The sequence below is a fragment of the Desmodus rotundus genome, chromosome 11, assembly GCF_022682495.2.
Source record: "Desmodus rotundus isolate HL8 chromosome 11, HLdesRot8A.1, whole genome shotgun sequence".
Taxonomy (NCBI): Eukaryota; Metazoa; Chordata; class Mammalia; order Chiroptera; family Phyllostomidae; genus Desmodus; species Desmodus rotundus.
This window is the reverse complement of record NC_071397.1, coordinates 12,693,063-12,798,895: the sequence shown is the minus strand read 5'-3', so window position 1 is coordinate 12,798,895 and position 105,833 is coordinate 12,693,063. Positions and strand designations below refer to the sequence as shown.

The 105,833-nt window shown below is 40.6% G+C and overlaps 2 protein-coding genes across 8 annotated transcripts; one reads left to right on the top strand and one right to left on the bottom strand.

Annotated features, from left to right (window-relative positions):
* Positions 1 to 10,636: 10,636 nt before the first annotated feature.
* SLC25A27 (solute carrier family 25 member 27) lies at positions 10,637 to 33,044 on the bottom strand. 7 transcript variants are annotated; one of them, XR_008425584.1, is made up of 10 exons: positions 32,725 to 33,044; positions 29,836 to 30,027; positions 27,990 to 28,074; positions 25,143 to 25,265; positions 22,697 to 22,809; positions 22,278 to 22,362; positions 18,730 to 18,822; positions 18,423 to 18,489; positions 17,849 to 17,951; positions 12,642 to 12,654 (listed from the first exon to the last, which is right to left on the bottom strand). XR_008425584.1 is itself a non-coding variant. In XM_024557789.3 (9 exons), the coding sequence occupies exons 1-9, from the start codon at positions 32,828 to 32,830 to the stop codon at positions 12,834 to 12,836; spliced, it is 972 nt and encodes a 323-aa protein (XP_024413557.2). In that variant the 5' UTR covers positions 32,831 to 33,044; the 3' UTR covers positions 10,637 to 12,833. The 7 variants fall into 7 exon arrangements, 5 of the variants coding, with proteins under 5 accessions (XP_024413557.2, XP_045049243.2, XP_045049244.2 ...); XR_006655125.2 differs by lacking the exon at positions 12,642 to 12,654 and adding an exon at positions 12,892 to 12,905; XM_024557789.3 differs by lacking the exon at positions 18,423 to 18,489 and having other exon boundaries at positions 10,637 to 12,905.
* Positions 33,045 to 33,301: 257 nt separating this feature from the next.
* On the top strand, positions 33,302 to 88,454 carry CYP39A1 (cytochrome P450 family 39 subfamily A member 1). Its single transcript, XM_053914337.1, is given in 9 exon segments — positions 33,302 to 33,662; positions 37,090 to 37,183; positions 42,456 to 42,566; positions 46,923 to 47,013; positions 63,665 to 63,798; positions 73,318 to 73,413; positions 74,261 to 74,349; positions 84,000 to 84,087; positions 86,550 to 88,454. Coding segments are annotated over 9 exon segments (969 nt in total). The 5' UTR covers positions 33,302 to 33,468; the 3' UTR covers positions 86,622 to 88,454.
* The last annotated feature ends 17,379 nt before the right edge of the window (positions 88,455 to 105,833 follow it).

The window sequence follows — 105,833 nt, the reverse complement described above, 5'->3', positions numbered from 1 at the left end:
TGCCTAACTGTGGCATCCTAAATTTTCAGGCATTTTTTCTTCATTTACCCCCACAGCTAGGACAGAACTTGGATTCGTAAAAGGAGGTCAAGAAGAATGGAAGAAGCACGACTTCAAATTCGTGCTGTAGCTACTGCGGCAGAGGGCCTTTGGGCTGGACTCTGGTTCTGTGGCCCAGACCTAAATCTTAAGGAAGGGATCCCTTGGACGACTCCGTTTGTCAGGGAGGAGGAGTGCAACGAGGAAGTGCAGGCACTGTGTCTACTCCCAGATACCTGTCTGCAAGAGATCTCTGTTCATTTGCAAAGTTGGACACATTCATTGGAGTGTCTCTTAGTCTCACACTTTTCCATTTCATTCCTTCACACTGTGAAGTATCCTCAGATACGATATAGATAAAATTAAAGCAGTGCTTAATATTAGCCCTAGATCAACCCTGTATTTCTCAGTGTCTTCAGTCTATCCAGGTTAGAGGCTACCGTGTGCCTTCTAAGCCTCCTGGGCTTGCTTTGCACTTTTGCAATTTGTCATCCTACCAGTTTAAAAGCTCCTTCTGAAGAGAACTATTTCTTGCATTCCTGGAGTCTAGCCTGGGGCTGAGGCCAGGACTACTGCCAGAATGAATGAATGAATGTGATTTCTCTGAAAAGCTAGACTTTCACCTACACACTCACCCTTCAAAATTCAATTCTGTGTTCAAATTTACTATAATTAATGTCTCAGTCATCATGTAAGAAAAACATTTGATTTAAAGACATCTAGTGGATCTAGCTGAAATATCTCTTCCTCGTGACTCTACTATCCTCTCGCTTTACACACCGCTATTACTTTACCCACCGTGTCTTGCAATTGTTTACTATTTCTCCTTTCCACCAGAGTGTTACCTTCTTGAAAGCAGGAACTCCTCTCGTTTATTTTTATATTCTCAGTGCCTAGCACAATGCTGGGCTTTCCGTCAGCACACAATAAATACTTAACAAAGGAATAAGTAGATAGTCTGGCACTATGGCCGTTATTGTGGAGGGAAGGAGTGTATTATAGAATGGCCTTCCTCTCATTTGGGATTGTTTGATTATCACAGGGAGTAATGGAGGTTTCAGTGAATCCTCTTTTTCAATTTAAGCAGAATGACTGAACTCTTGCAGAGACCACAGGGTTGTAGATACAGTAAGTGACTTACGTTTTCTACTTGCCCCAACTCCTTCCATGGCTCAAGGCCTTTAATCCTGGACGTCAAGGTGCGTCACATGGCCATTATGGACTGAGCGGAGCCCTTTCTCTCCGTTCTCCCAGACATTTCCAGTGCCTCATCTCATCTGTGTCTGGGGTAGGTGACTTTATTTATTTTTTTAAATGTTTTTTTTATTTTGTAATTAAAGTGGACATACAATATCACATTAGTTTCAGTTGTACACCCCAGTGATTAGACATTCTATAACCTACCGAGTGACCATCTTTACAAATCTCATTCCCATCTGACACTATACATAGTTATTAGAATATCATTGACTACATTCCCTCTGCTGTACTTTACATGCTTATGACTATTCTTTTCTTTTAAATATATTTTATCAATTATGCTACTACAGCTGTCCCATTTCCCTCCCTTTATTCCCCTTCGCCCTTCACACCTCCCCCCCCATTCCCCCCCTCTTTAGTTCATGTCTATGTGTCATATATATATAAGTTCTTTGGCTTCTCCATTTCCTATACTATTCTTACCCTCACCCTATCTATCTTCTACCTACCATTTAGGTAACTTTATTATGCCCTGTCTGCCTCTGCTTCTGGACAGGGAATTAAAAAAAAGAAATCTCAGGTCACTCCCTTCTGGATATCAGCTCTCGCACACAATGGGCTGGCGTCAGGCCTGGGAAAGTGGAGCAGGTCCAAGTGTCATGGAGGCGCACTCGCAGTGAGAAGCAGGTGAAGGACGAGACAGCAAGGACAGGCCCAGAAAAAGAACCAGAAAAAAATATTATCATGGCAGATATCTACCCCCAAAACACAGAAATGGAGCAGTCCATGCAGAATGGGGAGGAAGACCACGCTTTGGGAAGCGGCGAAGGCCACCAGCCGGCAGGAAATAACAGATGGGGACAGGCTCAGCGACTGGCCCTTAATTTCGGATGGGCCATACCCAAGGGGTCAATAATAAGTAGGTCAATAGGTCAGTGATGAGATGGGTAGAGATGGAGATGGTACAGAAATGTTCATGGAGGAGAGCGATGAGAGAAATCAGGAGAAAACTTAGGGAGCTGCAGGTGAGGAACTGTCTGGGTATCATTATGGAGGAAGTTTTTTTATTGTTATAATGACCATCGCGATGCGTTTTGCCCTTAGGCTTTGATTTTCCAAGAGGTGAGTGCTGTGACTCCCGCTGTTGTGCCGTTTCTCTTTTTCCTTGCATTTCCTGATAGGCCTTTACTGGTCTGCTTGCTGTGAGCCTGGTGTGGTACCCATGTGTCAAGAGGATTTCGTTAGCAGCCTCCAGTTGGCGATCGCCTTAGCACACAGTCTTAAGTTTCTGTCGACAGTAGTTTCGCCCGTTCGTGTGGAAAAGTGTCAAGTTAATAAAGCATTAGAAAGCAAAAGATTTAAAAAAAATATGTCAGACTATTGCAGATTAAGTGAAGATTAAGCTTTGGGTACATTTTTCCCAGACTTTATTAAGCAAAACATCTTGAGTTCCATAGAAGATAAATAAAAATTTTTACCCGGGCTTCAGGAATGTTAAGAATGGGAATAATTTATTCTAATATAAATATTTAAAAGTTAAAAGTGAAAATGATAAAGTGAGGGATAGAATGTGTCTGAGAGGTGTAGGGATCCTACATTGTGAGTTATTTCAGCAATGTTTATGAAAGCAATATGAAGGGAAATTGGGCAAAACAGATGACACTGTATTCTGTGCGCTCTTAAAAGAGAGCTCTAAGCAGAAACACAGTACAAGTCTGTAGTTTCCACATCCCTAGTTAGCCCTATTTCAAGATGCTTACTTAGGAAATTACTATTCAATAAATATATTTTTACTTATTAAATGAAAACTACCCTGTATGGAGAATGAGGAGACAATCTAAGTATCTGCAAACCACTTCTGACAAAGGACTCATCTGCATAATATATAAGATACCCTTAAAACTCAACAGTAAAAAAAATATCCAATTTGAAAATGGGCAAAAGATATGAAGGGACACTTCACTGAGGAGGATATACGATAGCAAAGAAGCACATGAAACCATGTTCAACACATTAGCCGTTAGGCAAAACCAGAACCACAATCCCACATTACTACAAACCTATGATAATGGAAGGAAAATGGTGATAACAAAACTGAGTTGCTCATATTGCTGGTGGGAATGTGAAATGATGTAGCCACTTTTTAAAAACTAAGTATGTACTTGCCATATGGCCTTACAATTGCAGTCTTGGGCATATATCCCAGAGAAATGAAAACTTACGTTCATACAAAAAAAAAACCTGTACAAAAATATTCATAGCCTTTATTCCTATTAGCCAAAAACTGGAAACAGCCCAAATGTCCTTCAATGGGAGGTTTCCAAGGGAATTATGCTAAGGGGGGAAAAAAATCCCTAATTGCATGCTGTATGATTCCATTTACAGAACAGTCTCGACTTAACAAAAGTATAGACAGAGAGAACGGATAAGTAGTTGCCAGTAGTTAGGGATGAGAGGAGAGGGGAGGAGTGTCTACAAAGAGGGGTGGAGTGTGGGAGCCTTGTGATAAAACTGTTCTGTATCTTGGATGTGGTGGTGGTTACGTGAAGCTCACAAAGGTGATAAAATTGCATAGGACTAGACACCCACATCCACACACAAAGCATCCAAGACTATGATATTATTGGGGTGCAATTAGAATAGAAAGAGCAAGCCAAGGCACATTATGTATTTACCCTCTTGTTTCCGCATCTGAAAAAGAGTGGAAGACCACACACCAGATAGGGGGTTCTGAAGCATGTAATCAATGTAAGTACATGCTAACTGTACTTAGCAGTTAGTACACAAACTACATGACATAGAGTGGGAAAAACAGAGGCTTTAGCCTTTGAAAGTCTCTGGTTCTCATCTCAGGGTGAAATAGTTTCTTCATCTATAAAAATGGAGTTTTAGTTAACTTTATTAGAAAGATTAACTGAGTCAATTTAGGGAAAGGACCCACCACAGTAGATATTTAATAAATTATAGCTGTTAGTAATAATAAGCAAAATAATAATTTAAAGTACATTCTTTGAACTCTTAAAGATGAAAAAATCTTAAATTAGATGTTTTAAAGTTCGGTGTATTGAGGCATAATCTACATACAGCAAAATTTGCCCTTTTGTGCTGTTTGATGTTTGGACAAATGTACGGTTACGTTTTTGTATACAGTGTGCATTTGCACACAATGTGAATGCCCACCACCACAGCTAAAATATAAAAATGTTTGCATTGTCCAAATATCGATCATATGTCAAAGTTCTCCTGTGCCTCTCTGCAGTCTCTCCCCCTCCCTCCCTCATGGGCTCAGTCTCGGCAACCACAGCCTCTTTATAGGTTTGCCTTTTTCGGAATATCATGTGAGTGGAATCATAGAATTTGTAGCCTCTGGTGTCTGACTTCCATCATGTAGCTTAATGCCTTCGAATCCATCCATGCTGTTTGTATCAGTAGTTGTATTGTTGGGTAGTTTTCCACTGTATAGACATTTGCTCACTAGATAATTATCTTTCAGATAATTTCCAGTTTTTGGTGATTATCACTGTAGCTGCCAGAAACATTCACATGTATGTCTTTGTGTGGACATAAATTTCATTTCTCTTGGGTAAATACTAGGTCTGGGATTGCTGGGTCACATGGTAAGTAAAGGGGTGGGGCAAAAGTAGGTTTACTGCTGTTCGTGTGGAAAATAATACAATGATTAATCAATAAAAAGAGAAGAACAAACTTTCACGTGCTCACAACTGTGAACCTAGTTTTGCCCACACTGTATGTTAATAAGAAATTACCTTCCATACGACTATCATTTTGCATTCATACCAACTACAAGGAGCTGCTGTGCATCCTCACTGGCACTTGGGGTTGCCAGTTGTTTTCATCCTAGTTATCCTTGTGTTTCGTGGTGGCATCTCGTTGTGGCATCCCATGGCGGTTTGAATTCGTACTTTCCTAGGGGGGTTGCACGGTCTCCATGTGCTTACGCGCCCTCGCGTATCTTCCGTGGGGCAGGATCTCGTCAGCTCCTTTGCCCTTTTAAAGGGTTGTCACCTTTTGGGTTGTAAGAGCTTATATGTATCTCACATCACAGTGGCTGATTTGGCTTAAAAGTCAATTGCGAATTAGATAATATAAATCCTTCAACTTTGTTCTTTTTCCTTAATGTCGTTTTGCCTGTCGAACGTCTTTGCTTTTCCATATGTACTTCAGAATATACTTGTCAATCTGCAAAGGAAGGTGAGCCTGTTGGGACTTTTTGTTCAGATTTCACGGTAGATAGAGACCAATTTGAGAATTGACTTCTGAGCAATATTGAGTTCTTCCATCCATGGACGTGGTTTCTCTCTCCATTAATCGAGGTCTTTACTTTCCCTCAGCAATGTTCTCAGTGAACAAGCCTTGCGTGTACTTTGTTAGATTAATTCCTAAGTTTTTCATGTTTTTTATGTTATTGTAAATGGTATTTAAAAAAAATTTAGTTTCCAATTTTTCACTGATACTGAAATATATGTATATATAGTAATTGTATACCATAATGTGTGTGTGTGTGTGTGTGTATGTGTATATATCGACCTTCCATTTTGTGACTTTGCTAAGATTCATTAATTCCAGCAGCTTTTTTGTGGATTCCTTGGGAATGTCTACATAGTTACATCAGCTATGAATAGAGCAGTTTTGCGTCTTCCTTTCCAATACACACACCTTCTATTTCTCTGTCGTGCCTCCTTGTGATGGCTGAGACCTGCAGTGCATTTTGAACAGAAATGGTGAGAATGGGTCGTCTTGTCCTGTTCCTGGTCTAGGGAGAAAGCCCTCGGCCTGCCCCAGCGTGGTGATAGCCAGAGGCTGTACGTAGATCTCTTTTACCAGGCTGAGGAAGTTCCCTTCTTTGCCTGGTTTGTTGAGAACTTTAATCATGGAAGGACATTAGATTTCATCATGTATTTTTTCGCATTCTATTGAGATGTCGTTTTCTCTTTGTGTGTGTGTGTGTGTGAATTAGGTGAATTATGTTCATTGATTTTTAAAAGTTGAACCAACCTTGTATTCCTAGGATAAACCCCACATATATATTGATAAGATAGGATGTAGTATCTTTTTAAAAATGCTGAATCCAATGTTAACATGTTTTCACATCCATACTCATGCCCTTTTAATTTTTTATATTTAAAACCTGTGGTAAAATGTACATGAAACTCGCCATTTTAACCATTTCTAAATGTATAGCTCAGTGCCGTAAGCACTTTCACCCTGCTGTGCGGTCCCCACCACTCACCATCTCTGGAACCTTTTCGTCATCCCGAGCTGAAACCGTGTCCCCGTTCAACACTGACTTTTCATTCTCCTCCACTCACGCCCTTGGTAACCACGGTTCCATTTTTTTGATTACTCTGGGTATCTCGTATAGATAGAATCATGCAGTATGTGCCCATTTGTGTCAGGCTTATTTCACTCAGCATGATTCACCCATGATGTAGCATGTCTCAGAATTTCCTTCCTTTTTAAGGGTGAATAATCCCATTGTATGTATATACCACATTTCATTTATCCGTTCATCTCTCAGGGGACAATTGGCCGTTTCCACCTTTTGGTTATGTGAAAAATGCTGCTATGAACATTAGAGTATGAATATCTGTTCACGTCCCTTCTTTCCGTTCTTTGGGGTATACACCTAGAAGTGGAATTGCTGGATTATAATGATTCTGTTTAATTTTTGAGGAACTTCCCATACTGTGCCATTTTGCACTCTCACCAGCAAAGCACAAGGGTTCCAATTTCTCCACCTCACCACTAACACTTGCTGTCTTCCGTGTTTTATTTTTATAATGGCCATCCCAATGAGGGTGTGGTGGTGCTTGTGGACTTGGGCGTCTGTGTTCACAAGAGACATTGATCTGTAGTTTTCTTTTATATAAATGCATTTAAGCCTTTTGAACAAGTAAGGAAAACAAATGAGAAGTTGAGGATGTCCTGAGGTTTCTTGGCTGCAATACCGGCTGTGTAATGCAACAGAGAATCCTGGAGGAAGAGCAGATTTTAAAGGGCAGCAGGAAGGAGATGTACAAAAAATACATACAAATGATTTAACATTGGGAAATTTGAGCTCTCAAGGACTGGGCCATCCTGGCGTAGATATATAATGGGTAATTGAGAAAACACTATTGAAGCTTGAGAGGTGAGCAAGGATTAGAAAAACAGGTATGGTAACATCTGCCACTTACTCAATGTCTTTCTGCATTTTGGGAATTACCAGCCTAAGTGTAGTAGCTGAACTCACAAAAACACGTGGCTCTTGCTAGAGAGTAAAATCGAGAAGAGGGCCAAGAATAGAAGATTGAGAACTCAAATTGAAGGACTCTGCAGTAAAGAAAAAGCCAATAGAGACTGAAAAGTAAGAATGGAAAACGTAAGTGACAGCAGGGAGTAGTGTTAGGGAAATCAAAGCAGAACATGGTATCAAAAAAGAAGGGACTAATTCTACAATGTTTAAAGTAATTCCCATTTTATTTTCTTCTTCTATCCTCAGCCGGTGAGCATGTCCATCATTGTAATTAATAGTTATCCCTCCTTTGTAGTCAGAGCCAAACACAGATTAACAGGGAGAACGGGATTAATAGCAGAACTGGATTTATGACACATTAATAAATGCATAGTGATAAGGTATGGGCATCTTTTGTGCTGATACAGACATTTCAGATCTGACATCCTAAATTAAGCCAGTTTCTTTAAAAAAATTTCTTTTAAATCCTCACCTGAGGATACGTTCATTCATTTTAGAGAGAGAGAGGAATGGAGATAGAAAAAGAGGGAGGGAAGGAAGAGGTGGGAGAGAGAGAGAGAGAAATATTGATGTGAGAGAGAAACATCAATCAGTTGCCTCCCACACACACTCCAACAGGGGATGGAACACGCAACCTAGGTATGTGCCCTGACTGGGAATCGAACCTTCAACCTTTTGGGGTACGGAAAGAAGCTCCAAGCACCTGAGCCACCCAGTCATGGCAAGCCAGTTTCCTTTTCACTCATGAAAAATAAAGATTAAGATGTAAAAATCATCTCTAAATTTGTTATTATCATTTTTACTGAAAACTGCACCAGAATAAAACCACATACTAGGACAAAACAAAACCCTTAACAGCCAGTGAGGTGTCTTTAAACATTTATTTTAAAAATCAGGATAATGCCCTGTATTTACTCACATATATTCCTGTTTGTTATCAGACATTTTCAGCAAACAGACATCTTTAAGCATCTTCATCTGCTTTTATCAAACCTCCAAAGTGGCCCCTGCTGCTGCTGACAATCACAGCAGCCTGCTGGGGGTAGAGTGTGGGGAGAGAAAGGCAATCAGTCCTCCCAATTCAGAAATAAAAAAACACTTGAGTGGGTAAAATGCGCGTTTGTGTGGCATCAATAAAGGCCAAATAGTGATAAAGTTTCCATGCACCCTCTAAAACGAATACTATAAACATCACGTTTATTAACTACTAATCAACGGACCAAGTATTTTGTATTATTTGTAACTTTCAAATTTTAGATTTTTGTGGAATAGCTATTAAACTGATCAATCCTTTAAAACGATAATTACACATGTGTAAACACAAGTGATCTTGGGAAAATGCAGTTAAGCACTTAACGTGGTCAGCAATCTCATGAAATTGTTACTGACCCAAAGTAATTATTCTAAAGGCGAGAAGAAAACAAATGATTTAATCAAGTGTGCATAAATGTTTTTCTCTCCCCACCCCCCAGAAATCTCTGAATTCAACAAATACCTTCTCGCTGGCTTCTATTTGAATTGTGTGAGAGAAAGATGTGGCAAATGGACCTTGCTTGTACGCAGTTCATTCTGTATAGGGAAGCAGGCATCCATCCATCCAGACACACGTCTGCAGTTGGGGAGGCAATGGGGGGCCGGGGGGGAGGGACAGTTGACGATGTCAAAGTCCTCAGAGGCCATTCTAGATGTTCTTGTTGGATTTAACCAATGGAAGTGAAGAGGGATGGGTGGCGGTGATGGAAGGAAAGTTAGGTGAAGAGCAGAGCATGAACACTGCATGAGAAGCAGCCAAAGCAGCGCCAGAGAAATCAGTGAGCAGTGCATTAAAAGGAGGTAGAGTGCAGGCATGCGGCAAAAGGCAAAGATTAGGAAAATGAAGTTGGATTGAGAGGTTCCTGAATATAGTTCTAAGGCTTTTAATTTTTACTGTGTGCCTCGAGGAGGAATGAAAGGTAAGAATATGGGGAGACGTGCCCAAGTCGTCTGAAGGAAGACGACCGCTCCTGTGTGGACCTCGGGGTGCGACGGGCTAGCCACACAAAAAGTCTGTATTGCAATTCAAGGCCCGAATAACCCTTTCCCAGTCTTGAAATGTGAGAAATTAACTAAATCCAGGAAAAACCAACCCCAATATTTTTAATCCTTTTTTTCACATGGCGTAAATATAACGGGCCCCTGCAAGGGTATGTGATTTAAGGTTCTAGAGTTCAGTCACTTCATCTTATCAAAACACGGAAATCAAGAGTCGTGAGGGAAACTGAGAACCCCAAATTGGATAAGGGTCTTCAGAACCCACATTATCTGGCACTTAATAATAACATATACTTGTTTGGTAATTATTTTAAAGAGTCCTGGTTTAATTGGAGAGAAGAGAATTGAATGTTCTCATTCCCCCATTTTTTTTAGCCACATGTACTAAAAATCAAACATTTTTTTCCACTACAGTCCTCCACTCTACCAAACGAGCTATGGAAGGAGCACCAAACATTTTTTCCCCCACAAAGGAGGTGATGAGGGAATCTATTTTCAGTAACGTACATAACTATCTCAATTGTTAATAAATGGTTGTGCTTAAAACTTTGAAAATGACAGAACCTCCCTTTGTTTCCTTTTTCTCAGCAAAGGGAAACAAATTTCAGACTAGACTATGATAGTCAGATTCTTAAAATAATGAAGACAAAATTAATTGATTCATGTTGTAACTGTAGTTAAGTTTTGTTGAGTACCTGACATGAAAAACCTCCTCCTAATGAGTTTAGAGATTTGCATAAAAACGAGACACAGTCCCACCACCAGTCACTTACAGTAAAGTAGGATTTGGAGCACTGGATAAAGACCCATTGTTCCTTACTAAAGGCAAATATAGGAAATGTTATCTCTTTATTTAGATATATATGCTAATTCATTAATACTAGTAAAGAACAAATAACTATAATTAAAAATAATTTATATATTTTTCAATGAGCAAGAATCCTTTGGGAAGAGAAAAAATGTGGTGGTTAAGCAAAAGAAACTCAGGTGTTAAGAGTTATCCACACTAAACTGAAGAAAAGTACCACACGCAGGAGTGGTAATATATATAATAAGAAAGGGAGACTCAAATGGTTAAGTCTTTCGGCATGGACACAAAATTACTCAAGTTGTTATTCCTTTTTATTTACTGTTAATTATTTCGGAGAGGAGCAAGATGATTTCCGGTAGGTAAAAGCGGAGCAAAGTTCCAAGCGCATTAACGACTATGAGTTCACGGGGAAAGTGTGAATGTGGTGGGACATGCGTGTTGAACACACAGGGCTTGGTCAGAGTGCGGAAGGTGTTAATGTTCGGGCTGAAGCATGGGGACTCCATTCTAAAATTTATGTTAAAGGAAATTCAAACTGATTTAACATGTGTAAGACAAAAAAAAAAAAAAAGCCATAAAGAAAAACCTGTGTAACAGGGAGTTGTAATTCATTGGTATTTTTATCCTGGCTCTGTTACTAAGTCACTTATAAGCATGAACATCTCTACTTCTCTGGCCCTTCATTTCCTAACATGTAAAATAAAAGAGTTTAACCAGATGATCCCAGGGAGTCATTTCAGGTTAAAAAATTCCAGTTATTCATGTTCAATCCACTTACCAAGAAAGAGTCTCAGTACTCAATGTTTTCACCCCAAAGTCCCTCAAGAATAATGCTAAATAATTTTTATGCTCCAATTTGAATATAGTTTTGATCCAGTCTTTACTTAATTTTAAACATTCCAAAACATAAAAAACAAACCAAGTTCCCCAAGTGGTTCTAATGCAGAACACTTGGGGCTTCACATATTGTTTTAAATGTATTTAACACACAAGTCACACAGAATGACAAATGCAGTGGGGAACTAGAGCACCTAAAGATTCCATGCAAACTGTGCAGAAAAACAATAAGCAACCGCAAATAAGTACATCACATTGAAGTATATTTTAAAGTACATTTCCCCTCTTAAATGGCAGTGATTGTGCATTAGTGCAGCCACGGAGCACTTGTAAACTCTTCTGTTCAGTGGCATCCATTCCACGATGACAACTGTTCGGTCAGCCTCAAGGTCTTTCTTGGGTCTGAGCTTTCTGGGTTTTCCTATTTTGACAGTTACAGCCTCTGCCCATAACTAGACCCACACATTCAGAAATGCCCACTGTCTTGATGCTGGGGGAGCAGGTGGAATATGGGTGAATCTGAAGAAATCTCTCACCTTTCTAAAATTAGAAAATGGATGTGATTCAGGGCTTGGAGGGAGACATAACTATTTCATAGACAGTTAATACTTATCACTTCTTGGCAGGAAGCTTTGTCAAACCGGGTAAGTTTTAGGCTAGAGACAGTTTCAGTATGATTTGTGAGTTCTCTGTCTCTTTCCAGAGTCTTTCATGTTAGGGAAGGAAGGGGAAAGGAGAAAGGATGCATGTTAGAATTGGCTGACTTAATCTCAGCCTTGCTTTTAAAATGCCACCGAAAGGCTTTGATACCAAATTGCTTTATAAAAAAATATCTATCCACCTGCACTTAAATAAGTTGGATTTTTAACATATCGAAGTCTCTTGAGAAACAAATCCAAGTTGTAACGGGATATGTAACAAAGTAAATACTCTGTTTTCATCGAGATTCAGAGTCTGTTGCTGTCAGCAAGTCCTTAGCATGTGGGTGGAGTGCTGACCAATTAGCGCAGCTCTACTAAAAGTGGGGTGCTGACAGAAGGCAGCTTCTCTCCTTCAAATCCAGACATCATACCAACTGAATTTTTTCATCTTCCTGGCAGGAAATGGTACATTAACTTCCTTCAACACTAGGGAAATTCAAAGTGTTTATTCATGAGTTTTCATTCACCTCCCTTTAATTTATAGTACTATCACTTGAACAGCAACAGAACAGTGAATTATCAAGTGTAAACCGGAAACACTGACACAACAGATTAAATACATTTCTTAATCGCTGTATGTGCACATCCTTCCCCATTCCTACTGTCTACTTCGGGTCTGAGACGCCATCTCCCTTCTGGCACTTGTCTAAGCAGGCTCTTCAGCACAGAATAACACCGCAGAGGTCAGAGCTCCCAGGGTAAGGGGTCAGGATGCATTCTTCATTAGAAAGTGCCCTGCTGGGTCTCAGTGGGTGGTGGTGTGATCCAACCAGATTACTCTTGAACAAAAAGAGGAGTCAAAGAGAACTTGGGTCTCCAGAGAAAAATAAAGTGCTGCCCCCTATAAATCACAGTCACTGAAGAGTAAGGTGTCTTCCTAAAGAGGTAGAAATAATAGGGGGGGGGGTGTTGCAGATGCCCAAATTTCAATGATACTGAACACTGTATCTTTAAGGGCTTAAAATGGACTGACTCCACTCATTTCTCTGATTTTTTCATAAGTAAGCCAGAACACCAGTGACCAAGGGGTCTGAAAGATTAACCAAAGAAGTTAGTGCATATTTCCAAGAATTATGAATATTCTACATATATGCATACAGATGTTTGAATGACAACGTCATGGTGAATCCACCTAGGCTGAAAACAAGTATTTTGGCCCTTCACCTTGGTAAAGCAGTTTAACACTTACGAAGCATTTTCATGTCATGTATTTCCCACAGAACATTTCAAGTCTGTATTTTCTCTGAACAACTTACAATGGATGTGCCTTGTTTTACAGGTGAAGACACTGAGGCTTAGCAATCAGATGCATAACAGCATGCTGTGGGTCTAGGCCACAGGCTTCTGGCCTGCATCCCAGAGTTCCGCTTACTGAACGGTGCTGCCTAAGAGGCTCGGATTCAGCGTGCCTCGATTCCAGGCTGGGCTCCTCTACATGTAGTTTGTAGAGGAAGCATGACAAGGAGGCACGTATGGACTTGACAGTGAAGATGAAAGAGTATCTTCTGAGAGTTAGGTCATAAAACCTACACCTAATGATCAGTATAAAGGTTCACGTTAGAGAAGAGCGTCCAGCTCAGAAAGATTTGACTCATGTGCATTAAGCTATAACTGTGTCAAAGGAAATTATGTATAAGGGGATGAGGGCTATTTGACAATAGAAGATATAAATGCTAAAGACGCCAGGAAATCACAGGGTAAATGCTGGAAGTAACCATTGTAAAAAAGGGTGTCTTGGATCCAATTCCTGTCTGATTTGGTTCATAGGTGATGGGGAATGTTGATCAGAGAGAAACACTATCAAATTAGAGAAATAAGTTTAAGCAGTTACAATATAAAGTGTATTTGGTTAGAGAGTTTGTAAAGCAATATATATGTCAATGTGTTTGGAAATATTAAGCACGTTATATGGGTAGACTGAGAGTTCATTTACTAAATAGTGGATTTATGAGACCACATCTGGCCCAGTTAAATGTATCAAGACATAGACAAATAAAGAACGTGAAGCTGTGGTGATAACATATTCTTGTGACAGTAACAATGAAATGAACCAAGAGCATAACTGTAGTCAGATAAGCAGCCGAGGTCTTAGTTAAGAATGAACTGTGTGATTATTCCTTATTGCTCTGGTACTTAGACTTCTTCCTCACGATAGTGACACAGCAACCAAACTATAAGCAAACGAAATGTGTATAAATCAGGGATTGGGCAAAGCGCGGTCATACCGCCTCTACCCGGTGGAAGGAGTTGGGACTGTGTTTGAATAGAAGTTATAGAGGGAGGCCGCACAGCCGAAAACATGGCTGGTATATAAATGGGACGTACTGGGCCTCTGCGTGGGAGTGTATGTGGGTAGTGCACATTTACTAGATTTTTCCTCACGGGCACAGTGGTACCACTGAAAATAATCCAAGCATATGTGAGCCCATGTTTTTTTCTCTGGCCTACCTACTGCCATAATGCTTGAGAAAATAGCAGAGTCCCTCTCCATGCCTATTACTGTGCAGCCAGACACACAAGGGCTCTTGGGTTGATATTCTTTAGTTTATAAATAGCTCTTCCTTGTTGTTATTCTGTGTTCAGCAATCTTTGATTATAGCGTGGCTCCCCATAGAGCTTGAATATAAGAGGAAGCACGCTGTCCTGAGGACTTCAGCACCTGAATCACCTGCCAGTGTGTTTCTCAGTGTGGCTGAGGTGACACTGCAGTTTGCTCATCAATTGCTGGAAGTTCAGCTGAAGTGAATCTGTATTGCAAGGCCAGTTTCCTTAGAAGTACTCACTGGTCAGGTTTCTAAGGCCAGGGTCACGCACTGCAGCAAACTGTCAAGGCCACGTCCCCCTGGTGATCTTGGGTGGTTAGCCAGCCTTCCCGTGGCAACACTTCTCCTCTACCACTACACACTTTCTCTTTTCTTTTACAATTTCTATCACCAGCTGTGGGACGTTCAGACACTCAGCACACAGCCTCATTTAAGAGCATGGGTTTGGAGCTGAACAGACCTGTAGTCAGTTCCTAGCTCTGCCACATACTAGCTCTACGAACTTGAGTGAGTTTCTCTTACTTTGAGCCACGGTTGTCTCATCGGAAAAGTAAGGATAACACCACCTGTTTTGCTAGATTCTCATAAGATTTTAAAAATTAACACGTATAAACAGCTTAGCTCAGAGGCTGCTGCATATTAAGTGCTCATTTTTTGTGTGTTATCCATACGGTCTCAGTATTTTGACCTCAGATGCTCTCTTGCCCCTTGCTCCCACTGACCCTGATTTCGTTTTCCATCAATGGTCTCACCCATCCTCATAGACTCCCCCACTAGAAACCTGAAGGTACCACTTCCTCCTTCCCTCCCTCCCTCTCTACCTACAATCACTTACTAAGTCCTGTGGAGTTAACCATGAATGTCCCTAGAATCTGTCTTCTCTCCTATTTCTACAATCAGCTGCTGGCTATATTGTCAAAACCGCCTTTGTTGCCAAAGAAATCTTGCCCCCAAACAAATGTTAGCACATTGTTTCCAAGTTTAAGGAGCTGCTTGCTACCCACAGGGTGATGCCTAAACTACAAAACCTGGCCAACAAGGCCCCTCTCAGCCGAGTCCCTAAGTACTTCCCTAGAATTCCCTCTGGCACTCACCACTGAGGACCAGTTCTCCAGCCACACGGAGTTTTCTGCAACGTCAGGGCCACGCGTGGCCTGATGCCCAAGTTCACATTGCTCCCCCACGCTTTTCCTGACAAATGCCTACTGATCCTTCAAAGCTCAGACCAGGTTTCAAGTCCGTGACACCTTTTATGGCCTCCTAGACAGTTAAAGCCATTTTTAATCCATCGTTCACATTCCCCGGGTGTTGAGTTCATACCCCTGGCAAAGCACTAATATAACCTCCTTAACAAGACTGTGTCCTCTGGAGCCAGACTCACGGGTTTGATGCCCTGACTGCACTAGTTAACCACCCACCCTGGCCAAGTTAGCTGGATTCTTTAGGGTTTTGTTTCCTCCTCTAAAAAAGACAGAGATGACAGCAACCTACTAAATAGACTGTTGGGGGAATTCCACGAGTTTAGCCATAAAAATGATTAGCACGGTGTTGGCACTGGCCATATACAAAGTGATTGGCAATAGTAGCTGTACTATTTCTGGAATTTTTAATACTTACATGTCTATCTTCTCCACCACATGGTAAGCTCTGCTAGTGCAAAAAATAAACATCTCATTCCTTAGTGTTACCAGCGCTTATAACTGCCTGGTTCAGGCAGGCCGAATCAAAATCTTCCTCGCCAGTGAGGAATATCCAGATTGAAGATACTTTCAAGGTATAATCCCGACAGTCAAAACAATGTTTTATAACTTGGGTACAGCTTTGGCAATTTACTTCATGCTAATGGATAGACATCTACTGTCCCTTGGTGATCTCATCTATTCTCAAAGCTTCCATTACCATCTCTGTGGGGCTGGTGGGCAATTCCACATCTCCATCCCCGTATTCTCCCTAAGACCCAGACCAACATGTGAAGTTAATCATCTAGATACCGTTTCTTAGATGTCTTACAAGCATCCAAAACTTAACATATCTAAAACTAAGCTTGTTATGCTACCACAAAATCTTCTGCCCTGCAGAAGATCCCCATTGGAGGAGATTCCGTCATCTGTTGCCCAGGGCAGAAACCTGGGAGTGAGACCCGGCTTCTCTCCATCTTCTCCAACCGTTTCTCCATCCCATCCGGTCACTGTTCTGTCACCTACATATTTTTAAAATCTATCTTCTTTCGTCCCCACTGTTAGACTCTAGTCCAAGATTTCATTACCTTTCATCTCTCACTATCCCAGACTTTTCCAGAACCACATGGCAGCCAGAACGATCTTTCTGAAAATGCACGTGCCATCCAGGTGGAGTCCCTCACTCTTACAGATCATGGGGCCTTTCCCAATCTGGTCCCTGCCTCTCTCTGGTCCTACCCTGTGCCACTCTCTTCCATGTCTCTGGGCCTTGGCCTGCTGGTTTTCCTCCATGTTCTCTGTCCGCTCCAACTACTCCCTCTACCTAGAATGTTCCTTTCTGCCCTTTTTACTATGCTAAGTACTACTTATTCCTCAATTCTCATTTTGAAAGTCCATTCTCCAAGGAGGTTTTCTTAATCTTTTAGTCTAGGCTACACTTACTTGGCACACATTTCCACGGCAGCAAGCGGTCTGCCTTACTACTCATCACTTCTAGTTTCCTATTCAGTAAGAAGCTCCGGCGAGAGGGCAGTGGCTGAGCCTCTTCTGTTCACCCCAAGTGCAGCACTGGGTACAGGGCTTGGCATGGAGTAGGCACTCAACTAATATTATATTGTGTGAAGAACTGATTCTGTGAATTTAAACCCACTACCCACCCATTCTTTCAAATATTTTCTAACTTACAAAATATCTGGGTACTTTGTTTTTATTATATTTTTAAGTCTATCTACTTCTACATATTGGCTTACTTCAGTAAAAAATAACATCTAAGTCAAATAAAAATGACACAAATGCTTCCTTACGGAGCAGAGCTTTGTGGTAATAAGATTAATGGGTAATGCAACATTTGCCATCAAAGTAACAAATTCTGTTTCCAACAGCAGCATTTTCATAGAAGTGACCTCTAGTATTAAATCATTATACCTGTCCAAAACGATGGTATTTTGGCTAAATAGACTACAAAGCTTTACATTGCAGAAGAATCTGTCCACTGGCTTTATACCAACAGAGCATCAACCTATTAGTTTCTGGATGTAACAGAATTATTTTACTTTACCGAAGAAGGTAATAGAACTCTGAGGGGAGGTTCAATAAAATGAAAAGAAATATAAAAAAGAATGAACTGTGTTTTGGAGGCAGGGCCATGCTAAAAACCAGAGGAGAAAAGGGGAACTATTTACAGATTAAAAGTAATTTAAGTACAAAGCAAACAAACAAACAAACCAAAGGAGGGAAAGACCTAACTTTACCATTCTCAGCCAGGACGGTAAAAAGCCTTTATAGAGACTCAAGAATCCTTCTCCGTGAACGGCCTGAACCAAGCAGTCGGTAGATGATTTATACAAAAGTCCCCTGAAAAGCAAACAAGACAATTTTATGACATTTCTTACGTAAATACATGTATTATGTAAATTAAAATAGACTCTAAGGAAACTTACTTTAAGTTAAATATTTTCTGCTAGTTTAAAACAAATAATATTTTTGGTTCTATATAGAGTAAGTCCTCACTTAATGTCATCAATAGGTTCTGTGATTTCAAGCAAAATGATGTATAACAAAACCACTTTTACCATAGGCTAACCGATAGAAAAAAGAGTGAAATTCCCATGGTACCTGATCAGCATTGCAAGGAAACAACATTGAATGAAATGACAGTATGTGAGGACTTGCTGTATGGAGATCACCTCTTTTGAGTTTAAAGATATTTTCAAGGCTGACTCTTCTGATTCATCCCACCCTTGGTCGTATGCTTAGAATTCACTCTACCTGATCTCTTCCAGAGAGAACATACTGTTTTACGTCAAATCAAATTCTCCATGTTACCTGCAAGTCATAAGCTTCTGAAGAAAGTACTCTGTAAATTCTCAGCAGAGTATGTTTTCAAAACCTCCTTGAAAACAATAAAGTCACAATAAATATCTTGTGTCTAAATAATAGGATTGTTAAATTAGCTTATTTCCCCAAAGGCACAGTACTTTTTCATCAAAGAGCAAGTAGTTGCATAAGAACAATTTCCTAGTTAAACACACCAACACACAAATACATCTCTATCAAGAGTGAATAGGGGACACATCTTTAAAGATCAGTGTTATTACGGACATTCGCCACACGCATACTGAAGACTTTCTACCTTCCTTGCTTATCTCGCGGTTGATTCATTATTCGGCTTTTGATGACGTCAGCTGGTGTTCCCAGAATAGAAGCGACCAGTCCGGAACATAAACTATAAATATAAATAAATGAAACTGAGTGATAATATGTAGCAGTTTCTAAACTTTAAGAAAAGGGAATTTAATATATATAGAAAGAACAGAACACTAAGTAAAGTACTTTAATATCCTTCATGATAATGCTCTTTTAGCTTAAAATCAATGCTAAACTCATTAAAGAGGTAGGAAAAAAGAAAAACGAAAGAATGTCAGTCAAATGTACATCGAACACCTAGGGAGGCAGGTACTCTTCTGGACAGTGAACGAGACAGGTGCGAGCCTGCGCTCTGGGCACTTACACTCTATTCGGGGAGCGGCAGAGGAGAAAGGAACAGTTTCAGGTGCTGACAAATGCTATGAAAAAAGTACAATGGTAACTGGACGGCGGCAGAGAAGGAAGTGTCTCTGTGAAGACCTGGGGGAAGAGTGTTACAGGTAGAAGGAGTTGCACAACCCTGAGTCAGGAATAGTCTTGGTGTGTTTGAGAGGCAGAAGCAGCCACCGTGGCCGCAGCATCCCGAAGGAGAGTCCATCCAGATGAATGACAGAAGGCCCAGGCACAGCTCAGCCCATGAAGGCTCTTTAAGGAGTCTGCTTTTTCTCTAGACATTCTCCGCCCACTGTGCTCTAACAATAAACCAAGTGTAGTTCTCTGTACCTACCACGCTATCCACCATCTCCATGCCTTTAATTCTTTCATTTGGAATGCCCTGCACCCCGCTTAATTGGAAAATTCTGGTTTTTCCTTCAATCTGTGCTGAGGCACAAGGTCTGATGAGTTTCTGCTTATCCCTGTCTCACCTCCTTGTGAAAGGCTTCTTGTCACTCAAAAGAGACAGAAGAGGTGTGGCCGACCTACTGCACCGCACAGTAAATGGAGAGTTGTAAATGAGGGGCCGAAAAGAAACCACCAGCAGCAACTCGTTGTGTGGACAGACCTGGGAGAGACACTACAGGAACGTGATCAAGATTTCACAAACAGAAAACTCACTGACTACGCCAGGCCGCCACGAGAACAGCACGCGATGAGAAGCAGTGCGGTCACCCTGAGTGCGGAAAACAGCGCGCTGGGCTCCCAGAAGCTGGCGGCTGAGTCCCTAGACAGACTGGAGCCGTGGGAGCCCGAAGAAGAGCTTATGCTTGGCTAACAAAAAGCTAGAAGGAAAGGTGTGTAAGACTTGTATGTCCTTCTGGCACATCGAATATCTGACGGAGATAGGGGTCAGTGAGGTCTTTGAAGTCTCAGGTTCTGGGGTGGGGAAGTGGAAGCTGCAGCAGGAATCTTCCTGCTTATCTTCATACTTATCATACTCTGTCCTCCACCCAGGAGGAACCACAGTGATAATGGGCCGAGTGACTGGGTCAGTCCTCTGTTCTCTGCAGGAGACCAATGGCTATCTACAAGACCAGTTTCAAATGTCCCGTCAGCACCGAGTCAGGATCCACTACATAACCATGCTCACGTGTGATCGTCACACAGCAGAGACTGACTGTTTCCCAGTGTTACCTTTTAACAGTCTCGTGACTTTACAAAAAGATAAAAGGGGATTATCCTGAGCTTTCTGTCCCATACAATTTCCTGACCGTTAATTCAACTCCCTATCTTTCCTCTGCACCCCTATTAACATGCCTTGTCACCTGCCTTCCCACCTCACTAAAATCCTGGCCACAGTATCCCACTGCTCCTGCCCTACCCCAGGACCCCAGGACTTCATTTTATTTACACCATTTAAAAAAATTGTGCCAAAATGTACCTAATGTACAATTTACCGTTTTCACCATGTTTGAGTGCATACGCCAAGTTCACTGTCTACACCATTTTATTCTTCATATTAAACTCCTTTCCCCCCAGGTGTTGATGGCAGGCATGCAGCTCTCTGACTGCAGAGCTGCAATGCCCTCCTAGCCTCTGTGCGCACTCATTTCACCCGACGACACGGCACACAGGACCTTCAGAGTGCAGAGCACGTTCACCTACTCAGATCTGAGTTCACGGCGAGCAACTGCGGAGCTGCCTCCCATGCCACACAGACTCGTACCAGCCCATTTAAAAACCTGATCCAGTCGGTGCAGCTCAAAAATGAACCAGATACCAATCATCCCATTTCCTCTGAATTAGAGAAGAATAAAGCTAAGTTATTCAGACTAGGGCTGGGATATATACAGCTGGAAATCTTAAGTCTCTCCAATAAAAGACACGTCGGTGGGGTATAGTGTAAGTTAAGCAGACTTACTCCTGCTGGGAAACCCATGAGTCTTAGGTTAGAAGTGTGGGATTTCAAAGACCTTTTGGGTAGAAAGGTAATGTAAAAGAAAGGGAGATACCATCACTGTGGGACTTCCAAATAGACCTGGATAACCTGCTCCCAGAGCACAGCGTCCCACTGGTACAGACAAGCATCTTGAAAGATAAGTCTCACAATGGCTTGAAACTAGTGAAGAGGGAACAGCATGCACAAAGACAGTGGAGGAAATAAAGTCAGGTGACTACAGATACAATACAAATGTTTAGAGATGGAGGTGAAAGTGGAAGGGCCCCTAAAATGCTCGGGTTTCTGTGAAAGAGGAGTGGACTACTGCCGGAGAAGGTATGGCGTATGAAGATTGTAAACACACACACCTGCGTGAGAGTTTGGACTGGGAAAGAACAGTGAGCAAAGATGTATAAAAGACTGCCTCAGCAACACTGAAGATAACACTTATTTTTAAAGGAAAGGAATAAAGAAACACTACTCTCGGAATATTTAGTTAAGGTGAACCTGAATTATGAATCATTTTTATACATATATATATGAATCATTTATATTTATGTGTATGTATATATAATTGGTTTGAAACTGTTAATATACTTTTGGGGTAGTCTCAATAGCAAAAAGTGTTCTAGAATTTGGAAACAAGAACATAAGCGAAACGAAATCACTATAATGTTAAGGCCACTAGACACCTATAAAATAACTCACTCTAATGGACACTTGAAATGGTGCGGCAGAGAGATTAAGGCGTGTATGACCCCTTCCTGGAACGCTCGTCTCCCCGTCTCTGTCAGGAGCCATAGCCCTTCAAAACACCTATCCAATGTACCTCCTTTGCCAGCCCTTCCAAGTGGTCATTTCCTCTCCCTCCTCTGAACTGTACAGTGATTAGTCACTTTCTTTTAGCATCCAGTGTGCAGTGTTTTTATACTTGTATGGTTTTCCACCCTGATGAACTTCCTAGGGAGGAGTTGCGCTTACCTTTTGTACTGAGTATAAGGGCCTACACAGTGCCTTTAACAGGAAAGGTGCTCAATCATATCGGCTCAAGTGATTTGGAGAGTCGATCATCAGAATCTGCCCCCAGAAGAGCCCCATCAAGGTGCAAATATTTGGGGAGGTTTAATCTGAAACATTTGACAACTTTGTCTTGTCTTGCCCACTTAATTTTTTTTCTAAAGAAAACAAGAGAGTCTAAAACTAAAACAATCGCTTACCTAGATAAACCGTGGGTCATGATGTTGTCCTCAAGGGGTGTATTCAGTACCAAGTAGTGTTTCACTGTATCGTACGTGGTTAAATCTGACAATTGAAAGATAAAGAAGGCTTAAGCGTTTATTTATTCAACATGAACGTCTTCTGAATCTTAGAGACAGGTGTGGGGCAGAGAAGAAACCTTAGAAATAATTCGGGCTTATATTTTTATTGTCATGATTTGCTTATTTTTCAAAATCTTTTTCACGTATCACCATACAAAAAGTGAAAATGCTCCAGGGAAATATTTAATTATGATATTGCAACATAAAAGAAGAGTGCTGCCCATATATATTATTAAAAATAATAACGTTATTCATTTTCCCTGAAGTGAGTGGTTATATGTTCAAGGCAACTCAAAATTCGGTGCAGTTTCCATTACCTCCCATATTCACCAGCGCTGCTCTTTGTATATTGGGTACCCAGCCTGCCCAAAGCCCACGTATTCCTCCTTCAGCTAAGATTTTTGCAAACGCATGATGCACACCACGAAATCTAAAGGAAGATAATGATAAAATGTAAAAACTGTATGCGTTCCTTCATATGGAATACAACTGGATAAGCGCTGCCTATGGCTGCTATGATTCAGAGTAAAACGACATCTGAATTATCTGGAATTGTTAGAAATTAAAGCGATCCACATAAGTCTATTTTCCAGATAAATATAATAACCCTTGAGAAAAAAAGGTCAACATTTAATTAAACATTTTTAATGGAACTCTTTATAAACAGTGTCATCCTCCTCTCAGATTTTTGAACAGATTAAAATTCTTGATGTTTCATATAATTAGTGCACATGATATTTATAGGAGGGAACAGCAGTTATCATACCTCTGGGTGCCTTTTACTACTTTGTGGGAGACTTGCAAATTTTGTAATTTCACCAAATAACCTTAAAAAATATTGGTTCTCATATAATCTCAAAAAAGAAATTATATTTTTAGGCCAAAAGGTAGGAAGGACACCCTCATCATAAGAGGTTCTAAAACTGAATAAAATTTACTATTTTATTCTTATTTTGCTTATTTTTCTATGTACAGATTAAAAAATGGTACTGAGCCATGAACCGAATCTGAAAATCTCTGGTATAAAATAGAAGTTTGGATTTTATATACTTATTAATACTTAGAGTTAAATGCTACCTTTACTTCTTAGCCGTGTGGCTTTTCCTCAGGCCTCATACTCTGCTTCGCCAAAAAGACAGTGTGACCTGTTTACTATGCATGAGTCATTGCCGTTATGCTCCACGGAGAGTTATGCTCATGAACAGTCAATGTAGCTAAGATTTATTGTGCACTTATTAAGCACCAGATGTTTGTACATACATAAAGTACATTTTATTTCTGAAAACTCTATGAAGTGTGTATTATTATTCCAATTTACAACTGAGGAATCTGAAGCTGAGAAAGGTCAGGGAACTGACTAGGGTCACAGAATTAAAATGCGATAAAGGCTGGATTTGAATCCCAGGTTGTCTGATCCCAAGGTTCGTGGTCTTTACAACATTCAATGTTTTTTAATTCAAAGTTCCAACATTAAAGACAAGAGAGGGGGAAAAATCGAGGCAATCAGTTAAAAACGCAGATATTTCTGGATCCCAACAGTTAGTTCTCTCCATGTATCCAGTGAAGGCCACAGTACTTCTCCCTGCTACTGAGTGGTCAGACGTTGTCACCACATGACAAAATGGGCCCTGGGGCTCTGTAAACTACTCAGTTAAATCGAACTGGTTTCCCTTCTCCTCTGTGGTGCACTGGCCCTGAGTCAGCTAGGGAGCAGCGGAGAGAAGAGCAGTGGTCAGTGGGGAACTCCCAAAGGAGGCACCACGCCCTCCTTCAGCTCTGGCTCAGCCACAGACCCTCAGTCTTCAGAGGATCAGACCCCTTCACACTCAGCTGAAGGCGTCCTGCACTTTTCCTCTTTCCTGGGAGGGGCTCCACACTTAGCTGAAAGATTTTGCCACTTTCCTGGAGGAAACCAATAAGTAGTATGTTTATGAATTATTGAACATGAAGCCCTTGGAAGAAAGGAAAACTTTGATAATATAGGGTAATGCAATAGGAGGATTTTATATCATGAAGGCATAACTTTAAAACTTCCTTAAACTTGGTAAAAAGAAGAGGAGCAGGCCCTGACTGGTGTGGCTCAGTGGGTTGAGCATCTTGCTGCAAGGTCCCCGATTCCATTCTGGGCCAGGGCACATGCCTAGGATGCAGGCCGGGTCCCCTGTTGGGGGTATGCAAAAGGCAGCTGATTGATGTTTCTCTCACTCTGTTTCTCCCTCCCTTCCCTCTCTCTAAAAATAAATAAAATTAAAAAAAAAAAGAGGAGCAGAATTAGGGAATCCATTTGCAAGGTCAACTTTGCTATTTCCCTTCTCTCAGGGAGAAAGGGAAGGAACCCAAGCTTTTGGCACCTCATCAGCCAGGCAGTCTGTCATGCAAACCTTTTGAGATGGCCCCTTGTAATGACAAAGAAACTGAGAGGAAAAATGTTAAGTGACTTTCACAACACCAAGCCATGAGAGCAAACCGGAGATTCACACCAGGGCAAATTTTAATGACCAAACTCTTTACATTGAGCTGCCTGGGCTGGGAAAAGCAACACATGTATAGTTTGTCTGGTAGAGAACACATATACCTTATCAGGCAAAGGAAAGATCCATCTCAGCTCTTCTCTTAATGGATACAAGTTACTCATTAAAAGTTGGAACTAATGTCTTTACTGAGAGTCGAATTACAAAAATGCCTATGTCCGTTAGGTAAATGTTCAAAATATGATGGTGGCAAAGGGGAAAAGACAGGTTATCAGTGAATTGGAGAACTTACCGCAGTGGTTTTCCTTCCAGTTTCCTTTTTCCTTCCATTTGCATCTGAACCTTCACTAGATCAGTTGGGTTGGCTAAGAACTGGCCAACCACACCAGCCATCATCCCTCCAATCACTGATTTCCTAATTATAAAAGGAGATACGTTTTTAAAGGCTACCAGTAATTTCACAAATGTTGCAATGAACAATACCACGCTGGCACAGCCCCTGCGAAAGATTTAAGACAAAGCGAGGAATAGATCCAAACAAATCACAGAGGAAAGTAGCCGATTTGTCTGTTTACAGATAGAAAGATTAAAGTACGGCAAGGAGTTGAAATGCAAATCTGCAGTTTCAGAGGCCTTACACGGCCTGAAATTCACAGGAAGGGCAGTTGCTTCAGAGATACAAGCATCTGAACTGATAATCTAACTGAAGTTCAATTCTGATCATAGGAGAATAAAAGCAGCACAGATGCAATTGGTAAAAAACAGCTGCTAAGTCAAATTTTATAAACCTCTGTATTATTAGTTTCCCAGACTGAGGAGGGTTTGAAAGTTTTGCCCTCTCTGAAGAATCTCTTTGTGCCCCTAGACTCCTCCTCCTCCTTACGCACCCCCTTCACCCCTGCCTCTGTATCTATCCTCTCATCCTCATTCCAGCTGCTCTAGTCTCAGTCCAGGCTCCAAACATCTTTTTCTAGATTGCCGCAATAGTATCTTGGAGGAATAAGTCTATTTTCTTTCCTTTTACTCTGATATTTAAAGAGGTCAAATGAGCACACAGTAACAATGGGTCTTAGTCCCAGTCCCCCCCCTCCCCCGGCAGTGGCAGTGACTAGTTTCTTAGGCCGTTCTAGAGACAATGATATACACTCACTGAATGCTTAGTACGGCAGGCACTGTTTTAAGCACTGAAGAAACATCTAATTCTCACATGAACTCTATGACATCAGTACTACTGTTATTTCCTCCTTACGGATGCAGAACTGAGGCAGAAAGCAGTTAAATGACAGCTCCGATTGCACAGCCAGTGAGCGGCGCAGCCGAGATGTAATTCCACTGAGTGCAGAGCCCACTCTGAGGCACGAAGTTGCAGTCTGTGCACACACAAGTGGATATGTATGCATATTCCTTTCTAAAGGCACACACGTAGAATGCCAGGCTGTCTCCTGCTCTGCACTTTCACTTTTTTCCTAATAGTGTATCTGAAAGGTTATCCCTATCAGTCCGTAAGAGCTGCCTCACAGAATTCCATTTTATGGGTGCACCAAAATTCACATAACCAGCATAAGTTTTCACAAATTTGAACATGCACGTGACATTTTATAGATCCTGCCAAACTGCTTTCTACAGAACGTTTGCCAGCTTCCACTCCCACCGACGGCCGACGAGAGTGCCAACAAGAGTGCAGTTTCTCCTCACAACGATGAGCAGAGTCGGTCACTGTTTTTTTCCTTTGCAAATCTCATCGCCATGACCTCTCTATGATTGTTACATAATTCTCATTGTTTAGGCATCTCTTACTACCGTGAGATCAGTGATGGCAGGGATACATCTTTTTCATGGCTACAACCTCAGTATCAAGTTCAAGACTGGCATGCCATAATCGTTCAGCAAATACCTACTGACTGACTGAATTAATTGTCCTGCGTCAAAGGACGTCATACCAGTGCACCCTGAGAGTTGGCTTCTTGGGAAAGTATTTCCTTTGAACTTCTTACCTATCTTTCCCCTTCTGGAGGGAATTAGAAAATCCCTAACTCTGGGAAAATAATTAGTATAGCTTAGTATATTATAATTTTTTCAAAAACAAGGCCAAGAGATTTTGTCTAGAAGGTGAAATTCTGCTTATTGTCCTTTTCTTGTAGGTGTGACATGAATTTTTTATCCTAGAAAAGATATCATGAACATCTTTATATGTCATATAAAACCTACCTCACTCTTTCAAAGCTGTGTTATGTTTCCCTGTATAACTGTATCATGATTTACTCTAAATTATTAGTTATTTAAATTTTAAAAAATTGCTCTTATCGGCACTGCTACAGTTAGCATCTGTGTGTGTCTTTACGCACAGGTCCAAGGATTCTCCAGTGATTATGATCACAAAGAAAGAGTTGCTGAGTCAGAGGAGGACACATCTAAAAATCTCAACAGGTAACATATGCTCCAAAAAGTGACTCACATTCTCATTAACAGTTTAACGGCTAAAAGACAGTTTTAATTAATTTCTCCGATTGCCTGTAAGTTGAACAGTTTTAAATATTTAATGACCATTTATATCTCTTCTCTTGTGAACTGCCTGTTGGTGTCCTTTCTCTATTTTTACTTGTATTCTTTATATATTTTATTGACTTGTAGTTTTATGTATGTTACTTACAATAGCCACTATTTCTCTGTTGGTTATAAATATTGCAAGTGATATGAACTTTAATCATCATCTCTTCTAATCCTATGAAAACTAAAGCCCACTGATAGTACTTCCTCAGCTGGGAAAACTGAAGATACAGAAGGTGGAGTAGTCCGCTCAGGATACATATCGGCAGAGCAGGAATCTGAGTCCATCCCTGTCTTATTCTAAAGCCCAGGACTTCCCAGTAGAAAATGGAATACAGAAGGTGCTCTATAACAATTTTTAAACCTTAAAATATGAAATAATATATATGCAATTTTTATATACATATAAACATATGAATACAATGTGCAGTGAACGCTCAGGTATTTAGATTTATATTGTAAATATTTATTATTTTAAGCCTATAACTTGAGGCAATTTTGGTACAAATGCATGATTTTATATGAATTTAATGGATAAAACATTGAAGCCTTAGGAGCAACAGTATCATATTATTTTCAAAACAAAATTTACCAAAGGGGGTAATGCTTATCTTCACTTTTGCCAAACACAACTTCGCGGAGATGTTCATACGTGACCATCCGTCCTCCAGAGTACACTGTGTAAGAGATCGTAAAAAACGGTGGATTCAGCTATGTGTTGAATAAGAGGACATTCTGACCTGGCCTAGTCAATCTCTCTAGCTGCGTCTTTTTCTCCTGCAGCCTGTGCTTCTGACACACGGACTCCTTGATGTTTCTGCACATGTGGGGTGCCCCGTTCAGCCTCCGGCCTCCTCACGTGCTGTCTGATCTTTCTTGAACGGATTCTCCCTTCTCTGTTCTGCGGACTTCTCCTACACTTCAAAACTCCGCTCAGAGAACTGCTTTTCCAGAGAGTGCCCTCTGACCTTTTCTCCAGTGCGTGCTAGGCTGTCCTCGCACCTGCTGTGCGTCCCCTCTGTCCCCACAGAACTACATAGGGACACAACTAATATGGCATGTGTCATATTGATTAGAGAGTAACTTGATTTTCTTGCTCGCCTTTTCATAAGATCACGAGGCTTTCAAGGTAGGTTTTCATTACTCTATATGCCCTAGTACAGAGCTTGGTACACAGCAGGCATTTACATTCATAAACATGCATGACTTCACCGGATAACTTATCATAGCACAGGGATTTTTCAGTCAAATGTCAAACATACGAAATTAAGCTTCAGTGTAAAACCATTGGTCAACAAATACAGATAAAAAGAAATGAAATTCAAGACAATAATGGGAAACAAAGGAGAAAGTATTAAAAAAAGGATGGAAAATAAAAATCATTAAAATCAGTACATGATATCCACATAGAGAATTTTTCTTGATTTTTCAGGAATTTTGATGACATATTTCAAGATGTTAAAAAATACACAAGGTACCAAAACAACAGCATTCTTTATGTACACTTCTGGATTGTTCTAAAGAATACACTCGAACTTACTCATCTGAAGAACCAAAACTCTAAAAATAGTAAGATGGTAGTTACTACTGGGCAGTTCTCTGATAAAGGGACCCTTCAGAGGTGCGGAAACATTATGAACGTAGAGAACGATGCCACACCTGTCCCACCACCTTTTGAAGCCAACTTTACGTTCTCCTGTCCACGAGCTGAAAACCCAACAACTCCTATCTTTGTAGCACTTGGGAAGCAGAGCAGAAATGTGTCCTCATTGGCTGTAGTATAGTTATGACTATTTTCCTTTAAGAGCGAACAAAGGCCCACACAGCTGGTTGGGTAGCCTGGAGAACCGAGGAAAAAAGCACCTGCTTCCCATTTACTCTCCTACCAGAGTTGGGTTAGATGGCCATGCTTGCTCGCTCTGTTTCAGAATAGCCTGGTTTCTAACATATGGGAGAGGGACTGGTGAGATTCGGCATTATGGTCAAATATATTTTAATTTTCCAAGAACCTAACAACTTTTAACTTTGTGTTTAAAGTTTCTGAAGTGGAGAAAAATAGCAACTATGCATATTGTCTTCCTTAAACTTGAAAAAACTTATTAGGACAATTTTGAAACTTACAGAGTAGAGAAAACAATATATAACTCCCTCAATATCTATCGTTAAGATGAAGTAATTCCTAACATTTTGCCATATTTGCTTCATTTTTTTGGTTAATTATTTTAAAGTATATTACAGACATTATGACAGTTTATCCCTAAAAAAATTCTATATGCATTTCTAACGACTGGTAGTTAATTTTCTTCCTCTTAAGAGACTATATATTTATTTATCACATTGGTAGGAAAAGCTAACTGGTTTTTGGGTATAGCTCAACAGAAAGCAGAGCGCACACACACAGAAATCATAAACTTACCAGCCAGAATCAAGATAAATACCTACGTGTCTGTAAATGGCGGGTGTCACTCCTTGCCAAAGCTTGAGAAAGCCTTCCTCCTGGACAATCCCCAGGGCCGTGCGCACCATGCCCCTATAGGGAGTAGCTTCTCTTGTACTGTCTCCCAGCCGAGCAAGGGCAGCTTCTCCTTGCATTTGGAGTCGAGTTTTTGTGAGATCGAGGGGGAAGGTAGCTAACAAAAACAAAGCAAAACAAAACGAGGGGGAAACCCGTAATACTCAGAGAAACAAAGAAATTCCAAAGTCACAGGACTCATAGTTTAGTTGCTACAAGAGCAGCGGTTCTCAAATATTAGCAGCTAGAGAAGTTACTAAAAATTACAGAATTCTGAGCTCTATACCTATGGATTCTCAGTAGGTCGATGGGAGGTTAGAAATAGGTTAATTATTTTACATACCCAAATTTACAAATCACTATCCCAGAGCACCTCCAAATCACCAGGGGGGAAATGTGACAAGTCTTGGGTGTTTTTTAATTCAGAAATTTCAAAAGAACTCATGGACATGGACCACAGTGGTGACTGTGTGGGGGAGAGGGGGTTGGTCGGGTTGAGGTGGAAGAGGATACAGGGAGGATAAATACCAATGAAAGGAATGTCACAAATAAACGAACTGTTAGAAAAAGAAACTTGAGCCTATAATGTATTTTTCTCCTTCATTTGCGCTCTCCAATGAGAATAATTTCAGGTGTACACATTTTGTGATGTCCTCTTGATTGCAATCGTGCTGAAAATCTAGGGTGACTTTTGCAGCTCTGTAGTACTTATCCTAGGTTCTGAAATGGCAAATGAAGCTGAATTCTCTACTTTCATGGGTGATGGTCACATGCAGATGAATCACTAACCTGTCGCTTGAGATACAGAAGATGCAATACGGAGTTTATAATGTCATCTGTTACCTACGAAGGTGGCATGCTCATAGTCCTTCCATTAAAGCTCATATTGAGTTGTCCTTCCAGCACTGATAAGCCTTATGCGTGACCTCCTTACAAGTACCAATTGTACTTAAAAGATTTTTTTCTAACGATGACATTTTGCTTTAGAGATAGACCTTTTACCTTGAAGTAGAATAAAGCTAACTAGTCCACATTAGGAAGATCACGCTCATAACTTTATATCACACAATGTCCCAAATAACTGAGATGACCAGATTCAGATAAGTTCATAAACATTATTCACATTACGCAAATCGATTCAATGGCAACCACCGGATACAGAACCACAGCCGTGCCTTTTCCAAGAGCAAACGGAGTGGAAGAGAATATTAAATCTTACCACTGGTCTTTAGAAAAGTTTGTATCTTGCTGACAGTTTCCCTAAAACAGAAGTAGTTTACATATAGAGAATTCAAGCAATGCTTCATTGAAATATGAAACTTGAAAAGTCTTGAGATGTAGAAGCCTCTGTATGAGCATAAATCATGCCTCTCAAAGCAACTTTTTCTTGCTGGTTACTTAAGTAACGCTTCAGCTTCTGATCCTAAATTGTTTTGCACTCAAAACCATCTCATGTTTCGCTTCTCCCTACCTCCCACCTCGGCCCACCCACAATTCCCCACGAATTTTTAACCAGAAATGTTCCTTTACAGAAACCATTGGTAACATAAATTTTAAAAAATTCTGGAAATACATATAATCATTTAGAAACCTGCTTTTGAATTTTTTAAAAAGTGGATCATTTGTATTTCAGTAAAAACAATGACTAAAAGTAACTCGCCATCAGTTTTGGGAGGACAGAGAAACAAGCGGAGCCCAAAGGGCAAGAGTGGAGGAACACAAAGAGCACAGTAAGGCATCACGTGCTGGCTCTGCCAGAAAAACAAAATAAACTCATTTTTGAACAGGACAAGCATTTACAAAGGATAACACACCAGGGCTGTTGCTTTTTGTTTGTTTGTTTTTAATGGGGGAGAAAATGAGAGGGTAATCTTAAAATGCACAGAGAAGGCTTCGAAGGGAACAGGTAGACAAGACTCGCAAATCCCTTGGAAGAAACACCACCCGCTCCAGGGAGCGTGCCATCATTCTGCCCTAGGTGGCCTCTTGGGGTTTCTCTCGCTTGCTTCCTCAGACATACCTGTTCCTCTCTGTGCTCTTATGATACTTAATAATACCTTCAGCATAGTGAGCACAACGCAACTGGCCGTCTCTGCATGTGTCCCCACCACCCTGTAAGGCCAGTGCCGAGTCTTCTTAACCATATCTCCACAGTCTCTGAGACTGCAGTAATTCTTAGTAATGTTAAGATTATTGGGTGCCCTGCCTTGGATTTTGCATTTATATGTTATTGGTTTCTCAGAAACCTGCAAGGTAAACCCAGTTAAGCTCAAAGTGATAAAACTGGCAAATGCTGAGTAGATGCTCAAAAGTGTGATAGGTTAATAATCGAAGTTCCACAAGTTGGGTCCACAATTTGGACCCAAAAGACAATGATGTAGTGAGGCTGTGCCAGAATATAAATCACAGAGATGATTTCAATAAGGGTGAAAAGTGGATTGTGTTTTTCAAAAGGTCATCCCCATTAAAGGGAGAATGATTTCTACAGAGGAACATCAGCTCGTGAAGTTTCTAAAAGCATAGATTTGGGCACAACTGCACATCTCTGAGGGAGACGAAATTAGAAGGCAAAGACCTTAGTGACCTCCAGTCCCTCCTCCACACAAAGCTGGCCTCGCCCCGACCCTGTCACTTCTGCCGGGCACGCGTGAAAGGACAGGGCGCTGCCTCACGGACTGCACACCTGGCACCAAGCCACCTGCCACGTACCTCCCCTCCCCCACCCGGCCCTGGCCACCCTACCCGACCCCACCCCAACCCCAGCAGGGAGCCTCAATCGCTCGCTGCGGAGGCCCAGGCGTGGGCGGCCGGGTACCTAGCTCGGCCACGGTAGCCGCGCAGCCAGACAGTAGGAACTTGCTCGCTCGGGGCCATCTCTGGGTTAGTGGCAAAAGCTTCTCCGCATCCTCTGGGACCGACATTCAGCAGCAGTACAGGACGACAGTGCACCCCTTCTGGCCGGCGCCCTGCGCGCTGGCTGGCCTGCCACCCTACCAGAGCGGCCTCTCCTCACCCCACGAAGGGAGCGGCAGAGACCATGTCCCTGGCTCGGCTCCGTAGGTCGGGCCCCACGATCCCGCAGCCTTCCTAGCAGCCCCAAGCTTCAGTGGTCCAGCAGACTCAACAGCCAAAAACAACACGGAGCCCGCAAGGCTTCTGGGAAATGCAGTCCTCGGACTCAGCGCCTCTCGCGTCGCATTCTCTGATTGGCTGCGAGGGAGGCACTCGACGCGCCGCCGCCCCCCGGTCTCCATAGCAACAGCGCGTGTTCATCCCTCCTGGTCCCGCGGTACCCTCCTTTCGACCTCCGTCCAGCCCCAGCTTTGTGTCCCGGTTGGCCAAGACTTGAAAAAGAAGTAGGAGGGACCGATGATGCAAAGGTCATCTAAAAATTGGGGCGGGGGAAGGCGGCTACAGTTAAAAACGCTAAGAAAGCTGCAAAAGTAGCAGCAAAAACTTTGCGAGATCTGGTGGGTGCTCTTTATCCCAGAGAGAAGGATCAAGAGCCACGGCAGCAGGGTTTTTCTTTCTCTGATTCTGGAATGTGCTACACAAGAATATGGAACTAATTTTCCCATCAGTGATTATAATCCTAAGTTGTAGTGCTCTTTTTTTACTCCTTCAGTGGAAGAACTTGCATGGACCCCAGTGCCTAAGGGGCTGGATTCCTTGGATTGGAGCTGCATTTGACTTTGGGAAAGCCCCTCTAGAATTTATAGAGAAAGCAAGATACAAGCTATGTGGCCTTACCAGGTATGGTTTCCGGAGAAGGAAATGTTTTCTTTTTTATTTTCTTTCACTGGATCTCAAATTTAATATTAGAACACGGGGAACATATTAATACCTGCTATCCTCAATTAAACGACCTAATCATTTGTGGATTCCTCAACAACTATGTCTTATGCAAGGTTTTTCAAAAGAAATAAATTGTTATCAGTTATGATGTACAATGCATTTTGTTACTGTCTTTTTGGAAGGAGACATTATGGGTGCTAGTTACTTCATCATCAAAAAACCCTGAGTAAATGCTTGCAATAATTGGGAAAGACAAGCGTAATTTCAGTTGGTGAGAAAAGCATAATAAATTAGTATCCCAATCGGAGTTAACGCCAGGCTGTTGTAAAAATTGCTTGCAGACTTGGTCTTTACCGATTCAGCCGGCCATGTATTTTCCACTGGTGATATTATTTAATGATGATGACGTCCATTTTCATTGGACACTAAGGAGATTAGAAATGGTTGTAGTAGATGTTTTTGTCTTTAAAATATGTAGCATATTTTGCAAAAAGAATGTATAGAGCACTGCCAACTTTTTTCTCTATATCAACCAATGGTTCACTGAACGTTCTCATGTGTATGCATATTGTGTGGTTGTATTTTTTTTTCACTTAGCCAATTGTTTCCTCAGAATAAATTTCTAAAAATGGACGTGCCAAAAGAACAGGAACACTTAAATTGTTTATGTTGCTGTGTTGTCCTTGCGAAAGGATATTCTTTCTTTTCTTTTGAGTGTAGCTAGGGGATTGCCTTGCTCCTCCTATCCTGGCCCACACAAGGAGCTATAATTCTTGCTAGTTTGATAGATGGGAAATATTATCTTTAAAAGAAATTCCCCTTTGTCTCCTATAGCCTTCCTTAGGCATATGATTTTGATAATGTTTAGGGAACCTTTTTATAAGCTTGGCTGAAAAGGTCAAGCAAGGTCACAAAGATTATTATGTTTTCTAAAAAGTTTATAGTTTCAGTTTTGGTCTATAGTTTACATTTTGGTCTGCGATCCACGTTGATTAATTTTTGTGTGTGTGGTATAGTAAGGGGTAAGATTCATTTTTATTCCCTGTCTGAACGTCCAACTGTTCCAGTATGATTTCTTGAAGGACTTTCCTTGCCTCACTGCATCACCTTTACAGCTTTCTTCATAAATTAGTTGACTGTATGTGCGTAGATCCAGTTCTAGCTTTTCTGTCCTAGTCCATTGACTTATATGACCACTCCTTTGTGAGCATTACACTGTCTCAAATACTATAGTTCTATAGTAAGTATTTAAATCAGGTAGTGAAAGTTCTCTACAATTTTTTTTTCTAATTGTCTTGACATTCAAGATTATTTCAATTTGAATTTTAATATAAATTTTAAACTTAGCTTGTCAATTTCTATTACAAAGACTGCTGGAATTATGATTGGAAGTTTGTTAAATTTATAGAAAAATTAGGGACAAATAGCTTTTTAACAATATTGTCTTCTAATGCCTGAATGCTGTATACTTTCCATTTATTTAGCTATCTAATTTCTTTCAGAAATATTGTGTAATTTTTGGCAGTGAAGTCTTGCCTGTGATTAATAATTACTTGCTTATGCATTTTATATTTTCGAGGCTATTGTAATTGTTTTCACTTTTGTTTTCTTCTTGTATCCTGCTGGCACATAAAAAAAATACTGTTTATTTTTGTATATTAACTCTGTATCCTGTGACATTGCTAAGTTCATTTATTAGTTCCAATAGTTATTTTGTAGATGTCTTGAGTTTTTAAACATAAGCACTATGTTCTGCAAAGAGATAAATTTATTTCCTTTTTTCCCATGATGTTTTTTCTCAGTAGGATCTCTAATACATTGTGCAATAAAAGTGGTGGAACTAGACAAGTGTGTATTGTGTTCAGTATTTCACCATTAAGTATGATGGTAACTATGGATACTTCAAAGGCGCCTATTTCAGTCCTGACCTTCAGCCCATACCCAGAATTCATCAGGAAAATCAATAGTGAGCTATTGTTTTTTCACTTTTGCACAACTCTCTCCTCGGTAGAGTTTTAGCCCATTGGGTTCTTATTGGTTCCCCATTTCTCTGTTGCTTTTAAAAATATGATCTTTGTAATTTATTCACCTTTTTCTTGTTGGCAGTGAGATCCTTGGCCCCCCTGGTTCTGCCACATCCTATGTAGAAATTTGCATTTGTTTTAAAACCTGCAAAGTATTCCCTGAACCATAGATCATTTAGGCAGTCACTTAATGATGGATATTTTTTCTCATATTTTGCTATTATAGATAATGTAGCAATAAATGTCATGTATGCATGTGCAAGTATATCTATAAATGATCAGTTTCAAAGTGTAAGTGCGTTTGTGATTTGGAGTGATACAGGAAAACTTCTTGAGTGTTTTAAAACTTCTGAGGTCACTTTGGCTCCTCTGTTAAAAACAGGGACATATGAGTAAAAGAAGGAAATTAATATAACGATTATTGTTAATAATTCAAGTTTAAGATCTTGGTGCCTTGGACAATGGTGATAGCAGTGGAAGTTTCAGACTGGATATATTTTTAAAGTGGAAGCAACAAAATGCATGTGAAAGAGTGAAAGGGCTCAAAAATGGCTCCAAGAAGTTTGGCTTGAGGAGCTAGAAAGTAGATTGCCATTACAGGGGCGAGAAGAACTCATTGGAAGGGAAGTCCAGCTTTAGATAAGGGAGAAGTTTGGGTGGAGATGTTGAGTTAGGTAGTTGGGTAACTGAATTTGGAGTTTGGGAAAGAGGTCCAGTTACACAAAGGGTTCATCAATCTCCTTGGCCTGTCTTCTATAGCTGTCATTTCCCTTGCCATTCTTTTCATGTTTATTTCTATTTTCTATTTTGCATTTTTCACATTTCTATCCCTCTTTTCCTTAGACTTTCTTTGTCTTCTTCTTTTTCTTTTTTTTCTTGAGGGTTGTATAGCCCCCCTTGTACTTCACGTAATTATTGTCATTTATTCAGAAATGCCCTTTTCCTCTCCTGAGTTCCTTCATTTCCTAATTTTCCTCTTTTGTCTGGCTATTTCTTCCATGGTTTCTTATAGTTCTGCTTTGTTTATTTTCTTTGCAGCTGCAATTACTACATTAATTTTTTAATTCACTACAATAATTTTGCATTTCAGTGTTTATGTACTCTAGCAAAACATTTTCAGTGAGTTTATCAGGAAATTCTCTTTTTAAAAAAGCATTTTTTTATGATGCTGAATTTTTCCCATTTGTTTAACCATATTTTAAAGAGTTGAGTTGTCTTTGACCAGGTGTCAGCAAAAGGTTTTGGTTGGAAGTAGTTGCTTTCCAGGTGTCTCAGGTTAAGTTTTCTGTCCTGAAAATATAGTGTTACTCCTGAAGTGCTTTCAAATTAATTTATATACATACTGTTTTTTTCTCACCTAGAAACTGGTCAAAATCCAAGAGGTGTCTTCTAGCATTTTTTGAGAAAAACATGCCAGATATAAAAACATACAAATCTGAAAGAGATAATTCCATGGTAAGTATACTTCTTTTTCTAAAATACATGAGATGACATTATTTAACTATGATTGTTAAATATATGTTTTCGATACCAATCAGGAGATTAGATAGCATTTTTGTGCCAGCATTGGTGTTAGACATATTTACATACCTTATTTTATTTTTATAGACTTGCAGTGGTCAGGTAGGTATTAATTCTGTTCTACAGAAGAAACACCTGAGTCTACAGTCCACTGAACAAAACAAAATTCCGAGGTTCTTCATTTATTCATGTATTATGCAGTTGTCTGTGTCAACAGGAACAGGTAGGAGTTATTTATGGCAAAGCAAGCAAGGAGAATAAAGCCCTACAAAATGGATGTCATTTTTTAAAAATAATTTTAATTGTTGTTCTATTACAGTTGTCCCCACTTCCCCCCATTGCTCTCCCCTGCCCTACTCACCCCGCTCTCCCACATTCCACCTCCCTCCCCCACCCCATTGTCCTTGTCCATGGGTCCTTTATACATGTTCCTTGACTTGACCCTTGCCCTTCTTCCCCTGTTATTCTCCTCCCTCCTTCCTTCTGGTCACTGTCAGTTTGTTGTTTTTTTTCTGTGTCTCTGGGTCTATTTTGCTCGCTTGTTTGTTTTGTTGATAAGGTTTCACTTATAAATGAGATCACATGTTATTTGTCTTCACTGCCTGGCTTACTTCACTTAGCATAATGCTCTCCAGTTCCACCCACGCTGTTGCGAAGGGTAGGAGCTCCTTCTTTCTTTCTGCTGCATAGTATCCCGTTGTGTAAATGTACCAGTTTTTTATTCTTCTTAAAATTTTATTATTATTTTTATTTTTAGAGATATGGGAAGGGAGGTAGAGAGAGAAATGTCAGTGTGTGGTTGCCTCTTGCGTGCCTCCTGTGGGAGACCTGTCCTGCAACGCAGGCACGTGCCCTGACTGGGAATCCAACCAGCAACCCTTTGGTTCACAGGCTGGCAGTCAATCCACTGAGCCACCCCAGCCAGGGCCACAGTGTTTTGTTCTTGATGCCACTAGATGTTTCTCTCTTCAAACACAAGGGAGTTGTATGGTATAATTATAGCTAAGCACCAGGATTCAGTGTCTTAACTGCCCTAGATCTGTGGTTCTTTAAGTGTGGTCCCCCCATCACCTGGAAACCATGCATTCAGAAACTGGGGTGGAGCCTGGCCACGTGTGGTTTAGTAAGCCTTCGGGTGGTTCCAATGCTTGCTAGTGAGTGGGCTGCAGCCCTGGCTGCTCACTTAGAATCTCTGAGAGCTGTTGAGAATGGCCTGATTCTCCAGACCCACCCTCAGACACTGAGATTCATTTGGTCTGAATGCCTGGGCCCAAGTCTGGTCCCCAGCTACAGGACCCTGGGTATGACACCGAATCTCTTGGCCTCAGCTTGGTCACCCACCTCAGAGTGGTGGGGATTAAATGAGCTATGTTTGGAAAGCACCTAGGACATAGTAAGGGCTACCTGAAAATTTATCACTGTTATTATCATTTTTTAAAAAAATCACCTAAGATCTTCTAATATTTAAAGATCACATCAAAAAGGTTTTGTTTGTTTTTAGTCAGTATAGCCCACATTACCACAAACAACTCTGCTTAACTCTGGAGAGGAGACAGCCTTAGGAAAAAAGGAATGCTTGAATGTGTAAGCATCTTCCTTCCCAATAAAGGGAATAGAAAGCTATCCTGGAAGGCCCTGTGTTGTTAACAAACTGTGTTTCAGCTAATGACTCTGTTGCACAAACAGACCCAGACAAACATCCTGTTTGCATTGTCTCCCAGGATGTAGGGGGAAGGCCGTGTGTGTAAAAGCTGCGCTCAGGTCCAGAATCCATGGACCTAGCAAAGGGTTTCGAATGCCTCCGCTAAAACTCCTATGTTCTTACTCTGAAGAAATGAGGCTTTTTAAATCAGAGCTACTTTAACTCCCTCTACGAATCAAGACAAATTTTATACTTTGCTGAAGCTCATCCAGTGTTTAAGACTTCGGGACAGAATTCAGTGTGAACATTCATGGGCAGTTTAACTTCGTTTTTGTATGTTTCGCTTCTGTTTCCCTCCAGAAGTTTTCTGTTTGATACCCACATTTTTTTTTAAATGTGGGCTAAGAAGAAATAAAAGATTCTGGTGTATTCTGCATAAGTAGATTTCAGTGGCCTACGTAAGCCCAGGACTGAAAGATGTTTTGTTTTTGTTGTTAATATTATACACCCATTTGTCACATCGTGAATATCAAATGTGATGTTTTCTTCCATGCGAGTCTAGATACACATTAAACAAGTATTTCCATTCACAGAATAGCATGCCAAAAGAGGGAAATACATCTATAGGATTTTTCATGAGATATAAACTTTGTGTTGTAACAGCTTCCATTGTAAATATGATAGAAACCAGCTTTAAATGAAATTTACACTTACACTATTTCAGTTCTGCTAATTCAGTATTATAAATTATAGTAACCATGAGGCACTGCTAATATTTATGGGTTGCTTACTCTAGGCCAGGCATAGTGTGACATATTTCACAAATTTTCACAACTTTTATACCCAGAAAACTGGAGATTATTGAAACCAGAAAGCTGGGGATTAGAGTGGTCAATCACTTTTGAAACATTACATGCCTTAGTAAGTAACAGCAACTGTCTCTCATTATATATATATTTTTTGATAGTGATTTAGTAGTTATTTTCTGTGTTGTAGCATCTGAAGCAGACCTACTGCCTTACGGTACAATGCTGTTCTCCTAAGCCTCATGCACGAGAGTCACAGCTGTGCCTCCGGTGGGGCAGTGGAGGGAGCGGCTGAGATGGGGGCTCTGGAGCCAGCGCCAGGCTCACAGGGTCTGCATCCCAGCCCCACCATCTACCAGAGACATGTCCCTGGCAAAGTCCCCTCGGTTAATTGTACTTCAGTCTCCTCAAATATAAAGTGGTGAATGTGATAGTATTTCCTTCTTGGAGCTGGGTGAGGATCAAATGGATTAAATACTTGTAAAGCACCTAAAGCAGTACTGGCCTTAGCAAGCAGCAACCAGACATTAACCACCGTTATTTCTATCCCCTAAACCTGAGTTATTTAAGAGTCTAAGTGCACAAGTAACTTAATGAAGATGCCATAGTGTCTGAATTTCTTCCTCATGATGGGGACCAGACATAGGCAAATCTGGGAAAACCGTTCAGTGAAGAAAATACCTTCATGGTATTTGTGTGATGGCCCGAGAGTAACTATAGCAGGTAAACTTCGATGGGGCCATAATCTGACCTGGCCATTTGTATTGTTTCTCTCTTTTCAAGTTAAAAGTCATGTTTCTGCACAGTTTTAGAGAATTACCGATTTATGATGCACTGGCCGGTCCTCTTTCTCTCCCATGGAATCTGCCTCACAGATGGGGGCAGGGTTTTCTCCTGAATGCTTCAAAGATCTGTTTCTTTTCCCAAGAGTAGAGGTTTATTTTTTTTTTTTTAAGTTACATTTGTCAAAATGGTAACTCATTTAATGCTCACAACAATCCTATTTTAAAGACAAAGAAACTGGGACACAAGGAGCTTAAAGTAACTTGTTCAAGATTACCCAGTTCTTAGAAAACCAAGCCAAGTTCTAGTTCCACATGCAAGAATCTTGGAAATTGCCATTTCATCCTAACAATGAGTAAAAATCTGAACAGACTAAATAATCAACAACTCTTGAGGGTTGGGTCCATAAGAGAGGGAGGATATGGGGCAAGCCACTGCCCCTAGACTGGAGAGACCAACAGGCAAATACCCGATACTTTGTTGAGGATTTATGCATCTATGTTTATGAGAGATACTGGTCTGTATTTTTCTTATAATGTCTTTGTCTGGTTTTGGTATTAGGGTAATGCCGGCCTCATACAATGAGTTAGGAAGTACTCCCTCCATTTCTATTCTCTGAAGGAGATTGTAGAGAACTGGTATAATTTCATTTTTAACTCTTTCATAGAATTTACCAGTGAACCCATCTGGGCCTGGTGCTTTCAGTTCTGGAAAGTTATTATTATAGATTCAATTTCTTTAATAGCTAGGGGCCTAATTAGATCATCCGTTTCTTCTTGTGAGAGTTTTGGCAGATTGTGTCTGTCAAGGAAGCAGTCCATTTCATCTAGATTACCACATTTGTGGGCAAGGAGTTGCTGAAAGTATTCCTTTATCATCTTCTTAATTTTCATGGGCTCTATCATGATGTCCCCTCCTTCATTTCTGGTATTGGTCATTTGTATTGTTTCTCTCTTTTTTTCTCTCTCTGAGCCTGGCTGGAGGCTTGTTGATTCATTGATCTTTTTAAAGAACCAGCTGTTGATTTCATTGGCTTTCTCTATTGATTTCCTATTTTCAGTTTCACTGATTTCTGCTTGATTTTTTCTTTATTTTCTTCTGCCTACTTTGGGTTTAATTTATTTCTCTAAATGACTTCAGAACGTTCTTCTTTTCTATTATATCCATGAATGCTATAAATTTCCTCCTAAGCAATTCATATAGAGTATTTTCACTGCCCTGACAATCCTCTGTGCTCTGCCTATTCATTCTTGGCCACAAAACACACCTTAATAAATTTGAAAAAGTAGAAGTCACATAATACTTACCTTAAGAACACAATGTAACTAAACTAGAAATCAGTAACACAAAGAAAAATACCAAAACATGGGGATATTAAACAATACACTTCTAAATTACTCATGGGTCAAAGAAGAAATTTTAGGAGAAATTAAAAGTATTTTCAAAGAAATGAAAATGAAAACACAACCTACCAAATTCGGGGATGTAGCAAAAGCAGGGCACATAGCAACTTTAGTCACGATTGTCGAAACTTGGAAGTAACCAAGGTACCTTTCAGAATGTGAATGGTTATGATGACGGATATATGTCATTATAGCTCTGTCCAAACCCATACCAAGGGTGGCCTAAGGCCACCTTGGTCTTAGTACACTGCTGAGTGATGTTGGTAATGGGGAGGGCTGTGCATGTGTGAGGTACTCAACCTTATTGTAAACCTAAACACAGGTAAAATCCAAAAAAAACCTAAGGCAGATTTTGAAGCAATTGTAGTAAGGGAGTTGAGCTCTGGAATCCCTACTCCTGATTAATGTGGAAGGAGTAAGTATGTGAATCCCTTAGCATGCCTCAAACTGCAAGCCTGGAAGTGGCAGAAATGATACCTATTGGATTAAAGAAAAACGTGTGGTCTTTTGTCTGTGAACACCAGTCTCTGTCACATAGCTGTGGTTTGACAATATGTATTTCTTTGAAACAGACACTAACGCAGGCCTTGCTGGATGTCATAGAGACAAATGGGCAAAGTCCAGATTATGGGCTTCTGCTACTTTGGGCTTCTTTGTCCAGTGCCTTCCCTGGAAGTATGTTAGTGAGGTAAGAGTTACATTCCTGTATATACACTTTCAATACCCCCTCCCCTTTTTTTTTAACTTCTTACGGGGAAGAAAAAGATTGCAATGGAGTTGTTTGTGGGATAGAAAAAGAAAACAACATCCAGTGAAATCTGGTAAGATCACAGAGGAGGCAAAGCAGACGTTTGCAGCGACCCTGTGTCTGAAATGCAGCGCGTCACAGGCGAAGGGAGCAGCTTGCACTCTGGGGGCAGTTGTGACAACACTTGCTCACGGAGCACTGTCTCTGCCGGGCAGTGTGCCTAGTGTTGGTGCCGCAGAGGTGAGTAAGGCCGGGCCCCTACCTTTTACTGGGGAGAGAGTAAGTAACTGGGTAGTTTCAGAGAGAATTGGGCTTGAATCCAGATGTCCCAGTCACAGCTGTCGAATCTCACGAAGGTAATTAAAACTCTGAGCCTCCATTTCCTTATCGGTAAAAAGGGGATAAGAAACTCCTAGTGAGGTCCTAGGACGTGGGCACTTACTCACAGTAACTCTCATTTCTCTGCAAGGTTGTCATGAGGCTTTGAGGTAAGCCTGTCTGATACCTGGTCTTCCCCTGTCCCTTCCCCTTCTGTGCCCATTCTGTTTGCGTAACCTGGCATCTCCGTCCTGTAAGCTTCCGCGTGAATGCAGCTGGTGACACTGGAACTCGCAATACTTCTAAAGAGACTGGAGACTTTGTAACTTTTTTAAAAAGCTGTCATGAACTAGATTAAAACCTTGAGATTTGTCTGCCACTTCTGTTCGAAGCGCACCGGTTTCCTGGGTCAGGGGGATTTCACATTAGCCTGAGATACACTTGGACAGTATCTAAGAAATTAAAGGGTGGCCTTTTTCATATATTTGTTTTCTACTTAACAGGAACACTCAAGTCATCTCTAATGATAAACTTGGGCACTTCTTTCTTTTTCTTCTAACAAAGAGAAATAAGATGTGTTACTATTATTTATATCTCTTTTCTCTTATGCAGGTCAGGGTTGTTAAAAGCTTTCTAAAATACTAATATTTTAGTTTCCTTTAACCTGATTTAAGACTTATGGGGTAAAGAGCAGAAATAGAAATTCCAGCCTCTCTGCCCAAATGTGTATCAACTACTAAAATATATAAAACAGTTTAATCAATCCTTTCCCCCTTTTTATGTCCCACTAATATTAATCTCCGACCTTTCCTTACACAATTTTCTTGGAAACTGATTAAGCGATGGCAAAATTAAAAAGCAAACATCAAAACAACTCCCAAAGCAGCAACAGAACAGCCACTCCTGTCCCAGGATTAATTTCCAGAACCCGCTAGAGAGGTGCCCCGGAAGAAAGGGACACAAAGCCCCATTGAACTGACACAGGGGACGTCAGTTCTTTGGAATTTGTTCCTGGCACTGGTCTGAAAGGATTTAAATCATTAATTTCAGAAAGGAAGTGTCTGATGATTAGTCAAAGTTCCATCTCGCTGACTTGTTAGCACTTCCAAGAGGCAGCTGGTGGGTGGGCAGTGACCCTGGAGAAGCTTTAGGTCAGGTCCAAAGCCAAGTCCCAGTGCTGGGTGACAGTGGGCCAATTGTTTAACCTCTCTGAGCCTCCGAGTCCTCATCTATAACATAGGGTTAATGAGATCTACCTCAAAGGATAGTTGGGAGGATTATACTGGTAACAAATGGAAAGTGGCTAACAGCCCACGGCACAAAGTAGGTGCTCAGTAAAGGTTAGCTTTCTTCTGTTATGAAAGTAAAGCCATGGTTTCCATCAGTCATTGTTTCCCATGGACCACTCGTAATCAACTGCTCTGGCCTCCAAACCTTGGCCATTCCAGGGTAGGAGCGGCTACTGCTGTCCCGGTTTCTGTGATCTCCCATCACTGCCCAGGATGCTGCTGGAAATCCTGCCAGAAGTATAGGTGGTGGGGCTGACATTTCTTGGTACCCACATCATCCTCTTAGCTTTTGTCCACGGCCCATGGGACTCAGAGTTCAAGCATCAGAGAGGCTTGGTGCAGGCCGCTGGGAGGCTCCGTTACCACCTAGGTGAACTTCGGTGGACTGGCCCCAGAGAGTAACCATGATTTATGAAATTGTTTCTATGTTAGCACCACTTCCAAGTTCCAAGAAATTTCTGACTGCCAAATGAACTTTTTAAGAACATTTTGCATCTAATCTCAGAACTGACATTTCCTCTTTTATATCTGCTTCCCAGAAGCTCTTCCTAAACACTTTCACTGGTGGCCCTCACACCCTGCCCCACACCCTCCCACCGTCAGCTCCCACGGCAGGTGTTGTCTGTGCACCCAGCCCCTCTCTGTGTGGCTCCTTTTCCATCTCACACCCCCAGCTGGATGCGGAAGTTCTGCGGGCAGGAATTCTCTCTTACACAGATTTGTGTGTACCGTGATTGGTCAGAGACTATCTAATATATTATAGAGACTCCATCAATGTTTGTTAAATCTTTTCTTTGAATGAATGAATAATGCTGAAGAACACGCTCAGTGCACCTTCTATGACACAGCAAGGCGGAGCTTTTCTCCCTGCCTCCTCTGACCTTGGTTCTTGCCGGTCCCAAACAATGGGAGGGCGGGGTAGTGGCTGCTTCCGAAGTTCACTGAGCCATGTGGCCCTTCCCCTCTTTGCCAGCCTTCACCATGTACTTGACCAATTGGGCTAATGTTAATTGGTACTTTTGGGAGCACTTTTTAAGTCCTTTCCTACATATGTGTGAACAAAGACTTCAAGGTCACTTCTTATTTGTTGATTCAGTGTTGCATATAAGCGTCTTGCTTTTTGCTCTCTTTTACATGCCTTTTTTTAAAAAAAATGTAATTTTGTTTTCTAAAGTAGAGAATAAAGATTTTAGAAGCAAAATCTGTTTTTAAAAAGCATTAAAATGATAACTAGCACCATTGTAGTTATATGTAGCTTAGTCAGATTCCTTGTGTGTGTTATAAAAATAAGTATTACCCAAATTTAGTGGATCTCTAAAACTAATTAAGCACATAAAACTTCAGACCCCTCTTTTGCTTCCTCAAAATCTATGTACGACCACTAAGATTTCCCCCCCCAGCATGATCTCCGAGTCTTTAAACGAGGTGAATTGCTTGTGGAGTCATTAATGATTAATTACAGTAATTCAGTACTTCCATCTATAGGAAACAGTAGAAAGGGCCTGAACGGGGAGCTCTCTGAGCATCGTACTTCTACTGTAAAAATATACTCGATGATCTCTAGGGTAATCCTTTCTTAATATGGCAAATGCCGCAGAAAGCGGGTCTTTGACTGTAGTGATTCGGGTTTACTACAATTACTCCCTCACTGTCTGTTCCCGTCACAGAGAGGAAGCCACTGAAGCAGTACTGAACTTGGCTGAGTTGAAGCAATCCCGTCACACAATTGCTTTTCCTCTTTTGACCACAGAGGGGAGTACTGGTACCAAAAGTTACTTTGCAAAAGGGGCGAGAAGGCTTAAACAAGGAAGTGTTGTCTGAGTCACTTTGGGGCTAGTTTTCCCAGATGAAATGTCTTTCATAATATGTGTTTACTCACACACACAAAAAAGAAAGAAAACAAAATTCGAATTTCTTTTAGTGATTTTATATAGGTTTCCTTTATTGTGAAATCTAAAAAGAGAAGTAGAAACATGTACCCGAGTTAAGGGAAAGCTGATTTTTGAAATGTAGTTCATTTTGTCATACTATATTGAGGAAAGATTGGAAGTGCTTTACTTTGGTCCGGAGGGAGAACCGCAAGGGTGCCACGTCAGTGATGCCCTGTGAGCCTTTGAGCGCCTTATTGTGTTCGAGGGGGCGTGAAAAGACCCTGTTTTTGTTACCGAGTCCTCTCATAATTTGGTTTTGAGATTTTAGGTGTAATTTCTATGACTTATTTAAAATGGCCATGTTTCATTTGCAGAATATATGATTTGAAAATTCCTATGTATTTCAAGGAAATTAAATCTTGAAAAATATTTTTGTTTTGGATTTGGATGAACATTCTTCAGTGGCATAATTTCTTGTTTCTAAATATTTACTGTATGCCTATGTGATATTTTATATTGTATATTAGTAAAAAAAATCCCACTTTTTGCATTTTTAGTGAAGATAGATTAATCTACATAAATAATATAGTGAAACTGGTGAGAATAAAATTATGAATTGAACCTCCTAGAGATAAATAACATCTCTTGCTCATAAAATGTAGGTGTTTTCAAAGATGCTCTTTACTAACATGTTTTTACGTTTAATTTAACCATTATCATTATTTCTTTTAAGTGCTTGAGCCTGATGCTAAGTGTGCTTTTGCTTACTTTCAGATAAAGTTGTATTTTTTGACATGTGTTTTTCTTTTTAAGACTGCGTTTTGGACGCTTGAATTTACCCTCTCTCAGCCCAGCATCCACAAGACCGGTATGGAAGGCGTGTCATCCGTGTTTGGCATAGCAGGTACTAAACCTGAATTAAATTGCATAATTGAAGAAACATCTAATAATGTGTGCTGGTTGTATGTCACAGGCAAATTCCAATGCCTATAATTCTGTAGAAATTCAATATAGTCCAGAGTTGAACATACTGGTAATCTTGTTATGTTTTAGGATATGCATGGATCAGGTAAAGTCCTAGAATTTAATGACTGTCAAGGGTTTTAGAGGTCATCTTGCCTAACTCCCTTACTTTCCAAACGATGACGAATGCTAAGGAGATGGTGACTTGCCTAACTTCCCTACATGAACATAAATATTTAACGTGCAGGGTTTTTTCTGCTGATCTCTTGGCCCCTTACCTCAACTGAGCTACAAGTCCATAGCTTTGGAATTCAGGATTCCCCACATTTGATAAAAAGTAATATGGTCCATGTTGCATATACTACGTAACAGTACTAGTGGGGTAGGGAGATTAGGTAACATTTTACCACCAAAGGAATTATTAAAGTTACTGTTGTTAGAGATTTGGGGGGATAAAACCACAGATAGGGATTGCTGCCTTTCCCGTTCTGGTTCAGATTTTAAGCTCCTTCCTTGTCATTTGTTTTAAAAAGCAGAAGTAACCTTGAACGAAGAAGGATAAGCTACTTGCCTATTCAGCATAATTGACCTGTTTGGGGAGTAGATTTTTTAAAAACCTTAATTAATATGTCAAATTATGTATTCTTAACTTTGGGGGGAGTGAAGGAAACAATATAAGAGTAGGACAAAAAGTATGATGACAGCAAACACTTATCCTTCCCCACTTCATGATGCCTGAAAACATCTTATTTGGAATTTTTAATTTATTTTCAACTGCTTCTTACTTAGTTAAACCGAAAAGCAAATTGGCTAGACCAACGCGAGTACCTGAGCCATACTGTTCTGAGCCTGGAGTGGAAACGGGCAGATAGATGCCTGGTCTCACCTCCCAGAAACCGGGAGCATTAGAACCACTGGGGCCAGCAATGGTAACGAGTGAGACGTGGAGGCGCTGCGGCGCGTCTGAGAGAAGACTGCCTCTGTGGGGCCACGCCTGCAAAGCCAGTGGGACCCTGCCTGCCTGCGTGTCCTTGATTGTCCCCAAGTCTCCCTTCCCATTCCCTTTCTAGAACCTTCTGGCTGAGGGCTCCACCAATTCTTGGTCTTTAGAAAATAAACAGGTACAGATGGGAGCTGTGGGAATAATGTGGGAAATCTGACTCCAAGGCCACAACTATTACTTTCATCTAAATTTCCGCAGTCTGAATCTTGAGCTTTTGAACACGGTTTTAAAATGTTTTCTCTTTCTCCATGTTCTGGTTTATTTTTAAAACCTATTGTTCTCCTCTGGCAGAAAATTGCTCCTTCAAATTGTAGTACCAGTGTAATAACTATGTTTATATCAGTGCTTTCAGTATGTAAGGCTTGTAGAATTGAAAAACGTTTGTAAAAAGTTTGTCAACCATTTCTTGCCCTGCTTCTACAGAAGCAATTCAGGTCAATGCAGGTAGTAGCTCAGGAATTTAGATGCTGTGTGCAAGAGGACACCACGGATCTTTGAAGGATGATACGAGGAAGATACCCATATGTCCATCTGCATAAGGATCTTGTCAAAAAAGAGCATTAGAGTGCGTGGAACAAAAATCTGAGTCAGTACGGCAATTTTTCCATTTTTATGCTCTTTTTCGTTTTTTAAAGATTTTATTTATTTATTTTTAGAGAGAGGGGAAGGGAGGGAGACAGAGGGGGAGAGAAGTATCACTGTGTGGTTGCCTATCACGTGCCCCTTACTGGTAACCTGGCCTACAACCCAGGCATGTGTCCTGACTGGGAATAGAACTGGCAACCCTTTGCTTTGCAGGCCCACGCTCAATCCACTGACCTACACCAGCCAGAGCAGATTTGTAAATTATAACATGTGATTTCAATAGCCTGTCATAGCCTCAAAAACCACAGTGCAAGAACTGAGATGAGATTTCCTGGGTTTAAATCCAATCTGCCACACCTACTAATGGTATATCCTTGTTTAAGTTACCAAATTCTTTTTAAAAAATAATTTTCTTAAATGGGGATGGTATCAATCTACAATCTTTTTTTAAAAAGATTTTATTTATTTATTTTTAGAGAGAGGGGGAGGGAGGGAGAAAGAGAGGGAGAGAAACATCAATGTGTGGTTGCCTTTCGCGCACCCCCTACTAGGGACCTGGCATGTGCCCTTGACTGGGAATTGAACCAGTGACCCTTTGGTTCTCAGGGAGGTGCTCAATCCACTGAGTCACACCAGCCAGAGTAAGTTATCAAATTCTTGAAGCCTATTTCCTCTTTGGGATAATGGCAAAATAAGGATGCCTACCTCATGGAGTTATTAGGAAATATAGCAAATATATCATAGATAGCAAATATCAAGGTGTGTAGATAATACAATATATATTTTTATATTACACGTGAGTATAAAAAGTATATTCATTGTATTACTACGTAAATAAATTTTTATAAACATAACTGTATACCTTTGTATCTATATATCTATGCATGTATATACATACATCCCTTCTTTATTCTTGGGTGAGGTTACCCTTGCAAATGCCATGAAAGCAGACTAAGTATAGCTGAATTGCCTCACTTTTCTCACGAAACTTCACATTTGCATAAACTATGGACAATTTTAACAGTGCAGCCGTGGCTGGTGCGGCTCAGTGGATTGAGTTCCAGCCTGAAAACCAAAGGGTTGCCGATTCAATTCCCAGTCAGGGCACATGCCTGGGTTGTGGGCCAGCTCCCCGGTAGGGGGCACACAAGAGACAACCGCACGTTGATGTTTCTCTCCCTTTCTTTCTTTCTCCCTCCCTTCCCCTCTGTCTAAAAATAACTAAATAAAATATTTAAAAATATATAGACAGTGCAGTAGTTAACTGACACACCTTTTGTGTTATGTCCAAGCACAAATGTTCATTGCCTTTGGTCTGTTTATTTCAAAATCTGTTCACCAGTAGTTCAACCAAACTTTGTTTTATATGTTTTGCTAAAGAAAGAGTAGTTTTTTTTCCTAAATCTCTTTCTCTTTCTACAGGAGTTTATCTATTCTCAACATAGTGAACATTGCTATATCCACAAAGCTGAAGAAAATTGTTATTCCTATTTTTATTTTAACATTAAGCTACATTTTATGGCATTCAATTTCATTTCTTAAGCATTTATGTTTTAATTTGTTTAAGTAGCATTCCATTAACCTACCATTATGGTTTACTTTTCTTTTTACTTTTGTTAAAATACAGGAAAACATACTTAGATGATTATTGCATTTTTAGCTTCATTGTCCTTTGCTCTCTCACAATAACTACCAAAGGATTACTAGATCATAAATATTAGTCAACACAGGATAAATAGTCATATTTATGGGCAATTGACCCCAAGTACTCCCAGGCACTAACATTTGGGTCCAGTTTGGATAGTGTATTAAAGCAGGGTTCTTTTCTAATTCAGGGCTCTCACTGTGAGTATCTGGCCACCAACAGAAGCTCATTTCATCTTAAATAAAAAACAAATGGAAATGCACTTGAATATTTTAGCCAGTTGCATTTGGCCCAGTCCACCTATTCTTTGTAATATATAGTGTACACAGCACACTTTTTTTGCCATTAAGTTTTATTGAGCACATGTTTTTTATTATTGATTATGTTGTGACACTTGTCCCAATTTTCCCCCTTTGCCCCCTCCACCAAGCACCCCCACTCCCTCCTGCAATCCCCCCCACTTTGTTCATGTCCATGGGTCATGCATGTAAGTTCTTTGGCTACTCCATTTCCTATACTTGTTCTTAACATCCCCCTGCCTATTCTGTAATTACTCTTTTGTTCTCCTTAATCCCTTCACCTTGCCACCCACTCCCCCAGACCTCCCTCCCAACTGGCCACCATGCCGATCTTCTCCGTACCTATGATTCTGTTTCCATCCTGCTTGTGCTTGGTTTGTTGATAGTTATGTATTAATTACCATTTTAATGTTCATAGTTTTGATCTTCTTAAATTTAAGTCCCTTTAGCATTTCGTGTAATAATGGTTTGGTGATGATGAACTCCTCTAGTTTTACCTTGACTGGGAAGCACTTTATCTGCCCTTATGTTCTAAATGACAACTTTGCTGGGTAGAGCAATCTTTGCTATAGGTCCCTGCTTTTCATGACTTTGAATATTTCTTGCCAATCCCTTCAAGCCTGCAAAGTTTCTTTTGAGAAATCAGCTGTCAGTCTTATGGGAACACCTTTAAGAAGATAATTATCTGCTTTTCTCTTGCTGCTTTTAAGATTCTCTCTTTATCTTTAATCTTTGGCATTTTAATTATGATGTATTGTGGGGTGGCCCTCTTTACATCCATCTTGTTTGGGACACTCTGTGCTTCCTGGACTTGTATGTTTATTTCCTTCACCAATTTAGGGAATTTTCTTTTATTATTTTTTCAAATCAGTTTCCAACTTCTTGCTCTTTCTCTTCTCCTTCTGGCATCCCTATGATACAAATGTAGGAATGTTTGAAGTTGTCCCAGAGACTCCTGACACTATCTTTGATTTTTTGGATTCTTTTTTCTTGCTGTATTGATTGGATGTCTTTTTCTTCCTTATGTTCCAAATCATTGATTTGATTCTTGGCTTCATCCACTCCACTGTTGATTCTCTGTAAATTGTTCTTTATTTCAATTAATATATCCTTCATTTCTGCCTGGGTCTTTTTTATACTGTTGAAGTACCCACTGAGTTCCTAGAGCTTCCTTATAACCAGTGTTTTTGAACTCTGCATCTGATAGATTGCTTATCTGCATTTTGTTTAGTTCTTTTTCTGGAGTTTTATTCTGTTCTTTCGTTTGGGCCATATTTCTTTGTCTCCTCATTTTGGTAATCTCCCTCAGTTTGCTTCTACGTGTTAGGTAGATCTGCTCTGATTCTGTGTCTTGGTAGTGTGGTCTAACGTAGTAGGTGTCCTGTAGGGTCCAGTGGCACAGCCTCCCTTATCGTCCGAGCTGTGCACTCGAGATGCTCCCTCCATGTGGGCTCAGTACACCCTCCTCTCGTAGATGAGTCTTAATTGCTGTCAGCGGGTCAATGGGAGGGATTTAGCCAGACTAGACAGCTGGTAGGCCTGGCAGTGACCCCTGGCCAGCAACCACCTTCATCCGTGGTTTGTAGAAGTGGTTGGGTGGTATCCTAACATGGTCTGTAACTGTCCCCTGGGTGTGCAGAATCTGGGGTTTCCTGGGTGGTGCAGGCCAAGGTCAGCCTCCACCTGTGTTCTGTCTAGGACTCCTTGGCATAAGCTGTAAAGCGACCTGCACATGGCTGCTGCTAGTGCCGGGCCTGGGGCCACTCAGCGAGAGGTACGGGGGCTGGTGGTGTGCACGTGTTTAGGAAAATAATTAGTTAATTAATTTTTCTGCAAAGGTACATCACAAAATTTTCATTGTATAAGACTAAGAAATTTGATTCATGAGTTGCAGTCCTGTTACTAATTGTGGGACTTTGGATAAAAGAGAAAATTTACTCAGAACGAACCAGTAATACTTTTTGACACCACTGTGTTCTCACTTAGTAGCAGCCCTGACTGGGGACGTACCAACACTGTCAGGAGGCCAGATGCTATAACGTGGTGACACTGACTCGGATGGCTACCCTCACCACTCTCTAGTGAGGAAAGAGTCTGTTTCTGCTCATAATTACAAACAAGTATAAAAACCAGCAGAATGATAAATGAAGCTCAAATCTTATACTGATGTTCTAGGCAAATTCCATGTCATTTGCGTTATTAATTAGTCTGTTAGTTATACTTCATTGCATTTAAACACTTGTATTTATTCTTGAAACTTGATCTATAGTTACACCTTACCCATATTGTAACTTGTAATCAACTTTTATCTGCTTGGATGTGTCCTAGTACCACCTTGCCAACTAATAATAACATTTTTGGAGGCCGCGGTTTTGGTGTCACGAAGACTTGAGTCCCTCCTGCTAACTGATGAAGCTCACTCTCACGCCTCTGCAGCCTGCCAGGGCTCAATGGCTGATCGCCAGTGTGTGTCTGTGATGGATTCTTGGCCCTTTGCAGAGCACGTTGACCAAAATGTTGAGGAAAGAGATCAAGTAGCAGAGCCCAGGGCACTCCAGTGGAGTTATGAACAGGGGAAAGTTACTTTATTTAAAAAGAATTCTCTTTCTGGTAGCATGACAGTATGCACCTAAATGTGGATATTTCGGAGGTTATAATACTGTACAGGAAATTTCTTACATAGTCTCGTTTCCCTTTGCTAGCCCAGCATTTAAAATCCTGGAATGGACCCAGAAAATGGTAAATTATCTCAAAGCTTCTCACAAACTACTTCCCTCGTTCATCAACCTTGAAGAAAGTTATCTGAAACGACATACTCCAAGTATGTAGTTTTGTTATCTTCATTTCCACTTGGCCTGAAAGACCAAGACGGTGTCACTTTGAAATGACAACTCATTACTTTCCAAGCCACCAACCCAGCCAGCCACAAAGACCAAGGAAAAACTTGCATGGTGATATCTGGCCCACAAGAGACTTCCCAGGAGGCTACCTTTCCTCTACCATTTCCTGCCCCTAACACCTGAAATGTGTCTTGGGACACTGTAACTCACTCTCCTTTATTATTGTGTAGCTTCGACAGGTGGAAAGAGATATCTCTGGTAGCTGTGGATTATTTGATATCCCTCTTCAAATTTGTAGGCCTGAAGAAGGTCCTACTCTGGCACTTCTTGTTTTATTAAATCTTTCCACTGTCTCACCCCAATGCAGCACAGTTAATCTGCTTCATCTATCATCTGCATTTTTCACTTACTCGGTTCTTTTTTTCTGAGTGTTCTGTTGGAGAATTATTCAGGCATTTGGATAATCTTTTTTCCTCTTTAGAGAATACTGAGGTAAAGGTCTTTAAGTTGGGTCAATAAAGAACACAATCCAAATTTATTGGGTTGGCCAAAAAGTCCATTATGGTTTTTTCCATAAAATAAAAGACACATCTTTCATTTTCACCAATGACTTTATTGATTTGGATGGTTTGAGTATGTCAGCTGTCTCCTGTTATTGGCTTCTAGTGGGTAGAGGCCAAGGATGCTGCTAAACTTCTTGCAATGCATAAGACAGCCCCACAGCAAAGAATTATTTGCCCAAAATGTCAATAGTACCAAGAAACTTTGCAAACCACTTTTGAAATGTTTGATCAATCACAGCATCTTTTCCATACACTGCACAAACCTTTTTCTGCATTTCAGTTGTGTTTTTACCTTTCTTGAAATAATAAAGCATAATATGCTGATTTTCTTCCATTTGCATATTTTCTTCCATTTTCAATATTAAAGTGGCTGCACAAAAATTCACCAATTGTGATAAGTTTGTTTAAATGCATGCTGATATGACAGCTGTCACAATACACTCTAACAAAATTATTTTGAATGAAGATAAAGACAACTAAGCACTACTAGACCCGTCGTACGGAAAAAATATAATGGACTTCTTCACCAACCCAATAGAATCATTATGCAGAGTTTATAAATAGAGGGTATTTCTAGATCAAAATTTATTTTACATTTTGTTATCTACCCATTGTTGTCTTGTTTAGTCAATGTCTCATTCTTTTATTTACTATATCTTGGACTATATTCTTAAAAGTGTTATGATTATAAAGCAGGGTTAATTTTATATTCCCATAATAGAGAAACTGATAACCTCTTTTTTATGGATTCTATTTTTTCCCTCTCTCTTTTTTTATTGTTGTTCAAGTACAGTTGTCTCCATTTTCTCCCCACAACTACCCCCCACCCCAGACATCCCCATCTCCCACCCTCGATCCTACCCCCATTTGGCTTTGTCCATGGGTCCTTTATAGATGTTCCTTGATGACCCTTCCCCATTTTCCCCCATTATCCCCTTCCACCTCCACTTTGGTTACTCTCAGTTTGTTCTTTATTTCAATGTCTCTAGTTATATTTTGCTTGCTTGCTTGTTTTGTGGATTAGGTTCCACTTATAGGTGAGGTCATAAGGTATTTGTCTTTCAGCATCTGGCTTATTTCACTTAGCATAATGCTCTCCAGATGCATCCATGCTGTCGCAAAGAGTAGGAGCTCCTCCTTTCTTTCTGCTGCATAGTATTCCATCGTGTAAATGTACCATAGTTTTTTGAGCCACTCATTTACTGATGGGCACTTTCATTGCTTCCAGCACTTGGCTACTGTAAATTGTGCTGCTATGAACATTGGGGTGCATAGGTTCTTTTGAACTGATGTTTAAGGATTTTTAGGGTATAATCCCAGCAGTGGAATTGCCAGGTCAAAAGGCAGTTCCACTTTTATTTTCCGAGGAAATTCCATACTGTTTTCCACAGTGGCTGCACCAGTCTGCATCCCCACCAACAGCGCACTAGGGTTCCCTTTTCTCCACAACCTCGCCAGCACTCGTTTGTTGATTTGATTGATGGGCATTCTCACTAGTGTGAAGTGATATCTCATTGTGGCTTTAATTTGCATCTCTCTGATGGCTAGTGATGCTGAGCATCCTTTCAGATGTCTATGGACCCTCTGTATGTCCTCTTTGGAGAAGTGTCTGTTCAGGTCCTTTGCCCACTTTTTAATTGGGTTGTTTGTCTTCCTGGTGTTGAGTTGTATGAGTTCTTTATGTATTTTGGAGATCAAACCCTTGTCCAAGGTATCATTTGCAAATATGTTTTCCCATACAGTTGGTTCCCTTTTCATTTTGCTGATGTTTTCTTTAGCCAGGCAGAAGCTTTTTATTTTGATGAAGTCCCATTTGTTTATTCTTTCCTTTATGTCCCTTGCTCTAGGGGACATATCAATAACCTCTTTTTAATATATGAGAGAAGTATTTCTTAAAATAACATGAGATTTTTTTTGAGAAGGGAATCTTACATGGTTGACTCAGTATAGTAGCATTAAGCTTTTCTTGAGGTGATAAAATAAAATTTGGTATATTTTTATAGGTGCATGTATGAATGGAAGAAGAGGTGGGGAGGGTCGGTCTTTCAAGTCTTAACTCCTTCTCTTCCACTGGTCTAATAACCTGTTCTAAGCAGTGCTGCAGTCCTTGGTATCTTTCTCAATCCATCGTTATCACTGCCTCTTTCATTTTGGGGCTACAGTTAGGAATGGCAAACTGAAGCAGCTGAGCAGTCTTCTTTTTAAAGATTATTGCTTATAATTTATTAATAAGTGTGTCAGACAGAGTACGGTGCACTGGCCATCAGTCCCAGGGGAGACTGGAAACACGTCTGCCCATTGCATCCTGGTATGGGACTCGCGAAGGAAAGCACAAAGCGGTGAAGCCCTGGGTGGGACCGTGCTGTGCTCACACAGAAGAGGCAGCGCAAGGTCAACTTCAGCTGCGGGCACTGGTTCTCCAAGGCCAGTGGGTCTCTCCTGTGGCCTGTGCAGGTCAGTTCTACTCGTACCCTGCTCAAGCGGCAGTGGATGCAGCTGTGTCCCCTCCCTCGGAGGACAGATAGAACAGTGGGGTTGGACAGCTGCCATATGCTGCACACACTTTAAGCAGAAACAAGAGAGTGCTCGCTGTGCCTGAAACAAGGAAGAGTAGTCCCACACAAGGGGAGAAGCCCTACCCAGGCCGTGTGGGCGCTTCAGCTCTCGGTAAGGACGAGCTCCAGGCTCAAGGCCCATTTTGGGTGACTGAGTTGGGATTCAAAGACTGCACCTGCTGTTCGTTGTCTTTCCCAACAATAGGAATCTGTGACTTTGATAAATAAAACTTTAAGCTAAATCATTCAGATGCCAAAAAGCCATATTCATCCCCAAGAAAGTCAGAAGAACCAGAGTTGGGAGCTCAGAAATGACAGGGATTTGGCAGAAGCTGGTGGTGAGGGGGAGAACTGAAGGAGGTGTGGGCTGGCCAGCTGCAGCTCTGATCCCTAAGCCCCAACGCCCGCGTTCACAGTGCATGGACAGTCTCTAGGCTTGTTCTTTGTTTTCCCGTTTTCATCCACTACAAATACCTTAAGCTGCTTTTTAAGCCTGTCTTCCCATTTATGTCTGTCCTTTTTATTCATCTAACAGGTATTTCTCTTACATAAAGAAATTGGGTTGGAATACAACCTTTATGGAGGAATTACAACATTTTATAAAAACATGTATTTTAACAAAACAACCTAAATAAAGAAAAAAAGCCTACCAACTTAAATGCCAACCCTTTGAAAACTAGTATATATTTAATTAATTGTAATGAGAATTCGAGTTTTTTTGGGGGGAAATGTAAGTGACTTAAATATTATTTGAAGGATAAGTGTGATTAGACATCAAAATTACTAAAAGTATAAACTAGCAAGACTAGGTTTGCCCTGCCAGGTATTAAAACTGATTGTAACGCTGCTGTTAAAAGAGAATGCAATTGTTACAGAAAAAACTGGATCGGCGCAATCTGTATTCGTCCACTAATGGCCAACAGAAAGCAAATTCACAATCTTTTCTTTCAAAGCTAAAAATAATTAAAGGAGAAAAGTAACTTCTTTATTCTGCTTAACATTCTCGAGGCAAAATTTTCTAAGCAATCAACATTTGCAGTAAATTTGCATTCCAGAAACCTGCAGTCATTGGAGAGACTATTAAGCAATTCACAGGGAACAGCAGTGAACTAAAAAGCGCTTAACTTCATAGTCTACCTTATACATCAAAATCTTTCATCTACTCGCCTCGTCTCTCTCTTGAATTTGCAATAAACTCAATATCTCTCTTGCAAAATTTTCTCATAGATCCTGTACAGTAATGCACATCCACAATAATGAAGTTATATTTTGTAGGAAAAAAACCCAAAGAGTATATTTTTTTCTCTATGAAATAAACATTTGGCAGATAACTCAGAATATTGTTTTGTAACTTGCATTTTTGAAGGTCTCAGCACAATAAGCTCAGCATTTGCATGAAATGGCCGTGCAGGCCTTGTGTCCCCAGGCTGGCCTGGCTTACCTTTCGCATGCGTGTCCCTACCTCTGGAGCTAGCCTGGACTGGCCTCCTTCTGTCAGCCCTTCACACTCCAGGGGTATCTGTGGGACAGGGATCTATTCTACGTTCTACTCTTTCTTCAGCTCATTCTCTTTTTCATCTCCCCCCATCTCCTCCCTCCCTTTTACTATGTGTGTGTATTAAACCATTATATATATAGTCTCTAATTATTTGAGGTACCCAGTAAACTCCATTCTATATCTTTAGATGCCACAAATCCAGAGTCACCCTTTACTGTAAGTGGACGGATCTGGACATTTGCAAGAGGGAGGAGGGAAAAGGCAAGGAGGCAGGGAGGAGCGGAAGAGAGGGGAGAAGGACTAGAGATTGGAAGACCTTCTGCCATGGTAGGCTGCGTTTTTAAAATGCTCGACTTTCCTACACAAGTGAAGCCCTGTTTTATTCCTAAGGTCTCGCTGCCTAGTGTTCTCTCTGTCACTCCCCTCCCTTCTAAAAACCAAAACTGTCTGTCTGTCTCTCTCTCTCTCTCTCCTTCTTCTCTCTCTCTTTCTCCCCATGGCTTATTAGTTTATTATTCCCTTAATTATTAGAGATGGGAATCATGGTTCAACTCAACAAGTTTAAAACAAGTACATTTTAAAAAATTTTATTTTTCAATTACAGTTTACATTCACTATTTTGTATTAGTTTCAGGTATATGGGATAGTGGCTAGACAATCATATACTTTAGAAAGTGGTCCCCCTGCTATTTCCAGTACCCACCTGGCCCCATACATAGTGATTACAACATCACTGACTATATTCTCTATGCTCTACTTTACATCCCCATGACCGTTTTGTAACTGCCAATTTGTACTTCTTAATCCCTTCACCTTTTTCATCCACCCCTCACCCCCCGCCCCTCTGGTAACCATTAGTCTGCTCTCTAAACAGCCGCTCCCTTTCCTAACTCACTCTTCAGAGTCTTGAATATCTGCACTACTGATATCAATGGGGAAGTTCCAGTCCGAAGACATAATTTGCAACATTAGGAAAAACCTGGGTCTGATTGTGTGGAATAATTAAATCCCTCAAATTTGCACCTTGCATAACCAACTTACTTCTGCAATCTTATTTACTCACTATCTTTTTTAAAAAAAATCATTTCTCTCTTCCTATTTCTGCTACTCCCATTTCTCAGTTCTGGTCTCCCCTGTCCTGGGCATTTCTCTCACCACCTGTTAGTCAGCAGAACAGGGGGAAATACATGTTTGGAGAAGGGAAAGGTCATTGGGAGTCTTTGTACAAAATTTAAAATTATTTTTTCCTTTCAATGATCAAAGATTTAGTTTCACAGTGTTGCTTTTCAAATTTAAAAGAATAATTGTAGAAATGGGTTTATTGCTTTCTGCACTTCGGAGATGAGCCCACAGACAAATTTTCATCTTATTGAAGGTTTCCAGCAATCTGTAACCAGCATATTCTCACTACTGACAAAACGGTTACAGGGTTGTTTGAGATACAAAGGCTATTGTAAATGATGTTATCTACTTCGGGGCCTTTTATCCACTCTTTCTCTCTCCGTTGGAGGTGTGCTTACCTTTTCCAGTGAATGTAGGTTTCTTCTGAAAAGGAAAGAGCGATGTTATAAATATAAGAATATAGTCCTAGAATAGAACAGAGGTATAATTTTTTTAAATTGGATTTTTGAACATTCCTTAAAATATTGATGTTTTTTAAATTCCTGAAATGAAGGGAACAATGTAAGATACTGCTTTTATTCCCTGTGGAATACTATAAATTCTTCACTTACTATTTCTCTTTAGCTTTGTTTCCGTACTCTAAAAACTGATTTTTTTCCAGAAGTTTATCTTGAGATCTGCAGTTAAGAAAATATGCTAGGAAACTAGTTTCTTGCCCTTAATCTCTTCCAGCAATTGATGTCATGGCTTCATTGTTTTTGAGTAGAAGTCATAGAAATGCTGTGTCTGTCAGAGCTATGACACAGTTTCCCTAGTAACAGTCTGAAGTAAACACCAACATTTATTATTTGATTTTTACTTTTAAAATAAATTATTATAAAATTTTGGAAGAATTTCGTGACCAGATTTTGGGAGGAATCATTGCTTAAGGTTATTACATCAGTTTGTTTTTCAACCTTTATGTTGTGCGTTTTTACCGCAGGTTCGTTCTCCTTCACGGGTGCTGCGACCTTTGCACACACCTTAACTCTAAATACGTCCACCAAGCTGTTCTCTGAGTATGAAAAGGCAGCCTCTGGGCAGAAAGGCTTAACTCACAGCTAGAACAACAAACAATGAGAATCCACGCTCTTAAAAGTAAAGAAAGAGGTGGAGGAATGTGTAGGGATGCACTGTTTAAATTTCCCGGGAACTTATTACTTGCTTTTCTTCATCTTTCCACGTGTCCCTTGGTAGCATATCCCGTACAGCTGTCTTCCTTTTGTGGGGAAGCACAGCGCCCCTCCATGTTCACCCCCTGTGCAACCTCACCGGATCAATCTCCTTAGAATAGATCTCAAAAGGTCTGAATGACTCAACGAATACCTACCATTCTTTTTCTTTTCTCTCCAAACATGGATTATTTCCCCGAATTATTAGTTGAATCTTTATGTGATGTTACCCCAGGACTATAGAAACAGAGTTTCTGTATTTTATATTTTATGTATTTATTCACTCTGAGTGTGCGTGTGTGTGTGTGTGTGTGTGTGTGTAAGGAGAGGGGGCTTCCGTATTAAGGCGCCAGAGGAGCCATCTCTTAAAGGACTGACTTTGGAGATTCTGTTTGATTTGTGTGTCTTTTTTTTTAATTTCAATAAATCATTTTTATGATTAATGTTGGTGTGTAAGTGACTTTTCTTTCTGCTTGGGTGAATCTCACTCATCCTTCCAGGCTTAGCTAAAATTCCAGCCCTAGGCAAGAGGGGATGGATGAACGCCACTGCCCCTGGAACCCTCTCTTACGAAACTTATATTATCCATATTTATATCTAGATATGATTTGTGTCCTTGTGTCCAAGCTCCTTTAAGGCAACAGCTGTATCTTTCTTTCCTGCTCTTAGAGGAAGTGATGGGACACAGTAAGCAAGGGTAGGGTTTTCAGTGTGGAAAGACACGGGTGTGAAGACCGCTCTGACACCTTCTAGCTTGTCTCCTCTGCCATGTTAACTTCTCAGAGGCTAGACAGCTGGCAGGTAGTTATGAGAAATGAGTGAAGTGGTCCTAAGTACTCGTGACATTAATGGTCAATAAATTAACATTACTCCCTTCCTGTCTCTTACAGCGCCTATGTGTGGGCTAGCACATAACAGATAAGAAGCACATTTCTATTAACGAATAAATGGGTGAAATAACAGAATTTCAACCCATTATATATACTTAACAAATGGAATTTGTAGTTACTGTGTTATAACATGAATGTCATCATGCCTCTGGAATCCCAAAATTATATACAATATTTTAGAAATATGTTTTGCTACTTCTGAATACAAAGATCATCTTTTATTTGGTTTCAGATATCCTAAGATTTGGTTTGACCTTTACTGCATTTATGCTGAGTTAAACACTGGTCTCTGAATTTTACCCCAAATCACGCATCATTTCTTCCCTGGATGCCTTCTGCACTGGTCCTGGCTGACTCCAGGCTCCGGCCCATTTGATGACCCCCTTGGCATTCTTCTAAGGGGAGCTTCCTAAATTAAATTCGAAACGCTGGGAGGACAAGCCGCAGACATGCATTGAAATATGCACAGTATGAGTACGGGGCCTTTTCTAAGAGTTAGAATAAGAAAGGTCTTTATCCCAAAGATGTTTGAAAACTTTGCATATTTCCCTTTCTATTTCTTTGTCTAGATGAAGAATACTATCTTATTTTTCCCACAGTACATTGGGTTTTGAGAAACTAAAAATATTATATCAAAACATTCATTTTCCAAGTGTAGCTTGCATCTCTTACATATTTATAGGTTAGAATAGATTATAAATATTGTTTTCAACTCAATACAAGTTTTTGTTTTATTATATAATATAAAACATTTTTGCACTGTATAATTCAATTGCTCTAATAATCTCAATAAAATCTTATTTACTCTTAATAAAATCTCTTTTTTTTCCTAAAAGGAAGTCAGAAACTTCACTATTACTAGAGTCCAGACTTTCTCAAGGGCTTTCCCTTCCTCTTTTGTTTGCCTAGAGTATCCATTTATTCATCTCCCCATGTTGAAATTGGACCATTTGTTAATTCAATAGGTATTTACTGAGGTCTACTTATACAAGGAACTAATTGTATTTGTAGTTTTAGAGAAAGATAGTCATAGAATATTTGCTTTGCCTGCAGTTGGATGTGAACCTTCCCTGCTTTTAACCATCAGAATATTTGACGTCTCACAGAACAGTTTCCTTGCCTGTGTGGCGTAGCAGTTAACTATGATCTTGTCTCTTACCTCCAGCTGGACTAAGTATGCTGCAAGAATGCCTTAATTGTAAGCCTGGGAGAGCCTAACTCAGCTCCTGGTCCTTATTTGTAGTCAGGAATGTATCAAGTTTAGCAGAGAATATAGACACCCCTATGGGGATTAGTAGAACTGGAGTGTGAAAACCCTGACTCCCAGATTCCACTAACCAAAGACATTTGCTTCTGACTCCCCAGAAATTCCACATTTGCTGGCAGAGAGGGTTTCCCAGGCAGCACCCACCCAGCCCTCCTGCGGAATGAGCTTGCTTTTAGAACAAGCCTCACCCAGAATCCAGGAGAGACATGGGGGGAGACCCAACACTCCACTCTCACCCACTCATTCCCAGTACAATTGGGAAGCAAATAGGGAAGTAAGACTTAATTAAACTGATAATGTTGTTGGCTTTTATTAAGCAAATACTGCCAAAACCAAATTGAAACTGAGTTGTTTTAAAGAAATTTTGAAAATGGAAATATTTTACCTGAAATACCACCATCAACCAAACTGTCTAATCTGACTGAAGGCCCTGGCCGTTCTTTGGGTCATAAACCCAGTGGCCCCAATCCTTTCTCAGTTGCCTTCTGTCTAAGTATTAGCTATGCTGTGCATGTTGCATTTGGAAGACTTGGAGCAGCTATGTTCAGAGAAATCCTCACTCCAGATGAAATACATGTGCCTCGTCACCCCTTTCCTAATACTGTTAACTTTCCTAAGTTAGCTATTGAAACGTATGACCGAAAAAACAAAAGCAAAACCAAAGTCAGTCAGCAGGGAAGAGGTAGAGGAAGTAAGCAGGTGGCTTCTCAGATCTTCTACTTTGTCTTTTGATACCAGTCTTTTATTGCTGTTTCCTTCAGTAGAACGAGAATTTGGACAAGAAAGAATGAAAAGAGTGAAAATCGAACCCACTTCTGACAGGGTCTGTTGTAGTCCTTTGACAGATGCAGGACTGGGAGAACCAAGGTTGGGTACCAATCCATCATGTTGCAGTGATAGCATTGGCTTAGTTTTTGTGCCATACATTTCATCTTGGTAAGAGGAAAATGCCAAAAAGAAGCAAAAATCACTAAACTTGGCATGCCAAGAGTAATAGTAATATTAGCACTAGCTGTCAGAGGTAGTATCTAACCTATGTTTATGAGCCTACCTAAAATCACTTTCTGGCCTCTTTAAGTCCATTTTGCTTTCATTCTTTTCTTTTTTGTTACAGGTAAAGATAAAATTAAAGTGTCTGAGGGTGACTTGAAGAAACTCCCTCTAATTAAATGGTGTAATTTGGAAACCATTTGTTTAAGAGCCCCAGATGCCATTACTAGAAAGGTGATGAAACCAGTTAAAATTCTGGTGAGCTTTGGTGTGGTTTTAAATAATCTTTCTAGGGAAAAAGGTACATATTTTACCCATATGTTATTCGATAATTCCTTAAATTCCAGTAAGCACTCAATGGCCCTGGAATAGGTTACTAATAATGGTTGTACAGCAATATTTTGGTTTTTGTGTTTTTAAAGATTTTATTTATTTATTTTTAGAGAGAGGGGAAGGGAGGGAGAAAGAGAGGGAGAGAACCATCAGTGTGTGGTTGCCTCTTGCGCACCCCCTACTGGGGTCCTGGCCCGAAACCCAGGCATGTGCCCTGACTGGGAATTGAACCTGCGACCCTTTGATTCACAGGCTGGCACTCAGTCCACTGAGCTACCGCAGCCAGGGCAGCAATATTTTGTTAATGTAGGTATTTATCCATTGATGAAGATTTTAGCTACAATTTATCTTTTAATAATCTGTATCAGAATTAGTATCATCCTTTTTCAATCAAGCAGGTAGATTAGACAATATCTTCTCTGATGAACCAGCCAAGTATTCCTGAGCAGCCATAGTTTGAGGAATTCATGTGTGAGCGAAGTTCCAACTGAAAGACAGTTTCAGGCCACAGGTTACAGATATGAGAACAGATAGCAGGAATATCATGGGTAATGGCAACCGATGTTAGCAATCAGCAAGTGAATGAGGGACAGAGGCCCTTTCTGTGGGCCATGGAGGAGAAAATTCTCAAGCACACCATGAAAGGTACACAGCAAAACTTCAGTTCAACATTTCCTGAATCAATCAGGCAGAACAAAATATTTTTTCAGAGTGATTTGAGTTCGAGCCTGTAAGATCACATTGAGTCAGATTGTCACTCTTGTTGGGTTTTTTATACCCAGCTTCAGGGTGCGTGGATTCAAACCAAGAAAATTCTGTAGTAGGGGAACGTAAGAGAGAAAACGTCTAAATTTTATAAAGGCTGTAACTTGCTAAAGTCAGAGGAGACGTTGTTTGTGTAACTGATCTTACATAAATTATAGCATTTAGTTTTAGTGGGATTTTATCAGTTTTTGCTTTTTAATAATCAAATTCTTAATTCCTTTAAACTATGAGTATACAAGACTGCACTTTGAGAGGAAATATTCAAACAACTCAGTACAAGTAAAAAGAACAATGTGTCATTACTCTGTTACTATAATTTTTATTGAACTGTTATTTATATTCTATATTTATAATATGTTTATATTTACATTATGCAGGGTGAGGCCAAAGTAGGTTTACAGTTGTATGTGAAACACAGAATTTATTCTTGTATTATTATTTAGTATTGTATTATTTTTCTTATGAACAACTATAAACCTACTTTTTGCCCACTCCTGTATTTTTTATAGTATAGCCCCATTTATATTCTGGTTTGTAGATAATTACTTGAATTATAAAACTGTTATTATCTGCCCACTGGTGTCTTGATTTTTAGTTTAAGCCTACAGATCCTATAAATCTATTGTTAGATTTATGTCTAAATATTTCAGTAATTGTGGATCTTTTATAAATGGTATATTTTTAAAGTTTTTATTCTCCATTGTACATTACTTGTTTGTAGAAATGCAGTTGATTTTTTAAATATGTATTTTTTAAAATTTTTAATTAATTAATTTATTTTAGAGAGAGGGCAAGAGAAAGAGAAAGAGAGAGAGAGAAACATCAGTGTGTGGTTGCCTCTTGCATGCCCCCAGAGGGGACCTGGCCTGCAACCCAGGAATGTGCCCTGACTGGGAATCGAACCAGTAACCCTTTGCTTCACAGACCCGTGCTCAGTCCACTGAGCTACACCAACCAGGGCTTGCAGTTGATTTTTGTGTGTTGACCTTTACTAAACTCACTTAGTGGCCCTAGGGATGTTTGTGTAGATTCATTGGGAGTTTATATGTAGATAATATTGTCATGTCTTCCTTCCCTATCTGTATGCCTTTTATTTCTTCTTCTTGCCCTATTGCACTGGCTCTAACTTCCAGCACTGTGGTGAGTAACAGTGGTGACAGCAAATATTCTTGCTTTGTTCCTGATCTTAGTAGATAAACATTTAGTCTTTCACTGTTTAGTAGGATGTTAGCTGTAGGGTTTTTTGTAGATGTTCCTTATCAAGTTGAGGAACCTTCCTTCTATTTCTAACTTGCTAAGAATTTTATCCTGAATGGGTGTTGGATTCTGTCTAGTGCTCTTTCTCTGTCAACTACTGGAGTCACATGCTTTTTCTTCCCTAACCTGTTGGTGTGGTGGATTACACTTGACTGCTTTTTGAGTATTTTACTGTCCTTTCATACCTGGAATAAATCACATTTGATCATGGTGTATAATTGTTTAATACATTGTTAGATTTATTTTGCTAATATTTTGTTGAGCATTTTTGTATCTAAGTTCATCTGTAGTTTTCTTTACGTTTTACTGTATGCTGTTTTGTCTGGTTTCTGTACCGTGACAGTCTCTTCAAAGGTGTTTCATGCTTGTCCTCTCTCCTTCTCATAACACTCAGATTCCTTTCTGTCCTCCACCCTTCTTCCTTCTCCCATTTCTCTTCTTCCTCCTTCCCTTTCTTACTTCCTACCACCTGTCCTGCCTTATGAAAGACAGTAAAGAAAAGGTCAGCAATATAGTTCCCTTCTTTTCCTCCTAAATTCTTTTCTTTTTCTCTCATTTCTTATATCTGGTCTCATTCTCCAGGTTTTTTATTTTTTACCTGTAATTGCTCTCCTTTAAAGTTCCCATTTCATCTCTCCTAACCATACCCACCACCAACCCAGGAAGAAAAAAACAGTAAGGATTCTCGTATCTAAATTCTTATAAATTGTTTTCCCTGTCGCCTTTGGATTTCTTCTCTCTTACGAGTTGCAGTGTGGTCCATGTGGTTTTAACGCGTTCCATCTGGTGCTGTTCTAACCGATTGCTCTGCCTGCCACATCTGTGGCAGCTATGCACCCCTCTTCTCAGGCCTAGCGGTGCTATTTCTTTTGCTAAATATCTAAGATCATCACTGGATAATTTTATAATAAGAAATTTTTAATTTGTTATATAAATAGATTTTCTTCCCAGACACAAACTAAGCACTCTTAGGCACACACCACTTTCCAACCAATATAATGCACTCTTTCTGAAACTGTGTTCCTTCTGGCTCCTGCTATCCTTACCTTCGATATTCTTCTGCCATTCATTTATCTTGGTTTGATTAATTATACTCCAATACTTCTTCCCTCAAATGAACACTGCTTTGTCTTTATGGTTCTGCAATCACCCTCCTTCTTTTCCTTTGGCTTTCACCGTGCAGCCACCTGCAGCCTGTCTCCCATGTGTCTTTGTTTCCCTTCTAGCAGCGGGAGTTTCCACTGGGCAGATGTTGGTTTCCTGCTTATTCCGTTGTACTTTTCATTTTACGATCCTTGAAGATGACTCAGTTGATTTCCTCCTTTCTTGTATTTTTATTGTACCGTACGGTACTGGCACAAATGTATTTATTTTCCAACATAAAGTCTCTTGTCTCTTGACCAGCAACTCACTCATCTGATGGCTGGTACTGACACAGCACTTCGTATTCTGCCAGCCCTTCCCTGCTGGATGCCCTTCCTGCCTTTAAGCTGTTAGCTCTGGGGGCGGCTTTTAACCTCATATCCTTATCAGGACTGTTGGGGCCGTTAACATCACCTAGTTTTTTTACTTCAACAACTTGACCACAAGGAACACCCATCCTCAAACACATGCACATACACACTCAGGCACACCCATCCTCAACAAACACATGCATATACACACTCAGGCACACCCATCCTCAACAAACACATGCACATACACACTCAGGCACACCCATCCTCAACAAACACATGCACATACACACTCAGGCACACCCATCCTCAACAAACACATGCACATACACACTCACACACACCCAGCCTCAAACACATGCACATACACACTCACACACACCCAGCCTCAAACACATGCACATACACACTCACGCACGCCCAGCCCCTCCCCCAGGTGACTGCACTATGACACATATCCAGCTTTCTTTTGCTATGACATCACTACAGAAGTCTATGTCTCATCCGTAGTATAAAAGTCATTTAAAAAAGTTTTTAACATTATTTTTCACTTTTCATGCATCTAGAGAGTTTTCATATTTATTTCAATTGCCACATAAGAGTCCATTGAGCTAATAGCTTAAATATTTAATTATTTCCTGGCTCTCGAAAATGTAGTTTGTTTTCCTTTGTGATCACTTCAATGTGGTAATGACTCGCATTTTTGTGCAGAGTACATTTTCTTTCTTTTAATGATTATCCTTGAATTATGTTTTACTTGTGGATTACTGGGCCAAGAGTATAAACACATTTATGATTCACAACATACAGTTTTCTTACAAAGTCCAACATCTGTGGGATCCCAGTAAAAATTTTAAACTAGAAATAAGGGATATCCAAAATGAGCCAAGAAATTATTTTAAAAAATTAATAGTCTCATATCTCCACTTCCTAACTCACTCACACTTTCCGCCTAGAGTGCATGAGGCTCATTCTACTCATTTCCTTGCAGGCCCAGCATCTGGTGATGGTCACCTTGGCGGCCTGGACTCAGGCTGCCACCTGCCAAAGTTGTTCCAACACTCCTCTCTCATTATTTCTCACAACATCTTTTTCATATTTGTAAAAGGTACGGTGTTTCCTATACTTCCCGTGTCGCTTATAAACATGGCTGTTCCTCTTAGGAAACCCAAACTGATTTAATCACTGTGAATTTCTCCCCGTGGAGACAAGACTTTAATTTTAAAAATAATAACTTACACAGAGTTTTCTTCTTATGGCATAAGTAAAACTTGGTAATTAGAAAAAAGAAGCTGAAAGAAGAAATTAAAAATTGGTTAAAATTTCACATCAGAGCTAACTACTGTGAACACTTTGGTATTATTATAATTTCAGGGTTTTTTTCCTGTAGTATGTTTATTTTAAAAGTTCAATTGGTGTCATAATGTACTAATTTTTTAATAACCTGCTTTTATTTTACTTAATAATAGATCACAAGTAATCTTCTATGTCAATGAAGGACATCTAAGCCATTTGAATTGCAGCATAATAATCTAATACATGGACAGAGTATAAATTTTTAAATCAGTTCCTTATTTTTCATTATGTATATGACTTCCATTTTTCTCTATTATAAACAGCACAAAGATGAACATTCTTAGAGCTAAATGTTTTTGTATGTTACTATTTTCTTAGTATGAATTCATACAACTTGGTCATTTTAAGCTGTATGAATTTTCCAGATATATTTTGGTGGAATGTCTTTGCTGAATACACTATGTGTTCCTGGGGACTTGGAGTATGGAAAACATCTTGTGTGGGGCCATCTGTGTTGAGCAGTGGCAGAGGCACATCCGAGTTCTCTCCTGTGGGACAGCCGATCAAGGTGTCCCGCTATGGATGCTGGGAGTATTCTCCCACTGCCCTTGCCAGGGTAGTCTTGACAGGGGATCATCGCTTATTTTTGCTCCTGTATTCTTTTCTGTACTTTTTGGATTAAATTAAAATGAACAAACACTATCTGTTTTCTTTTATTTACTCCATTTTTCTTTCTCTTTAATATGCCACCTTTTGAAAACTCTTAAACTTCTACCTGTACTCTGTCTTCAAGGTTTGATATTTTTAGAACAAAGTTAACCTGCAAAAATACCAAAGAAAGGATAAACAAGGAAGTGCTGGAAAATATGAATGTTAGTAATATTATCTTCTCAATGTATTAAAACATGTTATAAAACTACAACAAATAAAGTGACATGATCCTGGTATCAGACCAGTTGTTCAGACCAGTAGAACAGGTTGGATAGACAACAAGGAAATAAAATCCTTTGTACATAGAATTTAATATAGAATAAATGAATCATCGTAAGTTAATGAAGAGGGAAGATATTAATTATATGGCTTGGGATGATTTGCTAAATATATGGCTTGGGATGGCTGTTTTTTTAATGTAGTGATTCTCAAACTTTTGGTCTTAAGATCCCCTTATACTTTTTAAAATTATTGACTATCCCAAAGAGCTTTCACATGTGTGAGTCCTACCTACTCACTATGAACTGTATCAGAAACCAAAGCTGACAAATTGTTAAAGTATTTATTTAGTAACTCATTTAAAAGAGCAAGAAACCTATTCCATGTTAAATTAATAGCATGGTTTTACGAAACGTTTTTCAAAACAAAAAGTGGTAGAAGAATAGTATCATTTTTAGGTTTTTGCAAATCTAATGCTTTGCTAAGAGAAAATAACTGAATTTGTATATATATGTCTGTAATCAGTCTATTGAGATAGATTGTTTTCATTGATGGAAATGAAGAAAATCCAGCCTCACATTGACAGGTAGCCCAAAAAAGGAGAGTATTTAGTAGCCTTTTCAGATATGTGTGGCAATTCTTTGATACCACCCTGAAACTCAACAGTGATAGCTTCTTAAAAGTTTGTTGCACTCTGAAAATATGTCAGTGAATTTTTGTACTAAATTATATTAAAACCCACTGGTCTCTCCTATACTTTGAATGGGTATTTAATTCAGGAGTGATGTGTGACCTTGCAGACCCTCTGAAAAGGTCTTGGGAACTCCTAGAAATCCCAAGACCGCCTTTGAGAACTACTATTGCCGAGAGAAGAGGGCTACCTGAGTTTAGGGATTAATCGGTGAAACCACAAAGCAAATGAACAGATTTGAACGTACAATCAAAAGTTAATGTCTTATTTTAAAAAGTATAACCCAAATTAAGTGTAAACCAAATTTTAAGAATACTTGTCAATATGTGTGTGGCACAAGGAGAAATAATTTTAATATTTAAAAAGTCACAGATCGGTAAGCGTGGAGGTTACATTAACGTGGATAGGACGTGAGTACAAGAGTTCATAGAAGAAAATAACATAACTGCTCAACAAATTTTAAGGAACAATTAGAATAGCCCATTAAAGATGTCAGATTAGCAGATAATGGGGCAATGAAAATGGCACACTCATATTACAGTTAGAAACATTTTGCTGCAAAATTTGAGGAAACAATTAAGCAATGGGTATTAATAGCCTTAAAAATATTCATGTCCTGTGTCTTCTGAACATCTGTGTTAAAAGATTTTATATGAAAAATGCTTTGCGGAAGAAGACTCTAGTGATGGCATTTATAATAGAAAAAAACAGTAGAAAATGATTAGATTAATTATGATTTAATCTACTCAATGAAAGATTAAACAGCCATTGCAGAGAAAAATTATTCACAATGACCGTACAATATAAAGAAAAAAATAGTCTTTAACTTTTAGAGTACCTACTTTTTTTTTTTAAGCCACTAAGCAGCCAAGCTTCTGGCCAAGAGCTAGGAGGAAAAACTGTGCTTCAGACCTTTTCCGGTAGAAACTTTATGCCTTTATAGGACTCCTTCTTTCTCTTCAAGATTCTGTACTCCTTGTATCCTCTTCTCTCTCAAAGGGCACAGGAGAGAGCCCTTCCTTATCTTTCCTCTTTAAGGAAGCCCCACTTCCAGACTAGGAGATGAAGCTCATTTGGTCTCACAGCATCTCCTTGTGGTGGGCTGGCCAGGGTCAATTCTGTTTACCAGAGAGATGCAGGAATTGCAACAAGTTGTGACTTCTCTTTGCTAGTGGTCTGTGTTCCAGGCCTATGACTGTTCTGCCTCCCTCTTGATCTTTCTCTTCATCTGTCATGTAAACAGTGACAGGGACTGTTTAGACTAGGCGTGATGACATCTGTTCACTCCGAGGGTTCCTGTGAACACAACCAGCTCTCACATCCTTTATGCCATTTGTCAGCCTGGCGTTTGCTGCTGCAACAGGCAAGTCTTCTGGTCTCCTCCCTGTTGCTAATGTTAATGGTGTTATTGAGGCCCTGTTTGGCATCTTTCTCTACTACATTGCTTTGTGGGCTGCAGCCATCAGCAGCCCCCAAGATATAATAATATGTCAGCTGCCACCAAAGAAGACAATGGAGTTGGGAAGGGAAGGGTGGGCTGCCTCCCTCCCCAGCTGATTCCTGATCGGAATCAGTCATGACCTCTCTAGCCTCAGTTCCAGCAGAGGGAGAACGAATGCACCAGACTGGGATCTCACAGGTCTCTCTCAACTTTACAAATGGGTACCAGTGCACCAGCAAGCCTCGCCCTCTTCCCAGCCTTGGATCTGACTCTCCAGCTGTCCTGGCACTGAAGTTAACAAACTCAAGCAATACTCAGCTCCCATCGGAGCCAGCAGGGGTTCTCCTGGGTGAAAAAATGATGGGCCCTCCCCATACCCCACCCACTCCCTGCTACCATAAAAAGACATGTTTTTTAATTGTGAGGTGCTAATTCTACATACATAAACTTGGTGTTTTGCAAATAGCTTGGGGACCCTTGAAAATTATGTAGAGTCACACAGACATGGCTTCTGATGGGTGGTGATGGGAACTGATGATAAAGTGGCTTCTCTCAGTGGAGTCGGTAGCTACCTAGTGATCCCACGCTGTGGGAGAGCTCTTTGCTGTATGGTCCCTGAGCATGGTGCTGTAAGGGTGAGTTTATGAAATGGCTTTTAGGTCTTGGTATATAGTTCACATACCATGAAACCCTATTTTAACATGAATGGAGAAGGATCATGCAGCCTTTCCTGTGTGAGGAATCACACTGCTTACCCTCAGCTCCATAACCACCATGGCCTCAAACACAAAACCAGCGAAATAAATGTACAACTCTCGCTTCGTTCTATGTCTTCCTAACCAGTTGTCCCCATAGTCCTTCTGCCCTAACAGCTGCTGCTAGAGGGAAAAAACCAAACAAACAAAGAATCCACCGACCCTGCCCTGACATCTTATGAGTGTCCCCAGGGGCAGGACACCTGCTGCTCCGGTCCTGGTCCTCAGTGCCACGGCCAGTACCCTGTCTGCGAGTCAGATCCTCCTGAGTCAGAATCAGGAGAGTCACGGCGGTTCCCATCACCAAGAACACTAGCTGCAGACCTCCGCATCGAGCAGCAAACCCTGCATTAGAGTGAACTGATGCTGGTTTCTAATTTATCTATTCTGATAAATTAGATTCTGATTAGATTGATCTATTCTGATTTATCTTACCTGATATTTTGCCCCCATGTAACTGACTCTGTACGTCCATGTCACTGATCATCAGGATTGCGACTCAGTCATTGCCTCAGTTGGAAAACAGAACTCTCCAGCCAGGAAAGAGTGAGATTTTATCACCATTGCTTCTAAAATGTGTGTGCCTTCACCACAATATAGTTGTAGCATTATTTTTAATGACCCAAGCTCTCTTTAAAGCAGGCTTCAAAAAATGACCTGGAACCAATTTTTCTTTTTCAGGTTTTTTTTTTTATTGTTGTTCAAGTGCAGTTGTTTCCTCCCCCCCCCCACTCCACTCCCTCCACCTCCCCACCTCAATCCTACCCCCCTTTGGCTTTGTCCATGTGTCCTTTATAGTTGTTCTGTCTGTTTGTTCTTAATTTCAATGTCTCTGGTTACATTTTTCTATCACAGAGTTACACCGTTCCTTTTGGTGACTTGTTGACGTTGTCTCCCTTTTGGCTACATAGAAACCCAAAGTATTTTCCTGGACCTGAGTTGTTCAACCCTGTAAGTTATTTCTTTCAATATATGTTGCCCTTTGATTTTAATATTTTTATGCTGAAATATGAATTCCTAAATGAACTATGACTATGTCATCGAGCAGCCATATTTCTCTAGTAATGAAGGCTACAAAATACAGACTAGATGCGCAATGTAGATGATGTACAACAAATCAGATACAAAGGCTTCTGGAATAAGCCTCATCAGCTTTAAAGTAAACTTTTATCTGAAACCCGCAGGGCGTGTTAAAGGAAATATGCCTGGTTCTGATAGAAGACTTATTTTATGTTCTTCAGGCAGTTGTTCCTGCTATTGGTTTCCAAGGGGTACAAAAAATAAAAATGAAACAAATTAAAACTGCGTTCTGCTGTTTCCTAGAATTGGGGAGTTAGGGCTGTGCGGAATCTGAAGAGGTCATTTGGTCTGTTCCCTGCCTTTAGGTAAAACTGTCAAAAATGGCATCCAGATGTATTTATTCTGAGTCCCAGGCTTCCTCCAACGGCAGGGCTGTCAGCGTCTCACCACTAAATTTATAACCAAGGGCGGGGTTGTGATGGAGCCTGAGGCCCATCGCAAATGTTCTTCCTCTCTGAGGTCAGTTCTGTGGTTCATTTACATTGTCATTTACACTTGCCACTTAACAGAATTCTTTTGAAACCTTTTCATTTATTAGTTATGTTCCCAAATCATAATTGTGGCTGATATTAATAACAGGTTGGAAAAAGTTACCAACAGCCCTGCAACTTTATATGTGAGGATTAGCTGTACAAGGTCATTTTTAGCCTAGAGAAATAAAGTGAAGCTTATTTATATAAGGCTGATTTGGGGAAAAAAAAATGTTTTCTTCCCACAGGAACGTTGGAAAGAAGCAAATTTAGAGAAGCATGCTTTCTTGGACTACTTCATGGCATTTGGAAGCGGGAAGTACCAATGTCCTGGAAGGTCAGTGAGACAGCTGGGCCGCATTTACCCACAGAGTCTGCAGAAAGATGATGGCTCAGAGCGGAAGAGCTTCGGCTTTGCTTTTCTTTGTTATCAGGCTGCAGGGAAAGCCAGGGTACCACATTTTGTTTGGTTGGCCGGTCGTGTTGTGCGATGTCTCTGTGAGAACGTCTAACGTGGCTTCTGTTAGGAGACCTCCCGAGAGCAAAATATTACAGTTGCAGCCGCCAGGCGGAAGCTGGGTTTAGGTCTCCAGTGCTCGGCTTTCATAGACGGACAGTTCAAAGTCATTCGAGTTTTACCTTTTTTAAAGATTAAGATAGAGGTATGTTCTTTTTTTAACTACAACCTTACTGTGGACATTTGTTGGGATTACAGAATGTCTTTAGCTTGGAACATAGCAGCAGCTTACTAAATGGTTTTTGTTTATTGGTTTGGTCTGGTTCTATAAAAACTTTTCTTTTATACCTTTTGTAACTAAATTAATCTGGCACCCAAGACTTCTCTTCAGCGTGATGCCCTGTTCTAAGGCAGGTGTTCATCATTTAAGGGAAGGTAGTTGATGCTTATTTATTCATGCAGAAACTCCTCTGGACATCTCGCCTGTGCCAGGCCCTCTGCTAAGCGTTGGGGATAGAGCCGTGAGGAAGGTGGACATGGGCCCTGACTTCACAAAACTCGCACTCTACATTAAATAAGCCCCATTTCTTCACCCCTGCTGACTCTGTTAGAGAACTACTGGTACCTGTTGGTAACAAAATCTTACTCAGTGGATGTGCAAAATCCTTAAAAAACCTTATATGGTTTTCTCTCTCTCTTTCTCTTTATGTCTTTCTTTTTCTCACTCATCCTCTTTCCCTGTCTCCCTCTCCCTCCCTCTCTCTCTCTAAAATCAATCAATAAAACTTTTTTTAAATCTTACTTAGAAAAGTAAGTCTCTTAATGTAAGAAGTCAGTTGCCTTTCTTGTTTGAATAGTAATGGCAGCCCGTAGCTGCCGTTATGTCTCACCCCACAGCATGCACTCACTGTACCCCTCCTTTGTTGAATGTTTTACGGTATCAGTACGCTTTTAGTAATATCCACCTCCCCCAAAATGGTTTCAGTTAGACTCAGCCAGTCAGGATAATTTCGTCTTTCTTTTTTAGAAGTTATTGTAGGAGCCTAAGGGTAAGCAAATCGTTGCCTAGTGTTTCCCAGGAGATACTGTTTGGTGTAAGTAGTTGACCTAAACTGGCCAATCAGACTGGCCTAAACTGGCCAATCAAGAGAAGGAGAGACTTCTCTTCAATGGTTAGGAGAGAGAGGCCTCTTTCGTCCTTTCCCATTAGACGCAAACAGGAAAGCAAGCAGCCCCAGTTGTTACTAGCAGCAGATTCAGGTGGAACAGGCCTTACGATGGTGTGGAGTGTGTCGGGGGCAGAACGGAGACGTGGAAAGCACGGGTCCACGCGATATTCTCACCGAGTCATCGGTTTTGAGGGTCCCATCTACTTCTTGTTATGTTAGCTAATAAATGTTTTTATTTTATAAATAAGAATAATATAGCATATGTATTTATTATCTACAAAAATGTTCATTATTTGTAAGGCAGTTTGAGTTGGAGGTTTTATTGTTTGGAGCTGAAAGCATGCTGTCATATCCACTGAAAAGCTTCAGAGTAAACATTGTAACTGAGTGTGACAAACAAAAACGGCAGTAATAGCAAAAGCCCCCCAAATAATTTTTACTTATAGTTTTACTTTATATAAGTAAAAATAACATTACTTTTCCTTATATTATTATATTATTTTTACTTTAGATAAACAGTTCTTAAACCAGCAACACATTTATTATTTCTATCACTTATAAGTGTCAATGTTGTAGAGTAGCTCTTATAAAGAGAATAGATATTACTTGTTTCAGGTTCCTTTTACATATATTTCCGAGTGCAGCTAAACAGTTTATTGGAACCATCTTTGAAATTGACCTAGAAATATTTTCAGCTAAGGTCTGAAATGCTTGGCAATAAAGCATGTAATATGAGCCAGTGGTCAAGTGATGACTATTGTTTGTTAGAAGAGCTGTTAGGACATTACTGTGATATCTCAAGGCTGAGAGACATTTGCTTGGTTTTGAGAGTGGCAGGGACAATAGAGAGAACCATGACATTTCAGCTCAATCCATAATAATATCAACAGTTATATCTTGTGTAAATAATAATTTACACAAGAAAATGTGTAAATTTTTTGCACTAGAAACTTCATCCCACAAACCCTTAGTATAATCCCCAGAAAATGACACCCACTCTCAGTTTGTGTACCAGGACCCAATTTATTTTCTCCTGTACCAAATAATCAGTGAATCGGAGAGTGGTCTGTAAAGTCACTGACGATCGAAGTTCCTCCTGAACAGATTCTCGTGGCCTTGCAGCTGTCACCTTGGAGTTCAGGCCTTTAAGGCAGCGTGAGAACCCCTCTCACAAGTGAACACAGAAGAGTTTGATGAATTTACTCCACAGAGTAAATAAGTACAATAAATAAGTAAAAAGTAAGTAAGTAAATAAGTACTGAGTGCTGCCATCAACTGCCAACTAAAAACCAGAATGGCCAAACTGTCGTTCCTTCTCCAGATAGTGGGAGTTCTGAAAATACATTTGGAGGAAGAACCCCCTGCTAGGCACCTTCCTGGAGCTGGGAAGCTCCTGGGTACACACAGCAAGGGAGCTCTTCCTAGTGATTCTATTGCTGGAGAAGAATGGCAGCTTTGCAGAAAAGCAGGAGAAAGGAGCATGAGCTCCCAAACCTCTTCGGCAGTGGTAACGTGCAGAACGAAGAGTTGCACTGTAGTGGACATTGTCCTCTGAAACTATGAATTTAAGTGGAGAAACAGGACAGGGATTTCTATTGTTGTGTGAGTGTCTCTGAGAGCTGATGATCTTAGCAGAAAGGGATGTGCTTGCTAGACCCAACCCCTGGAATCTACACCAAAGCCAGCAGTCTTGATTTTCCTTGGTTCCCATCCATGCAAGAGGATGCCTGGGTGGCTGTGTCATTATGCTAATTGATAGGGGTTAAATTCCAGTGTAAAACAATCACCCTGATTGTTGGCAAGATTAACCAGTTTACAAAGACATGCTTGGATGTGAAGAGGGTATATAAGAGCAAGGATGCAGTACTTGAGAAGTGGCAATGAAGCATGGGTTCCCTGGGGCTAGAAACTGACTTCCACCTCTTTGTCTGTGTTTGACTCCCACATGCATCCCAGGGCACTGGTCTTAAATTACTAATGAAAATCACACAGCTATTGGAAAATTAATCCAAACACAGGTCCAGCTGATAGTAGATTGGTAATAGTGTTATTCAACCTAGCAAATACCTGTTGAGCACCTGGTATTAATATGATTATTATTTCATTTTGTAAATATTTATTGAGTGTGTACTGCATGTCAGGGTGGGGCTCTTTAGGAGTTATCTTGGAAAACAAAAGAAGGGATGAAAGTCCTTCCCCTCAAGGATCTTACAGTCTAACTCAAGTCAGTTTATTAAATACCAGGGAGATTCAAAGACACATAACATTCCTGACTTGCTTAGGTGGTTGGGGAGATGAGACACAGCAACACGAAAAACAAGCTCTGCTTAACAGCATAAGATAGCGCGTGAGAAAGGCCGGAGGAGTCACGTGCACTGTAATTGCCAAGGAGTTGCAAGGAAGGGGCATTAGAAGGGGCTAAATGGGAATGATCGATAAACAGAGTAGATGAAAGCACACCTTCCCGACGGGCAGTGGTGTCAACTTAGAGGGGAGACAAACAGTGAAGTACCCAGAGGAATGTAATGGACCTGTATGTTAATGGGAGTGGGGCAACTATATATTTGGGTTTGTGAGGCTCTGAGAACAGTTGTTTCTATATGTTTATTTTAAAGATAATGTGATTTTAATAATTGTGCCTTAATAAAATATCTCCGCACAATCTTGTATTTGAGAAGTACTGTAAGCAGCTCTTCCTTTTATACTTAGAAATAGCTGATCACTTTTGAGGAGTGAGCCAACTCATTTCCCTATGGATTTCATGAGATGTTGCAAATTCAATGTACGGGGTGGGCAAAAGTAGGTTTACCGTTGTAAGTCTGCAAAACAGAGTTTATTCTTGTATTATTAGTATTTATTAATTATTGTGTTATTTGTATTACAACTGCAAACCTACTTTTGTCCACCCCATATTCTAAGGAATTTGTTGCACAAACAAATGCATCCCCTCAATTCCATTTCTTAAATAGAATTGCATTTACTTACACAGATCTGTATTTACGTACATGGTTGTTACCTAACGTGTTCACCATGGTGCGCCCACGTCCTGGAGGGCATGTGAAAGGGTCAGGATGAGGGCGGGCAGGGGAGATCCAGTTAATACCAGAGTCCTTTGTTAATTTCTAGCTGTGCTTCTCCCTTCCCTCTGCTTTACTAAGGAGTAGTGACTCACGCAGAGGAGCTCAGAAACCACTGGCAAAATTGCAGTCGTTACTTTTCTCGGCCATTTTATTTTGACACTTCATTACGAGGCTAAGATTTAAGCCTGTCAAGAACAAAAGAAGCACTTCGAGAGTGATTTTTGATAGTCCGAGAGGCCAAAGTGCTTCTAAAGTAAACATGTTCATTTTTGAGCAAAATTTCAGAGAGGACTCTCTTTTCCTTTTATTTACAAAATAGGCCTCCAGCCCCTCTGTGGTGCACAGAGTACCTTGGCCAGATTTCTCGATGAAGGGAAAGAAAGGAGACTTCGTCCTGGTGTGTCCTCCCCACCCCTGCTGTCTTTTGTGACAGGCTCTCGTCCCTCATCCAACTCAGTGACTGCGCTTCAGTTCCACCTCTTGAATAGGTGTCTGTGCTCCCAGAAGAAGACTGGAATGAAAACTGTACCACATCACAACGCAATGTGCCCATAAGTGCTCTGTCGCCATGGCGCACTGTTCCTAAGCCAATCCTCACATCCCATCACTGTCCCCTCCCTCCCTCCCTTCCCACAGAGATCAGGTTAGGTGTTGGCTTATGTTTTAAGCAGGAAAATTAACGACTAAGGTTTCTGTTGGGACTTCTGGGTCCAAAATAACTAACCCTTGCCTGTAGGATGTGACTAAGGCATGGCTTGGTCCTGGAAACGGTTGGCAGCTATTTTGAGACTACAGAAGTAGACAGTGTTAGGATGAAGCTGGCACCATAGAGCAGAGCAGCAAAAGCAACCTGGCTTCCTGGTAACACGGCCAAGCTCCTGCAGCCATCTCTCCTATGGCCATCCCCAGCTCTAGATGCATTCCCTTATGTATTGAAACCAGTCTGACGTGATTTTTCTGTCACTTGCAACCAAAAGAATCCTAAGTAATATAATTTCCTTTAAACAAAACAAAAAGTTTTCTTTCAAGATTTATTGAACTCCATGAAATAATATATACTAACCACATCAGTTAATAGCTTTCTAAATACCTTGTGCTTTGTGAAAGGGCCGAGTTTCATGTACTTCGGGTATCTCACAAAACAAAAGTGAATGCCACTTCTTAAATTTTTCCTGGAAGTTCTGAAATTCAAAATATATTGAGATCATTCCTCTTTGGTGAGTACTTGATCTTAAGTCAATGCTGTTCCTTTGGCCTTTTCTTTTTTTCCCCAAGAAGGAATATCCACATTTCTAGCTCATAGCTCATACATAGGGGAGCTTCCCTTCTAGGAGGAGTAGCTGTAGCACTGCCTTTGGAGCAGTCCTGGCCACAGCTCTGAAATACAGTGACCTCAGAGAGTTTCCATCCTCTTCTTTTTCATGTGTTTATTTCTTATTTTCTCTTCCGACCTACCCTATTCCATTCTTCTCTTCCCACGTTATTCTGTTTTCTCCTCCCTTATTTAATCTGAGCATCTACCTGCCCACTCTACCAGATGATGCCCACACCATCATTCCCGATCAAAAGCTTGGTACCTTAGCTAGCCATAGCGTTACGAGTAGAGCTGAGATATTCTATGTAATATTAATTTTGTGCACTTAAACGGAAAGGTTTGATCCTCTATTATCTTTTGACCTATTTTTCCCCTTTCTCCTGGTCCTCTAGATCAGTGATTCTTAAAGTATGATCCCTCCCAGACCGCCAGTAGTAACATGACCTGTAAACCTGTAAAAAAATGCAACATCTCAGGCCCTTCCTGACACCTACTGAATCAGAAACTTTGGGAGCGGGGCCCAGTGGTGTGCAAAGTTTTAACAAGCCCTCCGTGTGATTCTGATACGTGCTAAAGTTTGAGGACCGCTGGTCTAGATTATTTTGCCTCCTGCCACCAAATTGATTATATTTTCCTAAAAAATGTCTCAGGGGGAGGAGGTTGTGGGAAAAGTACTTCCCCTTTAACTCCAATAGCCACGCTTCAGGGAAGGGTGCCTGTGAAAGTATGTGTGCATGCTGCCTTCTCTGAATTCCAGGGCAAGATCATTCTATTTTCATAAGCTGCAGCTGGTAGCAACTAGGAATATACTTCAGAGCCCTTGTTCCTGGCAACAGTGGCCGTTTTCCAGCCCATGCTGGCGCTGCCCTCAATGACTTCAGGAGAGGGATTCAGTCTCACAACCAAGACATCTAAAACTAGCATCATAATGTCCCCCGGTCCTCTCATCCCTTTAGTTCTCTGTCACTTCTCAATGGATCCCTGTACCCGTAGACACCAGGGCTTTTAGGGTCACCCTTCACTCCTCTTTTTGGCCTTCCGTATCCATTTCTTCCTCCTACACCAGATTTTGCGCTTTAGCATCAGGTGATGTCATAAACCTTCTCCCTGGCTCTATTGTCTCTTCCTTCAATCCCTCTTACTCACCACATGCAGAGTCATTTTCCTTAAATATCATCTCCGATTGCCATTTTCTTGTTACAACTCTGGTGCCACTGCCTTCAGGCCAAACCCGTTAGCCTGGCACTCCGGCTCTCCAAATTCCAATGCCGGTTGTACCTTCCAGACCATCTGGGACAGCCCTCCCCAGAGGGTCTCCTGTCTGTCCCCTAACTGCAGTGGCCATTCCTCCCCTTGCTCACGCTATCTGCTGGGTCAGCAATGCCTCACTCAACAGGTCTGCTTATTTAGAGCCTGTCCTTCCATCAAGGTCTAGCTCGAGTTTCACCTCCACATGAGGTCAACATGGATGACTCCAGGTTGGAGTACTCTCTCCAGACTCCAAATTTCCCCAGGCCTTTCATCCTGTCTTCAAAAGGTAACAATCGAACACCTTTATTTTCCACTGTGGCCTGGAAACGGCCATAGGCAGAAGCTGGGGCAGTCACAGGGCTCAGCTCCTTTCCTCCTCTCTCGGGACATTCTCATCCTACACTGCGTCTTGCCCAGTTTTTGAGTGTAGGACAGCCTTGACTCTTGTTGCTCCATCATGGCCACGAGTGGACATTTTAATTTGTAAGAAGTTAGACAAAAATTTAGTTGTGGGAAATTCTGAACCTATACACAAATTAGCAAAATTGCTTTTTCTTGGAATTGCTGCTTCATTTGATTTGAATCAGTAAAGATCGCATGTGTTCTATTTCACAGACATTGATGCTCTGTTGGAATAAATTATCTTTAGCATTTACAAGTAAGTAGGGTTAAAGTATTATTACTTTAAAGTAATTACTTTTAAAGTATTAAGTAGGGTTAAAGTATCGTAAGTATTCATGAAGAATTGATGTGGTATCCAAGTGGGTTGTAACAACAACCGGGGTGCTCCAGATTTCATTTGAACTAAAATATAGCCAACATGTTTCAATAACACCAGTGGGAAACAAATCTAATTACCTGATATGAATATCAGATCATTTATATTCATTTACTCATCTGATCCAGAAACGCTGAGGATTTAAAGATAAATAAGACATAGTTTCTGCTTCCTGCGAAGGTTGTAGTCTATAGGAGGAAATAGACATAAAAATGATTAACTGTAATTTGGTAGGATATAGCAGGATTGTAGGGTAAGGACACTAGTTGAGGGATATAGAAAGTGCCAGAGAAACACAGAAAAAGTTGAAAAGGGCAGGAAATTAAATTAATAAAAGGCGTCACCTCCCATCATCTATTCATTTATTTGGTTACTGTCAGTAGGCACCAGTGTGTGCTCTGCACTGCGCTAAGGCCCAACAGTACAGCTCCTCCTCCAGGAGAGACATCGCTAATCATCACAGGGAGCCACAGAAATGGACAGGAAGGGCGCCTCAGCCCAGAGGCAAGTGATCAGGGACTGCCTCCAAGGGAGACAGAGAGCATCACCATCCAGGAACCTTCAGGTGCGCAGAGGGGCAAGAGCATGGGATTCCAAGAGAAGCTATTGGATAAATAGCTAGAGGGCAGGTCTTTGAGGGCTGGTTGTGGGTTTTTTTTATAGCATTTGGAGGAAAATAGGTAGCTTCTCTCTCCCTCTCTGTGTGTGTGTGTGTGTGTGTGTGTGTGTGAGTGAGAGTGATAGATTTATGTCTTAGGAAGTTCACTCCAGTGTAGAATGGAGGGAAGTGAAACTGGAAACAGAAAGGCCAACCTGGAAGCTAAACTGATTCAGTAATCCAGGAAATAAATGCATAAATGATAAGGACCACAGCGAGGGGGGAGTGGAGGGATGGGAAACAAAGGGATAAGGAGAGGGAGTGGGAAATTATTTAGAAGATACAACAAATGGTCCGGTGCCTACCTGGATATGCAGGGTGATGGGGAGGATCGAGTCTATGATGCCTTCCAATGTTCTGACCTCTAGGGCTAATTGTATTCACTGGGGCCCATGACCTCTAAAGGGGTTCGCATACCCTGGGGAGAGCTCAAGACAACCCACTGGGGTGAAAGAAAAAGTAGCAGGGTTCCATTTACATTTTTCTCAGTTTTTTAGTTTCTATTTGTATGTGTCTTACAAAGCAGACAGTTAACTCACACAGCAGCATTTGCACATAATTTATGGGGAACTCGCGGTGCCTATAGAAGAACATTTAGGCAGTAATTTCCAGGGCAGTGAGGGTCTAGACCAGACAGGACTGCCCAACAGAATTTACTGTGATCATGAAAACACCAAACATGTACTGTCCAGTACAGTAGCCGGCAGCCACACAGGACTTTGGAGCACTTGAAATATGACTAGCGCAGCTGAAGATCTGAAAAAATTATTAATTTATTTAAATTTAAATAGCCCCATGTGGCTAAGGGCTACCATTTGGAAAGCACAGACATAAACCTAGAAGAGACGCCGGGCTTCCATTTATTAAGGGCGTTACTGGCTCAGCGTGTTACACACACTGTTAGGCAACTCAGACGTCCCAGCTCCCCGGCCGAGCAGACAGCTTTATTCCGGCGCAGCTCAGACTCACTGCGAGTTCGGTTCCAGTCCGCTGCGATAGAGGGGGTCATAGCTCTTTTGCTGGGAACCTAGTGAAGGGTTTCTGCCTTCCGTTTGTAAACACCACCACATCTGTGCAGGTCAGTAAAGTGGAACACTATAAAGTGAGGTGTGCCTGCGGAAGAAAAGCGTGAGCTCTTCCTTTATCCTTTAGGTAGTCAAAGGTTACATTGCAAAGAAGAGTTTATATTCGCTTTGAAGTATGTCTAGACATTCTCTACTGGTAGAGAATATTTATTTACCTTTCATAACCAAGTAACAGTTTTATGTTTTTCTTTCAGGTGGCTTGCTCTGTGAGAGATTGAAATATGTATTGTTTTATTATTTTATTATTATGACTGTAGTCTTCTAGATCCATCGCCAAAACAGGTGTTTTCAGAATTTTGAAGAGTATGACTTTCAAATTTGGTATCAACTCTCATCCCTTGGTTTTAATTACTAGAGATAAGCTACTGATTTCCTCACTTAGCCTGATCTTCACAGGCGCCTTAATTGAGGCAGACTGAGACGACCCTCCCTTCACTCCGATCTAATCTATGTGCTCCATCATCTCAGGACTGGGACTAACAGCAGTGTTGCCACCGCTTGGTGTTGCAGCCTCTTCTACGAATTTACCGACTTTAACCCTGGGTTAAATAAACATGGCCTTGCTGTTGAGCTTGTGTCCCTAGAAAGGTGTGTGTGTGAGCCCAAAAGTGAACCATCAGTTTCGGAGGCAAGTCATAGCCCTTGGGCCAAAACTAAACCGACGGTAAAAACGGTGACCCAAAAACTGAAAAGGCCATGACTTTTTCCAGCCTCTGACCATTGAGTATTCCAGTCATTTAACGCCTCTGTTTTCTGTAGTTCTGTTCTCCTAAACCAACAGCTCTCAAACTGGTGGGAGCATTAGAATCACCTCTGGGTCCCCTTAGAACTCAGCCTACTGGGCACCCCCACCCCTCGATTTTCTGATCTGGTTAGTGGGGAGAGGGTCAAGAATTTCCATTACTAACGAGGTCTGGTGCTGCTGCTGCTGCTGCTCTGGACAGTTGGAGGACCACTGTCCAAAGAAATAAAGGGAAATGCAGTTTAATTCCAAATGTTTGGAAGTCATTTGGGAAACTCTGGGGAATGGGAGCTGTTTAAACTGAGGGCGAGGCTCAGAAAATAAGCATCGCAATCGCAGGGCTATTCACATAGGGTGTTGTGCTTTGGTTTATGCTTGATGTAATGAAGCTACTGTATGGAGGGATCAATGAGACTCCCGGGTGACATTTCAATAGAACTTACGTAAGTGCATAAGTGACGCACACAATGTCATATTAGTCACAAAGGTACATATTTCAGCACTTTCCCTTGATTTCCCTTGCACTTCTATTTTGAGAACAAGTAACTATCAGTCACGAGGAGCTCTCAAAATCCTACAGTGAAAAGGAATCAAAACACCCTTCATGAAGGTTTTCAGCTGAGTGCAGTATTGTTAGCAAAATGAAAATCAGGGCCCAGCTTTATAGACACCAAGTACTAGTCCCTGGTCCCCCAAGTTAGATGTCACAATTTTGCCCAGGACTGACTCAGCATTCGACTATTTTCCCACCAGCAAGACACAGAAATGCCTTTTCAGGTGAGAAGAGTGACATTCGTCAAAACCATGTGACACCTGATACTGGAGATGAGGAATTTTGACCAGATCTTTAGACGAGATTGTTCCCAGCACTTTCTTCCTCGCTAAGAATTCTGTTACTTGCCTGTGTTATACTGTTTTACACATATCCTATTTGTTTTGATACTATCAAGAACATTTTTTTAAAGAAATGCTACTCAGTTTGTCAAAAGTATAGGTCTAAGAGAATTCTCATGATCTCAAAGGGCATTTTATTTCATTAATCCTTATTCTAGAAAGAGAAAGGTCAATTAAATTATTTGACTTGTTTTTTTGGAATACTAGGTTGTAAAATGAGATCAAAATGTGATCAAAAACTGGGGAAATGATCTTCAAATTACCAAGTTCTTGCAGGGCCTGGGAGGGGATGGGTTGCCGGGGCATGTTCTGAACACTCCTCTTCCTACGCACAAAATTGTGGCTGCAATTTCGAGTCCATGGAAACCCTGCACTCATTCTCTCAATTCCCCTGAAAGTCTCCTTGCTAAGGAGCTCATTCTGTGCCCAGTTGCAGTCAAACTGGACAGTAGACTGATGACTGAAATTGGATCGATCTCCTCTTTCCTCCCTTCGCATCTCCCCCTCAACCCTCAAGGCTGACAGAACAGGTTGCTTTTCCTTTTCAGGCTTTTAAGTCTCAGGAATCTCTGCATTATTTGCAATAAGCTGACCTGCTCTCATCTCCATATACATTCATTCTTTATTCATAACTAGAGAGAAAGAATCAGAACATTCGCAGCCCACAAAGTATTCTTTTGGAAGTTACAATCTTTGGCATACTGTAATAGTGATTCATTCTTACCACCAACACCTCGTTGCTTTTTAAACATCCGTAACATGTGGCATAGAGGTCTCACCCAGCAATTATAAATGAGCTGCCACAGTGCAGGGCCGGAAATGTAGGAAGAGCCTTACTTGTGGCATCCTCTTTAGCTAGACGAAGTGAAGGGAGGGTGGCAGGTGAAACAGTGATGGGATTGCCGTTAGAATAAGGGATTGCCTTCTTTTCTGTCCCTTGAATGGGAGACTCACATTGATGAAGCTCATCAAGCAAACACTCCCAATCTTGTAAATCTGAACTCTGTACCTTTTAGGGATAATTATAATATAATTGGATACACCTTAGGTCTAAAACTGTTGGCTTTGTCTCCTAATTTCCACATGTCTTCTGCCTTTCTGCTTCTAGCGTTCTCTCCATTTGCTGGGTGTCCAGCAGCCAGAAGGACAATGCCGAATTGAATATAAACAGAGAAAATGACCCCTGGTCTAAGGAGGGCCAGGCCGTCCAGAGGAGTGACGTTTCCTCATCCATGAGCCTGGCAGCACCTAGGCCCGAGCGTGACCAAAACAGGCTGCTGAACTTTGCTTTAGTGTTCAGGTCTAGCAGATGGCGACACGGTGCCTGTGTTTGGAATCTCAAGGGTGGACCGAGAATCTGACATCACTCTCACTGATAGAAAGACCTGAATATGTGGTTTACAAAAAATGTTAACTGATCAAGAGGAAGAGGCATTTCTTAAGAAGTTGGAATTTGGTTCATGCAAAATTTTAACTTTACATGGAAATAATACCATTGAATGAAGACCTTAATGCATTAATTCTGTGAAGGCCATGTGCTTAATTTCTGTTTTCAGAAAGGCTAGCATCAAAAAATATTCAGTAATGATTTCTGGAAACTCTATGTTTCTTAATATAATTCTTAACTAGCAGTTGGAATTATTAAGCTCTATTAATATAATTCTTTATTGTAAACAGGTCTAATGTTCAAAGTATAGTTTTCTAAGACCTGTGAAGACAGGAAGCATGTCTTACACTCGTTTCTACACTCGGCCACATCGAGGACAGCTCCTTCTCTATCAGGCATGTTTAATAAATGTATGTATATTGATACATTGATTTGTATTTTAATTAAGGTAAGAGCACTCTTTTAACGCAAGGTGTTTGTAATTCCAGTGTAAGATGATGTCTTTGCTAATGTGTGGGAATACAATGATGTGTCAAGGTGAATAACAACGTTTGACTCTATTCCTTGCCTTATGCTCGAAATATTTACTACGAGATCCAGAAAAGACATTCTGTCACGTTCAAGGGAAGTGTGTCCCAATAATAACAGAGCGATCGGTGATGTCATGACTTGCCCTCTAACATGCAATAAAGCGCTGCTTGCCTCCTTTATTTCACAGTTAGTAAGCTTCGTAGTGAGTGCATGCTGGCCTCCGGACCACTGGCTCCCTGCGCTAGAATTATCTCATGGGGCTGGCAATGATCGCTTAGTCATTTATTTCCTACCAACAAGCCGATGACTCCCTAGGAGAAAATTAAGTACTTTGGAGTATATTAACTCTTCCAGACCAATAGTGATTTTGAACCTTAGCAAGCAGCTTCTAGCTCAACTTAGCAGGTGTAGGGGTCCGGAGACCAAAGCGGCTGAAGAAAGTGCAGATCTGAGAGTTGCAGACTATAATCTGGCAAATTCCACTGACCATGGCAGGTGTGTTCCCAGGGAAGGCTCACAGTAAAACACTGTATTTGCATAGGATACACACTTCAGCTGAATTTGCAACCAATCAGGGCTAGTGTTTATCTCATTATTGCTTGGTCAAGGATGAGTGTTAGCTGACACGTTTATGCGCTATAAAAAGGATGCACCACCATTTAGTTCTGCAATCCTGTCAGTAAATACATGAACTCTTTCGTGCCAGGCTACCAAATAGAGATGAAGATACAATCTGTGTCCGTTTCCTCCCTTGGGACAAGGAAAAGGAGAGTTAAGATTTTCTCTGATTTGCTTTTTTTTTTTAATTCACATGTGTCACAACAGCTACCGCCACAGGGATGCTCTGCATCTAGGTGACCTCACACTGTGTGAAAACACGATCAAAACTGCATCCAGAATTCCATTCTCTTTACCTGGCCGGCTCTGCAGCCACCCTCACATTCCCCAGCTGGACCTGTCACTCCGCCCCTAACTACTTGTCCTCTGAAACATTAAATCAAGACAGTCTGTCCCGTCTCCAGAGCCTTCTACCCTTCCAGTTCGCTCACTCATTTATTCTCACAGCACTTACTTGTTTGCTTCCCCGGGAGCCTCGTTCTCCAACTGACTACTTCTTATCAGACTTCCTCCGCCTCCACTCCCTTCTCTCCCCACCAGACACTCCTTAGGTGACCTCCATCCCCATGACCTAATCACCTCCCGAAGGCCCGGCCTCCTCACACCATCAACTTTGGGGATGAAGATTTGAACATAAATTGTGGGGTTGCGGGGAGGAGCAAACATTCAGACCATGGTAGGAAGTAATCCTCCACGGTTGTTTAACTTTCTCAGGAGAGTCCGCTATGGGTTTTGCTCCAATGGAGGACCCTGGACAGCACTCACCCATGAGGTTCAGGTGAGCCCTCTGCTCAGAGGCCTCGCTCTTCTTGGTTAAGCAGCCTGAAAGTCTGTAGGTGGGTGTAGACCAACACATCGGGCTTTCCTTAGATCAGTATCTTCAGTTTAAAAAATGTTTTTAGAATCAATGTCTCTATCTTTATTAAATATTGGGCTTGGGATAATTTTTTAAAACTTTATCAGAGTTTTGTTGTTTGTTTTACAGTCATTTTTTGGTGTTTTAATAAATGGCTACAGGTTATTTCTGACAAAAGTACAACTTTATGGCCCTGACCAGGTAGCTCAGGTGGTTAAAGCATTGTCCCCATGCACCAAGGTTGCAGGTTTGATTCCCAGTCAGGGCCCATAGAAAAATCAACCAACATATGCATAAATAAGTGAAACAACAAATAGATGTTTCTCTCTCTTTCTTCCCTTTTCCTCTCTCTAAAATAAAATTTTTTAAAGAGTACAACTTTATGTATAAACTATTTGTTTTCTTAACAAAATGCCTACTACTTTCTAGAAACCAATGATATGACCTTTTGTCACATAACAATTACTATGTGTCTGGAACTTTGCTAAGCCTGTTTCATCCACCCACTTATTTTATTCTAATAATAATACAATTTGTTAGGTTTGTTTCTATTAGAATCACTTTACAAATGAGAGAAGGGGAGCTCAGAGAGACTGGGTGACTTACCTGAGGTCACACAGCTAGTAAGCAGCAGAAGCAGGATTTGAACCTAGGGAGTCTGGCTCCAGAACATGTCTTCCTAACAGCAAACAGCACTGCGTGCTTGCTAAAGAGAACCTGTTGCCCACAAGAGATAGCAGCTTTTACCTTGTCGTCATCATAATCCACACTCTTGGTTTTCTCTTAACTTTTGGGGGGAAAAAGGAGCTAATTTGCTGTGTGGCCTTCATTACAGATGAAGAGGACAAAGACTGTGTGTACCAGTTTCCTTCCTCATCAGCTTTCTTCTCCAGGAGCCCCAGCCCCTTCCCCTTTGTGGGAACCATGCAGTAGGCTGGCCTAGAATGAAACCTAGCAGATGACTGTTTCAAGAAAAATACCTGATAAAAATGCCTGTTTCTAGTAAGGGCATACAAATGTAAATGTTGAACACGTTCTGAGCTCTGATGACATGTCATAGTGTGCATTGCCTATTGCTAGAAATTGGCTTTGTTTTTTGGAGCAGTTTTCTACCTTGTTCTTTCACAAAAATAGCCCTGGTCACTAGAGACCCACTAGGCCATAGGGTAAGGAAGATGTATGGATTTTCTCTTCTGGTGGTGACAGGAACTTGCTGAATAGGGAATAGTCTTAGTTTAAGCTTTGTCTTCCAGGGACTTGGAATTCTGGGAAGTATTATAAAAAAGGAACCTAAAGGACAGGCTGTGGTGTTTGCTTCACAGTGCAAATGCTGCTTCGATTTCATTGTTGCTGCTGAAGACAAGCATGATGAGAATTGCAATATGTCAGTAGAGATACCACCAGTCCAACATCCGCTTTACTGCTTAAGAAGCTGAAGTCCCAGCTGGAGAAGCATCAGATTATGTGCCCCTGAAGGGTGTGCAGTGACTGCTGAAAACAACCCTCTGGGTGAGACCATTCACCTGCACGATTCTTTGAGGACAAAAAATGAAACAAATGATTGAGTGTTGATTTCTTTTGGCAGCACAACTTTTCTTTCTACAACACATTAATTTATAGATCACCCAATAAAAAAAAAAACAAAAGATGATAAATTCAACTCGGCATTTAGCTGACTAGTCTTCCTTGTTTGCAGATCTAATTACACACCTCTGCAGAGCCCAGGGGTCAAAGAGGCAAATTTGAAAAGCACTGGGCCAGACTAGCTCTGTGCGGCAGGGACATCTATTGCCCTGCAAATGTTAGGTGCTTCTCCAAATTTCCCAGGGCTTGGACAGTCACCTGGGATCACATGACCCATTTGGCTAATGGACTGTAAGTAGAAATGGTTGTCAACTCGAAGCTGAAATAGATACATGGAAATGAATTGTCTTTATTTCCCTCTTCCCCTGACATTGTGGCAGAGGAGCTCTGCAGCCATGAGAAGGCAGAGCTTTCATCAGCCTGGGCCCCCTGAGTGTCAGAGAGCAGAAGAGGCCTTTCCCACAGTCTGCACTGCTCACAGTGTGAGCAACAGAGACTGGTGTTTGCTACCACGGCAGAAACGAGGCAACCTGCACAACCTCAGAAATGAAATTCCCTGGTGCCTGTTCTTTTTTATGCCGTTAGTCCTCTTTGGTCTGATCTTATTAGCAGGAGTACATACTTCCAACTCTGCTTCATACCAGATCAAGAGTGTGACTGGGTTCTACTAAAGTGGCCTTTTGATAGCCAATATGCAATAACATTTATAAGCCAGTCAGACAAAGACAAATACCATACGATTTCACTCACATGTAGAATCTAATGAACAAACTGAACTAACAAGCAAAATACAGACAGACTCATGGATAGAGAGCAGGCTGGTAGCTAAGGGCAGGGGGAGGTTAGGGGCTGGAAGAATTGAGCAAAAAGGACAAAGGACTCGTGGACATGGACAACAGTGTGGTGATTGTGGGGATTGGAGAGGGGTTCAAGGGGACTAAATGGTAATGGAAAAAGTACAATAAAAATTAAATTGAAAACTCATAACATTGCATTCAGAATTCGACTTTAGCTGTTGTACTGTGGTTTGTGCCTTGCTTATCACGGCTAGAAGCCCTGGAGCCTGCGTGCCCCCGCCCACATTCCCTGGGTCTCAGGTCTCCGTCAGACATCAAAATCGGTCTCCAAGGTACAGCCATGTCACTCTTTGGCAGCCCAGTGGAAGCCCTTCCTAGTGAGGGGGCCTCTCTTCACTCTGCGCTTCTCCAGGCTGCACTGTGGTGCCCCTGAAACTCAAGTCTCCTTGTTCTCTAGGAGTTGACCTTGATGTCTCATAAAACGCACAGCCTAGCAGAACTTTAAGGACAGAAATAGCTTAAACTTACAATTTTCCCAGGAAGTGATGAGAAATAATTATATTTCATCCTTGTATTGCAACAAAGGAAAGAAGAAACAGAATAGGTGGGTCGCCCTGTTAGAGCATTCTGAAGGTCTATATATCTTGATACAGTGATGCTATGAGTTAAAGATACAAATGATAATAAAAATTTAATGCTAGTAATAATAACAAACATTGATGACTTTTTGTATTTGGTGTTGTGTAAGCACTTCCCACGCTTTACCGTTCTTCTAGCCTCATATCCTCCGATTGCCACACCCACGTGGTTGTGAATCGAATATTGCATTAGGAGGTGCCCATTAACGCAGCATTCATGGGGTAAATAAGTCACAGCTCTAAGTTTTTCTGCATCTTTTGTCATGAAGGGGATGAAAGGAAAGGCAGTTTGGAGAAGTGGAGGGAGCACTGAATTTAGTCCAAAACTTCTACATCCTAACTCTGGTTCATGCATTTACTAGCCCTGTTAACATTTGACCTCGCGCACCCACAGTTTCCTAGTCTATAAAACAGGAATAATTACAATAACTGCTTCACCCTAGTATTTAGATGTAATCACTCTGTGAACTCTATAACCCATTCAGTGGCACACAGTTATGATACCATAATGATCAAAACCACGTCTGGATCCACTTTCCAGCCCCCTATGCTTTCCTGCAAATTAGAGTCAATATTTGCGTCAGCTCTCAGTGCTATTAGACCTAGGACGTTCCTAGCTGTCATTTTTCAAACACCCAATTGCGTTTTTCTCCAGTAGCTGTGAGCACGGCCACACTCTGCTTTTCCTGTGGCAGATTCTTGAGTCTTTCTTGCAGTTTTAGACAAAAAAGCCTCTTTTCTGAGAACCATGTAATTTACATTCTCAACCAGCTTGCTCTGAGCAACTTCAATTCTTTCCTAAGTTAATTTCTACAGATCTCTATCTCCTCTTCTGTCTCTTGTTTCATGATGAATCCTGGAACTGCCTTTTCCATGGAAATACTTTCTGGGGGGAGATAAAGACCAAAACCAAACATAAAAGATAAAAATGCTTGTTAGCCCCCAAGTTGTATTCCCAGAATTTTTTCCCATGCAGTGTTCATTTGTAATCTGGCAAAAAAGAAAAATAAGTATAACATAAAATAAAACTAAGGTAATATCTTTTATAGGTCAGTGTCTGAAACATAAAGGAACTACACTTCATAAAAATGTTTCTCAATGTGTTAGATTCTACACACTGAAACTTTGCTAAGCTTTTTCTGTATCATAATATTGTATACAATAAAATATTGAAATATTGTATGTATCATAATATGTCATTCAAGGTGACTTCATGGAAAGTCAAAAACTGTTTTAGAGAATATTCATCTGTCCATCCATCCATCCATCCAAAATGAATCAACAGAGGGCCAGGCATTGGGCAAAGAGAGTACAAGAGCTAGACATTCAGAGAGACGGAGACAGAGACAGAGAGAGACCCTCCCTCAAGGGTGTCCCTGTTAGTGGAGGAGTTAGGCTATCTCCCTCCCAAGAGCCCATCTAACATCAGGTGCCTATGATAACTCTATGTTGTAGGTACTAACATTATCTCCACTTTTCAAAAGAGAAACTGAGGCAAAGAGGGTTGAGTAGCTTTCCTAAAGCCACACGGGTAGTAGGTGGTGAGCCGGGACTGAATCCAGACGTTTTCGCTCCAGGGTCTGTGCGGTTACTCTGTCTTTGCTGCTGCTGTAGGTGCTGTCCGAGCTTTACTTCAAGGCAGTGAGTCATGCAGATATTTCAGATACTACACTGAAGCTTTTCAAATTCCCACATCTCTAAGCATTAAATAGGCAGTCAGCTCTTCCAGTAATTTACAAGCCCAAACATAGCTGAGACTTTTAAAATATCTTGGAGCAGCTCTGTCCACCAGATGGATGATTTAGCGCATTTTTAGCTCCTACTTTAAAAATATGTTCTCTCTGAATGTTTTCATACTTCCTATCAATGCCATCATTGGGCAGAATAACATATAATCAGAGAAAAGGGATTTAAAATGTAATAAAAAGCATTTGCTTTGTCTAGCTTGTTAGCCATGTTATCAAGATGCTCCAGTGATTTCGTTCTGAAAATATCTACTGTATTCCACCAAGATTCCATTAACCAACAGAACCAGCAGCTGCGACTGATGTACGGTAGATGGAAAGTGCAGTAGATGCCACAGAATTTGAAGACATTGCCAACAAAACAGCCACTAGTAGTCAGTCAATAGCATGTATAATGCTTGACAGCATAGTTGGAGGGAAATATCTATTCAACCTTTCACAAAGCCTCCCAGAGCATTAGTTTCCATGAAATACTGCTCTTACTATAATATTTCAGCCCACTATCTGCTTCCCTTCTCAATGGTCACCGATGACTCCCACCAACACCCACACATACAGAGAGACAGAAACAGAGACAGACACAGAGAGAGAGACCACATGTATGTTCCGGGACTTTCTGAAATATGGGGCATGCACCCTCATCATAGATTATGTGAATAAGTTTAAATATAGCAAAAGATAGCTGATAGAGCCTAATTAACCACAACGGATGCTGAAATAACTGCTGTTGTTAAAGCTAAGTAAGGACGGCTGAAGAGTTGAGTCACTGCTCAGCGGTGGGCATTATAGCCACACCTTCCAGAACCCAGAGGAGTTCTGGAAGGTGTGGCTATAATCCAAGGTGTGGATGTCATCCGAGGCAAGCTCTCGGCTCTTTTTAATGTTGCAATCCACATCTTCTTTCATGCTGGAAAAACAAAAGTAGAAACTGCAGACCCCTTGCTCTGTGTCTTTTCCCTTTTACACGGTGCCACTTTCTTTTCTGTCTTTGGTTTTCCTTTGTTGAGAAGGGAGCCTTTTCCAGTCTTCACTGAGCCTTCTAGAAACTGTTTCACCAAACTGATTCCCGTTCCCTCTTAGGAACACCGCTGCCTCAATTGTGCAGGCTTCCTTGCAGTTAGGTGTGAGCATGTGACTGAGTTCTGACCAATGAAATGTGGAGATAAATGATGATGAGCACCTCTTCTAGGTCTGGCCTATAAAACACACTCCACAGACCACTCTGTCCTCTGCCCCCATCAGGATTTCAGTGAATGGCTCTGAGGCCCAAGGAGACCGTGGAGCCACAGATGCAAGAAGTCTGGGTCTCTGAATGACTGAGTGGAGAATGGACATCTCCTCCCAATCCAATCCACATTGAAATGTAAAGACAGTAAATAATAAGCTTTGACCATGTTAGGCCACTAAAGGTTGGGGATTTTTAGTTCCAGCAGATAATTCACCTTGTGTGTTTACGTAAGAGTTTTGTAACATAATTTCAGTACTGTGCTGTCCTTTGGGTCAGATTTACGTAAGTTTTAAATTAACATCACTTCAGAATTATTTGTTACCATACTATGATGAAAACCAAATTGAGTTTTCTTACTTTTGAGGGCAAGCACCATAAAATAAAATGAAACAAAATTAATGCAAACCAGATTAAAACTCTCTGCTTTGATTTACTGTAGTTCATCCATCAATAAATGGAATGTGATGAAATCTCTTTACATATTTTTCAAATTTTTATGTTCTATTTATACGGCTCTTTAAGAGCTATGTCCCAATAAGCTTGTTTTTATAATTCTGAGCTACTTCAGAAAGCAGTTTTATATTTAACACAGCATATTTGGTTGTTGCTAAGCATCCATTTGCTGCAAATTAATAATAACACCAACACTAGCTTTAAAAGCCCAAAACAGGGTGGTGTTGGGGAGGGAGTACACGAGTTACTTTCTTCTAATTTGGAAAAACAAGGAGGTTTCCCATGAAAAACTCCATGACAATTAAAAATTGTTTTTTTCTTTTTTCTTCTTTACTAGAGCCTTCTACTACTAAAGACAGGCTTATGAGTGCAGAGTTGTGGTTAAGGGCTCAGGGGTCGGTTAACTCCTTTCTAATTCTTACACTAGAAATGAAAAAGCTCAGCCACTGTGGAAAACAGTATGGCATTTCCTCAAAAAACTAAAAATGCAACTGCCATATGACCCAACGATTCCATTTCTGGGAATACACCCTAAGCATCCCCAAATAGTTTGAAAGAATACATGAGCCCCTGTGTTCATGGCAGAGTTGTTTATAATACCCAAGATCTGGAAGCAGCCCATCAGTAGATGAGTGGATAAAAAAGCGGTGGTACATCTACACAATGGAATACTATGCAGCTATAAAAAGAAGAAACTCATCCCCTTTATGACAGCATGGATGGACCTGGAGAACATTATGCTAAGTGCAATAAACAAGTCAAAGAAAGTCAAACAGCATATGATTGCACTCACATGTGGAATCTAATGAACAAAATAAACTGACAAAATAAAACCAGAGGCATGGATACATGGAACAGACTAACAGATCTTAGAGGGGAGGAGGATGGGGGGACTGGAAGAAATTAACCAAAGAACATATATGCATATATGCATAGCCCATGGACACAGACAACAATATGGTAAAGTTATGAGGGGGTAGAGTGAGGGGGAAAAGGGGAGTATCTGTAATAGTGTCAACAATTAAAAATTAAAAAGCTCATATGCAGAAGGGAAATGCTGGTGAGCAAATAAGGAAAGCAGACTCAGGACTGGGCTGACTACAGGTATGAAAGAAATTTAAAAAATGACTTGGTGTAGTCATTTCAGGTACTGGGACCTGCAAATAAAAGAGAGACACATGTAGGTGCATGAGCCTGAAGGCAGCTGCCAAGGCAAAGATTGAGCAGTGGAGAAGTTCAAGCTTCACAGAGATCTGTGTGACCTCGATGCCAGTCCTGGGAGAATCTCAAGTTGAATGCGTTTAACCCACCCAAGTCCCAAGCCCGAAGCTTTTCCCTCTTACCACTTAGCTCTACCCTGCAAGTCTAATGAACCCCGTGGGGTTTTGAGTGGTGGACATGAGTATGGTGGAGAAGGGTAGATTACCCACACAATGCAAGTCAAACTCGGCGGAAGCAAAGACACAGGGCTCAAATGAGTATCACACCTATTAACTGATAAATAGGCACCATGCTGATTACTGCTGAGGAAAATCTGTATTTTACGCCTCAGGAAGAAAAATTAGTGTGGCTCTTGAGTACAGGAGATGTACAGGGCTCACAAGGGTGGGGCCTGGGGCACTCAGCTGGCTCCTTTTAGGTCCCCAGCTGTGGCCAATGCAAGGTGCTGAAGGAGTAAGGGCTGGGCCATCTTCGGTTCCTTTCAGATCCTGCCACTGCCTCTGTCCTCTTTCCTTTGTCACCTCTCTTGGCTATTTTTCCTTCATGTTTTCTTTCATTCTGCCACAGAATCATTTTCTAATCCGGGGTGAACAGAAGGCTTTATATTTCTCAAGTTTTACTTGTCTTCCTCTTCATTGGCCAAAACAATTCATATACCCTAGCCGAATATCAGTGTAGGGAGCACTACAGACCTCTTTTAGGGAACGACAGCCATCCTGTTACCAGCTCCTTCTAACTAGTCTTCTGTAGACAAGATTGGATCTGTAGACTAGTCAGAGGCCCAACCTCCTCCAGCCTGGAGCATCAAGGCGGCAGAGGAAAGGGATTTTGATTCAGAACGTGAAAGAAATGTTGAAATCAGATACAAACCCTTGGAAGAGTTTGGCCTCAGTGAAGAAAGTGGAAACCTTGGCAGAATTCTGAGATTATTAAGTGGTAATTGATTAAATTTAGTTAATAAATGAGCTGTGCATTTGACCAGGTTGAGGCCCATTATATGCAATAGGAACTTTGAACCTTGGTTTCATGGATTTTGATGGGAATGATAGCAGAATGTAATAATGAAATCATTGGGAAAAATTATATTCAATGAGGAAGGGAAGCTCCAAAGTTACACAAAGTTTGGAAAATATTATTTGAATGTCAACTGAAGAGTTTCAGTCTATATTTGAAAGGAATCTTCTTGTTTTGCTGTTTGCTGTTTTTGTTGTTGTTCCCGATCCATTATTGTTCTCCTTCTTCATCCTTTCCTCCTCCTTTTCTCCTCTTTCTCCTCCCCCTCCCCCTTCTTCTTCCTGTTTTCTTTCTCTTCCTCTTCTTTTTTCCCACTCCCTCCTCTTCTCTCTTCTGCCGCATCCCCACTGTATTCATCACTTTCTCTTTCTCTTTCATATTATTTTTTCTCTGCATCACTATTTACATTGCCACTTTTCCTGATCTTTGAGTGTTCAGTCAGGTCTCAAGGGATACTTTCAAGATGTACTGTTTAATACTAAAAGTGTACCCCAGTTGTCTCAATTAGGATTATATTTGGCTGCATGTAACAGAAAATTCCACACCAACGGTAATGTAAACATACCAGGGCTCATGATCTCACATTAACGATGTCCAAGGTCAGCAGTCCAGGACTGGCTTCACACTCCATGGTGCCATCCACCTGAGATGTAAAAGGGCAAAGAGACCTGATAAGGTCATGTCACCCATCAAATTACTGCAGAACTTGAACAGTTGGAAAACAAGACGAATTTTGTAACTTGAACAATGAAACTCCAAAAGATTTCTAACTTTAAGTTATTTTGAACTTGCTTTTTTCTCCTTATCTTCTTGCCTCTGGTTTCTTTGAGCTCTTTTCTTAGTCTTATCTTCCCTTTGCAGTGTCCATGTAGTGAAATGCACCTGTTGGTATTATTAATCAGGAAGGAGTAAGTGTCAGAAATATAGAAGTCACTACTTCTGAGGTGGTGCAGGTACCTACTTAAGGCCTTGAGAGATTATGTAGAAAGATACACGGCCCAGAGCTTGGAAAGGGAGCGTAAGTGAAAAGACTCAGGATTCAGATGGTTACAAAATGAGACATAAGGGTCCTGTTGACTCAGTCACTTTTTGATGCTTCTAACTTTTTCCTCTGCTGATAACTGTTAGGTTATACTAATATCACAGGAAGGAAATGGTTGTGGCAGAAAGGATGTGGGTTTTGGTTTCAGATCTTCTTGGCTTGTGTTCAAATACTACCCGTCTACTATCTAAGAGTCTTAGGTTAGCCATTTCCATAATCTCTATTTCCTCATGTGTTAAATAGGTGTAATAGTCTCCACAGGGTGGTTGTGATTAAGTGAGGTAATGTACACAACTATTTTGTCCTTTCTACCTTAAGCAAACAAACAACAAAATACTACAAAGACATCGTATGGAAATTCATGTGTACTGAATTAGGTAAATTGGTTACTGATAATTTAAATTTTTAAATAATAATTATAATGATTTAAAATATTCCACTCCCAAAGGAACTACAAAGCCTTATTTAATTTTCTAAAAAATCCAGTGCACAACTAATTCAAGGTCCAAACCGATGTCAGTTTTACTTACTATTGAATCCAGAACCAGAATGGTTTGGGGAGCATCGGAAGTATTCAGAAAGTATTTGTTGAACGAATAAATACGTGAGCGAATGAAACAACTTTCATCATTCTACATATAACTGGCACTGTAATAGCTGCCGTAAAAATAAATAAGACCCAATTTTCATGAATCTCAGATTCTAGGTATTGCCAAACCAACAAGATGACTTCAAATGATGATTAAGTGCTTTGAGGAAAATTAAACAGGATTACATGATAGAAATTGACTCAAGAAACGTAAAGAGGGCGAGAGAGTTTTCTATCAGACAGTCAGAGAAGTTGTGAGTGATAAGAAAGAACCAGTCACAGGACAGCGTAGATTGTGTTGAAGATTTCTTCAACAAACACGGCATTACATTTATTTGATCGCGTTAAAAGAGCTCTACTTAGTGTATTTTGGAAGCATTTTCTTCAGTTACTAGTCACACAGTTTTAGCCACAAGTGAAGCTCTCTTCCTAGATTTCACAAAACTTGGAAATTCGGAGACTTCAGGGTCTCAGGGAGCCAACTCGGAAATTCTTGTTGTGAGTAATGATTTCTAAAGCACGTCCCAGTGGACATAAGACGTTCAGTGGACATTAGATGTCCCTCTAAAAGTGCAGCTCCTGTGGTCAAATGCGCCTGTGGACCAGTCCATGAACACTGGCATACTAAAGTCTTAGGGAAGTCCCAAAACAGAGTGCCATGTGTCCTGATATTTTCTCAACTTATTTGAACATTTTCTTTCATACGTATTTCTCTTCTCTCTGCACACTTATTAACATCAAAACAAAGTTTGAAAATACTGTTATAGTCTTAAAGATGAAACTTTGACACCAAGGGAAAATGAGGATGATATCGGTAATCCTTTGCCCCTAAACCTTGGGATTCTAAAATGGGATATTTACACCGACTTAACAGAAACATAAAATAAGCTCTGGATAACACATTTACATCCATTACGCACCTTACCCAGACCCACTGAACTAATGAGAGTGTTGCTCAGGTTTAGTGTTTTGGCGACTTGAGGTTTTTAAACATTTTTTCTGATGTGAAAGGGGGATATATATGGGTTTCCTCTATTTTTGTTTCATGAGAGTTAACAGTGGAGCAGATATACCTTTTGTCTGGTTCAGCCTGGTTTAATATAAGGCAACAATAAAATATGGCAGAAACTTCACGAGCTTTAACATGTGAATGCCCCACGCACTCCCACCACTTCATCACTGTCTAGAGTAATTTGAGGCAAATTACTCAAACTCTCAAAGCTTCAAATAAGGATAGTAATCACATACCCTGCTTTTCTGGAGGTGGAGTGAGGCTGATATAAAGGGCCTGGAAGAGAGTGTCATCCAACCTCTTTCTGAAAAGTTTGCTTGGGGACTGTATCTTCTCCCTGTAAAAGTCTTTTCAATCCCCCACTGGAAATTCAATGGGAAAAACAGAGTGTTGTTTGTTCCTACGATGGTGACTCACAGAGTACTGATTTATTAATCCATTAGGGAAGAAGTAAAGTTAGTGTCCTATTTTATAAGTGTAAAATAAGCTATTCAGCAAGTGCCATGTAAGATACACAACATTCTGAGCCAGGATTTATCAAAATACTTTGCTATTTCACCCAAACCAAGCTAACAGTAATCCCTGGCTAATGAAGTATTCTCTCCTTGGCTCCCTGAAATGTCCTAAAGATGTACAAAGTCCCAACAAGTAATGTATGAATTCATCATCCCAGCCATACAGTAATAACTGTGGTCTATCTCCAGTGGGGGTCCGCACCACAGCATCACCGAAAGGAGGAGTCAGCCTGCCTAAACTATTTCTGATGGACCGCACATAACTAAATGTAACAATAATTCGACTTTGCTAATGACTAAGTTAAGAACAGCATTTTAGAGCTGCTTACCAAACCATATTTTTAGGTCTTAGAGCACGTCCATGAAGGATTTTGAGCCCACTTATATGGAGTACTACCATATCATACAATGTTTTTAGTTCTCAGGAATTGCCTCATGAGTCATTCCTAATAGGAAGCAAAAGTTGAACTAGTGGTGTACTCGTTTGCTTTGATTGTTTAGTTTTAGTCTCGATGTTGATTTCAGAGCTGTGGAATATAAAAGTGAAATCATACCACTGGCACGAAGAAAGGGAAGCGGTTTATCATGGGAACTGAGGAGCGGGAATGTTCCACTGCGTATTGCTGCTTCCTCTTCGATGCATTGCCTCCAGCTAGAAAATGGGTGATTATTGAGTGCATGCCATTTCACCAGAATATTAGGAAAACACAGGAAAAACAAATCATGATTAGAATAGGGAGAATCCTGGACTGAAGAGGCCAGAGACTTGGGTTCCAGTATCAATTCCATTGTATTATTTGTCTACCTTAGGCAAGTTATGTTCTGAGATTTACTTTGTTCTTCTGTAAAATGAGGATTTCAGAGATTTCACAGATATCGTTCAGGTCTCTTATTCTATCATGGGCTAAAATCCATAAGCTTTTCTCTCTCTGCTGATTTTTCAAAGAATCCAGACATCTTATTTTTATGCTATTTCTTTACCCATTTACTTCCTGTTAAGTTTTAACAAGCAGCCCAGGTTCCTCCAGTCTCCACAGGACTTCTACTGGGTTGTCAGAAGAGGTTAGGTTGTGTTTGTGATGGTGCAGACAAAGCCCATTTCTTGCATCACAAAAATTGTGAGGCTGAACTTTGAGTTCTAAATGTTGATCTTTTTCTATACCTGCTGCAGGTACTGTATTAGATTCCAGATCTTGGCAAAAATAAAACTGATCATTAATCAGAACTCTTTCTGACTCTTTCATCAATCAAAAAGTATCTCTTACCATCTTCTTTGACCTAAATGACATTTAAGGAATTACTGGAATAGTGGAAAAGTTAAGGGCTGTGTCTCTATAATTGAAGTCTTTATATTCCAGCTAGAGTGAAAAGGCTTGCTTGTATAAAGGAATAGATAACAACATAGACAAGATAAAAGCAGAAGTGAAACTTGTGTGGTATCCGAAATAAGTGCATAAGAACTCCTACAGGAAGTGGTTTTTGTGGGCAAATGGGTGATGCTTCATGGGGAAAATGAATACTAAGCCTTGGGAAGTCAGAAGGGTTAGGACGGAAACAGCAGATAGAATAACAATCGAGGGAAGTCAAAGAAAAAAATATGGAAATGTGCTTGATAAAGGCACTGGTATCCCATTGTCTTATCTTGTGAAAACTTGCCAAACTGCAGCTCCAAGGACAAAGACAGTCCCCTGGGCAAACATCCAAGGATGTGGAACTTTCCTGAAACAAAAGGGAAAGGAATTCACACCGGAATGTACAATGCTGTCTAAAACTAGGAAATCCAGTACTTAATTTGATTTTGCTCTGGCGATTGCAATAGTTGAGTTCATCCCAGGGCCTAAGGAACTTTCAGGTTATGCGGGATCCTGTTGGCTACCCCTGCTCCCTAAAGTTAACTCTTTTAGATAATGTTTGTTTGTTTCCGGGCACGTGGTAGGGAATCAGAACCTTCTTTTAGCATTAAGATAATGAAAATGTTCATTAAGCCCCATGACTGTCAAGAAAAGTGCCAGATTTTTCAGCTTGATGGGACACTAAGCGTACCCTGGTCTTCATTTTATATGGGGGAGAAGAAGGCCCGGAAGTTTAGGGCGGATGCTCCAAACCATGGATAGTACCCAGCCTTATATGTATCATCTTTTTTCCTATACCTATGTATCTACGACAGTGTTTAGTTTATAAATGAGGCGATTTCATGGGTAGGTTAGTTCTTACAGCTGATCTTACCAACCTCAGCATGAGATTTTTTTGTTTTCTTTCACATCCTCACTTACAGAAAGCGCTTCACGGCTTCTCTTTGGCGTATCTGAATGGCCAGCACCAACGCGCTTGCAGTTTGGGGCCGTTATTAAGTAAAACAAAGCTTGCCGGAACACAAGCACTGGAATAACAAGACACTTGATCTGATAACCGAGAGGGCTACCAAGGGGCTAACCCTTTTTATGTAGCAATTAGAGAGACCACAGAAAACAAAAGTGACTTAAATTTGTTTTTCATTTCCTCATTCAGGTTTGTCTGCATTCTTCCCACTTCTTTGTTCAATTTTCTCCACTTTCCCTACTATGACCTACAAATGGTATTTTACTCTTTTAATGTTTTTAATTAAGATTTATAAGCAAAAATTTACTTAAGATTTATAAGAAGTATAAGCATATACTTCTATAACTTTACTCTTGACTCTACACAAAAACAGCGTTGGAGCCATACCTGGTGAATTGCTTAAAACCATTTCATGAAATGCAGTTTCTCAAAAACTACTGACCTTGCTTGGAAAAAAAAATGCATTTGGCCGTTGATATACAGAAATGTCAAACTCTTCTCCTTTAAAAAGCTGATGGTGTTATCTACTCCTATTTTAAGTTTGTTTATGGAACTAGAATAATCCTGAACATAGATATATAAAGGTGATTGCGGCAGTGGAAGTGTGACCTTTAAAATATCCTTTCCTCTATAAATAAAGTCTGGAATGTTTTAAAGGCTCTAAGCCAGTCCATTTATTTTTTTATTTATCACAAACCTGAATCAACATGAAATGTCCTTTTTATTTAGAGCATGAAATGAAAATGCCTTGGTTCCCTGACCACACATGAAGGAGGTGTCCTTTGAGGTCCTTTCCTCAAACCCACAAGGCTCCGCTAGAATCACAGGGCCCTGCGGACAGGACCACGCCCAGCACCTCTACCAGCCTTCTCTGCCTTGGTGGGCCTACCTGTTTGGTTCTGCTTGGGCATTTCTTCCCTGTCCCACACCCATACTGCTTTTATTCCCAGCTCCATAACTTTAGACTGATAAGTCTTGCTGTAGAATACCTTTTCTTTCCTATTCCAACCCTATCCTTCCTTCCAGGTCCAGCTGCCCAGCTTCCTCGGAGAAGCCTTCTTGCGTTCATTCTGCGTCTCTCACCTTGTCTGGGACTTGCCCGCTCTAAGAGCAAGCCAAGTATGGTATAGTATGTCCACCTTTTCTTTTCCTTAATTTGTACCTCTCCTAAGCCTACTGACTCCTTGTTGGTAGAGGCTGCATTTTACCTTTCATTTATATTTTGCACAGCAATATGCACATATTACATGTTAAGCACTCAAAGTGGTTGTTCCTTAATGAATAATAGAATCCTATCTCTGCCAGTTTCTTCTTAGTTGGTAGAGCTTAAAGAAAAGGTCTTTAACCTTTCTGAGCTTCAGTTTTCGCTCCTGGGAGTGGAGTGAAAACACCAACCTCATAAAGTTGTCATAAAGAGAAAGGAATTCAATGTGAAGACAGGAGGGTACACAGTGTGTCAACAAACAACAGCCACCAACCCAGTGGACTGGTGGGCCTGCCCCCTTGGACTTCGCTACAGGTCAGTGAAGCTAGTGTGACCCAGACTCTGAAATGATAATAAATTCCAACCCTTACAAATATTTTCCAGCATTCTCAAAAGTAAATATATATATATTTATATACATAAAATATATAAAATATACATATAAAAGTTAATATATAAGTATATATATTTGTTGCCATAGCTTGCTCCCAAAACTAGAAATAAGTATGCTCCTTTGAACATTGTAGACTCCCTTCTAAACTTTCCACACACACACACACACACACACACATTTTTGTGTATATAATAAATGTTCTTATTTTCTGAATAGTTTGAATGAGCGGACACGTGTTATATGTGCTCACACAGATAATTATACACTACATTGTACAGCATATATCTGACTCAGTGAGGATGTTTTGGTTGCAAGTGACATTAGCACATTCAGACTAACTTCAAGAGAAAAGGGGATTCTTTTGGGGGGGGGATCAGGTAGATGTCTATACTAGTGACATTGAGATTGGGCCATATATTAATTTAAATTTTACAAAGTAATTTATTAAATAAGATACCAATATATTTGTCTCTCATATAAGAGAAGTCCAGAAATACTCAGGCTCGGTGGCTTCATGGTGCCAGAGTAAATTTCTGCCCCTGCAGCTCCACCTTTACCAGCAGGTGGCTTCCGCTTCATACTTCAGGGTGGCCTTGTGAACTCCAGCCACCACGCACAAGGAGCAAATGCAAAAAAGCCACCTTTCTTTTTAAGGAACTTCCCCATAGGTATCATGCAAAACTTCTGCTCACTTCTCATTGGTCCAAATTTAGTGGTGTGGCCTTCCTTAGCCACAAAGGACACCTGGAAATGTGATTTTTAGCTGGGTGGTAATTTCTCCAGGTAAAAATGTAATTATTTTTATTAAAGAAGAGGAGGGACATGTATATTGCAGGTATTGTTACAGTTTCATAACTCAATTTGTCTTATAAATGCAATTCTTATGGCTTCTCTCCCCTGCCCAAATATATACAAAATATTACAAACAATTTATGTTTTGAAATTTGTATAGAAAGCCTGGAAAAAAAAATCAATTGAAAATAACTCCTGAAACCAATAAGTGGTTATAGCAAGGCCGCAGAATCCAAGGTTAAAATACAAAAGTCAATTGCTTTCACATATACCAGTTGTGAGAAGTGGAATTTGAAATTAAAAACTTAATGCCATTTATATTAACACCCCTGAAAATGAAATAGTTAGGAATAAATCTAACAAATATATTCGAGGTCTACATAAGGAAACTATAAAAATTTCTCGTCATTCAAGAAATCAAACAATAACTAAATAATGGAGAAATGGTCCATA

What these genes read in the sequence shown, in the direction of transcription:
- SLC25A27 (XM_045193308.2), bottom strand. Translation starts at nt 32,830, where the DNA reads ATGTCGGTCCCAGAGGATGCGGAGAAGCTTTTGCCACTAACCCAGAGA. An exon ending in CTGGAAGGAAAACCACTGCG is followed by an intron (nt 22,810 to 25,142) that starts GTAAGTTCTCCA and finishes ATCTTCCTTTAG; the next exon opens with ATTTCGTGGTGTGCATCATG. An exon ending in CCGCGAGATAAGCAAGGAAG is followed by an intron (nt 17,952 to 18,729) that starts GTAGAAAGTCTT and finishes TTTGCTTTTCAG; the next exon opens with GGGACTTTTGTATAAATCAT.